The 121,896-nt window shown below is 41.8% G+C and overlaps 2 protein-coding genes across 3 annotated transcripts; one reads left to right on the plus strand and one right to left on the minus strand.

Annotated features, from left to right (window-relative positions):
- Positions 1-13,471: 13,471 nt before the first annotated feature.
- Positions 13,472-51,654, minus strand: LOC124777654 (peroxiredoxin-4). Its single transcript, XM_047253138.1, has 5 exons — positions 51,410-51,654; positions 15,730-15,847; positions 15,409-15,648; positions 14,413-14,578; positions 13,472-14,333 (listed from the first exon to the last, which is right to left on the minus strand). Exons 1-5 carry the CDS (start codon positions 51,567-51,569, stop codon positions 14,271-14,273), a joined length of 747 nt encoding a protein of 248 aa, XP_047109094.1. The 5' UTR covers positions 51,570-51,654; the 3' UTR covers positions 13,472-14,270.
- Positions 51,013-121,493, plus strand: LOC124777639 (cysteine and histidine-rich domain-containing protein morgana). Of its 2 annotated transcripts, none has more exons than XM_047253126.1 (7): positions 51,013-51,137; positions 51,978-52,084; positions 75,511-75,663; positions 77,719-77,856; positions 91,998-92,171; positions 118,648-118,839; positions 120,915-121,493. In XM_047253126.1, the coding sequence occupies exons 1-7, from the start codon at positions 51,134-51,136 to the stop codon at positions 121,137-121,139; spliced, it is 993 nt and encodes a 330-aa protein (XP_047109082.1). In that variant the 5' UTR covers positions 51,013-51,133; the 3' UTR covers positions 121,140-121,493. The 2 variants fall into 2 exon arrangements, with proteins under 2 accessions (XP_047109082.1, XP_047109075.1); XM_047253119.1 differs by lacking the exon at positions 51,013-51,137 and adding an exon at positions 51,669-51,860.
- Positions 121,494-121,896: the final 403 nt, after the last annotated feature.

A 121,896-nucleotide genomic window follows, 5' to 3' on the forward strand; every position in this document is an offset into this window, starting at 1 on the left:
CCACTGCTCGGCGCACGACTCAACCTGAAGCTAAAAAGTGAAGCACTTTTCAATTAGCTGCATTTAAAGGCAGCTGAGTATTGAACATTATATCATGACGAAGAGGTCATGTCTCCCTGGTGAACAATTATGGAGATGGTTTGTGCATGCCACCACATCACTACGTGCACAACTCAACAGCATCTCATTGACCTTTGTCATCTTGACACCAATCACTACTGTGGTGCCGCTACTACCAGCACTTCTCAGCTCACTGAAAAGTCAACCCCCACTTGAGTGCGCTCCTGGGACAATGCCATGTGACGTTAACAGTGGCGTTGAATCATGTTGCACCCCATTTCCTGGACTCATTCCATGCTCCTCCATTGGACCACAGACAATCTTCTTCTTCTTCCTTTTTATTATGGTTTTAGGGTGCAAAACTGCTAGTCATAAGTGCCCATTCTGTGGCTTAGGGAAGGGTAAAAATCCGAATGTTAAATCAGCAGCAATGGGAGCGAAACTCAAGGAGGGAAACTAAAAATGGAAGGAAATCTTAGAAAACTACCATTGAAGGGGGAGGGAGGTTGTATTCCCAAAAAAGAGCTTCAGATGACCGATCTCATCTCACTGACACTGATAAACTCAAGGATGTGATCGGCTGAGTGCGTGTCATCTGCTAAAAGAGAAGAGATATCACGCGACAACTGTAAATGAGCGTGTAGTGGATTAAAATATGGACACTGAAGTAAAAGGTTTCTCACCGTCCACGGTTGAGAGCTGTGGGGACAAAGTGGGGAACGCTCACCACTTAAAAGATGTTGATGGCTAAAAAGACAGTGCCCTATCCGGAGTCTAGTTAAAATTACCTCCTCTTGACGACAAGGCCAGGAGGAAGTGGTCCAAGTACAGGGAAGAGATTTTACGTCCCATAATTTATTATCAGGAAGTGTAGGTCAAGGTGAACACCGTCAAAGAGCAACACGACGACATAAAATGCTCTGTAGATCAGCAAAGGGAACCATGCTAACATACAATCTGTGCTGTGTGTGATGGTACAGTCCACCATATCACAACCACACCGGGTCGCCCTGTCTGTCACTGCTCCCCTCGTCTAGCTCCCTATAAACTTACAGTGGTTACAGTTGCTGTGGATGAACTTTTGTGGACTATCATAGTCAAGTCATCCCAGTCACAAAAACTGACAACAGCTGCCCCTCCGTAGTTGCATCTGATGACGCCTAAGAGCTGAGGGTGATATGGTGGCCGGTTGGTACTGTTGGGTCTTCAAGGCCTGTTCGGATGGTGCTTGCTTATAGCCAGGCCATCAGACAGTGCTTGGGTGTTCCCAATTAAACTAGTTCCCAGAAAGTACAGTACTTAGCGCCTATGTGGCAACTACCACTACCTCAATGCCCCTACAATTATTGACAGCTATCCCTTCTGAACTTGCATGATTTTCACAGGATAAAAATTTGCCTGTCAGTGGATTCTGCACCCAGAAGATTCCGCCACTTTGATTTCATAGCACAGTTCACTAACAATGTGTGATACATCAAAGGTGCCGATAATATTGTGGCGTACATTTTTTACCGCATCACAGCTACCTCCGTCCACTTGGACTTTGATAGAATATCATATGCACATGTGACAGGTGCCCATTTCCACAGCTTGTTTAGCAAACCAGACACCGGACTCAAATTGCAACACACGCTACCTGGTGTGATGTCCAACCAGTCATTCTAAACCATATCACAAGACAATTTTTGACCTTCTCCACAACCTTGCACATCTGGGTGTGCCCTACTGTACATCTCATCACAGAATGGTTTGTCTGGCCTAGCATTGAAAACAATTGCGACACTGTGGACCTGGAATTGCATTTCACCCCAAAAGGCTCAAACTGGCTGCCACACACAGAACCCCCCCTCCCCCCAGTAAATTCCCAATTCCAAAGGAGCGGTTTCAGCATGTCCTTTATCGACATCGCAGGTCAGCTCCTCAAATCGCATGTTTACTGTACCATTCTGTCAATGGTAGTGTGACATGATGGGTGGATGCCACATCCATTTCTGATATCAGCAGAGACAGTAGTAAAAACTTTTGCCAACATTTTAATTGCCTGATTTGGCTGCCTCGCCTCCTCAATGTCGGACCACGTTCGGCAGTTTGAATCCTAACTATTCAATAATTTATGCCACCAGTTCCACACAATCACCTATCAATCTCTGTCCAAGACCTCGTAGAACGGTGGCATCAGACAATGAAAGCTGCTCTCAGAGGCCACTCAGAATCATGGGGGGGAGGCCCTTCTGTGGGTTCTCCTGGGCATTCGCATGGCACATAAACATGATCTTCGACGTGTCACTTGCCAAAACACTGTACAGTGAGCCCCTCACTTTACTACTGAATTCGTAGGGCGTGAAACGGTCCCAAAGACTTACCAGACTTAGTTGCACGCATGTGTACATATGTACAAAAATCCATGTGCCACCCACTTGCATCACGTGACACAATGAATTTTTATTCATAAAGACCTGGCCACAGGTTCTTATGTGATGCTATGTACAGTCACAATGAAACCAGTCCTACAGCTACCATTTACAGGACCATACTGAGTGTTGAAACGCAATACAGACACTTTTGATATTGTAATTACTGGAAAACAAACAGTGTTGGTGAGCCAGATTAAAACGGCGTGGACTGTCACAACAGACACTGCGTTCCCTACTCCCTCTCACGCACCTGTTTGTCAATTTCCAAGTTTGTGTGAATCTTCACAGTTTTCTGCTTGGTGATATATCCATCAATTACCTTGTGATTATTGCTACCTACATGGACAGGCGTCACGCACAGTTTTGTGTACACCACTCCTGTTCCACCAGGAGTCAACATAGAAGGACTCCCCTCCCAGTTTTGAATAGACAGTACACTCACAATCACCACCCCAGTTTATACCATCTCCAGCCCTGCAAACACTGCACATGGAAGCAATAATCCAAGGCAATGCTGCCAACATGCCGCTATCTTCAAATGCTGCCACTGAGCTAGCACCAATTAAAGACACCGCCAAGACTACTTCCTTATCTGCAATGCCACCGCTGGCATTTTGTTAGCTGATGTTGCACTCTGGGCATGCCCTATGCCCCCACTGACTGCAACGTGTCTTCCATCACACAGCCACCTACTCCACTGCAGACAGACGATGCCTTGCTGCAGCCTCTCCTCACGTGCTCAGCACTATGGTGGTGGGGGCAATGTAACGTCTCTGATCTTGTAAATGAGGATCGCTGCACCGTGAGAATACTCTGTGCACTTATAATGCTTACATGTGTTACGTTTATGTGCTTACTAATAAATAGTGTGGAAATCTTATCTCTATGCTGTGTCACTATTCTATCATTCTGCTGGTCCCCATTTCCCACAATTTTATTGCCAAAAGCCTCTTCAGTGTCCAAGAAGATGCAGAGAATAATTTACTGAAAATGTGGTGCTTTTTCTACTTTCTATACAAACTGGTGAAGTTTTACATGTAGAGCAACCTTCTTTAACATGCGCATTAACCAGTTTTCCTAATGTCTTCAGGAGGGAGGAGCAGGACAGACTAACCAGTTTTATATCCTTACCATTGGTATGATCAATTCTCTGTGGCTTCCTAATGAAAATATCCTTTCCAGTACTCCAAGCATTAGGAATGACTTCTGCAGCTAGGCTGACTCTAGTCTGCATAGGAATCTAATTAGTCCCTCTCCTGCTTGTTGCAGTAGAGTTGGAAAGTTTGTCAGGGCCTAGTGACTTGAACAGTTGAAATATTCCTACTTGCTACTGGATTTTATTTATTTATTTTTTTGAGTCAGTGCATTTTCTGGCACATTCCCAGTTCTCCCTTTTGCTTCCTGTAAACCATAACTATCACGAACCGAATCTCGGTCTTCACTATCTGCCAAAGTGCACTGAGGGAAGCGAGTATCGAGTATATCAAGCATCTTGAGCACTGTCCTTGTATACCCACCATACCTCTTCCTTAGAGTGCCCCCTGGATTGGTTGATGAACTAGTGAAGATTTTATGAACTCTGGGACACACACCTCCACGCAGAATAGCTTGCAGCATGATTCTTTCATTTGCTGAACAGCGAAGATTGCTCGATATTCAGCCTATTTTGCTTCCCTTCTTGTAGCGTTAACTTCCTGATTATTGTTCACCAATGTACAGTCCTGTTTGTGCAGTCTCAGTGACAGGAATGTTGTCTAAGTACGAGGTCAGAATGGTAGACTTCACTTCGTCTGTCATTTCTACAGGATTCCTTGTTGAAGTTCGGACTTCAGATAAGCGTGAGTTCGGGCCTTTCCTGTATGAGTTCCAGTCTTTGCAGAGGATTCCTAGAGACAGTGCTCTGTTTAGCACCCACTCCGTCAGACTTGGTATACATCTTGCCAATTAAGGATGGCTTCAATGTTGTTGAGGCAATGTGTCACTTGTTATTTGTTAAAAATGTCTTCCACTATCTTCCAGCATTTTCCATCTTTATCATAGCCTAACATGTTCTCCCACAATTTGACATCATTAAGAGTCACTAACATATTACCACCCTCTTAAACACACAATCTACAAAAAAAATGTTTATACAATTTATCGGATACCACAGACAGACCTGTGTTCAGTGTCCAAAGGTCTACAGAATAAAAATTGAATGTGATTAACTACTATGTAAGTTTGAAAGGATGGGTTCCTTTTGTAGAAATATTTTGAAATTGTCCTGCTTTCCTAACCAAGTGGATCAGATAACGATAAAATCTTTACAAATGCCTTGATGGAGCTGACAATTTGCAGCACCTGAAACTGAACAGACAGCTCAGAATGTTTGGTGAAGTGTGGCAACATTTTTATAAGTCCATCCTTGTGATCAGAGGTCTGGGGGACTTTGGCTGTTCACTTATATAATAAAATGAAACACTACTGCTGTCCTTATGGTGTCATTTATTGTATGGCTACCAGTTTTGGTAGTTCAGTGTACGATCTTCAGCGCTTAGCAAATGCTGAGGGGGTTAACACCATCAGTGTACACAATGCATCAGTGGCCAAAAGCTATAACTGGTTTTCGCAGACTACCTGTAACCGATGTTCTCTCTCCAACCATCATCTTAGTCAGTTAATAGTTGAGTTAGTTGCTCGTCTGTTGGTTTTTTGCAGTGAGACCTTAACGCCACCTTGGGGGTGCTGTAGGCTTGCTGTGGAGGGGAGTTGTGAATTAATGTCCAACACCACCGAAGAAGCACGTTGGTCAAGACTGCAGATCACCAATGTAAATTGTTCAAATTCTTCATATATTTGCTACTGCACAAAAATGTTCTCCATAATAGTAAATCAAAACCTACCTGTTTGGGTACAAATGGTGATGTCCAAATTTGTAATTGTGACGTGGGTGGGCTGCCAGGAAAGTTTGTAGCTTGTGTGAGCTGAATCAACACAACTTACTGAATTGGGAGTATACTCACACTTGGTTTGATGTGACATCAGACACAATGAACCTCATAAACCAGTCGTAAAACTAGTGAAGGCCTAGGGCTTAATTTTTAAAATTTCATTTATTTTTCTTACTTACCTGAGGCTCTATAACCTTATTACCTATTTGTTTAATGGTTGGTTAAAGCTACCGCAGAGACTTTTTGAACAATGTGAAGAATAAAACATGCAGTGCCTTCAGCTGTTAGATTAAGCAATTTGGAGACAATCACTGGTGGAGGAGTGCTGATTTATTGGTGGATGCTAATGAAACACTATGAATGTATAATTATTATGAGTAGTTAAATTATATGATCCTGATGCTGTAAATTATTATCAAAAGTACGCATATGGCAAGAAAAAGGTTCAATACAATATCAATATGGTAAAGAAAATGGGGTTTCCAAGGGAACCTGCACTCTACGCAGGTTTAGTTGTTTGAAGTACACTGGGTTTACCAAGCTTTCCTTGAAGCAGTTTCCTGCCCTTTGCTATTGTCTTTCAACTGACTTTATTTCTTACTGCAATATTTTAGATTAATTAAAATGGAAAAATGATATGATTGTTCAAAAACATACTGGAAGATAATGAACACTTGTTCTTTTATATAGATTTAATAGCAGTGCTTAGGCACACACAAAAGCTATAGAACATAGAAATTTATTTGTAACACTTTCTTAATATATCGAAAAGAGGCTTTCACCTGTTTTTATGTGGCATTTTCTACCGTTTCTTTCCCCTTATAATTAGTGGCTGGGTTTCTTATCTCTTTTTAGCGGAGATTAGCTCGTACCAGTTAAGTACGTAGTCCTTATGACAAATATGAAATATTTCAAAAGCAGTATAATATGTATTAGATACAGATAGCATTTTTTACGTACTATGAATTACACAACTGTGTTAAAAAGATGTTAAGTGTTATCAAATAAACGAGGGGTAGAGGAAGCGAAACTATGCCCTAAAGAAGGTTTTAATGTGCTAACATGTAAGCGAGGAGCCGTAACTTTGTAATTGTGTACTCCTTTAAGTTTTAAAAAGAAAATGTTTGTGTTGAGAGAATTTAAAATAAGGGCTACAATATTTTAAGGTAGCATGTAGTAATGAAGATTTTTATTTATTTATTTATACATCAAGTTCTGTAGGACCAAATTGAGGAGCAAATCAACAATACAACAAGAATTAGCTTAATTTTTCACAGAACTCCTCGACAGAAAAGAAAGAGTGACCCATGTGGAAACTCTCCAGTTTCGATTTGAAAGTACATGGATTACTGCTAAGATTTTTTAAGTCAAGCGGTAGCTTAATGAAATTGGATGCAGCAGTATACTGCACACCTTTCTGCACAAGAGTTAAGGAAGTCCGATCCAAATATAGGTTTTATTTATTGGGAATAAGGTAATAGTGTTAACAAGAGATGACCAGAACGAATATATATATATTGAGAGGCCAATGTCAAAATACCCGGATTCGTGAACAGGGGACCACAAGAGGTTCATGAATTTACACAAACTATTGCCCAAACAGCCCGTTTCTGAGCCAACAATATCCTTTTAGAATGGGAAGAGTTACCCCAAAATATAATACCATGACATAAGCAAATGAAAGTAAGCAAAGTAGACTAATTTTTGTGTCGAACAATCACTCACATCAGATACCATTCGAACAGTAAAAGTGGCAGCATTAAGTCTTTGGACAAGATCCTGAAGGTGGGCTTTCCATGACAGTTTACTATCTATCTGAACACCTAGAAATTTGAACATTTCAGTTTCAGTAATCATATGCCCATTCTGTGAAATTAAAACATCAGGTTTTGTTGAATTGTGTGTTAGAAACTGTAAATACTGAGTTTTATTGTGATTTAGCATTAGTTTATTTTCTACAAGCCATGAACTTAGGTCATGAACTCCACTATTTGAGTTGGGATTGGGTTGTTTGGGGGAGGAGACCAGACAGCGAGGTCATCGGATTAGGGAAGGACAGGGAAGGAAGTCGGCCGTGCCCTTTCAAAACGTAAATCAGGATGGCCGGACGCGGGATTGAGCCATTGTCCTCCCGAATGCAAGTCCAGTGTGCTAGCCACTGCGCCACCTTGCTCGGTCCACTATTTGCATGCAACATCCTTTACTACCAAGCTAGTGTCATCAGCAAACAGAAATATTTTAGAGTTACCCGTAATACTAGAGGGCATGTCATTTATATAAATAAGGAACAGGAGTGGCCCCAACACTGATCCCTGTCTCCACAATATCCTTTCTTTCAGGAGTGCTAGTGCTGCAACGTTCGCAAGAGAGTTTCTGAGAAGTTAGGAAGGTAGGAGATGAGGTACTGGTGGAAGTAAAGCTGTAAGAGGACTGGTTGTGAATCGTGCTTGGATAGCTCAGTCAGTAGAGCATTTGCCCACGGTGGCATTAGTCTCTAAGTAGCTGAAGTCCACAGCTCATGGTCTTGCGGTCGCATTCGTGCTTCCCGAGCACGGGGTCCCGGGTTCAATTCCTGGAGGGATCAGGGATTTTCACCTGCCTCAAGATGACTGGGTGTTTTGTGTTGTCCTTGTCATTTCATCATCATTCATGCACGTGGCGAGATTGGACTGAGAAAAGGCTGGGAATTTGTACGGGCGCTGATAACCGCGTAGTTGAGAGCCCAAAAACCAAACATCATCATCATCATAAGTAGCTGAACACAACATTTTCCAGTCAGTGATTGGTTCAGCTGGACCCACACCATTATGGAGCCATCATCAGCTTGACAGTGCCTTGTTGACAACTTGGGACCATGGCTTTGTGGCGTCTGTGTCACACTGTAACTTTACCAACAGATCTAACCAATTGAAATTGGGACTCATCTGACCGGACCACAATTTTCCAGTCATCTAGGGTCCAACTGACATGGTCATGAGCCTAGGAGAGGTGCTGCGAGCATTGTTGTGCTGTTAGTACAGGCACTCACACAGGTCGTCTGCTACTATAGCCCATTAATGCCTGATTTCACTGCATTGTCATAACGGATATGTTCATCATACATCCCACATTTATTTCTGTGGTTATTTCATGCAGTTTTGATTGTCTCTTCCCACTGACTACTCTGCACAAACACAATTACTCTCAGTTGTTAATTGAATGCTGTTGACAACTGCGCCGGCCAAAGTGGCCGTGCGGTTAAAGGCGCTGCAGTCTGGAACCGCAAGACCGCTACGGTCGCAGGTTCGAATCCTGCCTAGGGCATGGATGTTTGTGATGTCCTTAGGTTAGTTAGGTTTAACTAGTTCTAAGTTCTAGGGGACTAATGACCTCAGCAGTTGAGTCCCATAGCGCTCAGAGCCATTTGAACCATTTTGTTGACGACTGCGTTGTCCATGGTGAGAGGTAAAGCCTGAAATTTGGTATTCTCAGCACACTCTTCACATTGTGGATCTCAAAATATTGAACTCCCTAACTATTTCCAAAACTGAATGTCCCTTACATCTAACTCCAACTACCATTCCACATTCAAAGTCTGTTAAGTCCCATTGTGCAGCCATAATCACATCAAAAACCTTTTTACATGAATCACCTGAGTAAATATGAAAGCTCTGCCAATGCACGCCCTTTTATGTCTAGTGTATGCGATATTACCGCCACCTGTGTATGTGCATATTGCTATCCCAGGACTTTTGTCACCTCGTTACAAAATTGCAGACATGTTAAGGGTTTGATGATTTGATAAGAAAAATAGTCAGTTAGCACAGTGATGTATCATGCATATAAAAAGACAAGGTAAAGTGGAAGGTACCTTTAAGATAAAGCAGTTGATGTGGAGTACAGAGCTTTGACTGATTCTGGAAAAGAAAGTTTTAGTGGGGGGGATATGAATTGTGACATGACGTTTTTATGACAGCACGTCCCACTTTCAAACTTTCATGATGACGAAAGATTTTTCATGATGTTTAGTAGTAAATAAGTGACAGGCTGTCCCACTGTGGGAGATATTACAATATGTGCTGATGGGAGAATGCCTTTAAACCGTCACTTCTACAACGCGAGATGACAAATGTGCACCTTCAGCTGCTGGTGGGGCTCCTCATTCGTTGGCGGCAGCTTTTGATGGTGGTTAGAAGGCAAGGAGAAAAAGAGAAAAGGTCATGGCCTCAATGGACACAGTGACAAATAACTGTTCCATTGAATTATGTAGAGAGATAGATACATCTTGTCTTCCTTTTGTACAAGCTGTAGTTGATTCTTGGGGGATGATGGGAGGCATGGGGATGTCTGAGGATGTGCCGTGAAATGAGGGACAGCTTCAGGCAAAATGAACAGAACCCAAGAGCTGCACTCTGTAGAAGCCATGTCCCCAAACTGCTTCCACTAAAACATCAGTTGATACCAACAGTTCCAAAACCATTGAATGTCATCATTTTTCTCTGTGTGGGAAATATTGAAAATGTGACTTGATTATTCCATATTTTTTTGAATATTCTCTTGCAGAAAAAAATTCATATCCTGACTTTTCACACACTATTTCTGAACTAAATATGAAAGAGACTGTTCCACAAAAACACGGGAGAACTGCCGGATATCAGTAACGTCCTGCCACGATATTTTGGCGCAGAGTCTTCTGGCCATCTTCAGGTGAGTGCCACTGTAGTAGTACTGGCGAGTACGCGCTGAGCTCCGCTATTTAAAGCCGTACTGAGGTGACATTGCGCATGCACTGCTCAGCGTGCGCGTTCATAACGGCTCCGCGTGCTGCGCCTCGCGCCCTCCACGGTGAAAGCCTGGCGTATCGATATCAGGTTGATTTCCATCTTTATGCAAATAACTACATCGACTACAAAGTTTCTCTATAACAGGATTCCAAGCAGAGTTTAGCTGATAACCGTTATATCAATTGATGAGAGTCTCGTTGTCAGGCAATCTTATTTCCACAGATTCATTGATAATCGAGCTCCAAAAGTTTGATGTATGGGCCAAAATTTTTGTGTCGTCGTAATTCATGGAATGGTCTGAAATATCGTGGCAGGACGTTACTGATATCCGGCAGTTCTCCCGTGTTTTTATGGAACAATCAGTACGCCGGGAAAGCTTTAAACATCATATAAAAGAGACTGTTGTAATGGCACTATTGTTAACATGCCTCTACTCCTGACCTAGTGTATCTCCCCTGACTTTTGAGTTTCTGAATAATTGCTTCCTCAGCTTTAAACTCTTCTGCGGAACACTTCGAAAGACAGCATTTTTGCTGTCTTTGATTTGTGTCTGGCAAGCGTGTACCTTTCTGTATTACCTTTATCATTCTTTAACTATGTACTTTTGCTTCTGCAGTAACCTATACACCTGAAACTGGGTGGGAGCCTGAAAGTGTTATCAGCCATGAACTTAAGTAAATTAAAAATCAGTTTGACCATTCAGCCACTACCTCCATCTGCCGAAATCTTTTAGAATAATATAAGGTATATTTATTAACATTGTCAGATTACACATGCAGAACAGTATGTCATTCTTCATCTAACCCATGTGAACAGATTTAGGTTAAGATTCACACAGATACGTAAAACTCAAAAGAAACTTTATGAGTCAACTTAGAAATATCCATACCAAGATATTCTTATGAGTGTAAATGCTGCATAACTCATTACACTGTTTGACAAACTACACCTGTTTAATGTCAACACTTAGGCATTTATTTCCCCACTTGGAGTGCTGTGTTGTCCACCACAACAAAGTGTCAATTTAGTTGCAGTATTTAAGTAGTGCAGTCTATGTATGGAGTCTGACATCACACACATTTGCAAACTGAAGTAACTATCAATGGCCATGGTGAAGAAAACACATTCCACACCTGTTAGTCATCTGTTCCCTGTTATCCAAGTCTTAACCCTTTCGGGACGCGAGGCCTGTATACGTGGCCCGATTGTCGTGACAGAAGCCAACAATGATTTGTGACTACAGGGCAAATATGGGAGCCGTAAACAGAGCCAATCACTACTGTGCTTTGTACCATTTTGCCAGAAAATCCCTCAAATGGTGGAGGAAAATTTTCTTCTGGTTATTCGAGGTACGATATTCACTTTTCTAATAGGCCTTGGCCTATTTCGTAAATTTTTATTTTGATAAAAGGGTAATTGTTCTGGCTAATTTCAGGTGAGGATCATCAACGCTTACTTGCTATATGTCATCATAGCAAAGAAAAGAGGAGAGACACCAAAGAGTCATCTGCAGTTTCGGAAGAGTCTCATCAAGGAGCTTGTGGGCGACGTCAGGGCTCAACCAACCCCATCGAGGAAGAGGTCACGCTCTGAGCTTGGTGACCTACACGGGATGGACAGCCTGTACCATGCTATCCCAAGAATGGACACCAGAAAACAGGGTGACTGTGTCTTAGTGATCGCTCCATGCCAGGAGGGCGAAAACGCCCCCCCCCCCCCCCCTTTTTTTTTTTGCAAAACTCATCCGTCCAATCCTTCTCTTCATGTGCCTGAGTGCAAAGCAGGTATCACAAAATAGCAAAGTACCGAAAGGACTTGTAAAATATGGTTGCCTATCAAAAAATCGATATCTCAAAGTTGTAAAGTTTGTTTTAAGCAAATTTTATGAAATTTTGTAGTTTATTGACATAAATCAAATTTTTCATCCCTCAAAACGGACTTTTTATTTTTCTTCCCACGGACATCCCATAAGAGATAAAATTGTATTTTATATGTCGTTTTGAAGCTAAAACTTTAAAGAATAAGATACAACTAATTTTAGTATGTCTAATTCAATGCATCACCTCTAAACTTTAAAAACAAAAAAAAAAATCATTTTTTCTATTTTAACACCGCTGCCGAGTCAAAAAGTGCGCAATATAGAATAATGAAAATAGTATGCCAGTAAAGAGCATGTTTCAAGCTTCATTTACAAAAAAAAAAAAAAAAAATTACACCGATAAGTCAAAAACTGTAGATTTTATAAGCGATGAAAGAAACCTAAAAGATATGGAACCCGCACAGCGCTGCCGAATTGCTTGACTTTGGGGAAACGCACTCCATCCCGAAAGGATTAACGGAGGCTCAGATGATAGCCAATGTGGCAATACTATAGCACCACATGACAAACTACATCAAATAAGAGATAGTTTCAATCTGAGTACAGTATGATCTTTTTAGAACAAAAAGAAGAAAAGAAGACACGGTAACTGATTTCTTTTACCACAGTTTCAACACATTTCAAAAAACTCAGCAGATTTATTCAGGTTCCTACCTCATTATAAAGGAATTTCTTCATTCTCCCTAAAGAGAAAATAGATTCCTACTTTCGAGCACCTACGTTGGTCACATAGTTATCACTGGAAAATTGTATGCTCCATTAAATACAATTCCCCTAATATCAAAATATTATAAGACTGTAATTTTCTCTGCAATGCAGACCATACTTTGTAACTTACACTTTCCACAGTTTTGAGAAATGAGAAACAACTATTTCTGACTTGATGAAATGGGATAGTTAATATCTGCTCAACAAGCACACCATTCTATACTGTTAGAGAATAAAATCACTTTACATAACGACAAATGCATGAATAACTCGAGTAAAATTCTGTTTCTTGACTTGAATTCACCTGTCCATTTTTTTAAAACTGCAGGCTCATAATAAGCTGAACAATAAGACAATGGATTTACTAGTAAAGAAACCATCTAGGATAATACTCAGTTTACTAAACATTCAATCCAAAGCTGATGCAGAGTAGTAATAGACTAAAATGTTCTCATACTTGACAGTACTCTTGGTATGTATACCAATGGAATCACACGCACGTAACAGAGGGAAAATATTTCTTTGACTTATGATTGACACTAAGTTATGGAGAATCTGGCTCTAGAATTTTGACATTATGAAGTAATCTTATTCTAAAGTAAGTTCTGGTAATGTAACATTTACCACCTTAATGAGTGGTACCATATTCCAGTAATGACAGTAAATATAATAAATACTGCCTCAGTCTTGTGTGACATGATAAAAAAAGGTCACATCTGTGTTTTTAACATTTATATTTTCTGCAAAAGAAACAATAGCAACTTATTCTGCATTGAGGAATTATGAACACAGAGACACACACACACACAAGGAACTCTTAATTCTTTTATTTATTTTTGGAGGGAAATTGAGATGATTGAATGAGGACTTTTCTTTGCAGCAAGTCAGTAATGTCATGATTACAATGTACTGATAATGAAAATGAACAATATTTCACATATACACAAGTATACACACAACTTGTTTGTATGTAATACATAAAGAGTACAGATAAAAACTGCACAGCACCTTTTTAACTTAGTCATCTGGTATAATACCATATCTATGTCAATCCACTAGGTGGAAAAATTAACTAATATAAAATATGGAACATTTAATAAACAATACTAGAAAAACAAAACTAACCAGTTACTAATCTCCACATTTAAATTTCATATCCAAATTTGTTTGTTGCATCTGTTCATTTTTCCCACCCCCTTGATAAAAAAGAAATCAGACTATGTATAACTGCAGTGTCTCATTACTGTAATAGCAAAGCCATAAGCAGTAGCCAAAATCAATACTAAAAATTCTTAAGAGATAACCCAAATTGTCACTCAGTCTTGTCATGTCATGTGATGTTATTTATTGGAATAAGATTCCGAATTACAAAATTTCCAATTATGTGAAATATTTCACTTGTCAAAAGATAAGATAGTGAAGGCATTTATCTTATCCCTTTATCTCAATTATGTTATCTTAAATCTAACAGTTCCAACCAACTTATGAATCCTTCAATGGAACCTTTTAGGTGTATTTAAAAGTCAGTCTTATACTGTTTGTTAAAGAACTTTGCCTTTTGTACAGGATCTGGCACAATCTGCAACAGAGGAATAAAAAAAATAACTTCAAAGCTTCACAAATAACAAGCTTATGCAACAATAGATGAATAATGTTACCGTGTCTCCTCCAGGTTTCCAGCCAGCTGGACAAACCTCTCCATGTTTGTCTGTATACTGGAATGCTTGAACCAGTCTAAGGGCTTCCTCTACACTTCGTCCCACTGGGAGATCATTCATTGTTATTTGCCTGAGAATTCCTTTAGGATCAATAATGAACAGGCCCCTTAAAATAAGAAGGAGTAAAAGAGTTAAAAAATATTCCCAACTTTCAGTTAATATTGGAGCAGAACTCCTCATACGGAATTTGAATACTTACAACTTATGAAATTTAAACAAAACACGAATTTAAAAAAAAATCTGTATAAAGATGAAAGAAAGCTTTACGACAACACAAACCATGACTAAATATCAACAAGAACATGTGTATAGTCCTCCATATGCCATTGTCCTATGGACAAAATAAATAATCCTCACCACTGTTTCCCAAGCACATGTCAGCATGCTCCTTGTTGCTCATTCCATACCACACAAAATTCCATAAATGAGACAAAGCACAAGATCACATTGCACACTTGGTATGTCCACCATCTATCCAACATCCTTTCAGAGAACTGGCTTCTGCCAATTACTGATGATACAGTTAAATCTCCATTTTTCTGTAATTTCTGCAACTGGTTATTTTATTGCTCTTCATTTCTATTAACAACGTCTGCTACCTTCTGCACTACTGTAGTACATTTCCCCCCATTACGAACATTATCATCCAAATTTAGTCAGTTCTAGCACAAGTGATCAGTGTTGTTATTGACTATGACTCCCCAAATGATTGATTATTTCCCCTCATCTGCTCTCATACTTTAGGTTTCATTTCAGTTATTCATCTTTGTTACGAAAAGAGACTGTTGAACCCAAATAACATATTAACCTACATATATTCAACTGATTACAGTCTTATGCTACTGACATACTTTATTGATCTTCATTCATGATTACTTAACTAAACATGCACATTTATACTAGATCAAAACTATAGTGTACAAAAGAAAATAGTACCTTAAAGCATGTCCTAAATCTTCCAGATACACGCCATAGTCTCTCGCAATCTTGTGAGTCAAATCTGACAGTAACGGTATTTTCAGTTTTCCTAAACCACCTTCCTTTCTCGGAAGGTTCATCCAAGCAAGATGTGTGTATGGGGAATCCACCGAGCAGGCTACAACCTCTGCATTTAATTTTCGAAACTCCTCAATATTATCATTGAATGCTAAGATCTCTGTAGGACATACAAATGTACTGCAAAGACAAAATTGTGTCACTGAATGGTTATTCCTTACCTTCTACATACAATTCAAAATAAAATTTTGTTGTACTTACAAGTCTAATGGGTAAAAGAAAAATACAAGGTACTTCCCCTTGAAGTCAGAAAGTTTTAATGCTTTAAATTCTCCATTTATCACTGCTGTGCCTTCCCATTCAGGTGCAGGTTTGGAAACTGAAATAAAATATTAACAACATTCACTTTGAAAGCACACTGGGGCATAAGTAATTACGTGTAAGATTTGAAACTTTCCCGGTGTACAGACTGTTTCATAAAATTTTGGGCAAACTGCTGGATGTCTTCAACTTATTGCCACGATATTTCAGAGCAGAGTCTTCTGGACATATTTAGGGCAATACTTAAATACTGCTAAATATCATGACAGCAAGTTGCGAACAACTGGCAGTTTGCCTGAAATTTTCTGGAATTATTAATTACATTGTTCGGGAATTCTGTAATGTATTGATTCTGACACAGAAACCTACTGATTTCTGAACATCAAACAAGAAAGGAGCGGATCCTCTGTTTTGTCAAAAGGCTGTTGAATCTTTTGTTTTTATTTGGTTATTGGTCTAGTTTTATCATTCAGTACAAATTCTACTTCAACATTGGAAAATCTAGGATGGAATAAAAACGATATGAAATTTCGCACTGTTAATCTTTAACTCTGGTATATGACACACAGTTCTGTACAAGAAGACAAGACACCAAGCAATGTGGGCTAATTTAGCAGATCATGAAATAATCTTATGTACAGTTGTTGAAGCCACAGAGAGACAGAAGGGCTGGCCAGTACTTACTATCAGGAGGCACAATTCATAGAACTGGCAACAGGATGACTTTAGGTAGAAAGTACTACTCCTAGGTACTGGAAGCGTATGGTCCTTTTTTGTATATGAACTTTTAAATCTGACTAGAATGAGTTACTGCTTAGCGTGAAGATTGTGCTACTTGGTTTCAAAACCTGTAAATGTGGTGTCAACACTGCATTTGGGCTGTTCCATGACAACACGAGCACCAGTTCTATTAGCTCAAACATTAATATTTTTTAATTGATGCTCCATTCTTATGTCAAGAACTGCTGGAACTGAATAAGTGACTTTATAACTTGTCTTAAAATTTCAGCTTCTAGTTGCCTGTGAAAACTCATTTCTAAAAGCAATGCATTGCAGCATTGTATAGGCATATACAGGGTGACAATTATTGAACAACCTACAGCAAGCACACTGTTTATTCAACCTGTAAATTTCATTACAGATATTCAGATTTAAGTTATGAAATGTTTGATATGCCTGCCATCATTGGCGATGATGTGGCGCAGACAGATAGCGAAATTCTGCAAGACCCACTGAAATGTCGGAACATCGATGCTGTCAATGACCTCCTGAATGGCTGTTTTCAACTCAGTAGTGGTTTTTCGATTATTGCTGTACACCTTGCCTTTAATACAGCCCCAGAAAAAGGAGTTGCTTGTGTTCAGATCTGGAGAATATGGTGGCCAATTGAGGCCCCTGCCAGTGGCCTCTGGGTACCCCAAGAGTCACAATGCGGTCCCCAAAGATCTCCTCCAGGAAATCAAACACACTGCTGCTTCTATGGGGTTGAGCTCCATCATCACTGTCATTCCGTTACATGTGGAACTGCCCTTTTACAACTGTCTCTGGTGTGCGTAAGGTAAAAAGGGTACTACGAAAGTTTTGCAGTACAGGGGCATTCATTTCATTTTTTTTAAAGGAATTTCCACCACATTGAATACACCTCGCTCTCTGAAACCAGTCCCTAAACCAGTTCTCCCAACTTTCTGTAGGGAGTTAGACACGCCTGTTGTCACAAGCCCTCACGAGGTCCTCATCACTTGAAAAGGAGAAACCTGGACTATAAGGAGGGTGCTCAAGACGTTTCAGTCCTGTACGCAGCAAATATTTGGTGCATGCTTTGGTGCGGTGAGCTGCCGCATTAGCGTGGTGGAAAAAGCAAGCATCCATTCTTGACTTCGCTCACAAGTTCTTCACAGACTGGATGACTACAGGGAGGCACTGTTCAGTGTACCACTTAGTTGCTACTGTCTTCTCTATGCTCAAAACAACAAGCTCCACAATTCCACTGAATTTGAAAAAAATAGCTATCAATTTCTTCTTTACTGATCGGGATTTTCTGACAGCTAAGAATGTGTCGTCAGCTTCAAAGGCCCAAACTTTGTTTTGACTCTAAGGCACGCCATAATAGTACAGCCAAGTCTCATCACCTGTCACAATTTTATTCACCTACTGAGACTGTCCCTTACAAAACTTCTTTAACATATCCCTGCACCAAGTCGCACATCGTGTCATCTGCTCTCCTTTGAGTCTATGCGGCACCCAGAAATGACAAAGTTTCTTTACTTGCAAATAATCAAGCAGAATCAAACGAATTGCTGGTGCATTTAGCCCTAGGGTATCCTCTATCTGCTTATAGGTCACTCACCTGTCTTTGTCTAGTATTTTCCTCACAGAATCACTGTTTTCCTCCATAACTGATGAACATGGCCTTCTTGCCCTCTCAGTGTCCTCTAGTATGAAATTTCCTCTTTGGAATTCTCTGTACCACCTGAATATAGCTGTACAATGTGGACATACATCACCAAGTGCAAGAGCCATTTCTTCAAAGCTATGGTCTACATTTAAAACATGTCCGAAGTTGTACCGCAAAACTGCCCCAATCGTGACCAAGGTGCCATAGCAAACACTTCAAACTAACTTCCTAGTGAAAGACTGCATCCACAGACATGGCACCGCAGCTACAGTGCAAATATGAAGTATTCTCAGAATACAGGAACAAACAATCTCCTGCAACTTACTGTTGCGTTGTATTGCAAAACTTTCCTACTACCCTTTTTACATACAGACTTGATGAATGCAAATTTTGCAGTATATTAAAATTTTTCTGGCAATGTCCCAGAAGGGTGAAATGTGTCATTAAAAGCTTCACTTTTTCTCTTGGCATATCAATTGGTAAACAACTTGAGTGGTTTCAGATGCCTTTCACATTCTAGGATTTACCACGGGTGTGACTGGAAACCAGTATTGGGTACATGCATGGGGAAGCTTACGATTGCAGCATTACAATCCTAAAGTAGATGATGATGATGGATATTGGGCACTCGACGGCATGGTCACTTGTGGACTTATGAACTGCCAACATGGCATTCACTTGGGGAGGGGTATCTGTTCAGAGCATGCTGACCTAAGGATGACACCCAACAGTTCACAAAATTTCAAAACTGGTGTTACACTGGTGTAGGTGTCAGTGAGCAAGGTGGACAGATCTCCAGGCAAACTGAGGGTTGTCCCTCTGTCAGATATAAAACATACATAGTCAAAACATGCTAACCAGCAGCGGTGCACCACAAACTTCAGAGTGGTGGATCCTCCCACTGGAGGTGTAAACTTTGTTAATGGGTAAAGTCGTACGTGCAGTCTGATGAGCAGCACTTCCTTCCATCGGTGCAGCACGCATGCCACACATGGGTGGTCAATTTGAGCCACCACAGTTTGTTGTTCACCACTTCCAACCATTCAGTTTTCAACTGATGCATGTTTATTCTGTTAGATAATGAGAGGACAACATGTGTGGGACCGGCATATTAACATACCACCGTCCCTCCATGCTTCTCTGACTCCTTTGTGGTGGCATTTCCCTGTATCCAGGAACCCAGCAAAAGACCAAACCCTTGCTTCGGTGTTGGATCCACTATAAGATGTCATGAATGGTCTGAATCAACTGGTCTACTTGATACATATGGTGGACCACCTGTAGTGCACTGAACGAGTCTGAACAGAAGAGAAACTTCATAATGTGTACCTTTTTAATCCACTCCAATGCTGTCATAATGCTATATAACTCTGCATCACAATTTGTAAAGTGCATCAGGAGTACTTAGAAAACCCTATCAGGGAAGACAGCTGACTAACTGAGTGCACTGCCTTGCTGGGAACCACCCATACATACAATGTTACAACTGTGGTATGTACTCAAAATTTAGGAAAAGAGATTTGTAAAAATATAATGTTCAGTACGAATTTTCCTGTATTGCGTCTATTTTAAAGTCACTCTGGTTCTCCGAAAAGGTAAGGCAGCAATTTGTTCCACTCCTGGCTTCGTATTTGGGGATCAGAAATATCTACATCTGTGAGACAGTCAGTGGCATATATACCAAATGGCTTTGTCACATGGGACTGAGCTGCTCAAAGTTGGGCGGACAGCCACACTAAACGTTAATGACTGATGCAATGTGAAAATTTTCAGGGCCTGTCGAGCCACAAGGAGATGCCATCCATAGGCTCCAGTTGATATCCGAATGCCCTCTTGGTGGACAGTGTCTAACATCTTGAGGTAGGAAGAATATGCTGATCCATAAACCACAACACCACAATCCAATTGTGATCTACAAATAACCTATAAAACTGCAGCAGGCAGAAACTGTCAGCTTCCCATGCCCTTCTGCTGAGGCATTTCAAAATGTTCAGTGATTTGGTGTTCTCTGTTCATAGGTCTTTCAGGTGTGAGAACCAGGTTAATTTCATGTCAAACAGTTGGCCAAACAAGTGTACATTCTCCTTAAAATTTAATATACTGACCCCCCCCACCCCCTTACCATACCACTCCTTTCCATCTTTACCGCAGTCTGGTTTCATCCAGGCTACATTATGGTTGTCAGGCTTATGGCTTTGTGGTCCTTCCACTCTGAAACTACTTGACCCTGTTCATAATTATGGGGTGTGTCTGGCTATAGGTGCATTTTGCACTAGACCCATCGACATTCTCCTCACAGACGAAGGGTTTCCCCCTCTACAAATAGGATGGAGCCAACTTCTGGTTTCTTATGCAATTGCTGTTCAATGATTCACTGACCATCCTGTGTACCCCACCCTCTTTGCAAACGAGGGAAGTCTCCCTCCTGATACCCACCCTTGGGTGGCACTGCTGCTTGGGCTGCATCTCACTTCCCTCTCTGGGGATCCCCATCTGCACTCACCGGAAAGTGCCCAGTGTATTTCTTCCCACACACCCCTCTTGGATGGTGCCTCCACCACACATTGGGGCATTCTGGCACCTTATATGTTCCATCCTTGATGCTACCATCTTCTACATCGATTGTTCTAAAACAATAGATATGACAGGATACGCTTTTACATCTCCTACTGGCATGGAACACCATTTACTGCCAGGATCATGTAGTCTGTTCACAGCAGAGCTGCTCTGCTAGCCATTAAGGTCACTTGCTAGTGAATCTGCTTCAAAAATTTGAATTTTTTTGTCTTAAGTCAATATTTAGAGTTTTACGAACAAAATGGCAGTTACATGAATCAGTTCGGACATCAGGAACATCTTTAAAAGCAAATTTAAATATATGTCGGTATGCAGCCTTGGACTCCAAAGGGTTTGCAATTGTGTTGGAAAATATGCCTTTTGGAAGAACTGTAAAAATTGAAAGTTACAATGTGTTGGTCATGTCCAACAGAGGATGAGCACACGTTTACGTAAGCTAATGAAAGATACGAAGGGGAAAAAGCTCAGTGATGGCAAACCAATTGGTGGTCGGGTTCGTCTTACTAAGGAAGAGGTGGACAAACTGCAGCTCTATTATGGTTTCGCCATAAGAAGGAATCTAGGCAATATTGAGGCCACGAAGAAAGCAGTATGGGCTACCTTTTTCCATAAAGCTTATACGGATGGCCACTCACAGCATGCTCTCTGCAACGTTGGTGTTGACACATGGTGTAGATACAAAAAAGCAATAGCAAATGGTGAGACTTATGCACGCCATCACTCCCTGCCATTTGAGGTATTGGAAGCAATTAAGTCCATGTACAGGGACCTAAGTGAAATAAAACTAATGTCACGGTGCTTACATGGAAAGACACAAAATGTTAATGAATGTTTCAACCATGTGATATGGGAACACCTGCCTAAAACTGTTTTTGTTGGTTTCAATACCATGAGTTTAGGTGTATTAGATGCAGTTATTTGCTTTAATGATGGGGCAGTTAGCAGATGTGATGTTTTAGAATTGTCGGGACTACATCTTGGTTTCAATATGAGACAAGCACTGATGGCAATTTATTCCTTGAGAGTGGCCGAAGGCGAAAAATGGGTTCTTGAGGCAACTAAAGAGGCCAAAATAGCAAAGAGGAGCAATAAAAGCAAGAGAGAACACACAAACCAAGAACATTAGGCAACTGGAGGGTTTGAAGAACAACAGAGGTGAGTAACAGATTAAATGTCCTTTAAACTGAATTTCCCAAGAATAAAATTTTCTGACATGTTTATTTTATGAAAATAAATAAATAAAACTATTTGAGCTAGTGGTCTGAAATTTTTTGTGGCATTTCAGGTTACCATTTGGAGAAAAGTAGACTGCATACACCAGCTTAGTATCACCAAGAGGAAAAATATACACTTATTAATTATAAAAAAATTAGCTTAATTTTGATTGTCTAATTTAGGTATTTATAGTATAAAACTATTGATTGAAATCATTTGATTGTAGTCTTTTTTAGATAACAATGTCATAAAAGTGTGCACAAAGTTTTAAGCATCTAAAAAAATACTTAATAAGTCTATAGACTTCAAACATAGACTGGCAGGAAAAATTTTAAATTACTGACCGACATAAATGTTAAAAGTTTATATCAAAGCTATTCTGATTATTCTTATACCAAAATCTTCATCCTTAAAACACTTTCATTGTCCTAAAATTTCTTTGTATTCAGAGTTCACATTATGTAGTTAGACCCTCATAAACTTTATGAAAATTCTTACTGTTTTCCCAGCCATTCATTACCAAGTTACCTTAACAGCACCCTCCATTTTGTTACTCAGGCCTCTGTCCACAGCGTTTTAATATGCACAGACTACATGCTACAGACGGATGCTACTTGTGTCACCCTTTTGTCTCTGCTATCCATGACCTTCTCTCTCCCCTTGGCTGTGCCACCTGCTCCATTGTCTTTCTCTGGGACCCAAGTCATTTGGATGTACCAATGAATGACCTGGCTGACCGCTTGCGTAGAGGGGCAGATACTTGCCCGCCGTTCCCTTTCATGAGTCCAGGTGCAGATATGCAGATACACATCAAGTCTCTCTTTGTCCAAAAGTGGAATGACCTCTGGTGCACTTTGCTCTAAGTAACAAACTTCATGCTATCAAGGAGGCTACTGCAGTTCGACACTTTTCATTCTGCTCCTCTTGGAAGGAGTCCACCGTCTTATGCCAGCTACGCATCAGTTACACTAGGCTTACCCACTGTTTTCTCTCGCGTAAGGAGCCAGCCCCACAGTGTGACTGCAGAGCCAGACTGATGGTATCCCCTATATTGGTAGAATGTCCCCTTCTTTTGGCCCTTCATACTAAGTGTAGCCTTCCACGTTCCTAGTCTTTAATATTAGCAGATGATTCGCAGATGGTTGAATTGGTCCTCAGATTTCTACGTGAGAGTGGTTTTTATTTTCAGCTTTAAGCTTTTGCTCTACTCCTCGAGGCAGGGGCAGGAGGGTTGTGGTTGGAGACTGTCTTCGTGTTTTCTGGGTTGGCACCCATGACCAGTCCCCTTGCAGAGACCTGTTATTCTCTCTCTCTCTCTCTCTCTCTCTCTCTCTCTCTCTCTCTCTCTCTCTCTCTCTCTGTCCATTTATTATCCCTGCACAGGCGCTTTTACACATACTATGCAGTACAGATAGTTTTCTGTTGAGGGCAGCTGCTGCTGATGTCAAATTGCACCTACAGGTGTACATTTATAAGATTGGAAATGTGCAATTGATATTATGATAAAAAAACAGTTGCCTATCTTAATAATATGTACTCTGTGACAAGCAGTACAGTATACTCTCACATCAGTAAAACATTGAAGCCCTGATGTGGGAAGGAGGGAGACTTACTGGTCTCAAAATAAAATAGTTACCTACAAGAAGCAGGGCATCATAGCTCAAATTGACCGGTCAAAAAACTGATACGTTAGAAGTGCAGTTATGTCCATGAAAAGAGCAAACTAAGAAAACAAGAAAAGGTAAAAAGTTCCAACTAGTAACAATGGAAGCCCATGGCGAAGAAAACCACTTCATACCAGGAAGCAGTGGACAATAACCCTTCAACTGCCTTGCTGCGCAGGGCCACACTGCTAGTCAGCGTGTTCATGTGTCTCATGGAAGGCACTAGCACCACCACACATGTAGCGGCTAAAGTTACAAACATTTTTATGGATATGCAGTGGTCTCTGTTTCTTCAGGTTTCTTTGCAGTGACTGCTGTATACTGTGGTGGGCCCCTCACCATTAACTATTGTACTATGTACATATCTCTTGAATGTGAGCCCTAGTTCCTCTATACGATGCTGTTCTGAGCTAAAAGTTCATACTGAATGTATAAATCTTTCTTCTTCTTTTAGTTGCTCTTTGTTGCTTGGTAATCAATGTTGCAACTGCCTCATTGTCACTGATACCAGTGTCAATGTGGACATCCTCAAAGTGGTCAAGCCTGTTGTCATTAGATCAAATATATTTCTATCATATGTAGTATTCTGAACTATCTGTTGTGTGTAGTTTCCAGAGAATGCATTTAGTAATGTTTTACAGGATTCACTACTAACAAAACTGTAATTATTCCAGTAGGTTGTTGGGTGGTTAAAATCTCCTCTGAAGATTGCTGCACAATTGGGGAACTCGCATACTAGTAAACTTAAAGTTTTCTCTAAAGTTTTTGGGGTGAATGGTAGTCAGTAAATGAATCCCGTTATAATTGTATGCCCACCCCAGATATTGAGTTTTGCAATAAATCTCGCATTCAACGATTTCTATCTTAGGAGTTTCTTGTCTACTGTGGCAATATCCTTTTCATATATACTTAAATTTCCTTAAAAATCTATACTGACAATTTTGGGTTTTAACCAGCATTCTGTATCTAGTGTTGTATGTTTCACTGCTTCTTAGTCGTGCTTCAAACTCTGTCACTTTGTTGTGAAAACTCTGACAGTTAACCACCAGGAATTAATGCTATCTCCTTTGGGTGCCTTTCTTTGTATCTTACAGCAACACTTCTGCGTCTTCTACAACTATCGCTATGTGGTTTGGATGGAGACTTGCCTAATCTAAGGGGGAGGGGGGGACACCTCGTGTGCACACATTCAGCTATATAGGTAATAGTCTCTGATGCACTATGCACACCTAATCCAATTACGCAGCACTCCAGTTTTCTTGGGTCATCCAGAGTTTGCGCTACCACCCATCTGCTTTGGTTGGTTGGTTGGATTAAAAGAGGGGGAAAGGGACCAAACTACGAGGTCATCAGTTCCTTGTTCCAAATAAAACAATGCCCCCCCCCCCCCAAAAAAAAAAACGAGACTGACAACTCAAAACAGAATGAAAGGAAAAATCACAAGAACGACGAAGGGCAACAAACATGTAAATGGACAAAAGGGGACAAGAAAACCACAGAAATGCAAGAAACGGGATGAAGAGATTGAAACAACAAAGATTACCATGGCTTGCTGATCATAAGATAAAAAAGGAGAAGCCAGCCACTGAAACACATTAAAACCTCCAACCTAGAAGCACTAGAGTGGAGGACACACAGGGTCAAAGGACATCCGCTAAAACTTAGATCAAATGATAAAGACCCACCCTCATGAATAAAACATAAAATTATATCAGCTGATGAGGCATTGTCAGATAAAATTAGTGGCAACAAGTCCGGTAACGCAAGATTTTGTCGCTGGACAGTCAAGTGGGACAGTGCACCAGAATATGGGCCACTGTCAATTGGGCGCCACACCAACAATCAGGCGGTTCTTCACAGCTCAGGAGGTAACTGGGGTCGCCCAAGTATGGCCAGTGTGGAGCCAGCAGAGGACAACTGATTCCCTGCGAGAGGCCCACATGGAAGACTCCCACACATTCAAAGTCTCCTTAATGACACGCAGTTTGTTATGTGTACTGTTATGCCATTCTGCCTCCCAATGCTGAAAAACCCTATAGCATAAGTCAGAACGCAGTTCAGGTTCAGAGATGCTCATCTCCAGAAGCGGTTTCCGCGTAGCCTGTTTGGCCTGCCTATTGGCAAGTTTGTTCCCCGGGATGCCGAAGTGTCCTAGGGTCTACACAATCACCACTGAACGACAGGACTGGTCCAGGGCATAGGTGGACTCCTGGATGGACACTACCAAAGGATGACGTGGGTAGCACAGGTGGATAGCTTGTAGGCTGCTCAAGGAGTTAGTACACAGAAGAAACGATTCCCCGGGGAACAAACGGATATACTGAAGTGCACGAGAGATGGCCACCAGCTCTGCAGTGAATACACTGCAGCCATTGGGCAAGGAATGCTGTTCAAAATGGCCTCTGTTGACGTAGGCGAAGCCAACATGACCATCAGCCATTGAGCCGTCGGTAAACGGAACACGTCAAGAATTGAGAGGAAGTGACAGCAGAGAGCAGCAGGAGTAACTGAGTCCTTAGGGACATGCGAAAGGTTCAGACGAATGTGGAGCCGAGGTGTACACCATGGAGGTGTATGCGGACGGACATGGATGGGAAGTGGTAAAGGGAAGGACTCCAGTTCAGACAGACAGGATTGCACGCAAACCGCAATCTTTAGCCCTCACCTGGGCTGCCAATGCGGGAGATAAATTGCTGCGGGTGGAAAAAGGAGACAGTAATTCGGATGTTCTGGAGAACTACGAATGTGTGTAACGTAACTGGCGAGCAGTTGTGCATGCCTAACCTTCAATGGAGGAACACCAGCCTCCACCATGACACTGGTCACCGTACTCATTCTAAAAGCTCCCGTCGCTAGGCGAACACCACAGTGGTGCACTGGGTTGAGTACACGCAACTCTGAGGGTGTCGCCGAACCATAAACCACACTCCCATAGTCAAGGTGGGGTTGAACAAGGGCTTTGGTTGGTTGGTTGGTTTGGGGGAAGAGACCAAACAGCGAGGTCATCGGTCTCATCGGATTAGGTAAGGAAGTCGGCCGTGCCCTTTCAAAGGAACCATCCCGGCATTTGCCTGGAGTGATTTAGGGAAATCACGGAAAACCTAAATCAGGATGGTTGGATGCGGGATTGAACCGTCGTCCTCCCGAATGAGAGTCCAGTGTGCTAGCCACTGCGCCACCTCTCTCGGTAACAAGGGCTTTGTAGAGCTACAGTGACATAGAGCGATATGCACCCCAGTTGGTGTTGCTCACGCGGCAGAGGGCATTGAAGTGCTGCCAGTACTTCCACTTAAGCTGGCGAAGGTGAGGTAGCCAAGTCAATTGGGCGTTGAAAACCAGTCCTAAGAATCAGTATGTCCCCACGACAGTGAGTGGATCATCATGAATGTAAAGTTCTGGTTCCGGATGAACGGTACGATGCTCACAGAAGTGCATGACACACGACTTAGTGGCCGAAAACTGGAAGTCGTGGGCAAGAACCCATGACTGCGCCTTGTGGATAGCTCCCTGTAGGCGCTGCTCAGCAACAACAGTACTGGTGGAGCAGTACGAAATGCAGAAGTCATCTGATTACAGAGAGGGTGAGACGGATGGCCCTACAGCTGCTGCTAGACTGTTAATGGCCACTAATAAAAATTTAGTTTCTATAGGAAATCATATAACTTTCTTGGCGAATGCCTCTCCGATATTGATGTCTGAAATACTCCTCTGTGATACAGACAACAGGAAGATTGAGTCAATAATTAAATCACTGATGACTAAGGACTCTCATGGTTATAATGGAGTGTTTAGCAGAACACAGTAGTAAAGCCATTTTATAAAAAAGGGAGAAAGGGATAAAGTAGATAATTTTAGACCTATTTCAATGCCATCAGTGTTTGCAAATGTTATTGAAAAGGCTGTGTATTTAAGGATAATTGATCATTTCATATCACACAATTTGCTATCAAATGTACAGTTCGGCTTTAGAAGTTGTTTAACAACTGAAAATGCTATATTCTCTTTCCTCTGTGAGGTACTGGATGAGCTAAACAAAAAGTTTCAAATGCTTGGTATATTTTTTGATTTAACTAAGGCATTTGATTGTGTTGATCGCAAAATACTGCTCCAGAACTTGGACCATTATGGGATATGGGGAGTAGCTCACAATTGGTTCACCTCACTTTAGCAACAGGCAGCAAAAGGTCATTATTCATAATGTTGATAATGGCTGTGATGTGGGGTCTCAGTGGGGTACTGTGAAGTGGGGGGTGCCCCAGGGATCTGTGTTCCTTATTTACATAAATGATATGCCCTCTAGCATTATGGGGAACTCTAAAATATTTCAGTCTGCTGATGACATTAGCTTGGTAGTAAAGGATGTTGTGTGCAACATTGGCTCAGTTTCAAATAGTGCAGTACATGTCCTAAGTTCATGGCTTGTAGAAAATAAACTAACGCTAAATCGCAGTAAGACTCAGTTTCTAACACACAATTCAACAAAACCTGATGTTTTAATTTCACGGAATGGGCATATGATTACTGAAACTGAACTGTTCAAATTTCTAGGTGTTCATATAGATAGTAAACTGTCATGGAAAGCCCACCTTCAGGATCTTGTTCAAAGACTCAATGCTGCCACTTTTACTATTTGAATGGTATCTGATGTGAGTGATTTTTCGACACAAAAATTAGTCTACTTTTCATTTGCTTACGTCATGGTATTATATTTTGGGGTAACTCTTCCCATTCTAAAAGGATATTTTTGGCTCAGAAACGGGCGGTTCAGGCAATAAGTGGTGTAAGTTCACGAACCTCTTGTCGACCCCTGTTCACGAGTCTGGGTATTTTGACATTGGTCTCTCAATATATATATTCCTTGCTGTCATTTCTTGTTAACAATATTAGCTTATTCCCAAGAATAAGCAGCTTTTACTCGGTTAATACTCGGCAGAAATAAAACCTGCATTTGAATCGGACTTCCTTAACTCCTGTGCAAAAAGGTGTGCAGTATACTGCTGCATCCATTTTCAATAATCTACCACTCAAATTCAAGAATCTTAGCAGTAATCCATGCGTTTTCAAATCGAAACTGAAGAGTTTCCTCATGGGTCACTCCTTCTATTCCGTCGAGGACTTCCTTGAAAAATTATGCTAATTCTTACGGTATTCTTGATTGTGTTTACTTAAACTTATGGAGTGACTTTTTCGGGTTCATAAACATTTATTTTTACCTGTTATTACTTTTATGTTGTAATTTCATGTACTGACAAGTTCCATGATCTTGAAGATTTGCTCCTCAATTTGGTCCTACGGTACTTGAAGTGTGAATAAATAAATAAATAACAGAGCTTTGCAGGACCCTATTCTCCTGGATATGGGGGAACTATGGGAGGCACCAACTTGGACACGGAAAACACAGAGCGCCAGGAAATTTTGGATAAAAATCGAGAGCAGGCCTTGGAGACCCCACCCGTATAATGTGGCAAAGATATGATGTAGCCAGGTGGTGTCATAAGCTTTGTGTAGATAAAAAAAAGATAGCAACAAGATGTTGGCATCTGAAAAAGGCTGTTCGGATGGCAGACTCAAGGGACACAAGGTTATCTGTGGTAGAGTGCCCCTGGCGGAAACCACCCTGAAATGGAGCCAGTAGGCCACATGACTCCAGGACCCAACCCAACAGCCAACGCACCATATGTTCCAGCAGCTTACAAAGAATGTTGGTGAGGCTGATGGGCAGATAGCTATCCACATCAAGCAGGTTTTCACCGAGTTTGAGGTGACTGTGGATTCGATCCTGCCCAGGGGTGTATCGGGCAATGTGCAAGTGCGCTGAGGAGCTCCCAGAGGATGCGAAAGGCTGGGGGGTAGTTCTCTGATGCAGTGGCTCGAGCATAGTGCTCAGCAAAGTGCTCGGCAAAGAGCTCGGCAATCGTGTTTGCGTCGGAACATAGCACGTCATTGATGTTAACGCACAGGGACACCTGTTGGGGTCTGGTACCCAAAAAGACATCTGATCTTTGTCAAGATTTGGGAAGGTGACATACGGCACCCAATGGTCGACATGTACCTCTCACAACACTCCTGTTTCCATCTTTTTATAAGCTGGTGTACACAGGTACGAAGCTGCTTAAAGGCTATCAGATGCTCTAGGGAAGGCTGCCGTTTATGTTGCTGTAGAGCTGGCCAACGCTCTGTAATTGCCTCAGCGACTTCCGGCGACCACCAAGAGACTGTCTTTTGCTGGGGGCACCATAAAAAGCGAGGGATCGCGTTTTCTGACGCAGGAATGATTGCGGTAGTCACCTTCTCAACCATCACATCTATGTTACCATGTGGGGAGAGTCAATGGTGACATCAGAGGTGAAAGTTTCCCAGTCCGCCTTGTTTGAAGGCCATCTGTGCAGGTGTCTGTGGGCCTGATGCTGGGGCAGTGACAGGAAGATGGGGAAGTGGTCACTACCACACAGGTCGTCATATGCTCTCCAGTGAATGATAGATGGGAGAAGACCTGAGCTGCAAATTGATAAATCAATGGCCGAGTAACTATCTCGAGCCACACTGAAATGTGTGGCGGCTCCAGTACTTAAGAGGCAGATGTCGAACTGAGACAGTAAAGTTTCAACATCTCTGCCTTGGCCAGTAAGCACGGTGTCACCCCACAAGGGGTTATGGGCATTAAGATCTCCCTAAAGTAGGAAAGGTTTAGGGAATTGATCAATCAGTGCAGCTAATACATTTAGGGGTACTGCACCATCTGGAGGAAGATATACATTGCAGACAGTTATTTCCTGTGTCGTTCGTATTCTCCTCTCCCGCTGTTGGGTCATTGCCTAGAAAACTTGACTGAAGAATTTGTGTTGTTTCGGGTGTGGTTGTATACGTAATCCTGCCACCTACAGCCATTTCCTTACATAATTATTATGATATTATCAGATAAGAACATCTTTTTCAATCGACATACATGTCTGCATGTACAGAAAAGTTACTACCATTCATTAGTTATTGATTATTGCTCTTTGGCTTTCCCAAAATACAGGCAATATTAAGAAAAGTCAGTGTACTGTGACCATAATAGGCTGTTTTTTTGTTTAAAAAACACTAAGTGGTAGAGGGGGATTCCCTGACCAGAGCAACCATCACAGGGACCTGTACATAAATCCTGCTAAGTGTCAGCCACATCCTGTAATCTGCTTAACACCTATTGAAAGTTTTTTGCGAACAGGTTTATAATGAGGGTGTGTGTTTAAGTGTTGTAGGGAATTTAGTTGCAGCAGAACAAATGTTCACGGTGAACAGAGGAGTGGAAGACCTTCCATTTTGACGGAGGAGTTGGCACAAAAAAATCGAGGAAACTGTTTGTGAGGATGGCCGATTGACTCTGGATGAAATTTCTCCAATGTTTCCACAAAATTCCAGAATTCGCTTATACGAGATACTGACAGTAATGCTGGGATACCAGAGACTGCACGAGATGGGTCACAAAACAGCTGACAGAGCAGCACAAGAATAATCAAGTCAGTAGTGTCCTGCCCGAGTTGTTGAGCAACTTGAATTGGAAGGTGAGGATTTTCTGAGTTCTACTGTGACTAGATGAAACATGGGAGCTTCATTACACGCCCGAGACAAAAATACATTCGTCACAGTGGTGTCACACCAATTCTCCATCAGCTAAAAAATTCAAAATCACAATTTTTAACAAAAAAATTGTGGCCTCAGTGTTTTGGGATCAAAAAGGCATAATTTTGGTCACATTTCTGCCTTTGGCAGACCATTATGCACAATGGGAAAAAAAAACTCAAAAGGAGTATTCAAAGCGAAAGGAAGGGAATGCGGATGACAGGAATGCTCATGCTGCACAACAATGCCCATACTTACACTGTCTTAGCCATCAAGGCGCTCTTGGACTCATTTGGTTGGGTTGTTTTGAACCACCTCCCCTCCCCATATTCCTCTGACTTGGCACCTTCAGATTATCGTCTTTTTCACTTCCCCGAAGACACACAGGAGTAGAATTAAAATTTTCAACCGACGAGCAGGCACAGGAAGAGGCCCTGAAGTGGGGCAAGGAGCTGGCTGGAGAGTTGTTCGAGGAGGGCGTAAAGAAGCTTGTGCCACGGCTCACCACATGCATTGAACGGGATGGCGATTATGCGGAAAGATAGCCAACAAGTGCAGCAACAGTATCCTGTAAATTCCCCTGCCCCCTCCCCAGGTACACTTTTTCTGAAAATATAAAAATCTAGTACACTTACTTTCTGAATGTCAATCAATGGAAAATCCAGCATGGAATTACGACACTATTATGAAAAGGATAGTTGCTACTCACCATATAGTGGAGATGCTGAGTTGCAGATAGGCACAACAAAAAGGCTGTCAAACAAGGAAGCTTTTGTCTAAAAAGGCTTTCATGAGAATTAAACACACACACACACACACACACACACACACACACACACACACGAGTGCCTACACAGCTGGAGACCTTTGTCGTGTGTGTGTGTGTGTGTGTGTGTGTGTGTGTGTGTGAGTTGCGTTTTTTGTTTGTGTGCGTGTGTGTATGGTCTACATCTGATGAAGGCATTTCTGGCTGAAAGCTTACTTACCTGACTTTTTTTTGTTGTGCCTATCTGCGAATCAGCTTCTCCGTTATACGGTGAGTAGCAACTTTCCTTTTCATAATATTATTGGTATTGGTTAGTAAGAGTTGTCTGTATCCACTGTGTTGGTACTGGTTAGTAAGAGTTGTTTGTATTCACTGAAATATATACAGCTCTCACACTCTTCCATTTATTCCTGTTTATCAGTTCTGATTATAGTGTCACCACCATTAACACTTACACCAGAAAAAAAGACATTACCTTTGGTTGAATCACCCTTGCCTATAGTTCCTTATTCTATCTAAACTGAGTGATGTGATAGAAGTGCAGCTGGCAATGAAAGCAGAATGAGTGAGTTTGAAATATTGAGATTTTTAACACATTTGATTTAATTCATGCACTACACTGTGCAATTGATTTAAAGGTCGTTGAAAGGAAGCATGGACATTTTATGCACAAGTAAGCCTGACTTAAGCTATTCTCGTAAGCACTTATTGTGGTGAATCTGTGGGTAAACAATTGTTTAAATGAGTTCAGAGGTATAAAGTTTTTGTTGTGGTGGATAAAGAATCAGTTTCTTTAGGTTAAAAATAATTTATTTCTCTTAGGCCAGTGCACTTTATTCAACGATTTTTAGATTCCATTGCTAAAGTGTGGCTGTGGAAGGTCCACAAAACATCCATCTATGGCTGCTATAACTTTTATGGACTCCAGCTGCAGAATCTGTTTGATGTGGGATGAGGTAGATGTCAAGAGTGTGCTAAACAGGAAAGGTTCTCAATAATTCACACTTCAGTTTTCTTGATATTCTTAGTGCCAAAGCATCCAGCTGATCCAAAACACTAGCAAAGTATTCATGTTACTGTTGCAACCTCTCACACCCCCAAAAACCAGCCACAAAGGAATGTCCCCTTTATCACTCAGTACCACCCCGGACTGGAACAACTCAACCACACCCTTCACCAGGGCTTTCATTATCTATCATCATGCCCCGAAATGAGGGACATTCTACTGAGATACTTCCCACCCCTCCTAAAGTGGTGTCCCGTCACCCACCCAAGCTCCACAACATCCTAGTCCATCCTTATGCCACTCCCAATCCCAACCCCTTACCACAAGAATCAAATCCTATCAGGGGCCGGGCCACCTGTGAAAGCAGCCATGTCATTTACCAGCTCCGCTGCAATCACTGCACAGCCTTTTATACTGGCTTGACTACCGACTAGTTGGCCACCAGGATGAATGAGCACTGCCAAACTGTGGCCAAGAGCAAAGTAGACCACCCTGTGTCACAACATGCAGCTGAACATAACACACTTGATTTCAATTGCTGTTTCACTATCTGAGTCATCTGGGTCCATTCCTCTACCACCAGCTTTTCTGAACTATGCAGATGGGAATTATCCTTACAACACATTCTCCACTCCCTTAATCATCCCGGCCTCAACCCATGGTAACATGCTGTCCCCACACCCTTCACCCAATGATTTCCACCCCTGCTGTCCTATCAACCCCGCATCAACCTGTGGTAACATACTGTCCCCACACCCTTCACCCAACGGTTTCCACTCCTGCTGTTCTATTATCTCCACCCCACTCTCATCTCCCACCATGTTTATTTGCAGCACTCTTCCAATGCATCCGCCCTTCTTTTCCTGGCTCTCTCCTTTTATCCCCTCCTCCCTGCCCCACAACCTTCTGATACTTCACCTGTTGGCAGTGCAGTCCCTGCACACTCCACCAGACAGTAATCGTCTCTCTCCCCACCCATACACTACTATACCTTCCCCTTCCGCGCCACCTTCACATCGCTGCTTGTATCCCGTGTGATAGTTGGTTTCCGGCCTGAGATGCTGGATTTGGCAGTCGTGTGTGTGGTGTGTGTGTGTGTGTGTGTGTGTGTGTGTGTGTGTGTGTGTGTTTGCGCGCGCCTTTTACTGATGAAAGCTGTGACCAAAAGCTCATCCAAGCGTTGGATCATCTGGTTTTTGATGGAATCCAGGCCTGGGGTCGAGTCATGTGAAGAGGTGAGAGCCTGCAAGCATTCCCATTCAGTGAAGGGTTCATTATAGGCTTCAGCTTGGAGGGGATTGAAACAGATGGGGTTTTCTTCAACTTGTTTCTGCCAGATATGTACGTAGTAGGATAGAAAGAGTATGCCGATGCTGTAGCAAAGTTTGTCACAAGGTGTTCTGCAAGGACTGATGGATCAGTACACAGAGCTTCCTGTAGGATAACACTAACGCCCAGAGGGGTCAAAATTACTCTTTAAGTGCTAATTATGGGTTGAAGGATGATTCAAGTGACATTTACTTTTGTGACATTTATTTATTTGGCATGTACTTTCATTATATTAAAAAACAGCACATTTCACCTAATTGATTATCACTTTTTTCCAGTTTTACCTTTAATGCCCAGAGGAGTCATATTGACCCCTTTAGAAAAAAGCTATAATTTTGCTTATAGTTATGTCATACATTTATCTTGTGCATTCTCAAGTCTCAGCTATTTTACTCTGTAGTGCAATGATTTACTTTTGTTCATATTATTGCCGTATGAAATGACAATGGGCTTGGTTCGCCATTGTTCGTCATTCCTTGTAAGAATCAGATTTTCAAAGGTGATTGTGAGCTGAAGATTGAAATGAATCAGAAAGAGTATTTTTCTTGCAGAGTTACAGAGTTCAGATGGTGTCGAACTCTTTTTTAGACGATTCAGAGAAAGAATTTTTCCGCAGACACTGGGAGAAGATGAATCATCTAATACTAAAGATTCTGATTCTTCAGATACACATAATGGAAGCTTACAGTCCAGTAAGCATATTATTATTATTATTATTATTATTATTATTATTATTATTATCATCATCACTACTGCTGCTAATTTATAATCATCATATTTTTATCTACATATAATGTTACTGTACTTAATTTAGAATTTATGGCGACTTTCTTACATTTGTTCTATTATTCGTGATCTATAGATAAAGAAGAATCATGTAACAGAAGAGGAGATAATCCTGTTCCTCGCAATGTAGAACAAGTGACTGCTTACTTCATCATCTGATGAAAGACGTAAAGAAGTTGGTCCTAACGGAACAGTCTGTATAGAATCAGGTGGGCATCTTCCTAATCACAATATTTTGAGTGTGTCTCCTGGACCTACACCACCTCTAAAAATAAATGTAAGTGATGAACTTTTATCGAGTGCTTGGCACTTGTTCATAGACAATTATATAGCCAAATCTATCTTGAAATGTACTACAACAAAGGCACACAGAGTACTATGAAATGACAGCTGGTCAATGACTACAGAAGAACTAAAAGCATTTATTTCAATTATTCATGCTCATGGTGTGAATGATTGCCGAAGTACAGAAATTCACTGCTTATGGTCAAACTCCTGGGGCCTACCATTGTGTGCGGAAAGCATGAGTAGAAATAGATTCTGTGAGATTATGAGATTCCTGAGGTTCGATGAGAAGTCCACATGCTCTGTATGATTATGGGTCATTCCACACCAAATTATCCAGAAATTTAAGAAACGACACCCATCATCATGAAAATCCTCAAAATTTTGGGTAGTGGAAGTTTACCTAGATACATTCGCATTTCCAAAATGTAAATGTTGCAGGTCAATTGCTTTTTCACTTGTGATAAAAAGAAGTTGTATAGATCCAGGAAGTCAGGCTTTCATACACAAGCTTCTTTATAATTTAAAAATGCAGTAGTTCCTACAGTTTTTGCAGTGGAAGCTTGAATTTTTTTAGTTAAAGAGGAAGGTTTATATTTTTATAGTCGTGCTTCTTGTAGTGAATAGCCATCATCTACATCTCAGAAAAAATTATAAATAATTTCTTTTAAACAAAATCCATGCATGGACATTATAATTTTTAAGGTATTGCCGCCTCATAGATATCTTTGAAAAATTTACATTATTATTATAAATATTCCATTATGTCACACAAAAAGAATCAGTTTGTAGAAATAATGAGAAGTGTGAAAAACAATGTTATCGTAAAAGAAATATTGAAGTTTCTAATTCATGGCTACCATGTCACCACTAAATTGCTGAAGTTGGCTACAATGGATTTCGCTAGTAACAAATCATATCTGAGAACAATGTTTTATTGCCACTACATGCATTGCATCATCCAGTTCCTTTATTTTGAGTCATGTGTTCACAGAGCATGCACTCTGAGCTCCTGTACTGAGTTGTACCCAGAGTGAATTATTGGTTAAAAATTCAATGTTTTTAACTATTCATTCCAAAACAAAAGTAAGTCTCCAAGAAACAATGGGATAGAATGATTTTTCATTATTTAATTACTTTTTAGGTTACACCAATCATCTTTTAAATTATTTACAACAAATATTGGTTTTAAGACTGAAGCAGTATGGAAAGTACAATTAAGCAGTGTTTTCCTGGACAGTATCTGCAAGATATATGTGATAATGCACTGACTTCTGTGAATGAACTTACCAGTGAAGAACAAGAACTTTTATTACGATGAAGCAACAGTCTTTAATACTGTGATTTAAGTGTTTCACGTGTGTGTGTTCTCTCTACATAGGAAAATTTGCTGTGATCCCTTCAAGCGCCATAAACGATCTGTTTCATCTGGACTCCATGAAATTAGTTTAAAAAAGGCAAAGACCTTCAAAATGAGAGACTTTAACATTATTGCTGGGGAGAAAATGTGCCCAACCTGTATCAAACTTATTAATGGAAAACAAGCAAGTGATGACTCATCACGAGGCTATATAAATGACAGTGATGTGAATGTGCAGACTCCTGAAAAATTTGTGCTCAATACTAGCCTAGGGGTATCTCCTGTAAAGCTGCATTCAGTTTCTCGGCATAGTCGGTATGCAGTAGCCACACGAAAATTGAAATCAGCAACTGGGGCCTCAAACTGAGCTGGCTGCTGATGCAAGCTTTAACAGAATTGGAAGAGAAGGCAAAACATCATGATGAACTCATGGACAAAATCAAATAGAAAATTGAATATGTAAATAATTGTGAAAAATTCAGTTACTTACTCTTGTGCCACCAACTTCGGCTCGACAGAAAGTCAGTACCAAATTTCAGGATTTCTGAATATTTGGTATGACAAGCATGAGCTCTTTTAATGGAGAAGGGTATTTTATTGATGGCTGAGCAGAAAAGAGGACAGACATTGCCACATGGTACAGTGGAAAAAGTAAAAAGTTTGTATTCGGTTGATGAAAAAACAACAATAATGTCTGGGGAAAAAAAAGGAAAAGCGAGCACCAGCAAAAATACCTATGAACCAAAGCATCCCGCTTTAAGTAATTTAACTAAACTGTAGGGTACAAAAATAAGTATCCTGAAGACAAAGTAGGATTATCAAAATTTGCTTCTCTTTGACCAGAACAGTATATACTTGCAGGATCATCAGGAACACATACCGTATGTATGTGCATTTACCACCAAAACATTAAATTGCTTCTAAATTCCATTTCTATTAAAGAAACAAACCAAGGTCTAATTAAAATAATAATATGTGATACAAATAACCGCGCTTGTATGCTTCGTCTGCGTGAAAAATGCCCCACCAGTTCATTGCTTCAAACCCACTTAGAAAATGAAATAGAAGACTATGATCCTGATGAGGTGGTTCAGTGCAGCCAATGGGTATCAACTGATAAGAATGACTTTTAAGTGTTCAAATCACTTCTCTATCAGAATTCTGTGACAAACTAATTAAGAAAACTGAAAAACTTACTCCACACTCTTATTTCTCAGTCACAATCTGATTATCTGAAAATGAAGAAGGAAACACTTGATGAAGGATCAATGTTAATTTTAATGGATTTCAGTGAAAATCTCAATTTTGTTGTTCAAGATGGAAGTACATTAGAACAATGGCAGCTGCGCTTTTCACGCTGTCCACATATATTACAAAAAAGGACAAACAGTTGCAAGTAAAAGGTATTTGTATTGTTTCCGATGATCTAGAACATGATGTTGCCTTGGTGTAACAGACTCCGAAGACTGTATTGAATTTTTTTAAGCGTGAATTTCCAGAATTTCTGATGATCTAGAACATGATGTTGCCTTGGAGTACCAGACTCAGAAGACTGTACTGAATTTTTTTAAAGTGTGAATTCATCTTGCGTCTGCTGAATATTTCACTGACGGTTGTGCTGTACAATATAAAAATTGTGAGAATTTCAGAAATATCTGCTACCAGGATGGTATTGGTGGCACTGTTAAAACACTTGTCACAAAAACAAGTCTGCAAAGAGTTTATAAAGAACAAATACTTACAGCTTCACATGTATTTCAATTCTATTGCGAGAACCTGCAAGGCATTTCATTTCTCCTTGTTTCAAAAGATGAAATGATGAAAGTCAGACATTATGAAATTTTCACTCTGCAGCAGAGTATGCGCTGATACGAAACTTCCTGGCAGATTAAAACTGTGTGCCGGACCGAGACTCTAACTCGGGATCTTTGACTTTCGCGGGCAAGTGCTCTACCAACTGAGCTACCAAAGCATGTCCTCACAGCTTTAATTCCGCCAGTACCTCATCTCCTACCTTCCAAACTTCAGAGAAGCTCTCCTGTGAACCTTGCAGAACTAGCACTCCTGAAAGAATGGATATGCGGAGACATGGCTTTGCCACAGCCTGGGGGATGTTTCCAGAATGAAATTTTCACTCTGCAGCGGAGTGTGCGCTGATGTGAAAGCTGTGAGGAGTGCTAGTTCTGCGGTTCGCAGGAGAGCTTCTGTGAAGCTTGGAAGGTAGGAGACGAGGTACTGGCAGAATTAAAGCTGTGAGGATGGGGCGTGAGTCGTGCTTGGGTAGCTCAGTTGGTAGAGCACTAGCCCGCGAAAGGCAAAGGTCCCGAGTTCGAGTCCCGGTCCAGCACACAGTTTTAATCTGTCAGGAAGTTTCAAGTCAGACATTATCTTTCTCAGCACTTCACAAGTGCAAAAACAATACCGGGAACATGATCTATGCATCACCTTGTACCAGTATCACCAACCAAGATTGGAGCAAAAAGGCTGAGCTGTGATACAGATTTTAGTATTGTGCATGATTTCTCAGATGCACTTCCACCACTAAATGCCAGATCCCAACTGCTATGTTACATGTGCATATGACTCTCTTCTTGGTACTTAAGAATTGTTGAGAAGGTGCATTGTGAAGGAGGAGATGTTACAGCAAGGTTCATGCATCCTCACGGACCATCCCCATCCTACTATTGGCCCGATAATGAGGTTTGTGATGTTTCTTTCTCTCATATTCTGTGTGAAGCTGGTATCACCACAGCAACAGGCCGTACTTATTCTCTGAGCAAAGAATCCCTAAAGTTGGTGAAAGAAAAGTGGTTCGCATACAAAAAAATATTATCTAAGCATCAAAGTGTCTTGTCACATGTGTGGTTTTGAATCAACTTGAATGCAGATTGCAGCACCAACATTTTGTGTTGGAGAGGGGGGAGGAAGGTGCCATTTGTTTCCCAACTGATTTTTTGTGTGATGAAACTTTATTATTTGTAGACCACTTTCTAATTTTTTCAGTGTTTTCCAGAGGGGGGCAATTGTCCAAGATATTTTTTTTCTAATTTAACAATAAAATTAATGTACAATAATTTAACTGGACAATTCTAACAAGTTTCCAGAAACTACATGCCCGAAAGGATATTCAGGGAAAAAACTGTCAGCATACCATTGGGTCATTCCACGTCAAGGGGTCCCCACTGAACCACCTCCAAATCTAATGAAATTTGGTGTGGAGGTTCTATATGGTCTTTGGTGGCTACATACCAAATTTCAGTTCAGTATCTTCAGTGGTTGAATTGTTAGGGGATTTTAAAAAGAGTACGATGGTGCAAATGTGCCAAGTTTTCTAGGCTTTTTTTTAAAAAAGTTCTAGCAAACATTTAGTCATTTGCTATAGTATGCACATACAACTTTTTATGGTGAATCACACTGTGGCAAAAATTAGGGATTTAGCCTTACCTAATAAATTCGGCGCACTATTCTGAGACCCATGATTTGACCGACCACTGCATCTTCTTCAATCCTCTTTTTCTTGCTACAGCTCGAAAAAGCATGCTTTAAGCTTTCAAAGAAGTATTGTTTAATTTCTGGATCTTTCAGTTTGACAAGTAAGAATACCATTCAAATGTTGTTATCTTAGCACTTCAAGAAGATTGGAAAGTCAAATATTTTGCTCATTAAGTCCCACAATTAATTATTTTTATTCGAGTGTATAAATAAGTTTCAAACATTAGTTTAACACATGACATAAACAAGTTTAGTACAAAACACAGCAAATTTGCAGAACAAAAATACTAAAGAGTCAGTTCCATTTTTGGTTAAGCACTTCTACAATTTTGTCAATGACACATCGTGGATAACTGTATTGTCTTCCTGGTGATGATGACGAAGGGGCTTTTAAAGTCATGAAGATGTGTTGCTCAGGAATCCAGCGGTATCTTTAGCAGTCGACAAGTGGAAGGAACAAGCATGACCGTGCGAGTGCATAAAGCTGATGAGGATGTCTTGTTGTTCATGTGAAACTTCATGTTTCCAATCCATCAAAAATTGCCTTACATACAAGTAACATACTGTCCTAGTTGTAAACTTGGAATTGAGACTGCTGGAATTTTGTCATCTGCTTTGAAGGCGTTAACTGTGAATGCTGTAGCATGTTTGGAAATTTTGCTTCCTCTGAGCTGATTACAATTAATTGGTTTTCCCTTGTTCCACATTCTGTTTGTGCCACGGTAAACCTAATTTTTTGATCTGGGTGAATTTTTCAATTTCTTCTTTTGGTTCATAAAAAAGCTTTACGCCTGGAATTCTATCATCACAGAATTTGGATAAATCATATGGAGTCAATATTTGGTTATCTAAGGCCCTACACAGACTAGCACACGCCACAAGTCCTTCTGAAGGTTCCCCAATGCCGTCACAAGGCAATTTACTGTGGCTTGTTCCAAAAAAATTCCATTTGGCAGTGATGCCAAAATCCTTTCCGTGCAGGCATAAATTGATGAAATTTTTGAAATTCTTATATTGAGCAGCTGAATCGTCACTAAAGTAATACATGTTCTTAATGTATTCAGTCTTTGTCTTTAAATATTCTATCAACTTTATTTGCAAGGCATGGGCAGCAATGGTATTATGAGAGGACAGTCGCTGACCATACGAATGCCAATACTCTGACATTTTTTGCCATCGAAATAGACATCAGATGGATGAAATGTGGCCTGACCATTCTCTCAATGGAATCCTTGCACAGTATCATGAACAACAAATGAATAATTTTCAGAAAAATCTATCAATATAATTAATTCATTTTCTGCAAGATTTCTTTTTAGCTGCTTAACTTTGGTGTTCTGACACAAAGTGATGGCTTCTTAAACGTAATTTTTGAAATCAATGCCTTCATGAGATCTTCAACAGTTCTCTGGCAAGTCTCCAATGTGTGTCTGCCAGCATGGACCCATTGCTTGTATTCCATTGTTTCTTCGTGGTCACAGTCTTTAAAAGAGTCTTCAAAAAAAAAAAAAAAAAAAAAAAAAAAAAAAAAGCCTTTAGTAGCATTTTTCCTGGACATTCCTCACAATGTTGGAGCATAAAATTTTTTGATTCTAAACTGCATACAGTTGTTTTTCATCAAATCCTTGTAGTCATCTTGAATGAATGTTGCTGAAGCCAACATTAATTTGACATTTTGATGAATTGCACATACACATACTGAACGTGAACCATAAGCACCAGCTGTACTACACCATTTCGGCCTGAGCTCACAAAATCTTGCGATTCATTCATTTACATATTGCGTACATTAAGCAAGGAACATTTCTTTAAGGTTACAAAGGAGCAGGCATTTCTCCTTGTGAATCTTTTCCCATTTATTCTTACTGCAAGACAATCCTTTTTGCCTGGGCATAAACGAGAAAACTCATCATCTTCAAAGAAAGTGAGGACATTTTGTTTTATTTCATGAATGAGCTTTTTACCCTCTACAGTTTGCAGGTGTTCCAAAATCCCATCTTCCATCTTTAGTTTCCTCGCCTTCTTCATCATCTTAGTTGAAACAGCAAATTCTTTAGCTCTTTTTTCAGTAGTGCAGCTATTTGGGGCCAGTGTCAAAATTTGAACTTTACTGCTATTGCTTGAAGTATGAAGTTTAGCCTTAAGTTGTGCAATTAAGATGTCCATATCTTTAAATTTATGGCACTTTTCCATTTGTATCTGAGCAATAACTACTTGGCTCACACCAGCAGCTGTGGCAATTACCTTAGTAATGCTGCCTTGGGCGTTTAGACATTTGCACTTTATATGTCCCATTGAATCCCTTTCATTTATCTGCTGAAGCTTTAGTTCTCATTCTCCAGGTGATGATAATGAAGTGTTAGTAGAAAAGCAAGCATCAACACCCATGTCTTCAGTGGATGGTGATTATTGCTTATCTGGTGGGATGATTCTTTCTGGGAATTTCAAATTTACATTTGGTACAAATCTTCTGACCAAGTTTAAAAGCTTCATTAGTCAGTAACTTGAACCTATCAGACATTGCAGTGTTTACTGGTGTTCAAGCCTTCTTGGTTATATGTTTTTCTTTACCAAATGGGTTGCAGACTCTACAGGAATTGAAATTTTGTCATCAACAAGGCATTCTAGTATGAACAAATTTGGGCATCTTCAGTAGAACCAAGCCCAGACCCACAGTGAAGAAGCTCCTTTTCAACTGGTGACATTATTTCCTTAACCGATTGTAGTTCCCTCTTGCCATGATAGAATGGTGATGACTTCAGACAATATTCAGTGTTGTTTTTATATAAAACATACAAATTAGGCTATCAAAACATACTGTTTTAGAGCTTACCTTAAGCTACAACAATGATTACTGGTTATTCAAACACTCAATACTCAACACTAAGATTGTACAGTGTCAACATCAAACATTACACTACACAAAAGACTGACACTGTGAAAATTGCCAATAATGAAAGCAGCAACTGAAAGTGGTGATTCAGCAATGTACATCACTCCTGGATAGAGCATTAAAAAACTATTGCTGCTTTAAAATACCAATGGAAACCTTATAAAACAACGTAGCATTCCATTATGATCTTCTAGATTTTATAAGGGCACTTTCTGAGGTTTTATTATATTTATATTCTACGGTAAAATAATGTAAAAACACTTCTTATTAGCATAGTTACTTTCCCTAAACTACAGGAAAATCTTATACTATTAAAAGACACTACAATTACACATTTTTTTGATTTACAACTTCAAATTGTATTATATCAGTAATCCATTTTCCCTACTTTTGATAGGTATTATTACTCATCAATATGCAAGATCCAGAAATTAAACAATATAGTTGTGAAAGCTTAAAGGATGCTCTATCCAGCTGTGGCAAGAAAAAAAGGATTGAAGAGGACACAGTTGAGATATTGCCCCCCAAAAACACCCTAAAATTTGCAAGTAAAAATTTTTGGCCAAATTTGCAGATGCATATCTTTTCATCTGGGCATCCAATGTTAATTAAATCTGGCCAATATGTAGACATCATAGATATGAATAACCCTCTGACATTTTGGTGTGATTGGTTCATAAAAAAAGTAGCAGTGGTCGGTGAAAGCATAGCTCTCAGAATAGTGCAACAATTTTTTTAGCCACTTTAAGGCTTGTATCTATATTTAGGTATGGATAAGTCCCTAATTTTTGCCATGGTGTGATTCAGCATAAAAAGAAATGTTTGCTAGAACTTTAAAAAAAGCCTATCAAAGTTAGTACATTTGCACCTTCCTACATGATGTGGAGGTGAGTAGCTTCTCTTTAAAATCCCCTAAGAATTCAACCACTGAAGATACTGGGCTGAAATTTGCTATATAACCATCAAAGACCATGTAGAACCTTCACATAAAATTTCATTAGATTTTGAGATGGTTGAGTGGGGACACTTTTCAATATTGGTCCCTTTGACTTGGAATGACCCCATTTTTTGTTTAAAATCTGCAGCCAATTTCCAAATTTTTACAGTTTGTTTTGAAGTAACGCACTGCATCAAACTTTCAGCAATTGCTACCAACAGAATGTATATAAAGCAATAAAAACTGGCAAAAGTTCATAATATTAGATACAAAAGCAGTAAACAAAATCTCAGTTCACAATTAGATAATGGGTGTCATGGCCTGGATGACTTGACATGGAATGACCCTTACAGAATGATAAGTTTGCATTGGTTTCCGCTGTCTGGAAGAAATTCACAGAAAACTGTACAATGTGATACAAACCTGGAAGTGACATAACAATAGATGAGCAGCTCCTTCCAAGTAAAACTAGGTGCCCGTTCACACAATTCATGGCTTCAAAGCCTGACAAGTATAGGCAGAAATACTGGTTAGCTGTAGATGTTGAAATAAAGTATATACTCAATGGTTTCTCTTATCTCAGTAAGGATACTGCATGATACCAAGATGAAAGGATTTCAGATTATGTAGTGATGCGTCTTATGGAACCATTTCTGGGCAAAGGCAGAAACACACTACACACGAATACTTCAATTCCCTCAAACTAGAAAAAAAATTGAAAGAAAAATCAACCGCCATTGCAGGAACAGTAAATAGAGCAAGAAGAGAAATACCGCATGCTCTGAAGCCTTGAAGAGTCCTCTGTATTCCACAAAAGTTTTAAAACATGATGATATTTCCTCAACAATTTATCAAGGAAAAAAAGCAAAAAATGTACTAAAGTAGTAATGTCTTCCCTTCATCCTAGTGTTACCATAAATACAAATGAGAAGAAAACGCCACAAACTGTGTATTATTACAACAAAACAAAATTTGGGGTTGACATAGTAGACAAAATGGCGAGGCAGTATTGTTGAGGCTTCCTCAAGAATATGGCCAGTGCACTCCTTCTACAATATCCTTGTTGTAGCAGGAATAAATGCATATGTAATATTTATGGCTGTTACTGGAAGAAAATCAAAAGAAGACATATTATTCGGCAGCTTGCAGATGAACTATGCACTGAGTATGTGAAGAGTCGTTTTCCTCGTATGACCACAGACAAGTACGAAAAGAATGAAAATGAAGTTGAAGATGAAATGCCACAGAAGCACCGTAAATGTTAAGTTCTCAAATTCTGAAATTGTGATAAAACTATTTTGAAGTGCAGTGTTTGTAAGAAGATGGTTTGTGGAAAATGTATAAAGGAAACGGAATAAATATGTGACAATTGTGTAAAACAAAGAAGTAGCTGAAATTTCTGTACACATGAAAAGTTCAATCTTTTATGAATTTAAAACAAAGAAAAGCCTGTCACTTGCTTACACTTGTTTGGGTGTTACCAGGTTCAGTGAAATTTGTGTCTGTTCTTTTTATTCTCACCTCTGTATCCGAAATGGCTATAAATCTTGTAAATATTATAATATAATAAATGCTTAAAATTTTGAAATAATATTTATTATTATTTAAAATAATTAAATGGTAGGGGTAAAAATGACCCCTCTGGGCGTTCAAGGGGGCAGGCAAAGTCTGGGCATCCGAGTGATAAGATCCTGGACAATTGATTGTCAATGGCGGCCCAGAAGGCTACGGAGCTTGGACGAATCCTGGAATGAAGATGCATACATCCCCAGGAACTCTGCGTAACAAGAGTGAGCTTTCGGGCAGAGAGGCTTAAAATCAATAAGATTAGTCTGGGAAGAATGTTGTTTATATTGTTGCAGCACCTGCTGGTGGTCCTGGATAGCAACTGCTACGTCCTTGTCCACTATGGTAACAGTTGGCAACAAGGGGGACTGGTGGATAGCAGTGCCAGCGGCATGAAGAACAGTGTCAGACATCTTGCACAACCGCATTAATGCAATCCAGGGAGACATGTCGAAGTACACAGCAGACATATATGAAGGTCAACTGGCTTTGCCGAATGCTCAACGTGGGGGACCTCTTTGCCTGGCAGTGGCAGGGGAACCACAGAATCACTGGGAAGCAGTCACTGTCACAAAGACATCATGGGGCGACCAGTGTAGTGAAGCCATTGCAGCAAGGGAAGTGATCGTGAGATTGAAGGAAGAAAACGTGCCTTGAGTGCCACTGAATCGTTTAGGAGAAACGTCATTGAGGAAACACAGATCAAAGTCTGTAATAACTTGGTCAATTAGAAGCCCCCTACCTGTCAAATTGGCACTCCCCCCACAGGGCATGGCGTGCATTGAAGCCGTGGAGGAGAAGGTCACGGTTCTGACAGAACACCTGATAACCATGAAACGTTGGAGAGTGGTCATCACAGAAATATGTTTCTTGAAGAGAAACACAGAAAGCAGAATATGAGTGAACAAATTGTGTATTCCCGGTAGGTGACCTAATATCTGTTGCAATTCCAGTGGATTATCATGTGGCTAGAGTCCAGGTTAGACATAAAGAAGGCGAGGGAAGGTCATGGCACCAGGTCGGTGGTTGTCACCGACGAGGATGGGGTGACATCCATAACAACTGGGTGTAATTTGGAGTGAGGAGGACGGGGCGAAGCTCCCCAAGATGCCAGGGAAGCTTTGCCCTTGGACTTGTGCTGCTGCTGCTTCTCCCTCGGAGGGAGGGAGGGGGGTGTTATTTGTAAGGGAATAGGTGACAGTGATGTCTGGATTGGACAGACAGTGAGTGGCTTTTGGGCCATATGAGCGTGGGTCCCTCAACAAGCCCGAGGTTGCAGGCTTCCTACCTTGAGAACACCAGGGAGCTGTGTTCAAGAGGGAGCCCCATTCCTGGCAGGAGCCAGAGAAGAGGCTTTCTTCTCTGGTCGAGGAGGAGTTCCTTGAAGGGAAGCGACCTGAGTCAACGGGGAGGGGGGGGGGGGGGAAGGGAGCAGGATGGGTGTAAAGAGGAGGGGGGAGGAGGGGAAGATGTAACTGAGGCAAAGGCAGATGAGAGATTCACAGGGTGAAATCCGTCAAACTTCTTCCGGGCCTCAAAGTAGCAGAGACAGTCAAGGACCTTTACTTCTTGGCATTCTTTTTTCTTTGTGTACACTGGACACTCCGATGAGTTGGGGGTATGTAGACAAGAACAGCTTATGTGGTTAGGCAGTCGGGTTGCACGGGCTCCCCACATGGAGGAGGAGGAGGAGCAGGGAGAGGTGAGAAACAGCTGATGTTAAAACTGAACAAAGTTCCAGGGCCTCATGAAATCCTTATCAGATTCTATACTGAATTTGCAGCTATGTTACTCCTCATTTAACCACAATACACTGAAGATGCCTCAAATAAAAAGATGTGCCCAGCAGTTGGAAGAAAGCACAGATCACATCCACCTACAAAACGGGCAGCAGAAGAGATGCACAAAACTATCGCTCAATGTCATCGACATCCATTTGTTGTAGAATCTTAAGAACATATTCTGGGCCCAAATGTAATAAGGCGCCAGGTCAAGAGGAATGTTTGATACGAGTCGTCGGCTTTGGCCAATGACATAACAATATTGTCTGTGTTCACATCACCACCTTGTGCATATAGTCGCTTTTTTGTTAGTTGGCAAAGCCAACGAATCCAAAAGCATAAAAACAATGGTTATGGTGACACATGGTCTGCAGCTTAGCCCCATTGACAGGCTGATCTGTAGCTTAACCCATTTGAAAAAAAATCTCCAATAACATCATGTTATAATCGCCATATTGTTTATGGCACTTGTTGCATGTTTCCTACATCACTGGTCAAAGAAGAAAACTCATATTGAACATTCCTCTATATCCTGAGGTGCCCTGAACAGAATTACCTTCTCCATATCATCCAGCATGGATTCTGAAAACATCGATCATATGAAATCCAACTTCACTTTTCTCACCTGACATACCGAAAGCCGTGAAGTTAAACACTCAGTTAAATGTAGTGTTTCTTGACTTCCGCAAGCCATTTGACTCAGCATCCCATGTATGCTTGTTATCAAAAATGTGATTATATGGGTTATCAAGTCATATTTGGGATTGGACTGAGGATTTCTTTCTTAGGCAGAGACAGCACATTACCTTGGACGGAGAGTAATCAAAAGATGTAGAGATGACTTCAGGTGTGTCCTCTCAAGGACATGCGTTGGGCCACTCGCCGTTCATGTTGTACAGAAATGATCTTGCACGCGCTATTAATAATAACACCTGACTTTTCAAAGTTGATGTCATTACCTATAATGAAGTACAAATATTCAGCCACACCTTGATAAGATTTCGAAGTGGTGCAAAGTTTGGCAATTCAATTTGAGTGTTCAAAAATATAAAATTGTGCGCTACAGCAAGTAAAAAAACTTACATTATGACTCCAGTATCAACTACCCACAGCTGGAATCTGTCAACTCAAACAAATACTTTGGTGTATCTCACTGAAGGGTATGAAATGGAAAATCACATAGGCTCTGCTGTACATAAAGCAGGCGGCAGACTTCGGTTTATGGAAATGCAATCAGTCTATAAAGGACACTGTATGCAAAACATTTGGGCACCAATCCTAGAATACTGATCCAGCGTGTGAGACCTACATCAAACGGCATATGCTGAACATGTACAAAGAAGGGCAGCACAAATAGTCATAGGTTTGTTTGATCCACGGGAGAGTGTCTTGGTGATGCTGAAAAAACTGAACTGGGCAACACCTGAAGACAGACACTAAACTACCTTTAGAAAGCTTACTTATAAAGTTTCATGAACTGACTTTAAATGACAACCCAAGGAATCAACTGCATTCACTACCATAGAGATCGTGAGGACAAGACTAGATCAATTACAGTATAAAGGATTGTGAGGACAAGACTAGATTAATTACAGCATGTACACAGAGGCATGCAGTCATTCTTCCCGGGCTCCATATGTGAACGGAACAGGACGCAGCTCTAATGACTTTTATGAGATGTGTCCCACGCCATGGTTTGCAGAGTATGGATGTAGATATTCACTCAGGTTAAAAAGCCTACCAGAAAGACTCTCAAAGTAAGGTGATTCTTCTGAAGAAGAGAACATTTCTGCTAATTTTGGAAATCAACAACTACTGAACATTAAATAGTGAAAAATAGGCAGTGGCAATAGATGGTTATGAAAAATGTGATAAATTATAAGTATGGAGGGTACAGACGTTGAGGCAAGTACAGTGGCATTATAATGTCTGCAGAAACTGGCTATCAATGTAACCAACACTCTCCTAAAGTATGGCCTAACCACCATATATTTCCTCTCATGGTTGTAACAATATAATGAAAAGGATAGTGCTACTCACCATATAGCAGAGATGCTGAGTCGCAGAAAGGCACAACAAAAAGACTGTCAGTATGCTTTCAGCCAACAAGGGATTTGTCCAAGGTAGACAACATACACACATGCATACACTCAAGCAAATGCAACTCAAACTCATATGACCACAGTCTCTGGCAGCTGAAACCACAGTGGCATGTGTGTATGTTGTCCACTTTTCACAAAGGCTCTGTTAGTTGAAAGCTAACTTTCTGACAGTCTTTCTGTCGTGCCTTTCTGCTACTCAGCCTCTCAGCTATGCGGTGAGCATCAACTATCCTTTTCATTATATTATTAAATTCCATCCCGAATTTTCCATTGTTTGAGTCTCTCATGGTTGCTAGTTAGCAAGATAAGCAGGAAAGCCTAAGCAGGGTTTGGGAAGTAATCAGTAAACTTAAGAATAATCTATGAAATGTGTGCAGATGCATCTGTTGATGGCGCATTGTCTGAGAAAGTAAGTTCAATGTGCAACTTATAATTCCGGTGTGATATAATTTCCATTCAAAATGACTTTCACTGCATATGTTAAGTGTTGTATCTATTTAAATTCAATTCAGTCTGTATTGATGATGTTATAAAGTACACAAATCAACCATTGTAGTTTTTCCCCTGTGAAATAGCATTTCACAATGGTACTGATTTATTCTTGGGGCTTATTGTATCTCTGACACATACAGATTACACATTTTTAGACAAATTTTGGTATTTTAGGTAGGTTTAATATTTTTGCTTTGTGAGAACTATTTGTAGCGTAATTCAAATTCTTAATGAAGACAACAAATAACAGTTATCTTCCTCTTACTGGGTATTTTTGTCTGTGTGTGTTATACCATTTGCTTCCATTTTTCCTTACAATGTTAGACTGTTGTGGGAAATGTGTTACCATTAAATGGTACCAACTGTAGTTTACATCTACAGGCACTACTCAACGCACAATCAACATAAAATAACTCCACTTATTTCTACAAAAATAACATTCTTGATTATTTTTCATACGCAATGTCGACAATGAAAACAGAACCAGTTTCAGACAACAACCAACATACTTGCTTTGCTCTAGAAACACTACCAACTGAGTCATCTGATGAAGTCTCAAAGTTCTACCAGTAGCAGTAGTACTGGATATCTGTAAGGGCTAACCTTGATACTTGCACCATAGTAAGAATGGATTAGTCACAGCCATGTATTGATACCGTAATGAAACTTTCACTATGTACTATATATTAAGTGAGCATTAGCACACTGGAATACTTACTTGGCCTTCAGACGTATAAGTTTAATGTAACTCATTTGTCGCCTGTAGCACCTGCCTTTCGCGAAAGACAACCAGTACTTTTACTAATAGTGTGCAATTCCGAAACTGTCTTAAACTGTGTCCAGGAGTTAGACTGTTTGAGCCGACAATAAGCCGATTCTGTGCAGTCATAAAGCTAGTGAAATTAAATACTGATGCTATACAAAAAAAGAGATTGTATACGACGCTTTTGATCACGTGACTTATTCCAAGCTGAGATCTGTCTGGAACTCTGGGCATCTTTTAGCAATTGCAATTTACAATAATGATTCAACAGGTATTATACTAGCGGTAATTACAGCGTGCTTCTAAATTTTCTACTAGCCACTTGCTAATTAAATGGGTATGTAATACTTCAAGACACAATTAGTTATTTTATTTACAATCTTAAAATCTTTCCAACTTGAACAACTGAGAACAGGTGTCGCACTTACTGAATACGTGGCTTCGTAAAAAACGTGAACGTACGATAAAAAAGTGAATCTATAATAAAATATGCTCATAGCATCACTGGACTGATCTTTAGAGTACTTTCTTCGACTGTTAAGTGGCGTGCAGATTTTGTTCAACAATGGACCAAACAGCTGTATCAAAGAAATATAACTCCCAACTTACTGACAGCTTTAGTCCATTGTAGTTTATGGTCTACAGTATTTCCAATTTCTTGTGGATACACATCTCCACCGCCATAAGTATGACACGAATCTTCTGTTAACGCACTGCCTACACTCAAAATCATACAAACAAGCAAATACTCGTAAACACCCAACACCATATTGCTCGGGAATGTGTACACGCAGAATACTGTTTAAAACACCCAGGTACTCTCAATACCGGGCCCACTTGAAAGTCAGAGATCTTGGTTCTAAAATATGCTATGTAGTAACTCAGGATTGCTATCTTTGGTGTCAATAATTGTAAGCGTGTGCGAGTCACTCGAACTTTGTTGTGGTGTTTTGACTCTGTTATTCAGCTGATGCTGATTTAATTATGACCAGTGAAAATCTTCAACAGTGCTACAACAAGGGCTGTGGGCAGAAGTTTGATCCATCTAAAAATACCGAAGGTTCTTACAGATACGTTTAAAAAGGCCTTTTAATACTAAGTCTAGAATGTTCTTCCAAACAAATCATATGAAATTAAAAATTCACAATAGTAATGTTAGGTTTCTGGGCTGTTGCAGATTCTTGTACGTTTCACCCAGGGCCACCTTTCTTCCACGACGCCTATAAAGGTTGGTCATGCTGTAATAAAAAATGCACGGACTTCACCGAATTTCTGAACATTAAAGTGAGTGAGCTGTTGTTATTCCTGTGAGCATTCTGTTTATGAGTGGAAAATTCCATCAAGAAATTATTGTTATTACAGTGTGTTTTCTGCACTATATGGTAGCATTATCTATTATATGCACAGAACATTTCCTTAATGAGTAAGTGTTACACCTACCACCACAAACTCCTGTCCTGTGTCAACCCGTACATCTGAGAGTAGTACACAACGCCCTCAATTATTTATTGAATATATTCAATCTGTGTGTTCCCTTACAGTTTTTACTCTATACAGTACTCCCAAATATGATGTAACATGTATCATTTTTTCCACCTTGACAATGTTTTCTGTATGTACCTCTGCTGACTGATTCTGTAGAGCACCTTCTCATTTCTTCTCAGTCCACTTAATTTTCAATATCATCCTGTACCATCCCATCTCACACACATAGATTTATTACTTTTCTGGTTTTCACTTAGAGATTTACATCTGTACTGTTTACAGAAATTTCGTCCTCATATTAGGGCCTGTGTTTGGTACTAGTAGCCTTCTTTTTGCCCAGAACGCCCTCGTTGCCAGGCTAGTCTTGCTTTTTATGTCCGTCCTTGCTTCATCTGTCGTGTGTTGCATTGCTTTTATGGTAACAGAGTTTCCTTCACTTCATATATTCTTTGTCACCAATTTTGATAAGTTTATCGTTAATATCAGTTCTACTACTACTCATTATTTTTGTCTTCTTTCGGTTTACTCTATATCCATAGTATGGGCTCATTAGACACTTCATTACATTCAACAAGCCCTGCAATTTTTCCTCACTTTCACAGAGGATTAGCAATGCCATCAGTGATTCTTATCAAGCTTAAAGTTCAATTACAGTGTGAGCATAGACACGCCAACACTGTAATTGTGCGCCTTTACCTATTTATAGCTCTTCATCCTGACTTTTAATCCCTCTTTTGAACAATTGTTTTATCTGCACCATTGTTTCTTCGTGGGGGCAGCAGTCCATTCTTGGTCTTCCATACATAGAGTAACTGATTGGCCTATTCTAAGTCTAGGGTACTGATACCTCAGAAGTTAATTCCCATAGTGCTCAGAGCCATTTGAACCATTTGACTATAGCATGAACCAATGTTGCTTGTAATTTTTCTACAACTACATTTCTCAATAACACAGTGTAGTCTGTTTTACCAAATATATTTTGTGTTTGACTAATTCTTGCATTAAATACAATCTATAAGCAGTATAAATTATTTTTAATATACTGTACAAAGGCGACCTCCATCTCTTTCCATTTCCCTGAAGACTCTTATTTGTTGTAGGATTTATGACACAAAGTGTGAATGCATCAATGAATGTCACATTGAAAACGAAGTTGTTATTGATTTACAAATTTCAAGTTCCTTTGTAATAGACTATGAAACTCTGTTATGAATTCTAGACAGATTCATGTAGTCGTTATAGAATTATTTTTACTTCTAGTATTGTCATTGTGAAGTTCATGTTTCACCCTAAACCCACACTTCTTATTGTTCAGGAATGCCATTGTGTAATAAATGTATTTGTATGTAAGTTGAATGAATTCCAAGGCAGTTAAGTGGCTTTTGTAGGATGTATGCTTATCAACTTTCAGTGCTGTGTTCGTACTGCATGCTCCTTTAGAATAAATACTTTTTCAAATTCACCTACATTGCTCAAGATCATTGCAATAGAGCAGTATTAAGAGAATGCATGATAGCAGTTCAATCTGTAGTACAATAAAGTTAGAACTGTGAGTTCCATTGTACTCATTCCATGGTCTACATTTTTAAACCATTTGGTTTGCATTCAAGAGTAGGGTCAACCGAAATTTGGCGATTTCATCTGTCTGCTTTGTCCCAGACATAACTGTGTAGTGTTGTGTGAAGTCATGGTGGCATGATGTTTTTGAGTCAGGTCATGTTTGTAGTGATTATGTTCAGAAATTATTTGTTAGCTATGTTACTTAGTGAGTTATTTGATGTTCTGTGTTGAGTATGTGTTACTGGAAAAGCTTATGTTGGTTTTCTAGCGAGTTACTTTGATTTTGCATATTGTGGCTGATGAATTTGTGTTTGTATTTGGAATTGCTAGTGCTGTACGTTTCTTGCATCTACATCTACACTCCACAAGCTTCCTTGCAGTATGTGGTAGAGTGTACTTCGTGTGGTACCACTGTCACCCCCGCCCCCCCCCCCCCCCCCTTTCCCTTCCCTTTTCCTGTTCCAGTCACAAATGTTTATGGGGAGAAGGATTGCTGAAAAGCTTGTGTGTGGGCTTCACTGTCTCTTATTTTATTCTAATTGTGTTTTTGTAAGATATGTTGACTCTTCTAAGAACTTATGCTCATGGAACTTTAACCATAAACCACACCATGATGCAGAATGCCTCTCTTGCAACATCTGCCACTGGAGTTGGTTGATCGTCTCTGTACACTTTCATTCTTACTAAATGAACCTGTGACTAAACATGCTGATCTTCTCACAAACTTCTCTTTTTCCTCTAATTATGGTCAGAAATTAAAGACATAATCCGTATCACTTTAGGCAAGGGGGTTACCTTCATAGTAGTCTCGGATGTTATTGAATTTAGCATATGTTAAAATTCAGGAGTAAATAATAAACTCGTATATTTTTCTTTTCTCCGAAAAGATTCGTGCCATGAGATACAGGCCTCCAAAGATGGAACTGTGAACACCATTTTGAAGATGCGAATTTCGGAAATTTTTTGAAATGCTGTGTATCTGTAACAGTTCTAGATAATGTTGTTAAGAGTTTTTTATTTGAAAGATAATTGCTTTATGATTGCAACGGTGTCCTCCCTTTGGACATATCTGTCAAAGTTCTTTTACTATCACCTTCTGAATCTTTTCAGATTTTTTTTTATTTTATATATATATGTATATTTTTTTTTTTCAAAGATGCCGATCCAGAAAAGTTAGATTTTTTTCTGTTGATTAGTACCATGTAGTACTATACTCTCTGTAAAGGAGAGCTTCCACTTTTAAGTTGGACAAGTATTATATTTTAAAAAATACTTTTATTTTTACTTTCAAGGGTAATGTATGTCTTCACTGAAGTTGTTCCTTACTAATTTCTTTGTTACAATGTTTATTTCTATTATCTTTATTGCAGTTATTTCTTATCACTTCCTTTGTTGCAGTTATTTCTTACATTTTGTTGCAGTTACTTTGTCGTGGTTGTTCATTGCAGGTTTCTGTATTGTAGTTGTTCAGTGCTAATTTGTTTACTGAAGAGGCTTCTAAGAAATTTGTTACCATTCAGTGAGTTCTGTGTTTTTGTGAGGAATTTGCCAGATGACACAGTTGCAGTGTGTTTCTCATTGAAAGACTCTGTTTCAGAGTGACAAGTTATTGCGTTCAAAATGCTTTGACAGAATAACAACAATTATAGTATCTGAACAAGGTGAAACCTCCAGTTATCTGAACAAGGTGAAACCTCCAATGGAGCAGATGATGCAGATTTTGCATCAATAGAGGAAGAATTAAATACGCTGAATCTGTCAACTACAGAGGTAGGTGTTAGTCCTGTTAAGAATCGGTGGTCAAGACAGCAGAACTGACCACTCTCTTCAAAGCAGAAGTCCCATCTTCAGACGCAAATGGACCAAAGCTCTCCTGCATCTCTTGTCTGGAATTTTTCACTAACACCAATTCAGCTGTTGAATATTGTGCATCCTACAGTGTGAAGGTGCAAGTTTTAACTATTATTCCAGAGACATTTTTAAAGAAAACAATTTTGAACCACGTTCCATCAGTATCAAAGTACATGGTAGGCAAATCAAGAGATGTGGGGTCTGTAAAGGGAGGTCTTTAGAAGACCAGATCCCTATTATTGTCATCCTGTAGGAGCAGCTCAAGTTCGAATCGTGGAGTCATTTTATCTGGAAGATAAATGGGACTGTTCTCGCCAGAGTGCCAACAAAAGAGACAGTATAACTGTAAACAGTTGAAGGTCAAAAAGTTGTGAAAATGGAGAAGTACATGACTCGCAGTATTAAAGAAACAGTTCCAGTTATCTTCTAGATTTTGAAACAGAGTCTTCATATAAGAACAACTTGTTCCCAACATGCACAAAGTCTGTTTTTTTGTTTGTCTTATATATCACTCTTTTAAGGCTATGCAAACAGTCAGCACACTTCACTCTCCTGTGGCCCCAGCCAGAAAACATTTCAAACAGTCCTTTTCACAAAACACACTGCAACTATGTCAACTGGCAAATCCCCTCGTGAAAACACAGAACTCACTGAATGGTCTCAGATTTCTTAGAAGCCTCTTCAGTAAACAAATTAGCACTGAACAACTACGATACAGAAACCTGCAATGAACAACCACGACAAAGAAATTGACAAGAAACTACAACAAAGTGCAAGAAATATCTGCAACAATGAAAGTGAAAAGAAAGAACTGCAACAAAGAAAGTGATAAGAAATAACTGCAACAAAGACAATAGAAATAAGCATTGTAACAAAGAAATTAGTAAGAAACAACTTCAGTGAAGACATACATTAACCTTGGGGAAAAAAAAAAAAAATTAAGATAAAACCTATCCGACTTAAAAGTGGAAGCTCTCCTTTTCAGGGAAGTAGAACTGTATGGTACTAATCAACAGAAAAAAAATCAAAATTTTATGGATTGGCATTTTTGAAAAAGGAAATTTTGTCCATAAATTATTATAAAAGTTCAGAATGCTATAGTAAAAGAACTTTGACAGATAAGTCCAAATGGAGGATTTCTTTGTAATCATAAAGCAGTTATCTTTCAAATAAAAATATAAAATCAATAAAATATGTAGAACAGTTCCACAGATACAGCATTTAAATGTTTCCAAAACTCAACATCTTCAAAATTGTGTTCGCAGTGTCATCTTTGGAGGCCTGTATCCCGGGGGCAGGAACTTTTTTGGAGAAAACAAAAAAAATATGTGTTTCTTACTTACTCCTGAATTTTAACATATTCTAAATTCAATAACATCCAAGACTATGAAGGTAACCCCCCCTGCCTGAAGTCATATGGATCATGCTTACAGGAATTTGGACTGATTGTGGGCAGTTTTGTTTTGTTTCTAATTGTTTGTGGATATCAAAATTGGGTGGTGGTGCAAGTTTTTATCAATTTTAGGGTTTTTCATGTTTATGTTTGTTAATTGCATTGGATTGCAATTGATAGATATTGTGGATATTGGTTTACCATTGTTGGTTGGCTTACATATTTGATTAGTTATGTGAATGAGCTTTGGTTTGTTGTACTGTGGACACTATTTTAGATAGAATAAGTGGAGGTTTGGATAATGGATTTGACGATTTATGTGTATTGGTTTTTCGTGATGCAGCTTTGTTTTGACTGCCTAATAGGGAAAGTGAAATGTGGGGTATTTGGTTTTTGTAATTGTGTGGGAGTTCATGGTATTCAGGGCTTCATATGAGTTAAATATAGGTCAAGTGAAATTTGTGGCTCTGGGTTTCCATGTTGTTTACTGGTGTAATGAGTGACAACATGGTCACCAAATTGTATCACTGCTGTGTCTGTAACCTTGAAGACACTGTGGGTGAAAGCAGATTACTGGAATCACAACTTTCAGTTTTGTCCAAGAGTCATGTCAGAAATTTGCTTTTACGAAGGAACATTATACAATAGAGAATTACCGAATGAGGATGTGCAGCTGTTGGACACTGACCCTCATATTTGGGAGGGACGGAGGTGTACTGTCTGGGCACCCCGACTTGGGTTTTCTGTGGTAAGGCAAATGCTGGTATGGTTTCTTAATCGAGCCTTGGCCGACCACTTGTCCTATCCCCATAGGCTACCTGTCCCTATTCTCTTAAAGGATTTTTTGTATGCTGTGTGATATATTTTGCCCTATTGATTGACATTGTATTGTCTTGACAAACCCCATGTCATTGGGAGATGATACTTGGATGGATAAAGGTAAATAAATAAATAAGTAAATAAATATAAAAAATTACATTAATGATAAATAATATAACACTAAAATGATGTTTCTATTGATCATTATATCTACATAGAGGGAATGTACCAAGTGTTATTCAGCCCACATTACCAATTTGCCTTGCATGAAATCGTCGATTGAATAACAGCACTTCTGTATCTGTGTGTGTAAATTTTGTTTTCGGGGGATTTAACTTCATATGCATTAACTTATTTGATTGTAAACATGTGTTCCCTTGTACTGAGGAATCTGGGCAAACAGTTTGAGCCCATGGGTAGGAAGCAGGAATTTTTCTTTGTTTCATATGTCATAGGTATGAATAAAATGATTTTCCTCAAATAATTATTGCATTGAGTCAAAAGAACATCATTGACTATAATAATAGGGATGAGAGAATACAGTACACATATTCAGAATGATGTCCTTTTCTGTTACTTTAGTATCCACCCCATGTTAACCAAGTTTCTGCAAAAAAGAATACTGCGCCTAATATTAGATCCAAAGCAGAGCTAGTTGCACTATGCTATACTGTTGAGAGTGGATGAATGTGCGTGCATGTGCATGTTTTTTGCGTAGTCAGTTTCTTCTGTTTCTCAGTTGTTGTGAATGATCTTGATCTGGTTACATTTGAGCTGATTATGAAATGCATCATGTGAATTTCATATGTATTCATATTTGACCCATTTAACTGAAACAAAGTATCTGAGCGTCTGAGATTACTGATGACTGATTCAGGAACCCTGATTTTCAACAAATTATTGTGTGTAAACGAAATGGGTGGGAAGCTGGTAAATCATTCACTTACAGTTGGGTCTAGTATAGAGCCTTAATGTTCAGCTTCAGATAATTTTTTCCAGTAAGGTTAATTTTGCCCAATGAAAGAACAATTAATTTTTGTTTTTTTGTCCCATGAGTCAGATTTAACTCAGTTGTAAGGTACAGAGAGAGATTTTTTGGATGACTTTTCCTTATGCTAGAGCCATTTCAGTTTGTTATCTATGGTGTGGCTAGGAGTTTCACACTTAGGACTTCATGCTTCATCCAATGCATGCCCAATGATCTCTACTTCTGGTACCTGTAACTCAGTTTTATTTGTCTGGAATTGCATGAAAGGAGTCTTTAATCAATTGTAATCCTGTAACATTATCTACAGACTGTGTAACTAGCCAAAGTTTTTTATGCCTGAATACCCCGTTCCTTTCTGTGCCACAATGAGGCTGAGTGAAAGGTAGTGAAAATCATTTCTCCTTCTTGTGCTGAATTCAAACAATTACTTACGCACCAACATCCATCATGCCCATGGCTTTGCCACTATCAGACACCACCTCTCCCCCAGTGTCCTTCTGGTTCAGAAACCCACAACCTTGATCATTTAAGAGTTTTATGAACTATCATCACAACTACAGCTCCTTTGAGGGAAGGTATACAAACAAATCTGCGGAACAGCCATGGATACCCACATGATACCATCCCATGCCAATTCGTTTATAGGCCACCTAGAGGAAGCCTTTGTAGTCTCACTAAACCCCAAACCCCCTTGTCTGGTTAAGGCTCATTGCTGATGTCTTAATGATCTGGGCTAATGGCCAAGATGGGCTAACCTCATTCCTCCACAATCTCAACACCTTCTCTCCCATCCGCTTCACCTGGTGCTTATCCACCCAACATGCTACCTTCCTGGATGTTGACATCCACATCTCTGTTGGCTCCATCAGCATCTCTGTCCATATTAAATCTTGATGACAAACAGTACCTGCCTTTTTGGCAGCTGTCACCCCCTTCTGCGCAAAAATATTGCTCCCTTATAGCTTGCCCATCTGTGGAAGGCACGTCAGCAGTAGCAAGAATTTCCTTGTCCAGTATGTTAAAAAATCTCGCAAAGAGCATCACAGGCAGGCAGTACCCCCCCCCCCCCCCCCCCCCCCCCCCCCCCGCCCGTCCCCCCTGTGGGTTCGTGGGTTAGATGAAGCCTGAGGTATTCCTTCCTGTCGTAAGGGAAGTCTCTCAGTGATGGTCCCCTGTAGGGTTTGACCTCCATCTTCTAAATTTTCCCGAAGAGCGAGCCAATTGGGGAAGGGTGCCTTACATGGTGCATAGTGTCCATCGTGCATTGAGATATTTAGCTCACTTTCTCGTTGTTGCATTGCAGTCCCGCTCATTCTCCATCTCTTTGGTGAGGACACCTTCCTGCGTGCGTTTTCCACCATGCACTACGCACTTTAGATTCTGCGCCGGCGAAGACCATGGACTTGTTTGCACATTGTATCCTGCATGGTAGCCAGTCCGTTGTGGTGGGGCCGCCATGTACTACACAGGGATCACTCTGCTGATGCCTGTGCCATTAACTTCCCACGTGTGCCAAGGGGTAGATGCCCTCCCCTTGGGACATCGGGACTCCCGGCAAAGGCCATCCTACCAGGTGGCCTTTAGTGCGTCTGGGTGGCGCCCGTGGAGACGGCCCTTGGTCAGAGTGGGTGGCATCAAGGTGGATGACACCTATTGAAGCATAGCACATCATCTCTTGCTGGTCATCAAAACACCAGCAGTCTCTAAGCGTTCACAGGCTCAATTCAACGCACAGAAGTGCGAACCCAAGTCATTACCCTCCCTGGCCGCACCACGGGAGCAACGCCAGGCTAAGGATGGCAGCAAATCTTATTCTCTCCGGTACCTAGTATGCACGCGAGCTGATGGGGATTTTTGTCCATGAACCTTCAGTTCTTTGTAGAGCATTTAGAGGTCAAGTTTGGGGAGGTGGAGGGCTTGTCCAAAATGCAGTCTGGGTCAGTCTTGATAAAAACAGCCTCCTCTGCCCAGTCACGGGCATTACTCGCTTGTGACAAGCTGGGGGATGTTTCTGTTACTATCACGCCCCATAAGAGCATAAATTTGGTCCAGGGTATTATCTTCTTTTACAGTCCGTTAACGAGCTGTGCGACATCTTAGAGCGATGAGGTGTCCATTTCGTCCCGCGCATCCACCAGGGTCTGAGGGATAATCAGGTTGCCACTGGAGCCTTCGTCTTGGCTTATGAGGATGGACACATTACCTGAGAAGGTGAAGGTGATGGTCGACCGCTATGATGTCAAGCCATATATCCCTCCCCAATGCGGTGCTTTAAGTGCTGGAAGTTCGGCCATATGTCTTCCGCTGTACTTCCAGCCTCATATGTTTAGATTGTGGTCGTCCACCCCATCCCAATACTCCATGTGCCCCGCCTCCCATCTGTGTCAAACTGCAGAGAGTACCATTCCCCTTGCTCGCCCGGACTGTAGAATTCTACAGATGGAAAGGAAAATAATGGAATATGAGACCCTGGACAGCCTGACTTACACTGAAGCTAAAAGGAAATTTGAAAGGCTTCATCCATGCGCATGACATCTTACGCCACCGCTATAACTACTGTTACAGCCCATCTGTTGCACAATTCCAGTCAGCCTCTCAGAGCTGTAAGACTACACCTGCCCCCTTGATGGTGGGGGGGGGGGGGGGGCACTTCCTTTCCTGTTGCTCCCGCACCACCTACTTCAGGAGCAGCACACCCACAACCATCGGGGACGTCAGTCCCACATCTAAGGCGGAGAGGCGTAAGTCTTCTTTGGCTCATCTCGCTAGGAAGGGGTCTCTTGGGTCCACTCCCTTCCAGGTTCCTACCAGTGCAAAGTGGACACCCCACCAGTGGCTGATGCAGCCACAGGTAGCTGGTTGTAGGGCTTCACGGTCCTCCTCAGTCCTGGAGACTGAATCAAAGAAGCCCTCCCAGCTAGAGAAACTCAAGGAACAGTGCAAGAAATCGAATAAGAAGACCCCCAAGAACAAGGAAATTGCAGTGGCACCCACACCATCGCTACCTACAAGCTCTGCGTCTGAGGATGAGGTCTGGTGTCCGCTGAGGACCTAGATCACGCCAGACCCTCAGACACAATGGATAAAGACTACTCAGGCAAAAAGTCGGTGGCAGCAGGTGACCCTGAGATGTAAACTGCCTCATTGAATGTTCCATGCCTTCCCAGTCTCATGATGACAACATACTCCAGTGGAATTGCCAGCGTCTTTTTTCCACTGCCTGGCTGAGTTACGGTAACTGTTAAGCTTTATACCTGCTTTCTGCATTGCCCTCAAGGAATCCTGGTTTCCGGAAATGAGGACCCCTGCCCTCCACGGCTATAAGGGATATTACAGAAACCGTAGCGACTGTAATCAAGTGTCAGGTGAAGTTGCGTTTATGTCCTAAATTCAGTCTGTAGTGATACGATGCCCTTTCAAACCCTCTTGAAGTTGTCGCTGTTAGGATAAGGACGATGCGAAAAATAACTGCAATGTATATCTTCCTCCAGATAGCACAGTACCTGAGAACGCATTGACTGCACTGATTGCTCAACTCCTAAACCCTTCTACTTTCAGGGGATTTAATGCTCATAACCCCTTGTGTTGTGGCACCATGCTTACTGGCCCAGGCAGAGTGATGAAACTTTACTGTCTCAGTTCGACCTCTGCCTCTTAAACCACTGGGCCCGCCACAAACTTCAGTGTGGGCTATGGCAGTTACTCGGCCATTGATTTATCACTTTGCAGCCCAGGACTTCTCCCATCTGTCCACTGGAGAGCACATGACGACCTGTGTGGTAGTGACCATTTCCCCATCTTCCTGTCACTGCCCCGGCATCAGGCCACGGATACCTGCCCAGACGGGCGTTAAACAAGGCGGACTGGGAAACTTTCACTTCTTTTGCCACCGTTGAATCTCCCCCACATGGTAACATCGATGTGACGGTTGGGCAATGACTACAACAATCATTTCTGCCTCACCCTCTCTGTATGCAGAAGACTTCTGCATTTCGTACTGCTCCACCAGTACTGGTGTTACTTAGCGGCACCTACAGGGAGCCAGCCACAAGCGCAGTTGTGGGCTCTATCCCATGGCTTCCAGTGTTCAGCTGTCAAGACGTGTTGCATGTATGTCTGTCAGTGTTGTACGGTTCATCCGGAACCAGCAATTCACCTTAATGACAATCCACTAACTATTGTGGAGACATATTGATTCTTAGGTCTGTTTTTTGACAGTTGTTTGACGTAGCTTCCTTCTTCAGCTTAAGCGGAAGAGCTGGCAGCACCTCAGTGCCCTCTGCTGCCTGAGCAACATCAACTGGGGTGCAGATTGCTCCATGCTGCTGCTGCTCTATAGAACCCTTGTTCAATCCTGCCTTGACAATGGAAGTGTGATTTATGATTTGCGGCGCCCTCAGCATTGCGATTGCTCGACCCCCTGGAGTTCGCCTAGCGACAGGAGCTTTTAGGTCGAGTCCTGATGACCCAGCGTACTGGTGGAGTCCCTCCATTGAGATCAGATGTGCACAACTGCTCACCGGTTATGTTGCACGCATTCATAGCTCTCCTGAACGTCCTATTTACCGTCTTCTTTTCCCAACCACGGCGGTTCACCTCCTGCAAAGACGGCCCAAGTCAGGCTAATGAATGCTAACGATTTGTGGTGCGATCACTTCTGTCTGAACTGGAGTTATTGCTTTCACCACCTCTTCTCGAGGTCCATACACGTACACCTCCATGGTGTAGTTGTAAGCCTGAAGCTTCACCTGGGCCTTTTGTGTGGCCCTAAGGACCCCGTTAACCCTGCGGCTCTCCACTGTCACTTCCTCTCGATTCTTGAAGTGTTCCGGTGCTCTGAACGTGGTTACACCAAAGGCTTAATGGCTGATGGTCACGTTGGATTCGCCATGTTCATGGCAGCCTTATTGAACAGCATTCCTTACCCGATGGCTGCAGTGTATTGACTGCAGAGCTGGTGGCCCTATCTTGTGCACTTGAGTACATCCGTTCATGCTCTGGCGAGTTGTTCCTTCTCCTCTGTACTGACTTCCCTGAGCAAGTTACAAGTTATCGACCAGTGGTACCACTCGCCATCCTTTGGTAGCGACCATCCAGGAGTCCATCTATGCCGTGGAACGTTCCAGTTGTTCCGTAGTGTTTGTCTGGACCCCAGGACACGTCGACATCCCAGGCAATGAACTTTCTGACAGGCAGGCCAAACAGGGCTACGCAGAAACCGCTTCTGGAGATAGGCCTCTCTGAAACTGACCTGCGTTCCTCTTACACTGCAAGGTTCCTCGGCTTTGGGAGGTGGAGTGGTATAACAGTACGCACAATAAACTGCGTGTCATTAAGGAGACTTTGAATGTGTGGAAGTCTTCCTGCAGGCTTCTCGCAGGGAATCAGTTGTCCTTTGTCGACTCTGCTCAGACATGGTTTCCTCCTCTGTTGTGAGGGACCCACCTCAGTGTTGCTGTGGCTCCCAAATGACGGTCGTCCACGTCTTGCTGGACTGCCCAGCTTTAGGCCGCTCTGCGGTGAGCTTTTAACTTTCCCAGCACCCTACCTTTGATTGTGGGGTTCAATGCTTCAACAGCGGCTTCAGTTTTACGTTTTATTCATGAGGGTGGTTTTTATCATTTGATCTGAGTTTTAGCACATGTCCTTTGCCTGTCTGTGTCCTCCACCCTAGTGCTTTTAGAGTGGAAGTTTTAATGTGTTGCAGAGTGGCTGGCTTCTCCTTTTATTCCTCGTTGGTGGCCAAACCACTGTAATCTGCTTTCTTTGTTTTACTCTTTTCTAATTGTTTTTGGATATCTGTGTTGTTTCCTTGTCATCTTTTGTTCGTTTTAGTGTTTGTTGCCCCCCCCCCCCTCTCTCTCTCTCTCTCTCTCTCTCTCTCTCTCTCTCTCTCTCTCTCTCTCTCTCGGTATTGTGCTGTACGTGTCTTTTGTTTTATTCTATCCCTTGTGGACATGTTTTATAGGAACAAGGGACCGATGACCCACATAGTTTCGTCCCCCCCCCCCCCCCCTTAAACCAACCGGCCCCCCCTCTTAAACCAACCAACCAACAACCAACCCCCCCCCCCCCCCCCTCCCAATTTAGTTGACAAACAGATTTTCAGTGCCATATGTTCACACATCCCTTATCCCTCCCTCCATCCCCAAGAATCACCTGCAAATCAACACTCCTCGCATCACTGAGTGTCACCCCAGATTGGAGTAACTGAACCATATCCTTTTCCAGGGCTCTGACTATACATCATGATGCCTGGAAATGAGGGACATGCTACCCAAGGTCCTGCCCAGCTCTCTAAAGTGGTATTTCATTGCCTATCCAACCTGTACCTCATCCTGGCACATCCCTGTGCCACTTGTGCTCCCAACCCCTTGCCATTGTACTCCACTTCTGTGAAAGGCCTCATAATATCCCACCAGAAGTAGAGCCACCTATGAAAGCAGCACTGTGATGGAATCGCTTCACAGCATTTGACATGGGCATGATCACCTACCAGCTGGTCCACCAGAATGAGTGGCCACCATCAAACTGTAACCAAGAACCAAGTTGACTATCCCAAATTGCTGCAGAACACACGTGCTCGAGTTCAATGGCTGCCTTAAAACCCGTGCTATGTGGATCCCTCCCTCTTGCAAACAGCTTTCCTGAGGTTTGCAGATCCTTTGATCCTGTAAGTCTCCTGACCTCAATCTCCACTACCCAACTCTACACCATCCACCCAACAGTTTCCCCTTTCTTCGTCCTGTCACCCCCCCTCCCACCCCACACCTGCATGTCATGTTCATTGTGTATGACACATCACTGGTTCTAGTAAATGTGTCACATATCTAGCCTGCACACCTGCTACCTTCCTCCGGGCCATAATATACACACCCCAACCCCTCCTGTGGTTTCTCGCCCCTCTGTCCCTCAAACCACCTCACCTGGACCACAACCCCCACCCCAGTCCACCTGCTTTTAGCATTGTGTGTCCACGCCAGCACAATGAGGTGTGTTTGTGTGTATTTAAGTTTACTAAAATAGAACCTTGAAGGACAAGGTAAGGCATAATTAATCTTTTTCAGGATGTCTCAGACTAGTATTTTAAGCTGTGACAGAATGGGGTCAAGTTATTTGAATTTGATGTTTAAAGTTGGTGATTTTTATTTTTTTAGTATAGAATGTGACCAATTTCAGACCACTTAGAACCTAAGACTGTGATCAATCTTTTTCTTCTTATTTTTGCAGAAGTACTTAATGCATTGGCTAATGGCTTGCCTCTGTTCATTTGACGTCACTCTCCTATATTGTGGTTGCTGGATAGGAAATTTTGCAGTGCTGATCACTAGCCCTTAAATATTCCCTGTCCTGCGTGGTGTATTCCAAAGCATTATTTTAATTTGGAAATGAAATTGGTGGTTATTTGCACATGACAAAATTTTCCCTAGTATTTCTTACTTGTAAAACATATATAAATGGAAAATATCATTAGTGTTTTTAAATATAATTTTATTTTTAGTGTGATATAATAGGACAATAAAACATACATTTTTTGATTACATTAAAAGGTATTTTTGTATACAGAACAACAATTAAATTTTGCAAATTAGTAATAAAAGTACTAAAGATTTATAAAAACACAAATACAGAAATGTAATCACAACATACCACAGAAAACTTGTCTTTTGAAACTATTGTTCCACTGTGTGTTTGTCGTATTAGCAGATATCTAGGAGGGGTGACAGTTACAAAGTCATTACAGTGTGCAGATGTGTATTTTATGCAGTGTAGGTCTATACAGCTTTTAATTCTCCTACAACAAATTTATGTTCAATAATCAGGGTTTCACTTTTGTGGTATGGCCCAAAACCTTTCTGGCCACCCAAAATCTCTAACCCACTGCCTGCTCAGGTTCATTGATGACATCTACTTGATCCGAATCCTGGGCTAAAAACGTTCGACCCTCATTCTATCACAGCCTCAAAGTCTTCCCTCCTATTCATTTTGTGTGCTCCTCCACAGCTCGTCATTCTAAATGTTTACCTCCAACTCTCTCATCCTCTGTGTGAATCTCTATTGATATCAAGCCCAGTATCTATCAACAATGCCTGCATTATGGTAGTTGCCATCCCTTCCAAATTTACAGTCCCTCCCTTATAGACTGACAGTCTGAGGATGATACACTTGTAGTGACGAGCAATCCCATGTCCAGTGTGCTGAAGATCAGTTGAGGTCTCCTCATACAGTTATTACATCTCAAATGTGAATATCCGTGCCATCCCATCATAGTCCATTGTCCACCCCACATTGGAACAGCTTAACTGTGTCTTCGGCCAGGATTTCGACTACTTATTGTGTAGTGCCTGTTCAGTAGTGGTAAATGTGTGCGAAGATCTAGGTTGTGACACCTTGGAGGGATTTGTCACTTTTCATGTCGAGATCATTTAGAGAAAAGGTGGAGTACAACTGATTCAAAATGTGCTTGCAGCTCGGCTATCTCTTCCTGTTATTTCTCAGCTGAATTGGATCCAAACTCAAAAGTATCCTGTAACCGTGAACATTAGTATCAGATCACAAATGAGAAAAGGTGTTTCAGTTGCAGCGAGATTGAAGATTGTTTAGTAAAATACTGTGAATTGGTTTCAAGTCAGTATCTTGCTACAGGATTTAAAAAAAAAAAAAAAAATAATCTTCCCAATATGAGAATAGCCAAGTATCCACAATTTTGGACTGCAAATGGCCCTATCAACCAATACACAGAAAAATTAATATATGAATTACAGAAGTAAATAATAGGATGAGTTCATCCAGCCTTTTGAGAAAAATAAATGTAGTAGTTAGAGGAAACCAATCAAGATGAGATATACACACCATCAATGAGCCATGAGAGAGGTTTCTATATCTAATTTCTACATCTACATCCATACTCTGCAAACCGCCACAAGGTGCATGGCAAAGAATACATCCCATTGAACCAGTTATTAGGGTTTCTTCTCATTCCATTCATGTATGGAGTGCAGGAAGAATGATTGATTGAATGTGTCTATGCATGTTGTAATTATTTTGATCTTCTCCTCTGTACCCTGTGTGAGTGATACATAGGGTTAGAGTCATTGTTTACATCTCTCTCCGATAGTCTGCAATTTCAGATCCTTCAGCATCACAGTAACATACTCCCACAGGCCAAACAGACAACGCAGTGGCTAGCACACTGGACTCGCATTCGGGAGGACAGTGGTTCAATCCCGCGTCCGGCCATCCTGATTTAGGTTTTCTGTGATTTTGCTAAATCCCTCCAGGCAAATGCCGGGATGGTTCCTTTGAAAGGCCATGGTCGACTTCCTTCCCTAATCCGATGAGACTGATGACCTCGCTGTTTGGTCTCATCCCTCAAACAACCAACCAACCAAACAAACATGTGACCTTTCATGCTGTCCTTTTCTGTATACTTTCAATATCCCCCGTTATACCTATTCGGTATGGATCCCACACATTGAGCTATATCCTAGAATGGGTTGCACGAGTGATTTTTAAACAATGTTCTTTGTAGACTGATTGCACTTCACCAGTATTCTACCAATAAACTGTAGTGTACCACCTGCTTTATCCACGACCCAGCCTATGTGGTAATAGACAAGGGAACAAGAACACGTGTGTCACTTACCGTCACCTGCAGATTTGTAACCGAGCATGTATCATAGCTGCAATCACAATCCTGGTGTGTAGAATTGGAAAATACAATCAGATTCTATGAGCTCATTTACTGAACACCTCTGGTGACATGTCCAGAACATATACATACTAGAATGGCTGCTGATTTGCATGTGCCAGTCTTCTGGTAAACAGTACAGCTGATTGCAACCAGTAGCTGCATCAGAGTGGGTTTCCATAGCAGACATCTCCTGGGTTTTAAAACTTGAGGATGGCACCTGGAAAAAGTGCTCCTATTCTGTCAAACTCACTAAAGAGATAACAGTGTCCCTTCTGCAGTGGTCAGTTGAACAGCAAGGGCAACCACTGAAGCTTTCATATTGATCATATTGAAGAGGCTCCAAATGGACCCTCAAGAAAAACGGCGTCTCCGTCTACCAGGCCATTACCGTGAACAGAGTTCGAATGTGATGACTAAGATCTATCATTTCAAAAGATTTACAATCTTGAGATTACGTCTGCATCCACATCTACATACATACTCCTCATGCCATGTTGTGGTTCATGACGGAGAGTATCCTGTACTGCTTCTAGTCATTTCCTTTCCTGTTTCACTCGCAGGTTAAGTGTGGCAAAAACGACTATCTATATGCTTCCATATGAGCCCTATTCTCTGTAGTCTTATCTTCATGGCCTCATGCAGAATGATGTATGTTGCCAGCAAGATAATCGTTCTACAGACAGCCTCAAAAGCCGATTCTCCGAATTTTCTCAATAGTGGCTCCTTGAAAAGAACATTGCCTTCCCTATAGTGCTCCTTGAAAAGAACATTGCCTTCCCTCCATGGATTCCCATTTGAGTTCCGAAAGCATCTCTGTAATATTTGTGTGTCATTCGAACCTACCGGTAATGAATATTGCAGCCCGTCTCGGAAGTGACATGGTGCGGATCCAAACCACTCGAGCAGTACTCAAGAATAGGTCACACTAGCATCCTATATGTGGTCTCCTTTACTGATGAACCACTTTTCTCAAAATTCTGCCAATGAACCAAAGTCAACAACTCACTTTCCTTGCTACAATCCTTACATGCCCATTCCATTTTACAGCGCTTTGCAACATTGTGCCTAGACATGTAATCAATATCACTGTCAAGCAGTGCACTACTAATGCTGTATTCGAACATTGTGGGTTTGTTTTTCCAACTCATGTGCATTAACTTACATTTTTCTTCATTTGGGATAGCTGTCATTCGTCTCAACAACTAGAAATTTTATCTAAGTGATCTTGTCTGCTGCGACAGTTACTCAATGCTGGCACCTCCCCATACATCACAGCATCATCAGCAAACAATTGCAGATTGCTGCCCATCCTGTCCACCAAATTATTTCTGCATATAGAAGATAACAACAATCCTATCACACTTCCCTGGACACTCCTGACGATACCCTTGTCTCTGATGAAGACTTCCATCAAGGACAACATACAGGGTTCTGTTATGTAAGACGTCTTCTAGCTACTCACATATCTGGGAAACTATTCCATATGCTTGTACCTATGTTAACAGTCAGCAGTGTGGCACCATGTCAAATGCTGTGGGAAATGTAGGAATATATAATCTGCCTGTTGCCATTCATCCATAGTTTTTGGGATAGCAAATGAGAAAAAGGCAAGCTGAGTTTCACACGGGCGATGCTTTCTAAAACTACTGATTTGTGGATGGAAGATTTTCTGTGTCAAGGAAATTTATTGTATTTGAACTGAGACTACATGAAAGGATTCTGCAGCAAATTGATGCTAAGGATGTTAGTCTGTAATTTTGTGGGTCCATTCTTTTGTCCTTCTTGTATATGGGAGTCACCTGCACATTTTTCCAGTTGTGTGGACTCTTGCACTAAGTGAAAGGTTTGACATAAATGTGAGCTAAGCAGGGGGCCGACGCTGTGTAGTACTCTTTGTAAAACCGAATTGGGATTCCATCAGGACCTGACATCTTATCCACTTTAAACTCTTTCAGTGTCATGCCAGGGATGCTTACTACTGTGTCCTCCACACGGGAGTCAATGCAGTGGTCAAATGATGTACGGTTGTACGATTCTCCTGCAGGAAATATTTCTTAAATGTGAAATTTAAAACTTCGGCTTTACTTTAGCCATCTTCTACTGCCGTACCAGACAGGTCAACGAATGACTGGATAGAAGCCTTAGATCAGTAATTTTATGAAGGACCAGAATTTTCTCAGATTCTTGGCAAGGTCTTTTGCTAAGATATGACAGTGGCAGCTGTTGTAAGCTTCACATGCCCATCGTTTTAAAGAGACATGAATTTCTATTAACTTTTGGCTAATGTCATTTGCATGTTCTCTTTTAAACGAGAGTGCAACAGCTTTTGCTTCCACAGCATTTTTTGAATTTCATTGTTAAAACAAGGTGGGACTTTTACATCTTTAACCCATGAACTCTGCTCATACTTCTCCAGATTTACTATCAGTTGAAACTCTGCCAATAATCATCTTATGCCCATCCTGGTGGAACTAAATGATGTCAATTCATGGTCTGTCTGATCGAAATATTCTCATAATTGATTTATTAACTTCGTTGCTATGATATCATGGTCACTAGTCCCTATCTCTATACTGACATGTCTGTAGCATCTGCAGTGAATCGGTTTGTGCTTGGCAGATTGAATTTGCCTCCAACTAGTACTGCATCAAAAAAATGATTGCTGGATTAATAAATTGCCATACCATATTAAGTGACTAAAACAAGTCTTGGAGTCAAAAGTACAGAACTCAGTAAATAAACTGTAGAAAGTCCCCACAGCCAAAGATAACACTGGATTTTTAGCAATTAATGGGTGTGAGGAATCACCTGTGAAGAGTCCAAGGGTCAGTTGATCCTACGAATACCAGATGTTGGCTTTGATCCATAACATGACGCTGTTTTGCCATGTGGCATGAACAGAGTTAAATCAGAAAGTAACAGTGTATTTTCCTTCCATATTATTCTTTGTTCAGAATCCATGAGCTTAAGTTCCTGCCTCCCCCCCCCCAACTCGTTGGGTCAGTCAGTTCAGACAGAGGAGGAAGGCTACAACATAAGCAGTTGTAAGAGGACAATGCCTAGTGAAGCACTGAGTTGTTCAGTCTAATCTTCGTATTGATGACAGCTTAATTTTTATTTTAAGAAAGCATTTGCAGTGGAAGGCAGTGTTTTGTTTCATAAACAATTGTTACGTTTTGTCTACTGAAATGTCAGTTGTTGCACAGTCAGTAATTTTATCAACCTTGTGTGTACCCTGTGAAACATATGCACCACGTCAACAACAAATGGTTATCACATTATTAAACTTTCAGATATTTTAAACATTTAATTGGCTGTCATCCAGCAACCGTAAGCTATTTAATTACAGGATGTATATGCAACCGAAATGGTTGTATGTATGTCCTGCTTTCAGATGACTGTATTTACTCCTTGCACTCAATAAACAGAATATTAAAATACAGAAAGATGTTAACAGAGACTGCATGATGAATGGAAAACTACTCAGTTTTTCTATTTGCCGGAACGTGAAAGATGTTAATTTGTTACAATTGGATGCTGTCTACCAAAATTGCTGTCAGGCAATGGAAAATCCATGATGAGATAATGACAATATCATGAAAAGTGTAGTTGCTGCTAACCTTATAGCAGAGGCACTGAATCGCAGATAGGTATGACAAAAAGACTGTCAAATGAAGCTTTTGACCAACAGGCCTTCATTATAATAGACAAATCACACACACCAGATGCACATACAAACACCAATGCAAATGCAACTCATACACACATGACCACAATCTCTGGCAGCTGAGCCAGACTGCGAGCAGCAGCAGATGTTGGGAAAGGCAATTGGATGGTGGTAAGGAGGAGGCTGGGGTGGGGAGGGGGAGGGATAGCAGGCTAGGGGTGGGTGGCAGTGAAGTGCTGTTACTGGGAGTGTGCAGGGATGACGTGGAGAGAGGGGTACGGCAGCTGGGTGCAATCGGGATTTAGACGGATGCTGGGGGAGAGATTGGGGTGGGGGGGGGGGGGGGGGGGCAGGGGAGGGGGGAGGACTAGCGGAAAAAGGAGAGAAGTAAAAAGACTGGGTGCATTGGTGGAATTGAAGACTGTGTATTGCTGGAATAGGAACAGGAAGGGGCTAAGTGGTTAAAGACAATGACTAACAAGGTTGAAGCCAGGAGCGTTACGGGAACGTAGGATATAATGCAGGGAGAGTTCCCACCTGCGTAATTCAGAAAAGCTGGTGTTGATGGGAAGGCTCCTGCTGGCACAGGCTTTGAAGCAGTAATTGAAATGAAGGTCTTGTTGGGCAGTGTGCTCAGCAACAGGGTGGTCCAGTTGTTTCTTGGCCACAATTTGTCGGTGGTCATTCATGTTGACAAACAGCTTGTTGATTGTCTTGTCTACATAGACTGCAGCACAGTGGTTGCAGCTTAGCTTGTAAATCATGTGACTGGTTTCACAGGTAGCACTGCCTTTGATGGAGTAGGTGATGTTTGTGACCGGACTGGAGTATAAAAGGTGGGAGGATGTATGGGACAGGTCTTGTGTCTAGGTCTGTTGTCGGATATGAGGCAAGTGTTGGGAGCAAGGGTTTGTAGCGATGGGCAAGGATATTGTGTACGTGTGGTGAGTGATAGAATACCAATGTGGGAGGGATGGGAAGCACAGTGAGTAGGACAGTCCTCATTTCAGTACATGACGAGTAGTAGTCGAAATCCTGGTGGAGAATGTGATGCAGTTGCCCCAGTAATGGGTGGTACTGAGCCAAGTGGGGAATGCTGCTCTATGGCTGGAGGGTGGGACTTTGTGAGGTGATGGGTGACTGGGGAGATAAGGCACAGGAGATCTTTTTTTTTTAGAAGGTTGGGTGGGTGATTACGATCTGTGAAGGCCTCAGTAAGACTCTTAGTGTATTTTCGAGAGGGACTGTTTGTGACTACAGATGCGATGGCCACAGGTGGTCAGGTAGTATGGAATGAATGGCGCCTGTTGAAGTCGAGGTATTGCTGGTGATTGGTTGGTGGTACTGGTGTAACCATCTTTGAGGTGGAGGTCAATGTTGAGGAATGTGGCTTGTTGGGTTGTAGAGGACCAGGTGAAGCAATGGGTAAGAAAGTATTGAGGTTGTTCAGGAATGTGTCCTCACCCTCAGTCCAGATCATGAAGATGTCATCAATGAAGAGAGGTCTGGGATTCTGGGGGGGGGGCTTAGGAAGGGTTCCTCTAGATGGCCCATGAATAGGATGGCGCCATGCGGGTGCCCACAACCCTGCCCTGGATTTGTTGGTAGGTAATGCTTCCCAGGAGAAGTAATTGAGGGTGAGAATATAGTTGGTCGGGGGGACTAGGAAGGAGGTTGTTGGTTTGAATCCTTCGGGCACTGGGGAAAGGTAGTGTTCAATTGCAACATGGCCATGGGCATTAGGGATGTTTATGTAAAGGAAGGTGGGATCAATAGTTACGAGCAGGGCACATGTGGTAAAGGAACAGGAACTGTGGAGAGTCTATGGAGGAAATGGGTGGTATCTTTTATATACGAGGGTAAGTTGCAGGTAATAGGCTGAAGGTGTTGGTGTACGAGAGCAGAGATTCCTTCAACGGGAACACAGTAACTAGCCACAATGGGGCATCCTGGTTGGTTGGATTTATGGACTGAAGGAAGCATGTAAAAAGTAGGAGTGTGGGGAGTGGTGTACTAAGGAGAGAGAGGGACTCTGGAAGAGGTTCTGGGTGGGCCTAAAGATTTGAGAAGAGACTGTAGATCCTGCTGCATATCTGGAATAGGGTCATTGTGGCACGGTTTGTAGGTGAAAGATCTGTCAGCTGGCGGAGCATTCAGGTTGTAAGACAACGTTGTGTCATAATGGGAAAAGCTGCTACAGCAGAAGATGAAGAAAAAGAATGAGGAGAAATTGTAATGCCATAGAATTAATCTCATTGTTGTTGTGTTATTTTCAACCCAAAGTGTGACAGGAATATTAAAAAATTGCACTGGTGTGCTAAATTTAAATGTCTGTGTTTTCTGTATCAGTGTTCAAGGATTTAATAACGTTATTTTTGAAAGACCTGTAATTCACAGTTCAGTTGAAAAGTAGTCGGGGCTGAGTGAAATGGCACTGTGGTAAAAGATTGGACTCGCATTCAGGAGGCAAGCTGTTTGAATTTGTGTCCTGTCATGCAATTTCGGGTTTTGTATGGTTTCCTAAATGGCTCAAAGCAGATGCTGGGATGCTTTGAGAATTACATAGTATATTTTTCTCCCCAAGTGAAACGTGTACTTTATGTGAATGGTGACAATATTTGGGACAAGAGAAATGAGTCAATTTACCAGCCACTAAGCAGATTATTTTTAGGGGCGGGGAGAAAGGGGACAGATGCTTGCAAATTAAAAACTGTGGAATGTTGTTTTTGTTTTTATTTTTAAAAATGCCCTATCAAATAGAAGAGGGGAAAAAAGGATTATAGGTCTAATATTTACAGATTTTATCAGTAAAGGAACCAGCAATAACACTAGCTCATTTGCCGAGATTCAACTCTCAGTGTTGCTACTGAACTATGTTTCGAATATCAGAAGTAGGATATTATTTCTGACTTCTTTCTTGCGTGTCTCCTGATCCAACATCTTCCTACAAATTTATGCATTATTTTTCCCTATTTCATTCATGACGCTTCCTGCTAGTGGATAAATCTCAAATCTCTGAAATATCTGCAACATGATGTTTGTAATAATCATCCTCTTTTTAAAAAAATCACTATGTGGTCTTTCTTCTGTTGCTCCTGTTCTAGTGGTTGGTAGCTGTGCGTTCCCCTTCCACCTCAAATGCTACTCTGTTTGTCTTATTTTTATTTTTCTACAACTATTTATTTAGCTTGTACCCTTGTGCTGTAGCAGTTATTGCAAAATTTGTGTGTTTATACTGAACTGTCTGTTACAGGGCTGCACAAGATCTTTCCATAACAATGTAAAACCTCCTGAACCTGAAAAGCCAATTGTAGACAAAAGCAAAGCTGATGAAGTAGTGGTATACAATGCTCCAAAAGCAGTCGCACCACCTGTCCTTGAAAGACCTTCTTTTGACACACCTTTGGTAAGACGCTGCTGGTTCTTTTTTTAAAAATTTTTTTTATTGGTTTCTCAGTTTTCGTGTACAGTATCTTATTTGCAGTGAAACAATTGCAAAACTTGTTGTATGGAAATACTTTTATTTCTCTTGTATAGGATGACAGTGACTAATTGCTGCCCATAAAACTGTATTGTAAGCCCTTCCATCTCTCTCTTTCTAATGGTGGCACATTGTTGAAATTTGTAAGCGTAGATTAGATTTGGTGCTGCTGTGATGTAAGTGTGACAAAGGACCAGACTGAGTTCCACTCAAAATATCTGACTGACCCTTATCACACTCGTTATTGCATGATGAACGCTCAGATAAGCTGGGGGCTATTTCTTCCCCATGGTCTTTCATAGTTTCGTATACACTGTGAAACACTATCTTGGATAAGACTTAGGCCAGTTTATTCGTACAGTCTTCAGGAAACAAGTCATGTCCACTTCAAGTATGAAAATGGAAAATAAAATATTATAAGGAAACCATTTAAAAATAATGAGCAATTTAAAAAAAAAAAAAAAAAAAAAAAAAAAAAAAAAAAAAAAAAAAAAACAGGAACTTACCTTGGTATTAATATAGTAGCAAGTTCTGGTAGAATGTAAATAAATTATTTAGATACTTATGTTCAATAGGCAGTGCAGATTGCATATTAAATGTGTATTGCTGAAGAACTTAATGCATGGAAAAGTTGAGAGGAGACATCTATCCAGCAGTGGATGTCAAATGAATGATGTGTCAGTGATGCCTGTTCGTGGAATTTGTTGTTACTATTACAAATCCAGCACACTTTCAAAGGAAAAATCATAAGCATGTGGAAATGAGAGTAATATTGACCACAACAATGATAACAGTAATCGTTCAGCTTAAAAAGAACGTTCTGCTGAGCTACATAATAGGGAAGAATGTGGAAGATGACTGCTATTCACTTGGAATAGTATGGAAAAACAACAGAAAATTCAAATCAGAATGGTTGGGTTACACATTTGAATCCTGCATATGTAGACAGATTTTTACCACTTCTCAATTAATTTCAGTGTTATACAATTTCTGTGATGCAATAAAGTAAGCCTAAAGTATTAATAGTGGAGGGAGTGAATGTAACTGCCATCAATATAGTTGATTTATTAATTGCGTGAGGGATACACAAACAAGGTTGAAAATGTTGCTGAGTTTTTGGATAGTGTCCTCCTTCAGAGGTTACTAATTTTGTTACTTTAGTTTTTATTAAAAAAGCATACACAAGCACAACTACATCATCTCAGTCAACTACATTGTCCCATCCTTGGGCTATGTTCGAGCTGGGCTTAAATATTGATGTATGAACAAATAACACTATTAAATATTTCTAAAATATTCCTGCATTGAATTGTAGGCCCTAACTAAGAGCAAAAATAGAAACTTGAGTTTGAAAATCTGCAGTTTTCCATAAAAAGTCTTACCTCCTACTGAAAATTAATGCTGCAAAGCGCTGCCCACATTATTTAATGATGTTTTAAGAATGTGCTTGCAACACAGAAATCTCTCCTCTGCATTGTCTTTATTGAATGATTGCTGAAGTTCCTGTTGTATGAATTCTGATTATAAGCAGATCTCGTAAATAATTAGATGACCATCAATATCAGAAACCAAGAAGACAGTTGGCTAAAAGGAGAGGAGAAGAATATTTTGAGGAGAGGAGAAGAATATTTTGGAGAGAGGAGAGAAATGAAACAGAGTGATGGTGGATGATGGAAAATGGAAAGGTTTATGTGGTAAACAGACCCAACCAGCTGTTGTTCCTGATGATCATGATGATGATGATGATGCTTAGCTGCTAGTTAGTAACTCTTCTATGCTTGAGTGGCTGTCTTTCGTCAGACCATTGCATATAGCTCTGTATGATTTTTTTAAAAAAAAAAAAAAAAAAAAAAAAAAAAAAAAAAAAAAAAAAAAAAAAAAACTTACTGCAAATGATTGTTGTTTTTATATCTTCCAATTTTATCAAATTATATTCTACTACATACTGGCACTCACAGTTGAAAACTTTTTCTCCAATAGGTCTTAATGGCACCACAAGTATCACCAGCTTTAGAACGGCAGGTTTGTTCGAAAGTAGTGACTGTAAATGATGAAGAAGTCGAGTCATCCGCAGGTGTGCCTATTGGGACTCCATGCCAGAATCATGGATGCAAAAAGGTAAGACTTCTAGCATAAGTTATGATGTTGTTGTTGTTGTTGTGGTCTTCACTCCTGAGACTGGTTTGACGCAGCTCTCCGTGCTAATCTATCCTGTGCAAGCTCCTTCATCTCCCAGTACCTACTGCAACCTACATCCTTATGAATCTGCTTAGTGTATTCATCTCTTGGTTTCCCTCTACAATTTTTACCCTCCACGCTGCCCTCCAATGCTAAATTTGTGATCTCTTGATGCCTCAGGACATGTCCTACCAACCGATCCCTTCTTCTAGTCAAGTTGTGCCACAAACTTCTCTTCTCCCCAATCCTATTCAATACCTCCTCATTAGTTACGTGATCTACCCATCTAATCTTGAGCATTCTTCTGTAGCACCACATTTCGAAAGCTTCTATTGTCTTCTTGTCTAAACTATTTATCGTCCATGTTTCACTTCCATACATGGCTACACTCCATACAAATACTTTCAGAAACGACTTCCTGACACTTAAATCTATACTCGATGTTAACAAATTTCTCTTCTTCAGAAACGCTTTCCTTCCCGTTGTCAGTCTACATTTTATATCCTCTCTACTTTGACAAACATCAGTTATTTTGCTCCCCAAATAGCAAAACTCCTTTACTACTTTAAGTGTCTCATTTCCTAATCTAATTCCGTCAGCATCACCCGACTTAATCCGACTACATTCCATTATCCTATGATTATCCTATGATAGTTTAGGTAATACTAATACTCACTAATAAACCTTTAAGTGACATTAAAAATAAACTTTGATTTTGCTGTCTGTTAGCAAATTGTGTTTGTGTGTGTGTACACTGAGTGACACAGAGGTGTGTCAACTACCATGAGGAGCCTCTTTCTGCACGCCACATGTATTCTGTTTCCCAATTAGTTTGCAAGAATATCACGTATGTGATCGATAAAACTGTCTACTTCTTAACGGGTGGTAAAGGTAAATTGACTTACATGTGTGCTGCAAACAGTAGATTTTTCTTCGAGCAGTTAGAGACTGACATCTGTAAGTACGGGGGTGGGGAGTCACATTTAAGGGCATGAAAATGACAGAATGAAATACATCTAACAATTACTCATATTTGGGAAAAACTGAAAACTCACGACACTGTTCTTGACACATACAAATATCTGTGGAATTGTTAACAGTAAATAGTTTCAAGGTCAATGCTGCCATGTTGTTACACATCAGATTATCATCCTATAAATCTGTGAAAGTATACTAAGCTAATCGTGTACACAGTAACATGAACAATGGCAATCCAGATTGAATTCTTCAGTACAACAAATTGTTTGAAGGCATGATTTTTGAGGTTGTGAAGTTTCCAGTTGAATTTCTGATCTGATGAGATGCATTACAAACAGGGCCATACTCTAAGCTGCCTCAGTTGTGTGTACTGAGTACCTGGAAATTGCCAAATTTATATAGACAAGAAAATGAATCTTATGAGGGTTCATGTTTGTTGCATTAAGTCATAATACAGGGTCATTTGTTCTGTCGCCATTGAAGGCATGCTTTTCTTTGCTGTTTGAGAGCTGTGTGGATGGAAGCAGCTTTATCTGCATAAAATTGTACTCCATTTCAGTACTTCAAAATGTTGGGATGTACTTTGGTGCACTCCACCTGTGTGATTGAGTTGTCAAAAAGGTTGTATGAAGAACACATCATGATCTCTGGTCCAAACATCTTGTGACTTTTATTTCGAAACATGAAACTTACCAACAAAGGTTAGCTTTCTTGAAGATGCCTTGAGAAACTATCAAAGCATGAGAAAGTATCAAAGCGTCATATGACATGATCACTCCATATAATGGAAAATCCAGGATGGAATAATGACAGTATTAGGGAAACGATAGATTGTTACGCACCGTATAGCGGAGATGCTGGGTTACAGATAGGCACTTTAAACAAGTAAGCTTTTGGCCAGAAGACATTCTTCTCAATTAGACAACACACACACACACACACACACACACACACAAGTGCAAATGCAACTCACTGCCACACACATGACCATTGTCTCTGGCTGCCAATGCCAGACTGCGAGCAACAGTACATGATGGAAAAAGCAGTTTGGACGATGGGGGGTTAAGGAGGAGGCTGGGGCGGGGAGGGGGAGGGTTTGTAGGGTAATGCTGGTAGGGAAGTGGTGGGGGGAGGGGAGAGCGGCTAGATGCAATCTGGAGTTTATATGGAGCGAGGGGGTGTTGGGGGGGGGGGGGGGGGGGAGCCGAAAAAGAGAGAAGGAGAAAGACTGTGGATATGTTGGTGTAATAGAAGGCTGTGTAGTGCTGGAGTGGGAACAGGAAGGGGATATCCCCCTGCGGGTTCGGGGGTAAGAATAGGCCCACGCTATTCCTACCTGTTATAAGAGGCGACTAAAAGGAGTCTCAAAAGTTTCACTGAGCGAGGTGGCGCAGTGGTTAGCACACTGGACTCGCATTCGGGAGGACGACGGTTCAATCCCGTCTCCGGCCATCCTGATTTAGGTTTTCCGTAATTTCCCTAAATCGCTTCAGGCAAATGCCGGGATGGTTCCTTTGAAAGGGCACGGCCGATTTCCTTCCCCATCCTTCCCTCACCCGAGCTTGCGCTCCGTCTCTAATGACCTCGTTGTCGATGGGACGTTAAACACTAATATCCTCCTCCTCCTCCTCCTCAAAAGTTTCGGCCTTATATGATGGTCCCCTCTCAGGTTTGACTTCCATCTTCCCAAATTCTTCCGAAGAGCGAGCCAATTGGGGAAGGGCGCCTTACGTGGTGCATTGTATCCGTCGTGCATTGAGAACTTTAGCTGGCTTTCTCGTCGTCGCAATGCTGTCCCGCTCGTTTTCCATCTCTTGGGAGAGGATACGTTCCTGGGTGCGATCGTCACTATGCACTGTGCAGTGTTGCTTTTTGCAGAGACGATGACCTTGGACATCTTTGCACCTAACATCCAGCACCGTAGCCAGCCCTTTGTGGTGGGGCCGCCATGTACCCTGTTGTTTGTAGTCCCCTGACAACACAGGGAACGCTCTGCTGATGCCTGCGCCGTTAACTCCCCATGTATGCCAAGGAGTAGATGCCTATCTTCCTGGGGTATTGGGACTCATGGCAATGGCCATCCTGCCAGGTGGCCCATCCTGAGGCTGGGTGGCGCCCGTGGGGAGGGCCCTTGGTCGGAGTGGGTGGCATCAGGGCGGATGACCCGCAATGAAGTGTGGTACATCATCTCTCACTGGTGGCCAGCCGCCAGCAGTCTCTAAGTGTTCTCGGGCTCAATTTAACGCTCAGAAATATGATCCCAAAATGTTCCCCTCCCTGGCCACACCGTGGGAGGAGCGTAAGGCTCAGGATGGCAGTGACACTTATTCGCCCCGGTTCCTAGTTTGTACGAGAGCTGATGAGGAGTCATTCATGTCAACAAAGCCTCAGTTCTTCGTAGAGCATTTAGAGGACAGGTTTGGGGAGGTGGAGGCCTTGTCCAAAATGCGCACTGGGTCAGTTTTGATAGAAACGGCATCCTGTGCTTAGTCACGAAGGTTACTTGCTTGTAACAAGTTTGGGGATGTTAACGTTACCATCACACCACATAAGAGTTTAAATATGGTCCAGGGTATTATTTTCCATAGGGACCTACTTTTGCAGTCTGATGATGAGCTACGTGCCAATTTATAGCATCGAGGTGTTCATTTCGTCTGGTGCGTTCATCGGGGTCCAAAGGATAATCAGGTTGCTACCGGTGCCTTCATCTTGGCCTTTGAGGGTGATACATTACCAGAGAAGGTCAAGGTGATGGTCTACCGCTATGATTTTCAAGCCCTATATCCCACCCCCGATGCGGTGCTTTAAGTGCTGGAAGTTTGGCCATATGTCTTCCCGCTGTACTTCCAGCCTCACATGTCAAGATTGTGAACGCCCATCACATCCCAATTCTCCATGTGCCCCGCCTCCCATGTTTGTCAACTTAAGAGAGCATCATTCACCTTGCTCACCAGACTGCAGGATCTTACAGAAAGAGCACAAAATCATGGAATATAAGACCCTGGACCGACTGACCTATACTGAGGCTAAGAGGAAATATCAACGACTACGTCCTGTGCGGATGACTTCCTCATAAGCCACTGCAACGACAACTGTGTCAGCCCCATCTGTTCCGCGACTTCCAGTTCGATCGCTGAACCGTACTATCCCCCCTGTTGCTCCTGTGCCACCAACCTCGGGAGCAGCACCCCGCACCCATCGGGGACGTCTGTCCCCGCTTCTAAGCCGGAGAAGCATCCAACTTCTTCGGCTCCTCTCACTCACAAGGGTCCCTCCCTTCCCAGATTTCCACGAGCAGGAAGGATGACACCCGACAGTGGCATAAGTGCCCACAAGCAGCTGGTTGTAGGGCTTCGCGATCCTCCTCCGTCCCGGAGACTGAATCGGTGAAGCCCTCCCAGCCAGTGAAACCCAAGGAGCAGCATGAGAAATCCAAGGAGAAGACAGACCAAGGAACTGGCGCTGGCACCCACCCCACTGTAACCTTCAAGCTCTGTGTCTGAGGATGAGGTGGAGATACTGGTGTCCACTGAGGACCTGGATCTCGCTGGTCCCTCAGACGCAATGGATAGCACTTGCACAGGGACTCAATCGGTGGCAGCAGGTGACGAGGTGGCGTAATCTGCCTCCCTGGTCTCTTCATGCCTTTCTCGGCCGTGCATAATGTCATCCTCCAGTGGAACTGCAGCGGTTTTTTCCACCACCTTGCTGAGCTCCGACACCTTCTCAGCCTTCACCCTTTCTTCTGCATCGCTCTTCAAGAAACTTGGTTTCTGGCGATGCGAACCCCCGCCCTCTGTGACTACTGGGGTTATTATAGGAACCGGTGGGGAGGATCAGTGGCAACAGGCCGAGGCAGCGTCAATGAGCATGAATTGGCCCAACTCGACCTTTCCCTTTTAAATGATGGTGCCTTCACACATTTCAGTGTGGCTCATGGCACATACTCGGCCATCGACCTTTCGATCTGCAGCCCTAGCCTCTTAACGTCTGTCCAATGGAGTGTGCACGACGACTTGTGCGATATTGACTACTTTCCGATCTTTCTGTCACTGCCACAGCGTCACTCTTCTGGGCGCCCCTGCAGATGGGCTGTGAATAAGGCTGACTGCGACTAGTTCTCCTCCATTGCCACTATTGCACCTCTTTCCAATGACGCCATTGATGCGGTGGTTCACTCAGGCACCACCGGCATCGTTAGTGCCGCAGAATCTGCCATTCCCTGTTCTTCTGGGTCCCCTCGGTGGAGGACTGTGCCTTGGTGGTCACCTGAGATCGCTGAGGTGATTAAAGATCGCAGGTGGGCGCTCCAGCATCACAAGCGTCATGCCTCATTAGAACACCTCATTGCCTTTAAACGGCTCCGTGCACTGGCCCGCCGCATCATTCGCCAACACAAACAGGAGTGCTGCGAAAGGCATGTCTCCACCATTGGCCTCCGTACCTCTCCATCACAGGTTTGGGCCAAGATTAGGCGACTCTGGCTATCGGACCCCCATCAGTGTCCCTGCGCTTTCACTGAATGGAGCAGTGTGTACTGAATCCGACACCATTGCAAACCACTTAGAAGAGAATTTTGCACAGAGTTCCGCTTCTGTGAATTACCCTTTGGCCTTCCGTTCCTTGAAAGAGCGGTTGGAACGTCGAAGCCTTTCCTTTCACACACACAACCCTGAATTGTACAATGTTCCATTCAGTGAGTGGGAATTCCAAAGTATCCTAGCCGTTTGTCCTGATATAGCTCCCAGGTCCGATCGCATCCACTGTCAGATGCTCAAACACCTCTCAGTGGATTGCCAGCGCCACCTCCTCGGCCTTTACAACCGTATCTGGGTTGAGGGTGAGTTCCCGTCGCAATGACGGGAAAGCATCGTAATCTCTGTTATGAAACCTGGCAAAAACCCACTGGAGGTAGACAGCTACGACACCATTAGCCTCACCAACATTCTTTGCAAGTTGCTCCAATGCATGGTGAGCTGGCGGTTGAGTTGGCTCCTTGAGTCTCGGGACCTTCTGGCTCTGTCCCAGGTCAGTTTTCACCAAGAACGCTCCACGATTGACCTGGAGTCTGCTATTCGGTCAGTCTTTTCCTGGCGACAACACCTCATCGCCGTCTTTTTCGATTTCACGAAGGCCTACGATACGACTTGGCGACACCACATTCTCGCTACTCTGAGTGAGTGGGGTCTTCGGGGACCACTCCCGATTTTTATACAGAACTTTTTATCCTACTGCGCTTTCCGAGTTCATTTTAGTGCTTCCCATAGCGCTCCCCCATACACAAGAGAATGGGGTCCCACAAGGCTCTGTCCTGAGCGTCTCACTCTTTCTAATTGCCATCAATGGTCTTGCGCTCTCAGCAGGATCGTCAATCTCTCCCCTCCTCTATGCTGATGACTTGTATTTCTTTCTGCTCCTCTTCTACTGTTGTAGCTGAACGCTGTATGCAGGGAGCTATACGGAAGGCGCAGTCATGCGCCCTCAACCACACCTTCCGGTTTTCGGCCGCCAAAACTTGTGTGATGCAGTTCTGTCGCTGCCGTACCGTCCACCCCCATCCCGAACTTTACCTCGATGACCAACTACTAGACGTAGTGGAAACTTACCGCTTCCTGGGACTGGTCTTCGAGGTCTGCTTAAGTTGGCTTCCCCATATTCGTCAGCTTAAAGACAAGTGCTGGCGGCATCTCAATCTCCTTCGGTGCCTGAGACACACCGAATGGGGTGCGGATCGTCGTACACTACTGCGGCTGTACCAAGCGATTGTGCAGTCCTGTGTTGATTACAGAGGTGTGGTGTGTGGTTCAGCTGCCCCTTCTGTACTGCATGTACTAGACCCTATCCACCACTGTGGAGTTCGCCTCCCTTCGGGAGCCTATCGCTCTAGCCCTGTGAACAGCCTCCTTGTAGAAGTGGTCGTTCCTCCGGCGGCAACTATTGCTCGCAAACTATGCCGCACATGTCCATAGTTCACCTCACCACCCAAATTACCGCCTTCTTTTCCCCACTACGGTGGTCCATCTCCCGCAACAGTAGCCCAGAATTGGAAATTCCTTAGCTGTCCGTGTCCAGTCACTTCTTCATGACATTGACGCTTCCCCCCTACCGCCTTTCCTGCAGATTTGTTTCCATACCCTTTCATGGACAATACCTCAGTCGCAGCTTCGGTTGGACCTATTGCTTGGCCCCAAAGGCTCAGACCCACCTGAGGTCCACCGTCAGAACTTCCTCTCTGTTCTTGGCGAGTTTGGGGGCTCAGACATCATCTACACTGATGGCTCCCTGGTTGACGGTCTTGTTGGCTTTGCTTACGCTCCCGTTGATGATACAGAACAATGCTCCTTGTTGGTTGGCTGCAGTGTATTCACTGCAGAGCTGGTTGCAATCTATCGCGCTCTTGAACATATCAGCTCCTGCTCTCGTGAGTCCTACGTCATTTTTAGTGACTCCTTACGCAGCCTACAAGCTCTAGACCAGTGCTTCCCTAGGCACCTCTAGGTATTGTTAATCCAGGAGTCTCTTATGCCCGCTACAGGAGTGGACGCTCAGTGACCTTCATTTGGACACCAGGCCATGTTGGGATACCGAGCAATGAACATGTTGGCTGCCTGGCCAAACGGGCCACCAGTAAACCGTCTCTAGACATTGACCTCCTGGAGACTGATTTGCGAGCAATCTTATGCCGCAAAGTTTTCGAGATTTGGGACACGGAATGGCGCAACCTGACCATACCAAGCAAACTCCGTCCTATCAAGGAGACGACGAATGTGTGGCGGTCATCCATGCGAGCCACTCGCAGGGACCCCATTGTCCTTTGTCGGCTCTGCATTGGCCACACCCGCTTGACACACAGCCATTTACTGCGCCGTGAGGACCCACCTCTATGTCGCTGCAGGTCGGCTTTGACGGTGGTCCACATTTTGTTGGCCTGTCCCCTTTTAACTGTGCTCAGGCAGACGTTTGCGCTGCCTGATACGCTCCCTGCCCTTTCAACAGATGACACTGCTATGGCAGGCTTAGTTTTGCATTTTATTCGGGCAGGGGGCTTTTATCACTTAATCTAAGTGTTTGTGGTTTTTTGTGTTGAGTCTGGCCTTTGGCCCACAATTTTAGACCCTTTTTTTTTTTCCCCCCCCCCCCCCCCCTGGGTGGTTGGCTTTTCCTTTTTTGTCTATATGGTCGGCCAACCACTGTCACACTCTGTGTGATTTTAATTCCTTTTGTCTGGTCTGTGTCTGAGTCTTTCATGGGTCCTGTGTCGTCTCTTGTCATCTCCATTGTTCGTTTTTATTCTGTGTGGGTGTTTGAAGTTTTTGGAAAAAGCGGCCGATGACCGTAGCAGTCTGGTCCCTTCAATCCCACAAACCAACCAACCAGGAAGGGGATAGGTGGGTGAAGGACAGTCACTAACTAAGGTTGAGGCCTGGAGGGTTACAGTAATGTAGGATATATTGCAAGAAAGATCCAGATGGCACAAGCTGTGAAGCAGTTATCGAAATGAAGAACTTCGTGTTTGGCAGTGTGGTCAGCAAGTGGGTGGTCCAGCTGTTTCTTGGTCACTGTTTGTCGGTGGCCGTTCATGCAGACAGACAACATGTTGGCTGTCATGCCCATGTAGATCACATGCCTGTTTTCACAGGTAGCCCTGCCTTTGATGGTTTCACAGGTAGCCGTGCCTTTGATGGGATAGGACATACTCGTGACAAGACTGGAGTGAGTGGTAGTGGGAGGATGTATGGGGCAGTTCTTGCATCTAGGTCTATTACAAGGACATGAGCTATGAGCCAAGGGGTTGGGAGCAGGGGTTGGTAGGAATGAAGGCATTGTGTACGTTTGGTGGGCAGTGGAATACTGCTGTGGGAGAGGTGTGAAGGATAGGGGGTAGGACATACCTCATTTCGTGGCATGACAAGAGGTAGTTAGATACTTGGGAGGAGAGTGTAATTCAGTTGCTCCTGGGTGGTATTGAGTCATGAGGGGAATGCCCCTCTGTGGCCAGATGGTGGAACTTTAGGAGGTAGTGAGTGACTGGAGAGACGAGGCATAAGAGATCTGTTTCTATACAAGGTTGGGAGCCTAATTACGGTCTGTGAAGGCCTCAGTGAGACCCTTGGTGTATTGCAAGAGGGATTACTTGTCACTGCAGATAAGGTGGCCATGGGTGGTTAAGCTATATGGAAGGTACTTCTTAATATAAAATGGATTGCAGCTGTCGAAAGGGAGGTATGTCTGGTGGTTGATAGGTTTGATGTGGACAGAGGTACTTATGTAGCAATCTTTGAGGTGGAGGTCAACATTTAGGAAGATAGCTTTCATAAAGGAGGTATCTTTTATATAGCAGGTTAGGTCACAGGTAATAGGTTGAAGATGTTGGTCTGCAAAAGCAGATATTCTCTTGGTGGGGACGCAGTAACAGGCCACAATGGGGCATTCTGGGTGCTTGGGGTTATGGACTTTAGGAAGCACGTAGGAGTGTGGAGAGGAGTATGAGGAGAGAGGTAGGCACCAAGAAGAGGTTCTGGATGGGCCTAAGGATCTGAGAAGAGACTGGAGATCCTGCTGGATTTCTGGAATGGGGTTACTATGGCAGAGTTTGTAGGTGGACAAATCTGACAGCTGGTGGCGGACTCTTTCTGCCAGGTAATCCTTGTGGTTCAAAACCACAGTGGTGGAGCCTTTGTCAGCAAGTAGGATTATTATAAGGTCAGTGTCAATTTTTAGGTGCTGGATTGCAGTTCTTTATGTGGATGTACGGTTAGGTTGCATATTGAGGGATTTGGCGAGTGATGGTGAGGTAAGGTTTGAGGTTAAGAAATTGTGTAAAGTTAACACGGTGTGATTTGGGGACAGTGAAGGTGGATCACATTTGGATGGAGGAGTGGACTGAGCCAGGCAGGGTTCAATGTTGACCTTTGTTTGAGTGTGTTTGGTAGGGTTGGTGGTGAAAAAGAGTTTACCCTGTAAGGACTGAGAGAAGGACAGAAAGCCTTTTAACAAGTCCAGCATGATTGAATTTGTGAGTGGGGCAAAAGATAAGACCTTTGGAAAGCACTGATAGTTTTGTGGGAGTAAGGATTTTGGAGGAAAGGTTCATAACTGTGTTTGGGGTCTGTTTGGATTCTTGATTCTGTATGGTGGAGGGAAGATGTTTTTGAGGGTGGGGAAAATGTAGTAGGTCTGTGAGACAGTGTTTGCCAGCCTTAGAAGAATGTGGGAGAGGTTTGGAGGCTGTTGTAGGGGTGGTGGATAGGGGTAATCCAAGGTGGGAGTAGGCGATGGACAGGTGGGATAGTTTTTGGAGATGACATTGTGCGTGCAGCCCTAGTTTCTGGAAGGCAAGAGTTTCATTGAGTGAGATACAGCTGTTTGGGATTGCACAGCCGGAGAATTTTATGGATGGAGAGGAGGTATTGCATGGAGGTTTGGGCATGATTTACATGGTTTTGCTGGACAGTGTTGTTGAGGGTTAAGGATTGGAGAAATCTGAACAGATGGAGGTCATTGTGGAAGGAGAGTTCGCAGCATGAGATAGTTAATTTGATGGTAAGTCCATTTGGGGGGATTCCATGAGCCAGACAACAACACAGGAACAGTTTGGGGGATTGGGTTCTGGCGAAGGATAAGGAAACTTTTCTGTATTGGCACAAATGGAAGGAGCAAGGATCTGTGGTGAAGGATAAAAATGTACAAAAATATGTAAATAATGTAGAACTACATGTGAAATAAATTGGCAAAAAATGCCATAATACATGGGGAGATCACAAAGGGGGCGGAACTGATGAAGTATCGGAAAACAAGAGGAAACTTGAGGCAGTAGGCTGATAGTGAAAGACACAAACGAACTGAAATCGATGTGAAAACACAATGAGATCAAAGATAAAAATAAATAAACAAGTCTGTAATGTGGGTTACAGATTGGTGGGCAGATATGTATGAAGAAGGGAGACAGCAGATGTGACTAGATTAGGTGAGGTTAGTATGTGCAAACTGGAATAAAAGAGGAGAAAGAGTGACAGGTGGGGAGGAATTGGTAGAATGAGTGTTGCATTCCAAACGACACCACATGCTTTGACTTACGAGCTACACTATGTCAATCGTCTCATCTGTCACAACAAACAGCTACATGACCACGCTGATTGTTGGTGCAGCATCTCATGTCCCACATTACTTCCGAGGGATATAATTAATCGTAGACCTTCAAATTGATCACTTTTCCTGTGTTACTCTCACGTATTTTCACACATTATTTTCCGTACCTTCCTGTGTCACAAGAACATGTAGCAACCTCTCCCCTCCTCCCCGTCACCCATAGTGGAAACACTTTTTCACCAGCAGCCCTACCAAACATACTCAATCAAAAACCAATGTAGAATCCTGGCGGGCTCATTTTTCTTTTCCACCGAACTGTGATCCATCCCCACTGCCCCCAAATCACACCCTACTTTACGGAATTTCTTAACCTCAAACCTTGCCTTACCATCTTTCCCCAAATCGCTCAACATGCAATCTAACCATACATCCACATAAAGAACTGCAATCCACCACCTAAAAACTGATCCTGACCTTATAATCCTACTTGCTGAAGAAGGCTCCACCACTGTGGTTTTGAACCACAAGGATTACCTGGCAGAAAGAGTCTGCCACCAGCTGTCAAATTTGTCCACCTACAAAGTGTACTACTGTAACCCCATTCTGGGAACCCAGCAGGACCTCCAGTCTCTTCTCAAATCCTTAGGCTCACCCTGAACCTCTTCCTGGTGTCTATATCTCTCCTTGCCCCTACCACTCTCCACACTCCTACCTTCTACATGCTTCCTAAAGTCCATAATCTCAACCACCCAGGATGCCCCATTATGGCCGGTTACTGTGCAACAGTGAGAGAATCCCTGCTCTTGCAGACCAGCACCTTCAACATATTTCCTGCAACATACCCCTCGTATATAAAAGATACCAACCATTTCCTCCATTGACTCTCCACAGTTTCTGTTCCTTTACCACGCGATGCCTTGCTCATCGCTACTGATGTCACCTCTCTTTACACTAACTTTCATAATGCCCATGGCCTTGCCGCTATTGAACACCAACTTTCCCAACACCCTATGGTTTCCAAACCTACAACCTCGTTCCTGGTCACCATGACCATCCATATCCTCAACCACTATTACTTCTCCCTTTAAAGGCATTATCTACAAACAAATCCTGAGTACAGCTATGAACACCCACATGGCACCATCCTATGCCAGTCTATTCATGGGTTTTGTAGACAAATCCTTTCTAACCACTGAGAATCCCAAACCCCTTGCCTGGTTCAGATTCATTGATGACAACATCATGATATGGATCAAGGGTGAGGCCACCCGATGAACATTCCTCCAGTTAATCTGAACATCATCTCCCCCCATTTGTTTCACCTGGTCCTCCTCCAACCCAATATGCCACCTTCTTCGATGTCGACCTCCACTTCAATAGATGCCATCCATTCCATACCAAGAAGTCCCTTCCATGTAACCCAGCCACCTGTGGCTGTCAGATCTGTAGTGATGAATAGACTCTCTCAAAATAGACCAAGGGCCTCTCTGAGGCCTTCACAGACTGTATTTAGCCTCCCAACTTTGTACAGAAACAGATCTCCAGTTCCTTATCTCTCCAGTCACCCACCTCTTCCAGAAGTCCCACCATTCGGCCACTGAGGGCCATTCCCCTCGCGACTCAGTATCACTCAGGAGCAACTGAATCACATTCTCCTCCTGGGAATCAACTACCTCTCGTGATGCCCTGAAATGAGGTATGTCCTACTCCCTATCCTTCTCATCCCTCCCACAGTGGTATTCTGCCGCATACCAAATCCACACAATACCTTCGACAATCCCTGCTTGACTCCTGCTCCCAACCCATTGCCTGTTGCTATAGACATAGGTGCAAGATCTGTCCCATACATCCTCCCACCACAACCACCACCACCACCACCACCACCACCACAAGCTGTCTATTTGCATATATGTCCACTGACAAACTGTGACCGAGAAACAGCTGGATCACCTAGCTGCTGAGCAAGATGCCCAACACAATGTTTTTCATTTCAGTGACTGCTTCACAGCCTGTGCCATCTCTATCACTCCTACAAACACCATCATTTCTGAATTGTTTAAGGTGGGAACTCTCCTGGCAATGTATCCTACATTCCCTTAACCCTTCTGGCATCAACTTTTGTTAGGCACTGTCCTTGACCCACCTATCCCCTTCCCTGTTCCCATTCCAGCTCCATGCAGTCTTCTGTCGTATGAACACACCCACAGTCATTTTACTTCTGTCCTTTCCCTCCTCCTTCGCACTTCCCCACTCTCTGTATAACCTCCTGACTGCATTTAACTGCCCTACCCTCTCCCCACCTCGTCCCTGTATGCTCCCACAAGCAAAACTTTACTGTGCCTCGCCACTACCCTGCTATGCCTCTCCCTTTCCGTTCCATCTTCCTCCTTACCCCCACCACCCAGATTGCTTCTCCCATCATAAGCTGTTGCTTGCAGTCTGGCCTCAGCACCTAGTCATGTGTGAGTTAAATTTACATGAATGTGTGTAAAATGTTGTCTAATTGAGAAGCCTTTTGCCAAAAGCTTATGCATCTCTTTGTTGTGCTTGTCTCTGACTCCACTATGTGGTGTGTAGCAATTTATCCTTTTCATAGTATGACACTGCAGTTAAAAAGACAACTGTAGTTGGCCCGGAAATTAGGCAGCTTCAACACTGTTTTGTTGCTTTGAACACCTGAGATAACTTGCCAGTGACAGTAATTAGATCTCATTCAGTTTAAAAGATATTGAATACAGATTTTTAAAAATGTGAAAAATTTGTTGCCTTTATTTTGAAGATAGTATTGCATGATTTTCTCTCAAAAACTGTATGCATAAGGCTGTATCTATACTAATTACATACACTCACAAAACATCAATATCCATTTACATTAAATTTCTCAGATGTGATCCACAGTTCTTCATTGCTTTTCATTTTGCATTCAGCAACCTCTCTGGATGTTTGTATCCTGTAAAGAAATACTCCAAATTCTTAGGCATAATAATGGTTGATAGTTTTTCTGTTTTCTTTAGGTGTATCAGGGACAAGACAGCTCTGACACGAGGTGCATTTTTCATCCAGGTCAACCAGTTTTTCATGAAGGTCTAAAATATTGGTCCTGTTGTAAACGCCGCACAACGGATTTCAATACATTTCTGGAGCAGGAAGGTTGCACAACAGGATCACATGCATGGACTAAAGCTCAGGTAATGTGAGCTATTAAGGAAGTTGCAATAGGGCACAGTTTAAAAGTTTGCCATTGTGTGTTAATAATGGTAAGTACAGCTGCTGAACAGCAGTAAAATGAAAACCTTATATCAAACAGTCCTCCACAGTAAAAAATAATGGAGGTTCCTGTGTTAGTGTATCACTAATATATCATGAAAGATGTCCCTGGTGTACCTTTTTTCGGAGAAAGATTCATGTTTTATGTCCCATCGACATCCTAGTAATTAGAGATAGGCAAATAAGAACAGGAAGTAATATGGCTGTGTCTGTTTCTAAGGAACAGTTCCCTTCATTTGTCTTAATTTATGACTGGAATTTGAACCCTGGTTGTCCCAAATGCAATTCCAGGGCCTTAACCACTAATCAGTTCTACATCTACATCTACATTTATACTCCGCAAGCCACCCAACGGTGTGTGGCGGAGGGCACTTTACGTGCCACTGTCATTACCTCCCTTTCCTGTTCCAGTCGCGTATGGTTCACGGGAAGAATGACTGTCTGAAAGCCTCCGTGTGTGCTCTAATCTCTCTAATTTTACATTCATGATCTCCTCGGGAGGTATAAGTAGGGGGACGCAATATATTTGATACCTCATCCAGAAACGCACCCTCTCGAAACCTGGCGAGCAAGCTACACAGCGATGCAGAGCGCCTCTCTTGCAGAGTCTGGCACTTGAGTTTGTTAAACATCTCTGTAACGCTATCACGGTTACCAAATAACCCTGTGACGAAACGCGCCGCTCTTCTTTGGATCTTCTCTATCTCCTCCGTCAACCCGATCTGGTACGGATCCCGCACTGATGAGCAATACTCAAGTATAGGTCGAACGAGTGTTTTGTAAGCCACCTCCTTTGTTGATGGACTACATTTTCTAAGGACTCTCCCAGTGAATTTCAACCTGGTACCCGCCTTACCAAAAATTAATTTTATATGATCGTTCCACTTCAAATCATTCCGCACGCATACTGCCAGATATTTTACAGAAGTAACTGCTAAAAGTGTTTGTTCCGCTGTCATATAATCATACAATAAAGGATCCTTCTTTCTATGTATTCGCAATACATTACATTTGTCTGTGTTGAGGGTCAGTTGCCACTCCCTGCACCAAGTGCCTATCCGCTGCAGATTTTCCTGCATTTCGCTACAATTTTCTAATGCTGCAACTTCTCTGTATACTACAGCATCATCCGCGAAAAGCCACATGGGACTTCTGACACTATCTACTAGGTCATTTATATATATTGTGAAAAGCAATGGTCCCATAACACTCCCCTGTGGCACGCCAGAGGTTACTTTAACGTCTGTAGACGTCTCTCCATTGATAACAACATGCTGTGTTCTGTTTGCTAAAAACTCTTCAATCCAGCCACACAGCTGGTCTGATATTCCGTAGACTCTTACTTTATCAGGCGACAGTGCGGAACTGTATCGAACGCCTTCCGGAAGTCAAGAAAAATAGCATCTACCTGGGAGCCTGTATCTAATATTTTCTGGGTCTCATGAACAAATAAAGCGAGTTGGGTCTCACACGATCGCTGTTTCTGGAATCCATGTTGATTCCTACATAGTGGATTCTGGGTTTCCAAAAACGACATGATACTCGAGTAAAAAACATGTTCTAAAATTCTACAACAGTTGCAGATAATAGAAGCTGTAGAAAGTGAAATATTGTATCCCATCTAGTAAGTAAGAGTCAAGCCATTGTGGGGTAGCGGAGGATACAATTGGGGGGGGGGGGGGGGGGCTGTGTATATGAAAGACTAAGCATGAATGTCATGAGAACTGGTAACGTTAAGGATGATACCATCAACCATGCAGCAGTAGATTGGTTTTGGTCATTAGTCAGGAAGCACCTTATGAAGCTTGAACTGCTTGATATGTCTGGAAACCAATGACTTTTTTTTCCACATTTGTACCTTAGTAGTGTGTAATGTTGAATAAGAAATACTATTCTTGTAATTAGTCTATTACTCTGTCAGAAAGGTCACAGTTTGTAGTAATAGACGGGAAGTCATCGAGTAAAACAGAAGTAATATCCGGTGTTCCCCAAGGAAGTGTTATAGGCCCTCTATTGTACCTGATCTTTGTTAACGACATAGGAGACAATTTGAGTAGCCCTCTTAGATTATTTGTAGATGATGCTGTCATTTACTGTCTTGTAAAGTCATCAGATGACCAAAACAAATAGCAAAATGATTTAGATAAGATATTGTGTGGTGCGAAGTGTGGCAATTGACCCTGAATAAGAAAAGTGTGAAGTTATTCACATGAGTACTAAGAGAAATCCACTAAATTTTGATTACACGATAAGTCACACAAATCTGAAGGCTGCAAATTCAACTAAATGCTTAGGGATTACAATTACAAGTAACCTAAATTGGAACGATCACATAGATAATGTTGTGGGTAGAGCAAATCAAAGACTGCGATTCATTGGCAGAACACTTAGAAGGTGCAACAGATCCACTAGAGAGACTGCTTACACCACAGCTGTTCCCCCTATTCTGGAGTATTGCTGTGTGGTGTGGGATCTGCATCAGGTGGGACTGACAGATGACATCGTACAAGTTCAAAGAAGGGCGGTTCATTTTGTATTATTGCAAAATAGAGGAGATAGTGCCACAGACATGATACATGAATTGGAGCGGCAATCATTAAAACAAAGACGTTCTTCATTGCGACAGGATCTTCTCATAAAATTTCAGTCACCAGTTTTCTCCTCCGATTGCGAAAACACTCTGTTGGCACCTACCTACATAGGGAGAAATATCATCACGATAAAATAAGAGAAATCAGAGCTCGCACAGAAAAATTTAAGCGCTCGTTTTTTCTGCACGCTGTTCTTGAGTGGAACTGTAGAGACAGCTTGAAGATGGTTTATTGAACCCTCTGCCAGACACTTAACTGTGATAGCAGAGTAATCACATAGATGTAGGTGTATACTTGTGAATGATCCTTACGAAGACAGTTATCATGAGGAGCCTGAGGAGAAAACCCATATTCGTTTTTAAAACAGGGTACCGTATTGAAATCATCTATAGAATAATGAGATGCAGCCAGAAAGTAAGCTCCATTTGGTAATAAAAACAAAATTAGTACATATACAGAAAAAATATTTATTGAAAAAACTAAAAATCTTAAACTACCTTTCTACATAGCTCCCACTATTCTGTTGGCACTTGTCGTAGTGTTGCACAAATTTTTATATGCCTTCGTCACAGAACATTGCTGCCTGCGTTGTCAACCATGTGATAACACATTCTCTGAGTTCATCATCATTATTGAGCTTTTGACCACCAAGGAATGTTTTCAGGTGCAGAAGCATATAAATGTCACTAGGGCTGTATGTAGAATGGTCAAACTGGCTCTTGCCAAAGACCTGTAAGGTGCAAATCTCACTGAGGCGATACGATAAGTGATGCAAACTGTTCATACTGGGATTACTGCAGTGCAACACCAGTACGTTTCTCTATCAGTTGCCAGGTGCAACAAGGAGCACTGGATGCTCCCCGCTAATGGTGTCATACGATATATGGTAGGGAAATTTCAAGTTATCCTTCATGACTTAAAAAAAGGAAAAGCTACATATGTCTCTGTAGTAAGTTTCTCAGTAAAACTTTTGCTTTTCGCATAAAAAAAAAAAACCACTGGTTGGGTTTCGCTCATGTTTCCTCATTCAATTTTGAGGGAACTATTTGATAAAAAATTGATTTTTTTCACATCATGTAGTCTGACATCTCAGCATAATAATGAACTGGTTTTATTTTCAGTTATTGACCATGGTTATTGTGATAGTTCAAAGTAAAGTAAAACACTGCAAATATTTTGAAAAGTTTGCAGTGAAGAATGTAGTTCCCATCAAGTTTACATTCAGTGCATTTTATGGCATACATTGCTACACACAAAATGTGGATAACATATCAAAATTCTTTTTAATAGTGGAAGGGGAGTGATACTTGCTGCCAGTTTCACGAAAATGTGTGAGGTCATTGGAGGTTGGCAGCTAGGTGTCACTTAAGAGACTACTGCCACATGCTGGATGAAGTGCGGAGCTGCTTCTTCAACTGTAGATACTAGTAGACCAGGCAAACGGTACGGCAGCAGGGTTACAACGTGGGATCACATGACTGTTGGCAAAACATAGATCAAAGTTTAAGGCAGAACTCTGCCTTCTGATTCTTTTTCTGATATTTTCCAATGAATTTCCTGCTAACTTTACTATATTCAATGTATCTTGTTTAAGCACAACTTTAGTATGATTTAAGGTAGCTGTACTTGACAGGTAGCAGGCTGCTCGGCCCCCATCACCAATACACCATTGGGAGTTGTTCTGGCTGTGGCACTCTTGCTGCCACTGCCTTTTCCGCAGTGCTGCACTGCCTGAAGCCATGTGCCTGCCAGTTCTCAGTGAACCATTGTAATGAGAGATTTGGGTAACTTTCAGCTTCATGTGTCATACGATGTGTGATGAAAATAGTTGAAAGAGAGCAGACTGTGTCTGCACACTCCTAGGAAACTTTCAAAAAGCGTCGGACATGGTGTGGTTACAGGCATTCAGTCATTTGAATCCATGTGTTCCTTGACAAAATATTCTGAGACAGAGCGAGATGCACGAGTGCCTTTTGTTCCTATGGACAAAGTGATGGAGTGAACTGCAGCTGCTCTATGAATCAGCGAATGATCAGTGATTGGAATCTTCTAGAATAAATTCACGAAAAAAGAATCAGACAAGTCACCTATATTGATGACACTCAGGAAGAAGCAGCATCTCAAGAAAAGGGACACAAAACTCAAGTCGTTTCAGGAAGATGTGATTCATTGTGAGATATACATGTATTAACTAAGGAAGGCATATCCAACTCTCAGAAAGCCACATGCTACCCTTGTAGAAGCAGACATGTTTCAGGGTAGTAAATCGTCTTTGCTATGAGTCATGATAAAGTTAGAATTCCACTATAAATGTCTTTATAGCCACAAGTTATTAATAGAATGCCAAGATATCCCAGCCAGTAGATGGCACTTTTTTTAGGGAATTAGTAAGTGTAAATTTTGATGATAACGTCTGGCTTGATGGAGCATGGCTGAGTGCGGTACACAATTTAAAAAAAAAGGCTGGATAGGCTATACCAACACCAGTAGTATGGCAACTGTGATCGGCAGAGAAAAAAAATACAATTTAAAAAAAGGCTAGGTGGCAATACCGCCAGCAATAGTACACCAGCTGTGATCAGCAGAGGAAAAAAAAAATTATTGTAGCACATGATCGATATTCAAAAGGCTTCATTCCTAATTGTCTGCTGTTATTCAGTTCAAACAAGACCTCTGACAGCCATGAAGAGATGAACCACAGTACTTTTGTGAAATGGTTTGAGGACTCTGTGCTTCAGAACTAACCAAACACTGTATAACTATTATGGATAAGGTTCGATATCATTCGGTTATACAGGATAAGGCACCAAAGAAGGTAACGAAGAAAGAAAAAGACATTGTTTGCTGGCTTGAGAAACGTAAGGTACAGTTTGATAGCAGCTTGACAAGAGCAGAAATGTTACAACTTGGGTCACAACACAAGCCAAGATACCCAGTTTCCATTGTGGATGAAATAGGGCATAAAGTACTCACTTTGCCTCTTTACCATTGCCATTTCAACACAGTAGCAGGCTAAACGTCATATTGCTACTGAAATAAATAAAATAAATAAATAAATAAATGACTGACGTGGAACTCCTTTTGAATGACGCAATTGAAAAAGTGATACCAGGAGACTGCCAAAAGGTAGTAAATGATATGAAACAAGTGTGCAGGAAGCATGGTATAATGAAAGTTGGTTACAACAATGTGTTGAAGACTTGAAAATATCTGTTACTATGAGCAGCGGCACTGATATTTTCACTGACTCTTGACTCTGAATTAAATGCTGTTTTCCTATTGTTTGATTATGGCAAGTTAGATTGAAATTTAATTTTTTTTTCCATTTTCTGCAGATACCAAGATGTTATTTCATGTGTGTAATAGTTTTTGAGATACACAGTGACACGAAGGAAACTTTTACGGACATATACATTTATCATTTGTATTTCAGTAACAAATATTGCAAGGGCCCTAATTAAAGAAAAGATTTTTGACGTACTTAAAGGGTGTTGCTACACACTAGTGAAATCAAGGACACAGTAAAACTTCTGCTCACACACACCTTTATTCTCACACGTCCATTTTACAGTTATCGTAGAAATATATCCGCTGCAGAGGGCAGCACAATGGACAGACTTTACAGAACACCAACAGATGGCGTAGGAGTCTTCATTCCCCGACATCCTCCCCACCCTGGTCCATCTCGAGGGGGACGACCAGCTGGACCGGTCGACAGATCTTCATACCATCTGGCTGGCGGAGGATGATGCACCGTATTTTAGTGTCTCTGCCATGCCGCACTTCTTCTACCACAGCCCTCTTCCACAAGTGCCGTGGTTTGCTGTCCTCTTGGAGCAGAACAACCTCTCCAATTCTCGGTTTCCTTTGCGAAGGATATCCCTTCACCTCATGATATTGTCTTAGCAGCAGGAGGTATTCTGTCTTCCACCTGCGCCAGATGTCGTCATTGACCTTTTGTCTGAGTCGGAACTCCCTGGCAAGGTCCTTTCTAGTTGCTGGCTCTGGCCCACATGGAATTGTTACTAATTTCCCACCATTCAGAAAGTGAGCTGGCGTCAATGCAGTGTCGCTCTCTCCTTGAGTGATGGGTCGTGAGTTTATTGCGGCTTCTATGCTGATCAAGGTGGTGTTTAAGCTCTCTTCATCCACCTGGGAGCGACCAAGAACTTTCCTCAGGCAGCGCTTGACTGAGCCTATCATGCGTTCCCATCAGCCTCCCCACCAAGCCGCACGTGGTGGTATGAATTTCCAAGTGATTCCATGGTGGGCACAGTAGAGCTGTACGTCAGTATGCTGCATGGTTTTGAAAAGCTCTGCCAGTTCTGAGTTGGCTGCATGGAATGGTAGGCTCCTACGTCCTGCAAATCGTTGCATGGCCATCAAAAATCTGTCAGTGGACATGTCAGTTGCAAGTTCAATATGAATGGCCCGTGTTGTTGCACATGTGAATAGGACCATGTAGGACCTTTTTGTTTGATGTCCAGATTTGACATATAATGGTCCGGCAAAATCGATGCCTGTTACTGCAAATGGTCTTGAAGGCTGAACTCTGTCCAGTGGTAGTGGGGCCTCCATCTCTTCATACCGGCGACTGTGTATTATCTTGCATGGTAGGCAAGAGTGAAGAACTCTCCGAACAGCTTGTCGTCCTCGCAGAATCCAAAATTCTTCTCGCAGTTCCCCTAACACAATCCGCACACCGAGATGATGCAGTCTTACATGTGTGTGTCTGATGAGAAGCTCAGTGAAATGGTGGCGTCCATCCAATATAACTGGATGCTTCTCTGAGTGTGACAGTGCAGCACATTGCAGCCTACCACCAAGACGAAGGATGCCATCCGATATAAAGGGATTGTATCGAGCAATCTTTGATTGCATGGGCAATTGTTCTCCCTTACGCAATGCAGACAGTTCACTAGTGAATAGTTCCTCTTGAACTCTTCTGATCCAGTAGGTCCAGGCATTATGTAATTCCAAAGCACTAAAACTGCCGGAGATTCTATTTTTGTTTCTTGTTGTGCTGATAAATCGAAATACAAAGGCAGTTATATGCAGTACTCGCCAATGTGAACTAAACCTTGCAATGTCCAGTAGTGGTTCAGTGATGGTGATCAGAGTGACATTTGCTCTCGTTTTGGTTTCTGGCATTGATGGAGGTGGGGCTGAGATTTCCAGTGGCCAGAACTGCTTGTCTTCTGAAAGCCATGGTGGACCACCCCACCAGATATCAAGAGTGGCTAGCAGATTTGCTTCTAGTCCCCGCGTGAGATGATCTGCAGGATTTTGGCTTCCCGGACAATGCCTCAATTGGCTGGGTGTGGTGTATGTCAATATGTCTGTCATGCGATTACAGATAAATGTTTTCCATTTGTTTGGATCACTCCGTACCCATTCCAAAGTGACTGTTGAGTCGCTCCACAAGGTAGCTCTGTTGGCATCAAACCCTGTTTCCTGGCAAAAGTAATGAAGGAGTCGTGATCCGACCAATGCAGCAAGTAACTCCAACCTGGGTAGAGTTACCTTCTTAATAGGAGCCAGTCTGTTCTTGCTACAGACAAGATGCACAGTGTATCCAGTTTCAGTAGATGTCCTTATATACAAAACAGCGCCGTAGGTCTTTCAGATGCATCACAGAATACATGCACCTCTGCAGAGCCATCTGTGCCCAGCGCCCCTATCCATCTAGGAATATGTAGTGATGACAAGTGATGAAGCTTTGAGACCCATGAGTGCCAACGACATGCAAGATCTGTGGGCAAAACTTCCTCCCATGTAAGACCCCTCAGCCATGTGTCTTGGAAAATTATCTTTGAAACGATCCCAACAGGAGTGAACACACACAGGGGGTCATAAAGCTGAGCAACTGCTCGAAGAACATTTCTCTTAGTAGCCAGTTTGTCCATTAGATTTTCAGCTATCTTCTCGTAGTCACTACAGATAGAGTCATCTTCTGTGTTCCAATTAATTCCTAAAACTTGGGTTGTGGTCTTTGTTTCAAGGCCTTTGACATCCCATATTGCCTTCAGGTCATTCGAATTAGTCGCCCATTTGGACAATGGAAGACTTATCTGCTGGAAAAGTTCTGTCAGTTCATGGTAAACAGTTGCAGCGGTGTCGCTGTCTCTAACACTGGCTACGAAATCGTCCATGAACACTGACTTGTTTACAAGTCCTGAGGATAGTGGATATTTTTCACTATTTAGTGCTGCTAGCTCCCTTATGGCAGCTGACAACAGGAATGGGCTTGGTGCAAGTCCAAATGGCAAACGTTTGAAGCGATATGTAATCATGTCATTTGTGGTCATGTAGGCACCACTTCCAGCTTGCTCAACACGATACCAAAGGAACCTCGTGAGGTCTCTGTCTTCTTCTTTCAACGTTAACTGCAGGAAAGCTTGGTCCACATCACACACTAATCCCACTGGAAGTGTGCGGAATCGTAGTAAGATTGCTAGAACATCCGGAAGTAAATTTGGTCCCTTTTCGAGGGCATCATTCAGCGATAGAGACTCTGGCTCATGTGAGGATGCATCGAAGACTATTCTATACTTCACACTTCCACTGATGCATTTCTTCACAATGTGGTGTGGCAGGTAGAATGTGTTTCCAGCAGTACAGTCCTCAGGTGCTACCTCTACCTGGTTCTTCTTAATATATTTCGACATGGTCTCGTGGTAAATGACCTTCAGCTCTTCATTCCCTTGCAGCTTGTTTTGTAAGGAGCGAAGACGCGCTTCAGCAGTTGTTCGGTTGCAGGAGAGAGGCATATCCTTCTTTCGAGGCAGAGATACAACTCTGCGGCCATATTCCACACAGTATGATTCTCGGAATTCCTGATAAATGGGGTGGTCCATGGGTTTTAATGCTCGCTCTTGATGTTCTGTTATCCCGATTGTCTCCAGGTCCCAAAATCGGCGCACTGACTCATCAGATATATCACTGCAGATGCCCTGAATAAAGTTGACAGTTGCTCTGTTGACGGTGGTGCTAGATCTGTTTCCACTGAGAACATATCCAAAGATTGTTGGGAGAAGAACCAATGATGGTGATACCTTGATTCGTTGTTCCAAAGTCACGATTCTCCAGTAATAATCAGCTCCAATCAGGATCTCAATAGGTAGATCTTCAGTGTCTCCTTTAGGATCTGCGAGTGGTGTACCACCTCTCAAGGCCATATCTCCTACATCTTGTGGCACTGTTGGTTGCTGTGAAAAATTATTTGTGCTTTCAAAGGCTGTTACTGATATGTGGGAATTAGTGGAGCACCCCATCATATTAAACTGCACCTTCTTCCGTGAGAGTGATGAACTGTAACTGGATTCGAAAGTAGTTATCTCGAGAGTAGTGCTTCCAATGACACTTAGTTCGAGAGATTCGATCAGTGAATGGTGAATGAAACTCGATTGACTCCCTGTGTCCAGGATGGCACGTGTCTGTTTGTTCTTACCAGTGGGTCCTGTGATACTCACACGAGCAGTCTGCAGGTATGTGAAGTTAGAAGTCATAGTTTCAATTTTATTTACTGTTGTGATATGGCTACTGCAGACAGAAATGTGATGCTCCCCCTTACATTTCGCACAGGACGCCTTTCCCCGTTTGAAACACTGATTTCTGTTGTGGCCACGTCTCAGGCATAGAAAGCAACGGTTCATTGTCTTGAGGGCGTCGATTCTTGCCTGCAAGCTTGCAATCTTTTGGCAGTCTTGGCCCCAGTGCCCTCTTTCGCCGCAGTACACACAGAAGGGCTCTGAATTCTGTTGTTTCTTCTTGTCCCTCTTCGTTTTAACCTTTACATGGAAGGCAGATGCTGCTGGTACGTAATTTTCGTGTGGTACAGTATCTCCACGAATTTTGCGTGTGTTGATAGCTCCTTCCACCTCTTCATTTAAGAACTCCATAAGGTGGGTGAGGTTCCCTTCTTCAATCTTTTGTCTTCGGGCATGAACAAGCCAATTTTTGCAAATTTCTTCAGGAAAGGCTCGAAGAAGTTTGGGTGCAAGCACTCTCCCATAAGAATCGACATTTTCTCCTAGTGCTCGTAGTGCTTGGATGCGCTTATGGCACTCAATGTAGGTGGAATTGAGGGCCTCTGGACTGCCTGAAGTCGAAGTGTTAAGATTCTCCAAGAAATCCAGGTGACTTTGGATAATTCTGTTCTTATCCCCATATTTGGATTTCAAAATTTGCTTAGTCTGCTCATATGTATCAGCTGTAACAGCAATGCCATCGACCAAGTCCTTAGGTTCCCCATCAAGGTAACCACGGAGGAATACATGCTTGTTCATTGTTGACACCATCGGATTCTCGTCTATGGAAGCTGTGAATTGCTCCCAAAATCGAGGCCAAGCTTCTATATCCCCTGAGAATGCGTGCAGTTTGATAGTAGGCAATTTTATGTCCATACAGGCGTGTTGTTGAGCCGCTGACGTCACGTTTCTGTCTCCTGAGCGCGCTCCTCCTAGAAGGCCTTTCGCCTTTCGGAGGGCGCGTTTGCATTTATCAGTATATTCCTCACAAGCTTCCGTGTCGGCTTCGTATTCAGAGTCATCCAGCAAGTCCTGTATTGTATCGTTGAGTCTGGTCAACTCTTCTGATGTTTCTTGTAGGCGTTCCTGGAAGTGTTCTACTTCTTCTGCAGCTGTAGAACCATCGAAGGCGTTTATTTGGCTGACGAAACGCGTCGCATTCGATCGCAAGGTCGTCCGCTTCCGGCGCAGCCTCCCCAAGTTCGTAGCTACTGCTTCTGCCATGGTGAGTTGGTGGTTTTGCTTTCTGTCGCGAGAGTGCGTTCAAGGTCAAGACACCCCGTCAGTTGGATGCTATCGCTAAGGGATGGCGCTGTCCTGGAGTGTGAACCGTTAGCAGCCCCTAGTGATGTTTGTAGTTCTCAAGAGATGGCGCGGCCGTGCAGTTTTCAACCTCCGCGACCTTTAGTAGTGGTCGCTGTTGCTAACAGATGGCGCTGCAGTCTACCAATACTTCAGCAAGTCCCATTTGTGCTTTGCAAATAATACGCCAACTGCCCTCTATTGCTCTGCCACCAACAAACATGCACCAAGTAACATCACATACAAATCAATCGCCTCGCAGTGTCCTTTGCTACAGTTTCAGAGCAATGCCGCAACTTATCTGTGTGAGCTGAACGTGGCGTGACGTGACCGGATTTTGAGATTGAAGTCGCTCAAAACCTGCTCCGCCGGCGTCGAGTCCTCTTTAATGTGTAGTAGCACTCTATCTCTTCATGTTCTCCCGGGTTTCGGCACCAAAATGTTGCTACACACTAGTGAAATCAAGGACACAGTAAAACTTCTGCTCACACACACCTTTATTCTCACACGTCCATTTTACAGTTATCGTAGAAATATATCCGCTGCAGAGGGCAGCACAATGTACAGACTTTACAGAACACCAACAGATGGCGTAGGAGTCTTCATTCCCCGACAAAGGGTAATATAAGTAAATTTCAGAATTTTTATGTTATTTTTGTAGAAGATAGAGAATTTAAACTTCATACTTGTTACACGTTAAATATTGACATAATTGCATAAAAACATCATTGTGGAGGTATTTTGGTAGTCTACATCTACACGTACATCTATACTCTGCAAGCTAGTGTGTGGCAGAGGGTAACACTCTCACTTCCCCCCCCCCACCTCCCCCCCCTTTCCTATTCCAGTTGTGATTAGTTTGCGGGAAGAACGATTATCAGTAAGCCTCTGTGTGGACTCAGATTTCTCTCACTTCATTTTCATGGTCTTTTTGTAAGATGTATGTAGAAAGAAACAGTATATTTGTTGACTCTTCTAGGAATGCACACACTCAGAACATCAACAGCAAACTACACTGTGATGCAGAACGCCTCTCTTGCAGTGTCTGCCACTGGAGTTGGTTGATCATCTCAGTGACCCTGTATTAAATGAGCCTGTAATGAAATGCTCTGCTCATCTTGGGATGGTCTCTGTTATCAGTTCTAAATGCTGTGGATCCCATACTGACAAGCAGCTTTCAAGTATTGGTTGAACAAGTGTTTTTGCGAGCTATTTCTTTTATTGACGAATTACATTTTCTGAGGGTGCTTCCAATGAGTGTCAGTCTGGAATCAGCCTTACTCATGACTAATTTTCCCTTTCAAATCACTCTATATGCACATCCTTAGATATTTTATGGAAGAAACTGCTTCCATTGATTGTTCTGCAGCTATGTAATCATACAATAAGGGGCCTTGCAATCTTTGCATTCACAGTACGTTACATTTATATATGTTACGGATCAGTTGCCACTCCCTGCACCAAGTATTGGTCCTCAACCGGTCTTCCTGCATTTTGCTACAATTTTCTAGCACCACAGCTTCTCTGTATGCAACTGTACCATCCGCGAAAAGCCTCGTGGAAGTTATGACATTATCTAAGTCATTTATAGAGGGGGTGAGTCAGAAGGAAAGTTACGTGCTTTAAGGGGTGATATTATTAGTGATTCTGAACAAAAAACTTCCTGTAGTGATGGAATTTTGTGACACCGAACACAATAGCCAACGCTTCCTTGTCCAATTGGCTATAATTACACTGAGCTTTGTTTAGCAATTTAGATGCGAACGCAATAGGACGTTCGGTGTTACCGACTCGGTGAGACAACACAGCACCAAGGCTGAAAGAAGAGGCATCACAAGCTGACACCAGAGGCTTGTTAGGGTCGTAATGGACCAGACAACGATCATTCAATAAAGCCTCTTTAAGCTGCTGAAAGGCTGATTGGCAATCAGCTGACCACACAAACGGAACATTCTTACGGCGGAGACGATGCAACGGTGCAGCAATCTGTGATGCATTAGGTATAAACCTAATATAATACGTCAATTTGCCAAGAACTGCTTGCAAGTCATGCAGATTGCGAGGGGCGGGCAAATCACGAATAGCTGCTAAATGTGACTGGGAGGGATGAATGCCTTGAGCATTAATAACATGTCCCAGATACTCCATCTCCGTAAGGAAAAATGAACATTTATCGATGTTGCAACGTAGGCCTGCCTGAGACAACACTTTAAACAAACACTCCAAATTACGGAAATGTTCAGCAGGCGTCCGACCGGACACAACAATATCGTCTAAATAGTTGCAACACGATGGCACATTAGCCAGAAGTTGTGACAAAAAACGCTGAAAAACAGCTGGAGCTGACGCACAACCAAAAGGCAAACGCAGAAAACGGAACAACCCCAACGACGTGTTTATGACAAAATACTGTTGTGATTGCTCGTCGAGGGGTAATTGCAAATATGCTTCACGGAGATCAATTTTGGAAAAGAAACGAGCTTCCCCTAACTTATCCATCAGCTCGTCCGTTCTAGGCAAAGGAAAAGAATCAATGACAGTCTGAGGATTAACTGTCGACTTAAAATCAGCACACAAACGTAACTTGCCAGACGGTTTCTTTATAATAACTAAGGGAGAAGCCCACTGGCTCGCTGAAACGGGTTGAATAACACCGTTGTTTTGCCAGCGACGAAGTTCATCTTCTACAGGTGCCCGGAGGGCGTGAGGCACTGGACGAGCACGACAAAATCACGAAGATACAGAAACAAGGTCGTGAACTCCGTGTCTACGGAAATCTGTCTAGTTCAAGTCGGAGCGGCTAGGTCAGCGTCGGCTGACGACAAACAACAACTCTGCTGCGATGAACACACAATTTGGTGGCGAGTATACAACTGAGCGGCGAATACAGAACTGTCCTAGCGCTCGCGACTCCAGCGCTTAAGAAGCCCGAAGCCAGCGGTGGCGCGCGCAGACTTGCGGCGATTTGCTGTCTCGCTGGCGCTGCTTATGCGGACGGCGTCCGGACTTTGATGCTGCCAACCTTTTGGCAGTGGGCTCGGGTGGCATTACTGGCTAGGACATAACAAACTGAGTGAAATTCACAGGGATATGAGTGGCATGTATAGGGACTTCTGTATGGAGCATAGCAGTGTCTCCAGGTGGTAGGTATTCTTCCAAGAGGGCTGTGAACCTAAGTGATTTGCCACACTCTGGGCAGCTGGTAACAGCTGCAACCCCTCAGAATGTTGGAGCCATTAAGGCAGCAATTTTGGACAACTGGTGCTAGCAAGTGTGAACCTTATTGCTGCAGTTTGACATTTCCTATGGTACAATGTACAATATTAATCATGACATGTTGAAATTTCGTAAAGTTAGTGCTGACTGGGTGCCTAAGAACATGACAGGAAACCACAAGGGCCAGTGAAATTTGGGTGGGAAGCTCTCCAGCGTCCACTGTGCATGCTGGACCCTGTACCATTGGATTTTCATCTGTTTAGTCCCATGGAGAAACTCCTGGCCGGCCTACACTTCTTCTTCTTCTTCTTCTTCTTCTTCTTCTTCTTCTCCTACTTCTTCTTTTGTAGTAAAATTATTGTGCGTTACTTTCCAATCTTCCCTTATAAATATCCACGCTTACAAGAATCATGAGAAGTTTCAGCAAATCGTTTGTCTAATGAATCTCTGTTAGTCATAGGTTTATGAAGCTTGGGCCTCTTTACCTGAAGGTCCTCAGAAAAAGAATATTTAATTTAGTTGGTACAGGACTGCTGCAAAACCAATACCCTCCATTATTTGCTCTGTCAAAATAATTTTTGTTGAAACGTTTTGAACAGATGCAAGTGTGCCTAGTTGGCTTAAAATTTTTTTTGTGTCAATGTGTGTGTCCATAGCTGCCAGCATCTTTCGTGCTTAGGGAATGTATAGGGAAGGGGGGGAAAAAAAACCCCATTGTGATCTAATTTTCCAAGAAATATTTCAGATTGTAAAGTGCTCCCGGAAACACACACATCACTTTAAACCGATGATTTAAATGACAGCGTCTGTTTGGTTATAAAGGTGATACAAAGAATAGTTCATCAGTTTTCATGAAATGCCACTAGATTAAACTAATAAACTTAAAAGAAAAATTTAATGTTACTGCCCTTCACAAAATGCTTTGTACAGATAAGCACAAAACGACACCATCACTGTTTTGCCAGTGGTCCTGTGGTACAGCTGGAGAGATGTTGGTGTCAAGAAAATTATGTCATGCTCAGTCTGCTAATAGCCATGGTCAAAGAGTTGCCTCGTGTTTCTCTCTTTCATATGCTGCCAGTACTAGCCGAAGCTGGAAATGAAAAAGCTTATTGAAAGGAAAAGACACGGGGGCTCATCAGCTGACAATGCTAATCAGATGTTTTTTCAAGTGTTACCCGGTATCAGGAGACTTGACAATCGTACACGAGCTCTGAAAGCAGAGTTCTTGTTACTTCTGAATGAGCAGCTGGATGAAGCCTAGAAGGACATGTCAGCATTTTTTAGATCATCGTGGCATCCTTCCATTTTTTTAAGATAAATTATCTGCCCCTACATAGAGGTCAGTCACTGCTTCACTTTAGATGGTGACTAATCTCTCTTCAGATCCAGCGTTGTTTCTTCTGAATATTCCTCAAACTGAGTCGTGTACTACATTGTGGATTTTAGCAGTTGTAGAAAAACTATCCTATCTTAATTAATTTGGGGCCATTATTTATATATGTATCACATTGAATGAAGTACCACATTTGGTGGCCTCACTAAAAATTAACTTTTCATAGTGACACTCATAATGCCGCTCAAACACTTGTACCAGTTTACCTTATTGTAATGAGTGGCTTCTCAGTAGAAAACGCTAGCCAAATATTTATATCTTACTTTGCCAGATTAGCTGATAGTAGATGTGTAGAAAGTATAAACTGTGTAGACTCATTCTGTAGAATTTGTGTTCTGTATTGGGAGAGCTCATGAGCTGCACCCAATACTTTCTTTTCTTTTGCACTTTTTTGAGCTTTAAATGATGATAAGTCACAATAATGTTCTCTTCAGAAGAGCTCATGATTGAAACTGAAACAGAAATGTGATTCGTGCTGTCTTGTTGCTTGTCACGTGGCAAGTTGTGTTTCATGTTATATTGTATTGCATATTGTATCATGCCAGTGGCAACATGAGTGTCGCACCTGCACCAAGAAGTGTCGTGTGGCATGACCTTTATTGCATCATGTCATATCACATATTGTATAATCTCAGTGTGAACCGCATCTAATAGTTTTCTTATCTTGTTTGCAGTGTGAGGTCTAGCATGCAGTGATTTAAAACATTACCATTTGTGAACTTTCTGCGGTGTTGATTCTTTATTGCGCAAAGCAGTGTATGAACATATCACAGTAAACATTTGCACTGAATGCCGTGTTCATCCCAAAAGACAGTCCGTATGACTTTTCGAGTTGTCAGGATTTGCTTGGCTCTAGCCTTTGCTAAGGGCACACTGTGTCTCCATTCCATCAGTTGTTGTTTTGACTGGGGGATACAAGCGACACAAATCTCATCTCTGGTCACTATCTTGGTTAGAAAATCACCACCATCTTTGTTGTGATTTATCTAAAAGTCAAGTGCACTGTCCAGATGCTGTTTTTGTGTTGCTGTGTAAGAGGTTTTGGTATCCAGCAAGCACACAGTTTTCGAAAATTCAGTTTTTCAAAAACAGTTTTGTTAAATAGTGATCCTCAAATTTTTGGAAAGTTCTTAGAAAGACTGGATGCTGTAAACTTACTGTTTTTCGTCATGAATTCTTCACTTTCACAAATCAGTTCTTCATTAACCAAATGCGAATTCCCATTTTGTTCATCACTATGCACTTGATCATGTCCATCGTTGAACTGTCAGACCCACAAGCTTTGCAGATCTGTCAACAAACGTTCCCGTTTTAGTGGTTCTTTGCATTCAGAAAATTAATTACAAGTCTAATCTTACAAGGAGCAGGATTTTTAGGCAACTTTGCCATTCTGAACAAGCACTGTACAGCATAAACAACACACAGAGAACTTGCACTGAACGACGATTGAACCACTGCCATGGAAAGAAATAGAAATGGAATTTGCGTTCTGGATGTATTTCGTATTATACCTTGTATGTGCCCTGTAAAACTTAAGGCTGAAGTAACATAACATATTAACTAATCAGTGGACATGAATGAAAGATCAGGAGCGTATTACCAGAAGTTTCTCATTCATGCACAGAAAGTCGGATGTCACACGGCATAAGGTTAGCTTGGCTGTAGCGCCAAATGGGGCTGGCCCCTCAACATGAGACTGTTGAAGGAAAGGGAAAAAGACAGTATGTGTCAGTGAGCAGTTATTGTACGCTGTGGTGGTGTTCTTCATTACAACATGGCCTGGAGACAACATTCGGATTACTTTACATGGGGAAGAATAATAGGGAAACTAGAAGAAGTCAAAGTATGATGAGTGTACCCCAGGAGTTTGGTATTGTTCACAGCATTGTTTCATGAGGAGCGTTCTGAACCACAGGCATTGCTGTGCAAAGGGTAGGCGCTGGTCGACCTTATTCAACTACAGCAGCACACACCACATTATGCAACAGTCAAGAAGGGGTCCACTTCAAACAGTGGGGGCAATTGCAGATACATGTAACAGGACTGCAAGAAGTGGCATGGCGACTGTTTGGGGGTGATCTCTGTGCTTAACAACCAATACATTGTGTTCCATAGATGCCTACACATAGGCAGCACCTTTTGCGATGGTGCCAAGAGCATAGGGACTGGACCAATGAGGAGTGGGGCCGCGTAGTCTTATTGGATGAGAGCAGATTCAATCTCACTAGTGACTGTGGGTGTATCCTCATACAGTGAGAGATGGGAACACATAATGCACTCAAGAACGTAGTCAAACATGATTATTTTGGTGGTTCAAGTGTTATGGTATGGAGAGGCATAATGTCATGTGGGCATACTGATCTCCAAAACTTCTAACACACTACACTCATTGGTAACTGTTACTGTGACTCCGTAATACGAGGTGCATTCAAGTTCTAAGGCCTCCGATTTTTTTTCTAATTAACCACTCACCCGAAATCGATGAAACTGGCGTTACTTCTCGACGTAATCACCCTGCAGACGTACACATTTTTCACAACGCTGACACCATGATTTCATGGCAGCGGCGAAGGCTTCTTTAGGAGTCTGTTTTGACCACTGGAAAATTGCTGAGGCAATAGCAACACGGCTGGTGAATGTGCGGCCACGGAGAGTGTCTTTCATTGTTGGAAAAAGCCAAAAGTCACTAGGAGCCAGGTCAGGTGAGTAGGGAGCTTGAGGAATCACTTCAAAGTTGTTATCACGAAGAAACTGTTGCGTAACGTTAGCTCGATGTGCGGGTGCGTTGTCTTGGTGAAACAGCACACGCGCAGCCCTTCCCAGACGTTTTTGTTGCAGTGCAGGAAGGAATTTGTTCTTCAAAACATCTTCGTAGGATGCACCTGTTACCGTAGTGCCCTTTGGAACGCAATGGGTAAGGATTACGCCCTCGCTCTCCCACAACATAGACACCATCATTTTTTCAGCACTGGCGGTTACCCGAAATTTTTTTGGTGGCGGTGAATCTGTGTGCTTCCATTGAGCTGACTGGCGCTTTGTTTCTGGATTGAAAAATGGCATCCACGTCTCATCCATTGTCACAACCGACGAAAAGAAAGTCCCATTCATGCTGTCGTTGCGCGTCAACATTGCTTGGCAACATGCCACACAGGCAGCCGTGTGGTCGTCCGTCAGCATTCGTGGCACCCACCTGGATGACAATTTTCGCAGTTTCAGGTCGTCATGCAGGATTGTGTGCACAGAACCCACGTAAATGCCAACTCTGGAGGCGATCTGTTCAACAGTCATTCGGCAATCCCCCAAAACAATTCTCTCCACTTTCTCGATCATGTTGTCAGACCGGCTTGTGCGAGCCCGAGGTTGTTTCGGTTTGTTGTCACACGATGTTCTGCCTTCATTAAACTGTCGCACCCATGAACGCACTTTCGACACATCCATAACTCCATCACCACATGTCTCCTTCAACTGTCAGTGAATTTCAATTGGTTCCACACCACGCAAATTCAGAAAACGAATGATTGCACGCTGTTCAAGTAAGGAAAACATCGCCATTTTAAGTATTTAAAACAGTTCTCATTCTCGCCACTGGTGGTAAAATTCCATCTGCCGTACGGTGCTGCCATCTCTGAGACGTATTGACAATGAACGCGGCCTCATTTTAAAACAATGCGCATGTTTCTATCTCCTTCCAGTCCGGAGAAAAAAAAATCGGAGGCCTTAGAACTTGAATGCACCTCGTACTTCCCCATGTGTGTCTTTTCAGGGGTGAATTCAGCCCTAACTTCAGTTTTATGATGTCAGTGCACGACTGCATCAAATATTGTAGGTCGAGGATCTCTTGGAACGAGAGATTATTTGTCAAATGGACTGACCTACCCATTCTGCCAACTTCAGTCCTATTGAGCACCTGTCGGATGTGTTGGGGAGACATATTGTAACGCAACTATGTGCACCAATGACCATCAATCAGTTGCCAACCACACTGTTGGAGGAATGGAATGCCCTACCACAAGAACTCCTTACCAAAGTTGTGGCCAGCATGGAAGCAGATTGCAGGGTGTGTACTGCCATGTGTGGTGATGAGACGCCCTATTAAGAACCATGTCTCGCCTTTTGTAATGTCCAGGGGACCATAATAAATCGTGATGAGTTCAGTGTAATTATTGTCTTTGAATACAAGTGTCATTTGTGTTCATCTCATTACAAGTTCTTTAAGGTACCTCCTGTACTACACTGTAGCAGCTCTTTCTATGTATAGTCCAAGTTTCATTAAGCTATGTTATTTGGCTGTGAGACATTATGTGAAAGTTACTTTTGTCTTTAAGTTTTGCACAACACTTTATTATTTAGTATTACATCCCTTCTGTGACACTTTATGTATAAATTATCATCATATACTCTTGACATCCAAACCAGATAAAGGTAACCCTCCCCCTTCCCTCCCCAATTGTTCCATGTATTAAAACTCTTCAGCAGTAAACATCATGTTACTCCTGCTTATTTTTAATGGCATCTACTCATCTTCCAATAGAATGCTTAGTCTTCTCGTTTCTCAGCAAATAACTTCCTTTACCATCCTTTTGTACAGCTGTGCATTGTATCTACCTCCATTTATAATTACATCTACCATCCCAATATGTTACATGATCCATTTGTTTGTTTTCCTATATCTTACAGTAATTCCATCCACTCGTATCCCTATTACTCAAGGATCAACTCTCGGTTTTTTCTCTAGAAGTACAGGTCTCGCTGCCGTATTTCAAGGCTTGTGCACGATGATAGTAAACTTTTTGTTTTGATCACATCGGAATTTTTATTTTGTTAAATAACATGGCCTATTTTTGTCATACGAAATAAGAAGGATGAAATTACTAAATAGACCATTTTAAGGCTGGCAGAAACACTATGGGATGTTGTTTCACTGTGAATATTGGCTCAGAATTTGAAAATCCCAAGAGGAAAATAAAAAAGTAAAGCATAAAGTAGTTAAAGGAAGTACAAGTCACTAGGATTCTGAGGTCGAAAAATACATCTAATGTCATTAAAAAGAAGGAGAACACAAATAGGGTCCTTGGATCTACATCTTGTTCCATGTAATTGTTTAACTTCTATTTTTGATTCTCTTGTCCTAGAATTCTGTGTTTTATACAATGAAGGCTTTCACGACTGGCTGTCTTAGCTGCTTTTGAATTTTCTTGGTCGTGGTCCATGAAACTCTTTTCTTCTTGGCATTTTGTACTGGGCTGCATTGGACATCTTCAGATGTGCTCTTGGTTTTACTATATCACACCGATTGACAGGTTGGACATCATAGAGCAACATAAATACTGTAAAAAAAAGGGACGTGGTAGAAGTTTACATGTGATCGACGGAGATAATCCTCATCAGAGATAAAAATTAGCTATCAAACTGTATATCAAAGATAAAACATATCTATGGAGTCTGCAGTCACTGTTCATATATCACTGAGCCTCATGGCTTCTTATTTTCTGTTGAAATTATCCCCATATTTATATATTTTGATGGCTTTTCTGTGTGTAGCCTTGGATAATAGTTATTTGTTGTGGATAAAATATTTTGTTGGGAAAACTTTATTTCGTGGTTTCCTGGCTGAAGAGTGTGTTGTGCTGCTGCTGATTTTTCTGTTTTCCCGAGTCAGGAAAGACCTTTATTTTTCTTCAGACAAGTATTCGTACTTCATGTTATATTAATCTTCCTTGAAGGTTCAATCTTGGGAATTTTGACAGAAAATCTGTGTGTGATGCCAAAACCTCTCTTTTTAACATGAAAGGATATTTGATGGGCCTCTCTATAATGCTCTCTTGCTTACTATCTGAATGCTTGACGAAATATGCCACACTTATTCAGATATACTCATCTCCTGTATTACGCCAATGTGGCAAGAATCCCAGGCTGATGAATCAGGTGAGCAATTTTTTTAAGCTACCTTGTTCACCAGTGAATTACATTTTTTTTAGGATTTTTCCAACAAATCTCTGACTAGTATCTGCTTTTTGTACAACTAGTTTCATGTTCTCATTGTAATTTAAGTCTCTGGATTGCTACTCCCAGATATCTTACAACTGTTACTGCTTCCAGTGATGAGTTGATAGTAGTGTGTTACACAACAGTTTCACCCTACATATTTGCACCAAAAGATTACCGTTTGATGTTATCTCCTCAGGTAATCTCCAATCTGTTTCCTGACACACTTGGTAAGTAAAAATATTTTCCTAAGTTTTTTTTAGCATCTATTTAAGCACCTATAGTTACTGATGCTACAACAGTCTTATGGTCAGTGACTGCGTTTACTACGAGGACTTAATCGAAAAGTTCAGTTGCAGTGATTACTAGCCTATCTAAAACCTTGCTTTCAGGGGTCAGTATTCAAAATACCTTCTAAAGGTAATTTTCAGAAAAGATGCTCAGAACAATTTTCCACTAATCTTTGTCCCTGGCAGACTTTTTAACCACTTCATTCTCGTATCGTGTAGCGGGCGAGCATGATCAGAAAATTTACCTGTAGTATTACCCAGCTTTTCCATGAAGCTGTCTGCTATACAGCTCCAGAACTGACTGGGTTAGTCAGTTTCGAAAGATGGAGGCAGACAAATGGATACAACCTTGAACAGGGCCATGGCTAGTTATATACTGTGGTGTTCAAACGAACTTTTGAATTGAACACAGCTGTACTTATTTAAGTTAATAGATATTTTACTGTTTTTATGGCTATAAATACCTCTCCTCTATTAACACCTGATGTATTCTTGCAAATTTTTCCAGTTGGCATTTAAGATTTTCTTGCATTCAAACTGGTTTCAGCTAGGTTTCTGTTTCCAGTGCCATTTGGACATAATTGGCATTAATAAGTGGGAATAATTTTGTAATCCTACCACAGAGTCTTCTGCATTTTAAATAATACCACAAAATCATTATTGTCTCTTTCTGATGTGCAAGGATTAATGATCTGTGTGAGTAATGTGACTATATTACTCATTTCTTAGGTTACAACAAGTAAACCATCATTGAGCCAGTAGAGAATTGTGCTGCCAAGATAACTGTTTCTGTTATGTAGTGCAAGTCTTACCTACTTTCCATTCTCTTCAAGATTTGTAAAACCAACACAGCCCTCCATTCACTCTCTGGAGACAATGAACTGACCAAGTTACTCATAGCAGCAGGCACAGTGTTGTCAAGGATTTCAGAGGCACCAGACTTACCACAACTTTCACTGTAGGTGGAACTATCAAGATCCAGCCAAGGATAGCAGCATAAATACAGTTGACTGTGACCAGTGTAGCTTTTAGCTGTTTCTTGGCAGCCACCAATTTATGTAGCATCCACACAAAAGCAACACAGTCCCTATCTTTAACCACTGTACTGTTCTCTTTAATAATAAGAATGGCTGTACTGACCCAAGCCATCTGTGACTGACATGGGCATACAGCAGTAAGAGGTTAAATTAAGTGAACGTAGCACTTCAGGAGAAGCAAAGCTATACTGCTAAAATTCATGATCTAAAAAGAATGAAAGCAAAACAACTGCAACTTACGTTTTTTAGATTTTGGTACACTGAAAACACTGGACATTTGCACAAAAAGCAAAATGTGAACTGCTGTATAAGCACCAACAGTAACCTGGACAATACCCCCCAGGCAGACTATCAGATATCAGAATAAGAGTGCTGCTGAGATGATACAGGAAAATGTGTAAATAGGTGGGAGGGGGGTGGGGGTGGGAGTGCAGTATGCGCTGCATCCTCTACAGGAGTCAAAAGAGTGATAAAATGAAAATTGTATTTTCTGAAAGCATGAAAGCATAGGCATTCAGTCATTGGGAGGCATATGGTTAAGTTGGTAATGGCACAGAGACGCTGTCAGAGTAGATAACTAACTGAGCAACCACCTTCACACTAATTCTCTATTATTTACTCTAGAACAGCATGCGGAAAACATAGACACTCATATCTTTCTGTGTGAGCTCTGATTTCCCATATTTTATAATGATGATCCTTTTTCCCTATGTAGGTCAGTGTCAACAATATATTTTTGGATTCAGAGGAGAAAATTGGTGATGGAAATTTTCATGAGAAGATCCTGCTACAACAAAAAGCACATTTGTTTTAATGATTTCCACCCTAAATTCTTTATCATGCCCATGATACACTCTCCCTTATTTCTCAATAATACAAGTCATACTGCCCTTCTTTTAACTTTCTAAATGTACTCTGTTGATCCTATCTGGTAAGGATTCCACACTGCAAAGCAGTTCTCCAAACGAGAACAGACAAGCATTGTGTAGGCAGTCTCTGTAGTAGATTGGTGAAGTGGCAAAGCATCTACGTGTTGTCATGTTTTGGCATATGAAACATCAGTAGCAGGATCAACTTTTATAAACTGTTTGTAAGATGCCTCACAAAACAACACAGTGCAGAGCACGAGCAATCATTTGGAAATCTGTCGGTGTCACTGGACCATTGCGCTAACAAAAGTGACATTTTTCAAAAAGAAATATTACTGGAAATGAAACTTGGGTTCATCATCTCATATCAGAGAACAGACACCATAACATGGATTAGAAACACCCTAAATTTCCAGCCAAAAAGAAATTCTGGAGTCCAGCCAGTTCTAGGAAAGTGATGTCTACTGACAAGCTAATTCTGAAATGTTACCTGGAAAAGGGGTCAACAGTAACCAGTGTATTTTATGCTGATGTGCTTTGCAAGAAGTTGAAGTTCGCAATTTCAAATGGGAGATTATAGAAAGGGATTTTTTTTATTTGTTTCCCCCCAGTTACAGTGCACATCCACAAACGAGGTGGAATCCAAAATTTTCAGGACTGGTGCTGCCATCTGGAAAGTAATAGTAGTAGATCTTTGCACCACTAGGTGGCAAGAGCTGCATATCTGATGAGTCAGTTTCAGAGTGGCATTCAGCTGGGAGGACATGTTGCATGTCCACAGTGATTTCCATAATACTTTGTGTTTGGCATGTGGCGATTTTATGATGGATTCGCGAACAGAACAGTGTGTCAGACCGCATCTGATGATCCAACCTTCGTGTGATGGGTTATCACCGGCGATGAGAGCTGGATATATGGTTATGACCAAGAGACAAAGCAACAATCATTCCAGTGGAAGATCCTGGGCCCTCCAAGACCCAAAAAAGCAAGACAATTGAAGAGCATGATCATCGTTTTCTTTGATACCAAGGGAATTGTGCACAAAGAATTCGTACCACCCAACCAAACAGGGAATTCCACATTCTACTGTGATGTTTTACAACGACTCCGTGAAAACATGCAGTGACGACGGCCCAAACTTTGGCGTCAAGGGAACTGGCTGCTGCATCACGACAACACGCCCTGTCACACGTCCTTGCTTACCAGGACCTTTTTGGTAAAAAACAACATGGCAGCTGTACCCCACCCACTGTACTCACTAGATTTGGCACCTTGCGACTTAGCGCTATGCCCAAAACTGAAACTGAAGTTGAAAGGCCGTCAGTTTGACACTCTAGAAAGGATTCAAGAAGCATCGCTGGCAGTGATAAACACAGGATTTCCAGAAAACATTTGACCTGTGGCAGAAGTGCTGGGACCGGTGTGTACGTGTGGATGGGAACTACTTCGAGGGTGATGGTAACCGTTAGTCCAAAGGTAAGGATTTCAGCAGATGGCAACACCAGTCCCGCAAATTTTGAATTGCACCTCGTACTGAAATTTGCACTGTTCGTACTCTTCAGAATCTGGAATGCTTTGCTAGATCAAAACCGCGTGCCAGGTTGGATCTGGAACCTGGAACCCTGCTTGTGATGGGCAGTGATCACATGGTAACAGCATTGCCTGCGAAAGGCGCAGTTTTTAGGTTGAGGTCTAATCTGTTAGAAATTTTAAAACAGTTCACGCACCACTGCAGAATGAAAGATTCATTCTGTCTTTAAAAGCTGCATTTTTAAGTATTGTAGCATCTTGTATACTGTTCTCATCTCGCTAGTTCAGATGACAGAAAATGCAGCCAGGCCTTGGCGCCCTGAGGCAACAGTGACTACATGTCTGCCTGTGTGTGTGTGTGTGTGTGTGTGTGTGTATCTGAAGAATTACTTCATCAGACAGCCTATAATATCTAATGGTCTTCTTTTGGCGTACATGTCTACCCTTCAATGCCTCCTCAGTGTGGTGAGTAGCAACCTGTGCTATTTCATGCAGTTGTTATAGTTGTTTGATAGTACATACAAATGTAAATAAAGTTGCTGGAACTTCATGACAATGTGTACAATGATTACAAACATTTGTTTAGTGCTTGAGTATGAAGCTAAAGAGAATTACAGTTTACTTATGACAGTTTTGTCTTTTTGTGTTACAGAAAAGCAACAACAAAAAAGTTAAATGTCGATATGACTGGCATCAAACTTCGAATTATGTTGTTGTATCCATATTTGCCAAGAAATATGATCCAAAGATGTCTACAGTAGAGCTAAATCCGATCCGTCTTAGAATCCATTTGTATTTTCCAGAAGAAGATAATGCATTTGATTTAGATATTGAATTGAAAGGGGTGAGTGCATATTTCAAACTTAAATGTGTAAAAGTCCGTTATTACTTTGTATTATATTTGCTATTGGTTCAATATTTTTTGTTGTAGTGATTGTTGTTAACTGTTATTGAACACTAAAATAAGTCCCGAAGGTTTTCGTTCAAACTGTTGTTAACTGTTATTGAACACTAAAATAAGTCCCAAAGGTTTTCGTTCAGTTAACACTGCAAAGCCCTTTCTTTCCAGTTAACACTGCATATAATGGAAGTAGATGGTTAGATTTTTTATTCATCGGAAACGTGACGGCTCAGTCATTAAAGCCCATACTGCTTTTACTACATGAGTGGTATGCTTGTACAATATGAAATGATATACATCCATACTGATACTGTTCTGTGCATGTATGCTAGACAACTCTATAAAATGCTATCTGGAATCTATCCAAAAAGCCTAGCAGTTATTTAGATCGAAATTGATAACATGGGTTGTCATGCTAAGTTCCTACCTTCATTTAGTTAGCAGTGAACATGTGGTTTCAGTCTTTAATGAGTGACATTTTTATTGTAACACAAAAATAAAGAAAATTTCAGCGAATAGTATCTTGGTATGAACTACACACATCAAAAAAAATTTTGCATCACCCCAGTTCCGACAACTCCTGAAGGTAGACGTTGACTGTGGATATTGTATCACAGACACAGTCCCTTTGACTGTTCAGAGGTGTCACTAAACCCGCCCAAAGATGTAAACAACCGTGCACGAGCAGTGCCTATTGGACGGAGGGGTCTTACAGAGGTGGGCATTATTCATTTCAATGACTGCTTCACAGCCCTATACCTTGACTGCTTCACAGCCTGTGCCATCTGGATCCTTCCCAATAACACCAGCTTTTCTGAATGGTACTGGTGAAACTCCCCTGCAGTATATCTTACATCCCCGTAATCTTCCTGGCATTAACCTTCATTAGTCATTGACCTTACCCATCTAGCCCCTTCCCTGTTCCCATTCCAGCACTGCACCACCCACTATTCCACCAATGCACCCAGTCTTTTTTACTTATCTCCTTTTCCACAATCCTTCCTGTCCCCTCCCACCCTCCGCCTAACCTCTTGACTGCACCTAGCTGCCCTACCCTCTTTCCACCTCGTCCCTGATCTGTTCCACTAACAGCACTTTACTGTCCCCTACACCTACCCTGCTATCCTTCCCACCCCCACCCCAGCCCCCTCCTTACCCCCACCCGTTTGCCGCTCCCATCATGTGCTGCTGCTTGTAGTCTGGCTTCAGCTGCCAGAGACTGATTAAATAATATTATATGCAGTCATATCAGCAACAAATTTGAATATCTTCGAAATTCCGCAACCTTTAAGAAAAACAAACGTGACAAGTATGAACACACATAGATTTAACAGTGAAAAAAAGTCATCTGAAGTATCAGTCCTTGTCGAAACTTCATATTGTGTGACCATAGAAGTTTGATTTCCAGTCAGATCTTGGGGTTTAAAACTTTCCAAACTAGGGGCTAGTGAAAATAATGCAGAATCAACACAAACAATAGTGACAGTTTGCCATGCTTCACCAACTTAAATATCAACCACAATCAATGCAGAAACAATACGACAACTGTGAAACACTGAAGGACCATGTAGAACATCAATAATCTTAGCAGTGTAAACACTCATATTGTAGTGAGTCTCCACACACAAATAGTTGAAATTTTTGACCTGTTTTATTGTTAATCACAGTTTTCGCCTTTACAGGATGTTCCTTTTAAAAGCCATTGATTTTGTCTTTTTTCTGAGTTCATCAAATTGTACTCGTCACGTATATTATTCAGTAAATATATTTCCCTTTGCTAGTCATCTTCATTCTTCGTGGGTAGTGTGGCGTCATATGCATATGAAAGGCAACTTAAGCAGAAGTTTCTGTTAAACTTAATTCTCCATTATTGCATCTTACTTGGAACTACTTAGAAACTACTGATTTGTCCATGCTTCATCATCATCTTAACTTCAAGCATTAGACCTTTTTTTGTTGTGCCTGTTAATGGTACCCAACACTTGTCCATGCTTTAACAAGGTAAATTAACATTTCAGGTAGTCAATGTGTCCAGGAGTTCTGTTAGTATGATGCCTACAAAATGTGAAATAAAGTTGTACAAAGGAGGCCCAGGATCTTGGTCAAAGCTCCATTTCCCATTGCCTGAAGATGTGGAAGATGATGGATCAGATACTGAAGTGAAAATGAAGCAAAATACGTCCACCGTTGATAATGTAAACGTTGAAGGTGATGAAGATTTGGTAGATTTAAGCGACCTGTGAAGTGGATTTTTGTGTTACAAATATTTTCTGACACGTTTTAATTTGGAATGAGTTCCTATTGATGTGTGTTAATTTATTACATCAGAATACATAGTGTGAAGTGTAACACAGCTATTAATCAGACTGTGGCGAACGTGTCTTTTAAACATGTGTAGTGAGATCTCTTACAAAAACTTATTTTTGAATTTTTTATACTTGCATTTCTACTTTGATGAGCAATGTACAGGGTTTATTGCCTTCAATCTGTATTTATTTGTCAGTTAACATGTAAAGAACCACGTTTACTGCTCACAGGAAATCTGTTAAATGAAGTTCTTCAGTATATGTAACGTTTAATAAAAACACACAAAAATATTTTATTGTTTGCTATACATATCTACAAAATAATAGCCTGGTACTTACTGCTACTTTAATTCCCCTATTTAAAGTTAAGGGAGAAAGCCAGCCTGTGCTGATGGAGTTTTTGTAAAAAACATTGCACTCATTTTTTGGTAGTTTTGAGCCAGAGGTTCGAGTCCTCCCTCAGGCATGGGTGTGTGTGTGTGTGTGTGTGTGTGTGTGTGTGTGTGTGTGTGTGTGTGTGTTATTCTTAGCATAAGTTAGTTTAAGTAGTGTGTAAGACTAGGGACCGATAACCTCAGCGATTTGGTCCCTTAAGAATTCACACATATTTGAACATTATAATACTGCAAGCTCCACATTTAAATTGTTTACATGACTGGGTGCTGTTGTGTCATCTTCATCATCATCATTCATC

This window comes from Schistocerca piceifrons, chromosome 1 (assembly GCF_021461385.2).
Source record: "Schistocerca piceifrons isolate TAMUIC-IGC-003096 chromosome 1, iqSchPice1.1, whole genome shotgun sequence".
NCBI classification, from domain to species: Eukaryota; Metazoa; Arthropoda; class Insecta; order Orthoptera; family Acrididae; genus Schistocerca; species Schistocerca piceifrons.

Coding starts and splice junctions, on each gene's coding strand:
- LOC124777654 (XM_047253138.1), bottom strand. CDS start 51,569: ATGGTGTTGGGTGTTTACGAGTATTTGCTTGTTTGTATGATTTTGAGT. Junction 15,649..15,729: donor TTCTTTTACCCATTAGACTT/GTAAGTACAACA, acceptor TTGTCTTTGCAG/TACATTTGTATGTCCTACAG. Junction 14,334..14,412: donor GGAAACCTGGAGGAGACACG/GTAACATTATTC, acceptor CCTCTGTTGCAG/ATTGTGCCAGATCCTGTACA.
- LOC124777639 (XM_047253119.1), top strand. CDS start 51,785: ATGACCAGTGAAAATCTTCAACAGTGCTACAACAAGGGCTGTGGGCAG. Junction 52,085..75,510: donor CCGAATTTCTGAACATTAAA/GTGAGTGAGCTG, acceptor TGTCTGTTACAG/GGCTGCACAAGATCTTTCCA. Junction 77,857..91,997: donor AGAATCATGGATGCAAAAAG/GTAAGACTTCTA, acceptor TGTTTTCTTTAG/GTGTATCAGGGACAAGACAG.